Source organism: Ambystoma mexicanum, chromosome 2p, assembly GCF_040938575.1.
Source record: "Ambystoma mexicanum isolate Mex_15411 chromosome 2p, UKY_AmexF1_1, whole genome shotgun sequence".
Classification (NCBI taxonomy): Eukaryota; Metazoa; Chordata; class Amphibia; order Caudata; family Ambystomatidae; genus Ambystoma; species Ambystoma mexicanum.
Window position 1 is genome coordinate 1,517,034,999 of NC_090923.1, and position 144,179 is coordinate 1,517,179,177.

Consider the following 144,179-nt stretch of genomic DNA (forward strand, 5'->3'; position numbering starts at 1 on the left):
CCCTCCCTATAGAATGAGATGTGATATCCAAGTCCTTCCCATTCCAATCCTGAGACCCTTCCTATAGCATGAGATGTGATATCTCAATGCTTCTAATACCAAACCTGAGACCCTTCCTATAACGTAAGATGGGATATCGAACTCCTTCCCATTCCAATCCTGAGACACTTCCTATAGCATGAGAAGTGATATCTCCATGCTTATACCAAACCTGAGACCCTTCCTATAGCATGAGATGTGATATCCAAATCCTTCCCATTCCAATCCTGAGACCCTTCCTATAGCATGAGATGTGATATCTCAATGCTTATACCAAACCTGAGACCCTTCATATAGCATGAGATGTGAAATCCAACTCCTTCCCATTACAATCCTGAGACCCTTCCTATAGCATGAGATGTGATGTCTCATTGCTTCTAATACCAAACCTGAGACCCTTCCTATAACATGAGATGTGATATCCAAATCATTCCCATTCCAATCCTGAGACCCTTCCGATAGCAGAGATGTGATATCTCAATGCTTATACCAAACCTGAGACCCTTCCGATAGCATGAGATGTGATATCTCAATGCTTCTAATACCAAACCTCAGATCCTTCCAATAACATGAGATGTGATGTCCAAATCCTTCCCCTTCCAAACCTTAGACCCTCCCTTTAGCATGAGATGTGATATCCAACTCCTTCCCATTCCAATCCTGAGACCCTGCTGATGGCATGAGATGTCATATCTCAATGCCTCTAATACCAAACCTGAGATCCTACCTCTAATGAGATGTGATATCAAACTCCTTCCCATTCCAAACCTGAGACCCTTCCGATAGCATGAGATGTGATATTTCAATGCTTCTAAAACCAAACATGAGAACCATCCTATAACATGAGATTTGAAATCCAAATCATTCCCTTTCCAAACCTGAGGCCCTTCCTATAGCTTGAGATGTGATATCAAACTCCTTCCCATTCAATGTGATATCCAACTCCTTCCCATTCCAATCCTGGGACCCTTCCTATACCATGAGATGTGATATTTCAATGCTTCTAATACCAAACCTGAGACCCGTCCTAAAACATGAGATGTGAGATCCAAATCCTTCCCCTTCCAAACCTGAGACCTTTCCTTTAGCATGAGATGTGATATCCAACTCCTTCCCGTTCCAAACCTGAGACCCTTCCCATAGCATGAGATGTGATATCTCAATGCTTGTAAAACCAAACATGAGAACCATCCTATAACATGAGATGTGAAATCCAAATCCTTCCCTTTCCAAACCTGAGACCCTTCCTATAGCTTGAGATGAAATATCAAACTCCTTCCCATTCCAATCCTGAGATAGCTTGAGATGTGAGATCCAAATCCTTCCCCTTCCAAACCTGAGACCCTTCCTATAGCTTGATATGTGATATCAAACTCCTTCCCATTACAATCCTGAGATAGCTTGAGATGTGATATCCAACTCCATCCCATTCCAATCCTGAGACCCTTCCAATAGCATGAGATGTGATAGCTCAATGCTTCTAATATCAAAACTGAGACCCTCCCTATAGTATGAGATGTGAAATCTAAGTCCTTCCCATTCCTATCCTGAGACCTTTCCTTTAGCATATGTGATATCCAACTACTTCCCATTCCAATCCTGAGACCCTTCCGATAGCATGAGATGTGATATCCAACTCCTTCCAATTCCAATACTGAGACCCTTCCAATAGCATATGTGATATCTCAATGCTTCTAATATCAAAACTGAGACCCTCCCTATAACATGAGATGTGATATCCAACTCCTTCCCATTCCAATGGAGACCCTTCCTATAACATGAGATGTGATATCTCTATGCTTCTAATACCAAACCTGAGGCCCTTCCCGTAGTATATGTGAAATCCAACTCCTTCCCATTCCAAACTTGTGACCCTTCCTGTAGCATGAAATGTGATTTTTCACCCCTTCCAATACCATACCCGAGACCATTCCCACAGCCTGAGATTTGAAATCTCATTTCTTCCAATACCAAACCCGAGACCCTTCCGATAGGATGTGATTTGATATCTCAGTGCTTCTAATACCAAACCTGAGACCCTCCCTATAACAAGAGATATCATATCCAACTCCTTCCCATTCCAATCCTGAGACTCTTCCTATAGCATGACATGTGATATCGAACTTCCCATTCAAATCCTGAGACTCAGACCCCCCCCCCTGTCTAACCTCACCACTCCTAGCTCCCGGATTGATAATGCACTCCTGCTGTGTCTTCTCTCCCTTCTTCTGCTTCCTTTCCTCTCTCCTTCCTCATGTGCCCTAGGTCAGGCTCCTTCTACACCTCCGCAAGGATTACTGATTTGTACCCCTCCCCACTCTCAACTCTCACTCAGTTAACACTCATCTGACATCTGCCATTTCCTGGAAGAACCCGACCTTGATGTCCTTGGTCTAACCGAGACATGGATGACGGCCAGCGCTGTCTCGAGCTCTGACACTTTCCTCCCTGATGACAAGTTCCTCTCCATGCCCAGATCCAACCGTTCTTGAGGGGGAGTATCCTTGATTCCTGTAGTGAATTGCTTTCCTTTGCAGGCCGACTCATCTCACGAATGCCTTGTCTGCATGCATTCTCTCTTTCCTGGCCATTCTCTCACCGTGGCTATTTGCCTACCCCCTTGTTAAGACGGATTTCTGAACTCAGTCCTGGTGGCGCAGAAGTTCAGAAGGCCAACCTAATTACTTGGAACAGGGTAACCTCTGGACAAGCCAGACCAATCAAGGTAGCGATCGCGGCGGTCAAGACTAGGTCTCAAGAGGGGTGAGGGTGACTGAAAGCCCGCAGTGAGCACACAAAGCAAGAGCGCTAACAAACTACTCCAAACAGTTGTTATATCAAAAATATAAACACATTTATTTTAAGGCCTTTAAAACAACGACCGTTGCGAGAAAATCACAATAACACAGTATTAAGCCAACACATACCAAATCAACACAATATATATACAAATACACAGTCACAAGCGTTTAAAGCACGAAATATGTAGTCCACCTGAAAGGGAAGGAAAACAGGCAGTGCGATAATGCTTTCGACTCAGTTCGCCTTCATAGGCACCTAACTAGATGGAAGTCCGAGCCCTACGAAGAGTGGAGCCTTGCGCTCAAAGTACCTGCCACGCCGGTGCCGACGGGCACAAGGGGAAGCTCTTCGGAGGAAGTCAGGCAGTTCGGGTTAGTGCACAGCAGAAGAAGAACAGGTTCCGCAACTCAAGCGCAGCCTCCACAGTCGGGCAGAAGCAGAGCGCGAGCGCGGCAAAAGGGTGCTGTTTTTACACAGCAAGGAAAAGCAATGGGATACTGCAGGAGGGCGACCAGATCCTAGCTAAACTACTCACCGGTCCCCGAAGCAAGCAGACCCAGGCTTCTCCACGATAGTTTCAGCAGCTGGCAGGTTCAGAAGAGCAGGGAACGCCTTGTGGTCGTGTAGAGCAAAAAGATGTCCCAATCGACGAAACCAGCACAGTTTTGTTGCCGCACAGGACAACGGAGCGGCCGTGCGTATTCGAGCCAAATGAACCCTCCTCCCTTCAGACCTGGGGACGCCAAGCGTACGAAGCGTGGGAGAGGGACAAGGACTCGCAATACAACACAACCTGGCGGCGGTTGCAGAGCCAAACTCCTTGGTAAGCTGGTCAGTCAACTGGATGGCCCAGAGACGCTTCCGAAGGCTTACTTGGCAGGAGATGGTTGAAGATGCCGGGAATAGCTGTTCCTGCTATTCCAAAGGTCGAAGCACCAGTACAGGCCTTCTGGTTCGATCAAAGGAGGACAGGGGCTCTCCGGACGACAGCAGTGCAAAGGAGGATTCCTTCAGCGGGTCACCAGCGATTCCTCGGTCCAGCCTCGTAGTTGCAGGATACTTGGCTCCTGTATTCCTTCGTTCGTGAGAACTCAGGAGATCGACATGGTAGTGGTGTTTCCAGCCCCCTCTTATCCACGGTTCCCTTCGCGCCAAAACGGAGGGGAGCCAATGGGAGATCCGCTCATCAAAACACATACCATACGTGGACCAATCACGGACCACGGTGGTCCCAGGCATTCACACCACCCTAGACTCTCTGGCACCCAGGATGTGTATTGGGACCAGACATCCCAGCCCACACCCTGGAGGCACACAAACGACATGTAGAAGCCCGCGAAAGCAACCACGTTTCGCGGGAAAGTACATGCCCAAATAAGGAAGGCCCCGGGTCGCCGGACCTGGGGAAGGTGAAGGGAGCAAGACGGTCAGTGGACAAGACAAAGGAGCCTCGTGGTCTGGCCATTTTGGAGAGCCAGGCCACCATTTTGGGTTCAGGGCAAAAACGTGCTCAGAACGCCAAAAGGAGCTCAAAATAAACAAAACGATCGCTGCCACCATTCGAGTCCCTGAATGACTTGCACCGATCAAATACCATCCTAAAAGAGTATCTAGGGTCTGTAGAAGGCTCGAGACCCAAGAGAGCTGTAACTTAGCTTACAGTGCCCTCTTGTGTCATGTTGCACTAAAGCCGCAACACGATAAAAGAAACTACGGGAAACCACGTTCCCCGGTACTGACTGTCTTAAGGGCATGTCAGTTTCCCCGTAAGAAAGGAGCGAAAGCCCAGAGAAGTGCGGCAGAAGGCTGTACTTCTCTGGCAAAGTCAACAACAAGGTTAAAAACAATAGCAAAAAGTTTAGGGGTTGCCACATGGAAGGAAAATTCCCTACAATTACGAAATCTTTCCTAACACCCCTTCCTCTCTCAGTGGATGGACTTCTCCACACTAGCCTCCTACCACTCAACTCCGCCTACTTGGAGAATTCAAAATGAACCTGTATGCATCCTGACCTGGACTTTTACGAGATCTGCAACTCTTCATGTCTCTGGCCCTACACACTGCAGGGAATACTCAGGATTTTCTGATCTCAGACATCCCCCTATGTAACCCTCTCAACAATCCTCTCCCGTGGTGATCAAGTTCTCATCTCCAAAGAAGGCTACCAGCTGTTCCTCCTCAGTGGAGTTCTCCCTTTCTGTCCCTGCTCTCTGCACCGTTTCGCGTTGCAAACACTCGCTTCCCTGCTCTCTGGTTTAGACGCTTTTCCTTCTTCCTTTCTGTGCTTGTTCTCTGCATCGTTTCGCGTTAGACGTGTGTTCCCTGCCTTCTCTCCTCTTCCCGCTGCCTTCAAATCAACAAATGAGCTTCAAAAGATACACGGTGCTCAGAATGCTTTATAACACCCATTATTCAAGATATAGCTGTAACCCGCTAGACGTATTGAAAAGTGCTAAAAACTAGCAAAAATAGCTAGAAAATGTTCTTTCCTCGCGTTTTTGTAAATGCTAATTCTGATGGGTTCCCATGTATGTACTGTCCGTGCGTTTGTTGTCGAATCCTGAAGTTTTTAACCACTGTTCTCCCATACAAGGGGGGGGGGGTCAACGTCTACTGCTGTTCACAGGCTGAATGTATACGGCTGAAATCTTCAAGGCATTATCAGCTTTCCTGACTGTTTTGGAACGTGTATTTGCCATCTGTTAATGCAGTCGCCCTGTGTTCATCGTCCCTTCTACTTTACAGGCTGCACTCCCCTGGTGATCACATTCTCCTCTCCAGAGCAGGCTGACTACCAGCTGCTCCTCCTCATAGGAGCAGGGAAGCGAGGAACAGCTGGCAGTTAGCCTTCTTTGGAGATGAGAACTTGATCACCACAGGAGAGGATTGTTGAGAGGGTTACAGAGGGGGAGGTTTGAGATCAGAAAATCCTGAGTATTCCCTGCAGTGTGTAGGGCCAGCGACATGAAGAGTTGCAGATCTCGTAAAAGTCCAGGTCAAGAAGCATACAGGTTCATGTTGAATTCTCCAAGTAGGCGGAGTTGAGTGGTAGGAGGCTAGGATGGAGAAGTGCTAAAAACTAGCAAAAATAGCTAGAAAATGTTCTTTCCTCGCGTTTTGGTAAATACGAATTCTGGTGGATTCCCATTTTGTACTCTGTTCGTGCATTTGTTCAGTCGAATCCTGATGTTTTTAACCACTCGTCACCCATACAAGGGGGGGATCAAAATCTACTGTTCACAGGCTGAATGTATACTGCTCAAATCGTCAATGCATTATCGGGTAAACCGACTGTTCTGGAAAGTGTATTTGCCATCTGTTATTCCAGTCAGCATGTTTTCATCGTCCCTTCTTGTTTCAAGGCTGCACTCCCGTGGTGATCACATTATCCTCTCCAGAGCAGGCTAACTACCAGCTGCTCCTCCTCAGAGGCGTTCCACCTTTCTGTCCCTGCTCCCTGCACCGTTTCGCGTTGCATGTACTCGCTTCCCAGCTCTCTGGTTTAGATGCGTGTTCCCTGCCTTCTCTCCTCTTCCTACAGCCTTCCAATGAGCTCCACAAAATAGTGTTCAGAATGCTTTATAACCCCATTATTCAACATATAGCTGTAACCCGCTAGACGTATTGAAACGTGCTAAAAACTAACAAAAATAGCTAGAAAATGTACTTCCCTCGCGTTTTTGTAAATACGAATTCTGGTGGGTTCCCATGTTGTATGTACTGTGTCCGTGCGTTTGTGTCGAATCCTGAAGTTTTTAACCACTGTTCTCCCATACTAGGGAGGGGGGGTCAACATCTACTGCTGTTCACAGGCTGAATGTATACGGCTGAAATCTTCAAGGCATTATCAGCTTTCCTGACTGTTTTGGAACGTGTATTTGCCATCTGTTAATGCAGTCGCCCTTTGTTCATCGTTCCTTCTAGTTTACAGGCTGCACTCCCCTAGTGATCACATTCTTCTTTCCTATGCTGGCTAACTACCAGCTGCTCCTCCTCATAGGTGTTCATCCTATCTGTCCCTGCTCCCTGCACCGTTTCGCGTTGCATGTACTCGCTTCCCAGCTCTCTGGTTGAGATGCGTGTTCCCTGCCTTCTCTCCTCTTGCTACAGCCTTCCAATTTTCTCCACAAGATACAGTGTTCAGAATGCTTTATAACACCCATTATTCAACATATAGCTGTAACCCGCTAGACGTATTGAAACGTGCTAAAAACTAGCAAAAACAGCTAGAAAATGTACTTCCCTCGCGTTTTGGTAAATGCAGACAAGGCATTCGTGACAGGAGTCGGCCTGCAAAGGAAATCAATTTACTACAGAGAGCAGGGAAGCGAGCATTTCAGCAGTATAAATTCAGCCTGTGAACAACACATTTTGACCCTCCCTTGTATGGGAGAAGAGTGGTTCAAAAGACCAGGATTCGACTGAACAAACGCACGAACAGAGTACAAAATGGGAATCCACCAGAATTCGCATTTACCAAAACGCGAGGAAAGTACATTTTCTAGCTGTTTCTGCTCGTTTTTAGCACGTTTCAATACGTCTAGCGGGTTACAGCTATATGTTGAATAATGGGTGTTATAAAGCATTCTGAACACTGTATCTTGTGGAGCTCATTGGAAGGCTGTAGGAAGAGGAAAGAAGGCAGGGAACACGCATCTAAACCAGAGAGCTGGGAAGCGAGTACATGCAACGCGAAACGGTGCAGGGAGCAGGGACAGAAAGGATGAACGCCTATGAGGAGGAGCAGCTGGTAGTCAGCCTGCTCTGGAGAGGTGAATGTGATCACCAGGGGAGTGCAGCCTGTAAAGTAGAAGGGACGATGAACACAGGGCGACTGCATTAACAGATGGCAAATACACGTTCCAAAACAGTCAGGAAAGCTGATAATGCCTTGAAGATTTCAGCCGTATACATTCAGCCTGTGAACAGCAGTAGACGTTGACCCCCCCCCCCCTTGTATGGGAGAACAGTGGTTAAAAACTTCAGGATTCGACAACAAACGCACGGACAGTACATACATGGGAACCCATCAGAATTAGCATTTACAAAAAGGCGAGGAAAGTACATTTTCTAGCTGTTTTTGCTAGTTTACAGCACGTTTCAATACGTCTAGCGGGTTACGGCTATATGTTGAATAATGGGTGTTATAGAGCATTCTGAGCACTGTGTATCTTTTGGAGCTCATTTTTTGATTTGAAGGCAGCGGGAAGAGGAGAGAAGGCAGGGAACACGCGTCTAAACCAGAGAGCTGGGAAGCGAGTACTTGCAACGCGAAAAGGGCAGAAAGGAAGAAGGCCTCTGAGAAGAAAAAGTGTCTAAACCAGAGAGCAGGGAAGCGAGTGTTTGCAACGCGAAACGGTGCAGGGAGCAGGGACAGAAAGGGAGAACTCCTCTGAGGAGGAACAGCTGGCAGTTAGCCTTCTTTGGAGATGAGAACTTGATCACCACGGGAGAGGATTGTTGAGAGGGTTTCAGAGGGGGAGGTTTGAGATCAGAAAATCCTGAGTATTCCCTGCAGTGTGTAGGGCCAGCGACATGAAGAGTTGCAGATCTCGTAAAAGTCCAGGTCAGGAAGCATACAGGTTCATGTTGAATTCTCCAAGTAGGCGGAGTTGAGTGGTAGGAGGCTAGGATGGAGAAGTCCATCCACTGAGAGAGGAAGGGGGTAGGCAAATAGCCACGGTGAGAGAATGGCCAGGAGAGAATGCATGCAGACAAGGCATTCGTGACAGGGGTCGGCCTGCAAAGGAAATCAATTTACTACAGGAATCAAGGATAAGCATTGAGATATCACATCTCATGCTATAGGAAGGGTCTCAGGATTGGAATGGGAAGGACTTAGATATCACATATCATGCTATAGGGAGGGTCTCAGTTTTGATATTAGAAGCATTGAGATATCACATCTCATGCTATCGGAAGTGTCTCAGGATTGGAATGGGAAGGAGCTGGATATCACATCTCATGCTAAAGGAAGGGTCTCAGGTTTGGAACGGGAAGGAGTTGGATATCAAATCTCATGTTATAGGAAGGGTCTCAGCTTTGGTATAAACATTGAGATATCACATCTCTGCTATCGGAAGTGTCTCAGGATTGGAATGGGAAGGAGTTGGATATCCCATCTGATGTTATAGGACGGGTCTCAGGTTTTTTATTAAAATCATTGAGATATCATATTGCATGCTATAGGAAGGGTCTCAGGATTGGAATGGAAGGAGTTGTATATGACATCTCATGCCGTAGGGAGGGTCTCAGGTTTGGTATAAACATAGAGATATCACATCTCATGCTATCGAAAGGGTCTCAGGATTGGAATGGGAAGGAGTTGGATATCCCATCTCATGTTATAGGAAGAGTCTCAGGTTTGGTATTAGAAGCATTGAGATATCACATCTCATGCTATAGGAAGTGTCTCAGGATTGGAATGGGAAGGACTTGGGTATCACATATCATGCTATAGGGAGGGTCTCAAGTTTGATATTAGAAGCATTGAGATATCACATCTCATGCTATAGGAAGGGTCTCAGGATTGGAATGGGAAGGAGTTGGATATCACATCTCATGCTATAGGAAGGGTCTCAGGTTTGGTATAAGCAGTGAGATATCACAACTCATGCTATAGGAAGTGTCTCAGGATTGGAATGGGAAGGAGTTGGATATCACATCTCATGTTATAGGAAGGATCTCAGGTTTTGGTATAAGCATTGAGATATCACATCTCATTGTTAGGAAAGATTTCGTAATTGTAGGGAATTTTCCTTCCATGTGGCAACCCCTAAACTTTTTGCTATTGTTTTTAACCTTGTTCTTGACTTTGCCAGAGAAGTACAGCCTTCTGCCGCACTTCTCTGGGCTTTCGCTCCTTTCTTACGGGGAAACTGACATGCCCTTAAGACAGTCAGTACCGGGGAACGTGGTTTCCCGTAGTTTCTTTTATCGTGTCGCAGCTTTAGTGCAACACGACACAAGAGGGCACTGTAAGCTAAGTTACAGCTCTCTTGGGTCTCTAGCCTTCTACAGGCCCTAGATACTCTTTTAGGATGGTATTTGATCGGTGCAAGTCATTCAGGGACTGGAATGGTGGCAGCGATCGTTTTGTTTATTTTGAGCTCCTTTTGGCGTTCTGAGCACGTTTTGGCACTGAACCCAAAATGGTGGCCTGGCTCCCAAAATGGCCAGGCCGCGAGGCTCCTTTGTTCTGTCCACTGTCCGTCTTGCTCCCTTCACCTTCCCCAGGTCCGGCGACCCGGGGCCTTCCTTATTTGGGCATGTACTTTCCCGCGAAACGTGGTTGCTTTTGCGGGCTTCTACATGTCGTTTGTGTGCCTCCAGGGTGTGGGCTGGGATGTCTGGTCCTAATACACATCCTGGGTGCCAGAGAGTCTAGGGTGGTGTGAATGCCTGGGACCACCGTGGTCCGTGATTGGTCCACGTATGGTATGTGTTTTGATGAGCGGATCTCCCATTGGCTCCCCTCCGTTTTGGCGCGAAGGGAACCGTGGATAAGAGGGGGCTGGAAACACCACTACCATGTCGATCTCCTGAGTTCTCACGAACGAAGGAATACAGGAGCCAAGTATCCTGCAACTACGAGGCTGGACCGAGGAATCGCTGGTGACCCGCTGAAGGAATCCTCCTTTGCACTGCTGTCGTCCTGTGAAGCCCTTTCCTCCTTGGATCGAACCAGAAGGCCTGTACTGGCGCTTCAACCTTTGGAATAGCAGGAACAGCTATTCCCGTCGACTTCATCAACTCCTGCCAAGTAAGCCTTCGGAAGTGTCTCTGGGCCATCCAGTTGACTGACCAGCTTACAAGGGAGTCCTGCTCTGTAACTGCCGCCAGGTTGTGTTGTATTTCGAGTCCTGGTCACTCTCCCACGCTTCGTACGCTTGGCGTCCCCAGGTCTGAAGGGGGGAGTGTACATTTGGCTCGAATACACACGGCCGCTCCGTTGTCCTGCTGCGGCAACAAAACTGTGCTGGTTTCGTCGATTGGGACGTCTTTTTGCTCTACACGACCACAAGGCGTTCCCTGCTCTTCTGAACCTGCCAGCTGCTGAAACTATCGTGGAGAAGCCTGGGTCTGCTTGCTTCGGGAACCGGTGAGTAGTATATCTAGGATCTGGTCGCCCTCCTGCAGTATCCCATTGCTTTTCCCTGCTGTGTAAAAACAGCCCCCTTTTGCCGCGCTCGCGCTCTGCTTCTGCCCGCTGTGGAGGCTGCGCTTGAGTTGCGGAACCTGTTCTCCTTCTGCTGTGCACTAACCCGAACTGCCTGACTTCCTCCGAAGAGCTTCCCCTTTTGCCCGTTGGCACCGGCGTGGCAGGTACTTTGAGCACAAGGCTCCACTCTTCGCAGGGCTCGGACTTCCATCTAGTTAGGTGCCTCTGAAGGCGAACTGAGTCTAAAGCGTTATCGCACTGCCTGTTTTCCTTTCCTTTCAGGTGGACTACATATTTCGTGCTTTAAACGCTTGCGACTGTGTATTTGTATATATATTGTGTTGATATGGTATGTGTTGGTTTAATATTGTGATATTGTGATTTTCTCGCTACGGTTGTTGTTTTAAAGGCCTTAAAATAAATGTGTTTATATTTTTGATATAACACCTGTTTGGAGTAGTTTGTAAGCGCTCTTGCTTTGTGTGCTCACTACGGGCTTTCAGTCACCCTCACCCCTCTTGAGACCTAGTCTTGACCGCCGCGATCGCTACCTTGATTGGTCTGGCTTGTCCAGAGGTTACCCTGTTCCAAGTAATTAGGTTGGCCTTCTGAACTTCTGCGCCACCAGGACAGAGTTCAGAAATCCGTCTTAACAAATTGGTGTACAGCGGTGGGATACGACTGAAGGTATCCAGTGTTGCGCTCGAACTAGGGCATTTCAGGTTATTCCAAACAGTACACGTAGTGAATTGTTATAGTATAACTTTAAAAAGGCCATAGTCCTATCAAACAGTATGGAAACAAGTACGTTGTTAACTTTAAATGCTTCCAAATCAGAAACGCTGAAAAAGATGTGTGCGGAGAGAGGTGTTTCCTCTCAAGGCACAAAATTGGAAATGATCCAGAGAATCGTGGCGTGGCAAGAAGCGCAGCTTGACGCTATAACTTCCGAGGACAGTGCAGAAGGTGGTGGGGCTGCTCTCACTGGCAGAACCGACGGTTCTGCCGCTGCACTGATCCATCGCGACCACGAGGACAGGGAGGATGTAATGTCTAATGTTTCCTCTGCCAGTGCTGATGGGGAGGCTATGCTTGAATTCAAGAAGCAAGAGCTGCGGTTTAGGCAGCAGGAGCTTGAATTCAGCATAGCCAAACTAAAAATCGAACAGGCAGAAAAACAAAAAGACAGGGATCACCAGTTGGAACTGGCCAAGCTTCAGGTTGCAAATGGATCCAAGGGTCCTGGACATGGTTCTGGGGCTTCCTCTCATCCACGGTTTCCAAAAGATCTGCTCAGTGTGTATGAAGAGAGGAATGACATTATGGACTGGCTGAATGCGTTTGAGTATGCATGCGAGGTCCAGAAAGTTGACAGTGCTGATAAGATTGCGTGGTTGCTCAGTAGACTGCCCCATTCTGGCTGTAGTGCCATTATGGAAATGTCGAAGGCTGAGCGGGCTGATTTCGCAATGTTAAAGCAGACTCTCATTTTAAAGTTTGGGAAGACTCCGGCCCAATATTTAAAGCGTTTTCGAGAGTATAAGAAAAAGGAAGGTGGTACTTGGGTATCTTATGTCGCTGAATCTTTGAAAAACTTAACTGGCTGGGTCGAAGGCTATAAGGTTTCTACCTTCGACGGCATGATAAATCTTGTCATGCTGGAACACATTTTTGCTTCTTCTTCCCCGGAGCTTAAGCAGCATTTGGCCGATTCGAAGGAGATAGATCCTAAGAAGCTGGCCATTGCAGCAGACTTATGGGTGTCACATCGAGTGTCCCATAAGGACAAAACTCATCCTGGTAAGCAGGAGGAGGGGAAAAAGTCCAAAGATATGGAGGGTGGGGAATCTGCTAAATCTTCTTCCCAAAAGGGCCACAAAAAGAAAAACAAGGGTAAGACACAAGAGAACTCACAGGGTAGTGGAGGTGCGCCTCCGAAACAGAACTCTGGTTACAATAAGCCTCCCTACGTAAACAGACCCACTGGGGCTTGTTTTTCTTGTGGATCAACTGACCATGTGAAGGGGGATCCCCGTTGTAAGGTTAGACCTTTGGGGGTCCACTCCGCTAATCTGGCCTTCTCCTCCTACGAGGAAGAAGAGATTACAGGAGCATCCTTCTCCTCGGACTCATTTCCCAGCGGAATAGAGGCCGAGGTAGTTTTAGTGTCCCTGGGTTCCTGGGAGCCTAAAGTCGCAGAGGCTTATGCTAGGATTCCGGATAATACCAAGCACTACTTTAAAGACAGTGTGCTGATCAATGGAGTGGATACTCCAGCTCTTAGGGATAGTGGGTGCAGTCGAACTGTAGTGGATTCTACCTTGGTAGACTCAGAGGAAGTTGCCAGAGCTACTCTGATGCCCACTAAGTTGGCTGACGGCCCCCTCCGTATGTTTCCCGTGATCCCTGTTAATCTAACTTTAAATGGTACAGCTGTCAGGATTCCAGTGAGCATTCAGAGAAACGTCCCGGGATAGGTCTTATTAGGCAATGATCTCAGAGCTTTAGGGCTCGTAGGAGACACTGCCGAATGACCCTACACACGGTCTCAAGCACGGGCGGCATTGGCCAAGTCCAATACGCCGCCCCAGCCGAAGGGGCAACCCAAGGCGAAAGGAGTCTACAAGTCAAGACGGGGGAAAGAGAATATTCCCCCGAGCTCGCCTACCACTGCGGTGGAGGGAGTTGGTCAATCGCCCGAGCCTGACAAGGAGGTGGCGATGCCTGAAGTATTCGACCCCAACGATCATCCTGAACTAAAAGACTTGTTAGTTGAAGGAGGTCCTGATAGGGACGAATTCAGTAAAGGCCAACGTGAGTGCCCATCTCTGGAAGGCCTAAGGAGACAGGCCTGCTCCCAGCTTGAGGGTGAACCTCCTGGGAAGCATAGGATTTATTGGGAAGGTGGACTCCTGTATAGTGAGCCCACAGAGTCTACAGAAGGAGACCATAGGAGGTTGGTGGTTCCCCTTGCTGTTAGACCCTTCCTCCTGCAGTTGGCGCATGAAGTTCCCCTTGCTGGTCACCTTGATATGAAGAGGACCAAGCAAAGGTTATCCATGCACTTCTACTGGCCAAAGATGGGGGTGCAAGTAGAAAGTCACTGCAGGAGTTGCGCCTCCTGCCAGTTGTCTGGTAAGGTTGGCGCGACAATCCAAGCTCCGTTGGTACCGCTCCCAGTTGTGGGGGTACCATTTGAAAGGGTAGGGATCGACATCGTCGGTCCCCTTGACCCGCAAACATCCTCGGGCAATAGGTTTATCCTGGTGCTGGTCGACCATGCAACCAGGTATCCTGAGGCCATCCCATTGAAAACTGTAACTGCCAAGTCAGTTGCAAAAGCTTTACTCGGCATATTTACTAGGGTTGGCTTCCCTAAAGAAGTCGTGTCAGATCGTGGCAGCAACTTTATGTCGAAGTATATGCAGGCTATGTGGAAAGAATGTGGGGTCACCTACAAGTTCTCTTCTGCATACCACCCCCAGACCAATGGTCTGGTGGAACGTTTCAACAGAACGTTAAAGAGCATGATTGGGGCTCTGGAGGAGCCCCAGAGAAGAAAATGGGATCTTCTTTTACCATGCTTGCTGTTTGCCTACCGAGAGGTACCACAGTAGGGTGTTGGCTTCAGCCCCTTCGAACTTCTGTTCAGTCATCCCGTACGGGGACCCTTAGCCATTGTCAAGGAGGGATGGGAGATGCCCACTCCCCCTGTTACTACCAATGTAGTTGACTATGTGCTAGGGCTCAGAAAACGGATGGTACTTCTGATGGGCTTGGCTAGTGATAAATTGAAGGCAGGGCAAGCGCTGGTGAAACATTGGTACGACCAGAAAGCTTCCCTCATCAACTTTACACCTGGTCAGCAAGTCCTGATCATGAATCCAATAAGGCCTCGCGCTTTACAGGACAAATGGTCAGGCCCTTACACAGTGGTGGAGCCCCTGGGTGAGGTAAACTATTTAGTGGACCTTGGAAGGCCTGGACAGGCTCCAAAAGTGTTCCACGTGAATAGGCTGAAGGCTTTCGTCCCAAGAGTCGAAATCGCAGCACTGCTACTGGCGTCAGACGTTGAGGAAGAGGAGTCAGAACCTCTCCCCGACCTGTTCCACAGCGGTCCTTCAGATAGCTCCATTGAGGGTGTCCGAGTGGCCCCTCACCTGACTTCTGATCAGCAGGCGGAGGTGAAACGTTTGCTTAGGCAGTTTTCCCCCCTGTTCTCACAGTCGCCTGGTTTGACACCTTGGTGCAAACATAACATTGACACAGGAGACGGTGTACCTACCAAAAGTAGGGGATACAGGATGTCGGATAAAGTACGGTCTTATATTAAGACCGAGGTCAACAAAATGTTAGACCTTGGGGTGATTGAACCCTCTAGTAGTCCTTGGTCCAGTCCTGTGGTTCTGGTTCCAAAGGCAGGCACTTCTGAATTGAGGTTCTGCGTGGATTACAGGGCTCTGAATGCTGTCACCAAGACAGATGCCCACCCCTTGCCTCGAACAGATGAGCTGGTGGATACTTTGGGTGCCTCCAAGTACCTCAGCACGTTTGACCTTACTGCTGGCTATTGGCAAATAGCGTTAACAGAACATGCCAGGGAGAAGACGGCATTTTCAACTCCAGACCGCCTTTACCAATTCCGGGTAATGCCGTTCGGGTTGAAGAATGCACCTGCCACTTTCCAGAGGCTTGTGAATCATGTATTGAACGGGTTGGACAAATTCTGCCTTGCATATCTGGACGATATAGCAGTTTTCAGTGCCACCTGGGAAGACCATGTGAAACACCTCAGGATTGTGCTCCAGGCTCTTCAGAAAGCCCACTTGACCATAAAGGCTAGCAAATGCCAGATTGGACAAGGCTCAGTGGTTTACCTTGGACATGAAGTAGGTGGAGGGAGGATACAGCCTCTACCCAGTAAAGTACAAGCAGTACAAGACTGGCCTACCCCCACTACGCAAACCCAAGTGAGAGCCTTTTTAGGACTCACGGGGTATTACCGCAATTTTGTGGCAGACTATGGTACCATAGCTGCTCCTCTGACTGCCCTCACAACTCCGAAGAAACCCAAGAAGGTAACTTGGACTGACGAGTGTGAGAAGGCCTTCAATGGCTTAAAAGACTCCTTGTGCCAGGCCCCTGTCCTAAGGGCCCCTGATTATCAAAGACCTTTTATCGTGCAGACGGATGCCTCTGACACTGGGATAGGAGCTGTACTATCACAAGTAGATGAGAAGGGTAAGGAACACCCTATCGGTTTTATTAGTCGCCAGCTTAAGGACAGAGAGCTCAGATGGTCCACGGTAGAGAAAGAATGTTTCTCTGTTGTGTGGGCCCTAAGGAAGCTGAGGCCCTACCTCTATGGGACCCACTTCACTGTGCAGACTGACCATAAGCCGTTAAAGTGGCTAATGAACATGAAGGGGGAGAATCCAAAGTTGCTTAGGTGGTCCATAAGTCTCCAAGGCTTCGACTTCACTATTGAGCATAGGCCAGGTGTCCAACATAGCAATGCTGATGGGTTGTCCAGAATGTTTAACCGACCTGAACAAGAGACTCATCCAGGGGTGGATTAGTTCCCCCTGTCCATAGTCTGGGAGGGGCGAGTGTTAGGAAAGATTTCGTAATTGTAGGGAATTTTCCTTCCATGTGGCAACCCCTAAACTTTTTGCTATTGTTTTTAACCTTGTTCTTGACTTTGCCAGAGAAGTACAGCCTTCTGCCGCACTTCTCTGGGCTTTCGCTCCTTTCTTACGGGGAAACTGACATGCCCTTAAGACAGTCAGTACCGGGGAACGTGGTTTCCCGTAGTTTCTTTTATCGTGTCGCAGCTTTAGTGCAACACGACACAAGAGGGCACTGTAAGCTAAGTTACAGCTCTCTTGGGTCTCTAGCCTTCTACAGGCCCTAGATACTCTTTTAGGATGGTATTTGATCGGTGCAAGTCATTCAGGGACTGGAATGGTGGCAGCGATCGTTTTGTTTATTTTGAGCTCCTTTTGGCGTTCTGAGCACGTTTTGGCACTGAACCCAAAATGGTGGCCTGGCTCCCAAAATGGCCAGGCCGCGAGGCTCCTTTGTCCTGTCCACTGTCCGTCTTGCTCCCTTCACCTTCCCCAGGTCCGGCGACCCGGGGCCTTCCTTATTTGGGCATGTACTTTCCCGCGAAACGTGGTTGCTTTCGCGGGCTTCTACATGTCGTTTGTGTGCCTCCAGGGTGTGGGCTGGGATGTCTGGTCCCAATACACATCCTGGGTGCCAGAGAGTCTAGGGTGGTGTGAATGCCTGGGACCACCGTGGTCCGTGATTGGTCCACGTATGGTATGTGTTTTGATGAGCGGATCTCCCATTGGCTCCCCTCCGTTTTGGCGCGAAGGGAACCGTGGATAAGAGGGGGCTGGAAACACCACTACCATGTCGATCTCCTGAGTTCTCACGAACGAAGGAATACAGGAGCCAAGTATCCTGCAACTACGAGGCTGGACCGAGGAATCGCTGGTGACCCGCTGAAGGAATCCTCCTTTGCACTGCTGTCGTCCTGTGAAGCCCTTTCCTCCTTGGATCGAACCAGAAGGCCTGTACTGGCGCTTCAACCTTTGGAATAGCAGGAACAGCTATTCCCGTCGACTTCATCAACTCCTGCCAAGTAAGCCTTCGGAAGTGTCTCTGGGCCATCCAGTTGACTGACCAGCTTACAAGGGAGTCCTGCTCTGTAACTGCCGCCAGGTTGTGTTGTATTTCGAGTCCTGGTCACTCTCCCACGCTTCGTACGCTTGGCGTCCCCAGGTCTGAAGGGGGGAGTGTACATTTGGCTCGAATACACACGGCCGCTCCGTTGTCCTGCTGCGGCAACAAAACTGTGCTGGTTTCGTCGATTGGGACGTCTTTTTGCTCTACACGACCACAAGGCGTTCCCTGCTCTTCTGAACCTGCCAGCTGCTGAAACTATCGTGGAGAAGCCTGGGTCTGCTTGCTTCGGGGACCGGTGAGTAGTATATCTAGGATCTGGTCGCCCTCCTGCAGTATCCCATTGCTTTTCCCTGCTGTGTAAAAACAGCCCCCTTTTGCCGCGCTCGCGCTCTGCTTCTGCCCGCTGTGGAGGCTGCGCTTGAGTTGCGGAACCTGTTCTCCTTCTGCTGTGCACTAACCCGAACTGCCTGACTTCCTCCGAAGAGCTTCCCCTTTTGCCCGTTGGCAACGGCGTGGCAGGTACTTTGAGCACAAGGCTCCACTCTTCGCAGGGCTCGGACTTCCATCTAGTTAGGTGCCTCTGAAGGCGAACTGAGTCTAAAGCGTTATCGCACTGCCTGTTTTCCTTTCCTTTCAGGTGGACTACATATTTCGTGCTTTAAACGCTTGCGACTGTGTATTTGTATATATATTGTGTTGATATGGTATGTGTTGGTTTAATATTGTGATATTGTGATTTTCTCGCTACGGTTGTTGTTTTAAAGGCCTTAAAATAAATGTGTTTATATTTTTGATATAACACCTGTTTGGAGTAGTTTGTAAGCGCTCTTGCTTTGTGTGCTCACTACGGGCTTTCAGTCACCCTCACCCCTCTTGAGACCTAGTCTTGACCGCCGCGATCGCTACCTTGATTGGTCTGGCTTGTCCAGAGGTTACCCTGTTCCAAGTAATTAGGTTGGCCTTCTGAACTTCTGCGCCACCAGGACAGAGTTCAGAAATCCGTCTTGTTGGTGTACAGCGGTGGGATACGACTGAAGGTATCCAGTGTTGCGCTCGAACTAGGGCATTTCAGGTTATTCCAAACAGTACACTTAGTGAATTGTTATAGTATAACTTTAAAAAGGCCATAGTCCTATCAAACAGTATGGAAACAAGTACGTTGTTAACTTTAAATGCTTCCAAATCAGAAACGCTGAAAAAGATGTGTGCGGAGAGAGGTGTTTCCTCTCAAGGCACAAAATTGGAAATGATCCAGAGAATCGTGGCGTGGCAAGAAGCGCAGCTTGACGCTATAACTTCCGAGGACAGTGCAGAAGGTGGTGGGGCTGCTCTCACTGGCAGAACCGACGGTTCTGCCGCTGCACTGATCCATCGCGACCACGAGGACAGGGAGGATGTAATGTCTAATGTTTCCTCTGCCAGTGCTGATGGGGAGGCTATGCTTGAATTCAAGAAGCAAGAGCTGCGGTTTAGGCAGCAGGAGCTTGAATTCAGCATAGCCAAACTAAAAATCGAACAGGCAGAAAAACAAAAAGACAGGGATCACCAGTTGGAACTGGCCAAGCTTCAGGTTGCAAATGGATCCAAGGGTCCTGGACATGGTTCTGGGGCTTCCTCGCATCCACGGTTTCCAAAAGATCTGCTCAGTGTGTATGAAGAGAGGAATGACATTATGGACTGGCTGAATGCGTTTGAGTATGCATGCGAGGTCCAGAAAGTTGACAGTGCTGATAAGATTGCGTGGTTGCTCAGTAGACTGCCCCATTCTGGCTGTAGTGCCATTATGGAAATGTCGAAGGCTGAGCGGGCTGATTTCGCAATGTTAAAGCAGACTCTCATTTTAAAGTTTGGGAAGACTCCGGCCCAATATTTAAAGCGTTTTCGAGAATATAAGAAAAAGGAAGGTGGTACTTGGGTATCTTATGTCGCTGAATCTTTGAAAAACTTAACTGGCTGGGTCGAAGGCTATAAGGTTTCTACCTTCGACGGCATGATAAATCTTGTCATGCTGGAACACATTTTTGCTTCTTCTTCCCCGGAGCTTAAGCAGCATTTGGCCGATTCGAAGGAGATAGATCCTAAGAAGCTGGCCATTGCAGCAGACTTATGGGTGTCACATCGAGTGTCCCATAAGGACAAAACTCATCCTGGTAAGCAGGAGGAGGGGAAAAAGTCCAAAGATATGGAGGGTGGGGAATCTGCTAAATCTTCTTCCCAAAAGGGCCACAAAAAGAAAAACAAGGGTAAGACACAAGAGAACTCACAGGGTAGTGGAGGTGCGCCTCCGAAACAGAACTCTGGTTACAATAAGCCTCCCTACGTAAACAGACCCACTGGGGCTTGTTTTTCTTGTGGAGCAACTGACCATGTGAAGGGGGATCCCCGTTGTAAGGTTAGACCTTTGGGGGTCCACTCCGCTAATCTGGCCTTCTCCTCCTACGAGGAAGAAGAGATTACAGGAGCATCCTTCTCCTCGGACTCATTTCCCAGCGGAATAGAGGCCGAGGTAGTTTTAGTGTCCCTGGGTTCCTGGGAGCCTAAAGTCGCAGAGGCTTATGCTAGGATTCCGGATAATACCAAGCACTACTTTAAAGACAGTGTGCTGATCAATGGAGTGGATACTCCAGCTCTTAGGGATAGTGGGTGCAGTCGAACTGTAGTGGATTCTACCTTGGTAGACTCAGAGGAAGTTGCCAGAGCTACTCTGATGCCCACTAAATTGGCTGACGGCCCCCTCCGTATGTTTCCCGTGATCCCTGTTAATCTAACTTTAAATGGTACAGCTGTCAGGATTCCAGTGAGCATTCAGAGAAACGTCCCGGGAAAGGTCTTATTAGGCAATGATCTCAGAGCTTTAGGGCTCGTAGGAGACACTGCCGAACGACCCTACACACGGTCTCAAGCACGGGCGGCATTGGCCAAGTCCAATACGCCGCCCCAGCCGAAGGGGCAACCCAAGGCGAAAGGAGTCTACAAGTCAAGACGGGGGAAAGAGAATATTCCCCCGAGCTCGCCTACCACTGCGGTGGAGGGAGTTGGTCAATCGCCCGAGCCTGACAAGGAGGTGGCGATGCCTGAAGTATTCGACCCCAACGATCATCCTGAACTAAAAGACTTGTTAGTTGAAGGAGGTCCTGATAGGGACGAATTCAGTAAAGGCCAACGTGAGTGCCCATCTCTGGAAGGCCTAAGGAGACAGGCCTGCTCCCAGCTTGAGGGTGAACCTCCTGGGAAGCATAGGATTTATTGGGAAGGTGGACTCCTGTATAGTGAGCCCACAGAGTCTACAGAAGGAGACCATAGGAGGTGGGTGGTTCCCCTTGCTGTTAGACCCTTCCTCCTGCAGTTGGCGCATGAAGTTCCCCTTGCTGGTCACCTTGGTATGAAGAGGACCAAGCAAAGGTTATCCATGCACTTCTACTGGCCAAAGATGGGGGTGCAAGTAGAAAGTCACTGCAGGAGTTGCGCCTCCTGCCAGTTGTCTGGTAAGGTTGGCGCGACAATCCAAGCTCCGTTGGTACCGCTCCCAGTTGTGGGGGTACCATTTGAAAGGGTAGGGATCGACATCGTCGGTCCCCTTGACCCGCAAACATCCTCGGGCAATAGGTTTATCCTGGTGCTGGTCGACCATGCAACCAGGTATCCTGAGGCCATCCCATTGAAAACTGTAACTGCCAAGTCAGTTGCAAAAGCTTTACTCGGCATATTTACTAGGGTTGGCTTCCCTAAAGAAGTTGTGTCAGATCGTGGCAGCAACTTTATGTCGAAGTATATGCAGGCTATGTGGAAAGAATGTGGGGTCACCTACAAGTTCTCTTCTGCATACCACCCCCAGACCAATGGTCTGGTGGAACGTTTCAACAGAACGTTAAAGAGCATGATTGGGGCTCTGGAGGAGCCCCAGAGAAGAAAATGGGATCTTCTTTTACCATGCTTGCTGTTTGCCTACCGAGAGGTACCACAGGAGGGTGTTGGCTTCAGCCCCTTCGAACTTCTGTTCAGTCATCCCGTACGGGGACCCTTAGCCATTGTCAAGGAGGGATGGGAGATGCCCACTCCCCCTGTTACTACCAATGTAGTTGACTATGTGCTAGGGCTCAGAAAACGGATGGTACTTCTGATGGGCTTGGCTAGTGATAAATTGAAGGCAGGGCAAGCGCTGGTGAAACATTGGTACGACCAGAAAGCTTCCCTCATCAACTTTACACCTGGTCAGCAAGTCCTGATCATGAATCCAATAAGGCCTCGCGCTTTACAGGACAAATGGTCAGGCCCTTACACAGTGGTGGAGCCCCTGGGTGAGGTAAACTATTTAGTGGACCTTGGAAGGCCTGGACAGGCTCCAAAAGTGTTCCACGTGAATAGGCTGAAGGCTTTCGTCCCAAGAGTCGAAATCGCAGCACTGCTACTGGCGTCAGACGTTGAGGAAGAGGAGTCAGAACCTCTCCCCGACCTGTTCCACAGCGGTCCTTCAGATAGCTCCATTGAGGGTGTCCGAGTGGCCCCTCACCTGACTTCTGATCAGCAGGCGGAGGTGAAACGTTTGCTTAGGCAGTTTTCCCCCCTGTTCTCACAGTCGCCTGGTTTGACACCTTGGTGCAAACATAACATTGACACAGGAGACGGTGTACCTACCAAAAGTAGGGGATATAGGATGTCGGATAAAGTACGGTCTTATATTAAGACCGAGGTCAACAAAATGTTAGACCTTGGGGTGATTGAACCCTCTAGTAGTCCTTGGTCCAGTCCTGTGGTTCTGGTTCCAAAGGCAGGCACTTCTGAATTGAGGTTCTGCGTGGATTACAGGGCTCTGAATGCTGTCACCAAGACAGATGCCCACCCCTTGCCTCGAACAGATGAGCTGGTGGATACTTTGGGTGCCTCCAAGTACCTCAGCACGTTTGACCTTACTGCTGGCTATTGGCAAATAGCGTTAACAGAACATGCCAGGGAGAAGACGGCATTTTCAACACCAGACGGCCTTTACCAATTCCGGGTAATGCCGTTCGGGTTGAAGAATGCACCTGCCACTTTCCAGAGGCTTGTGAATCATGTATTGAACGGGTTGGACGAATTCTGCCTTGCATATCTGGACGATATAGCAGTTTTCAGTGCCACCTGGGAAGACCATGTGAAACACCTCAGGATTGTGCTCCAGGCTCTTCAGAAAGCCCACTTGACCATAAAGGCTAGCAAATGCCAGATTGGACAAGGCTCAGTGGTTTACCTTGGACATGAAGTAGGTGGAGGGAGGATACAGCCTCTACCCAGTAAAGTACAAGCAGTACAAGACTGGCCTACCCCCACTACGCAAACCCAAGTGAGAGCCTTTTTAGGACTCACGGGGTATTACCGCAATTTTGTGGCAGACTATGGTACCATAGCTACTCCTCTGACTGCCCTCACAACTCCGAAGAAACCCAAGAAGGTAACTTGGACTGACGAGTGTGAGAAGGCCTTCAATGGCTTAAAAGACTCCTTGTGCCAGGCCCCTGTCCTAAGGGCCCCTGATTATCAAAGACCTTTTATCGTGCAGACGGATGCCTCTGACACTGGGATAGGAGCTGTACTATCACAAGTAGATGAGAAGGGTAAGGAACACCCTATCGGTTTTATTAGTCGCCAGCTTAAGGACAGAGAGCTCAGATGGTCCACGGTAGAGAAAGAATGTTTCTCTGTTGTGTGGGCCCTAAGGAAGCTGAGGCCCTACCTCTATGGGACCCACTTCACTGTGCAGACTGACCATAAGCCGTTAAAGTGGCTAATGAACATGAAGGGGGAGAATCCAAAGTTGCTTAGGTGGTCCATAAGTCTCCAAGGCTTCGACTTCACTATTGAGCATAGGCCAGGTGTCCAACATAGCAATGCTGATGGGTTGTCCAGAATGTTTAACCGACCTGAACAAGAGACTCATCCAGGGGTGGATTAGTTCCCCCTGTCCATAGTCTGGGAGGGGCGAGTGTTAGGAAAGATTTCGTAATTGTAGGGAATTTTCCTTCCATGTGGCAACCCCTAAACTTTTTGCTATTGTTTTTAACCTTGTTCTTGACTTTGCCAGAGAAGTACAGCCTTCTGCCGCACTTCTCTGGGCTTTCGCTCCTTTCTTACGGGGAAACTGACATGCCCTTAAGACAGTCAGTACCGGGGAACGTGGTTTCCCGTAGTTTCTTTTATCGTGTCGCAGCTTTAGTGCAACACGACACAAGAGGGCACTGTAAGCTAAGTTACAGCTCTCTTGGGTCTCTAGCCTTCTACAGGCCCTAGATACTCTTTTAGGATGGTATTTGATCGGTGCAAGTCATTCAGGGACTGGAATGGTGGCAGCGATCGTTTTGTTTATTTTGAGCTCCTTTTGGCGTTCTGAGCACGTTTTGGCACTGAACCCAAAATGGTGGCCTGGCTCCCAAAATGGCCAGGCCGCGAGGCTCCTTTGTCCTGTCCACTGTCCGTCTTGCTCCCTTCACCTTCCCCAGGTCCGGCGACCCGGGGCCTTCCTTATTTGGGCATGTACTTTCCCGCGAAACGTGGTTGCTTTCGCGGGCTTCTACATGTCGTTTGTGTGCCTCCAGGGTGTGGGCTGGGATGTCTGGTCCCAATACACATCCTGGGTGCCAGAGAGTCTAGGGTGGTGTGAATGCCTGGGACCACCGTGGTCCGTGATTGGTCCACGTATGGTATGTGTTTTGATGAGCGGATCTCCCATTGGCTCCCCTCCGTTTTGGCGCGAAGGGAACCGTGGATAAGAGGGGGCTGGAAACACCACTACCATGTCGATCTCCTGAGTTCTCACGAACGAAGGAATACAGGAGCCAAGTATCCTGCAACTACGAGGCTGGACCGAGGAATCGCTGGTGACCCGCTGAAGGAATCCTCCTTTGCACTGCTGTCGTCCTGTGAAGCCCTTTCCTCCTTGGATCGAACCAGAAGGCCTGTACTGGCGCTTCAACCTTTGGAATAGCAGGAACAGCTATTCCCGGCGACTTCATCAACTCCTGCCAAGTAAGCCTTCGGAAGTGTCTCTGGGCCATCCAGTTGACTGACCAGCTTACAAGGGAGTCCTGCTCTGTAACTGCCGCCAGGTTGTGTTGTATTTCGAGTCCTGGTCACTCTCCCACGCTTCGTACGCTTGGCGTCCCCAGGTCTGAAGGGGGGAGTGTACATTTGGCTCGAATACACACGGCCGCTCCGTTGTCCTGCTGCGGCAACAAAACTGTGCTGGTTTCGTCGATTGGGACGTCTTTTTGCTCTACACGACCACAAGGCGTTCCCTGCTCTTCTGAACCTGCCAGCTGCTGAAACTATCGTGGAGAAGCCTGGGTCTGCTTGCTTCGGGGACCGGTGAGTAGTATATCTAGGATCTGGTCGCCCTCCTGCAGTATCCCATTGCTTTTCCCTGCTGTGTAAAAACAGCCCCCTTTTGCCGCGCTCGCGCTCTGCTTCTGCCCGCTGTGGAGGCTGCGCTTGAGTTGCGGAACCTGTTCTCCTTCTGCTGTGCACTAACCCGAACTGCCTGACTTCCTCCGAAGAGCTTCCCCTTTTGCCCGTTGGCACCGGCGTGGCAGGTACTTTGAGCACAAGGCTCCACTCTTCGCAGGGCTTGGACTTCCATCTAGTTAGGTGCCTCTGAAGGCGAACTGAGTCTAAAGCGTTATCGCACTACCTGTTTTCCTTTCCTTTCAGGTGGACTACATATTTCGTGCTTTAAACGCTTGCGACTGTGTATTTGTATATTGTGTTGATATGGTATGTGTTCGTTTAATATTGTGATATTGTGATTTTCTCGCTACGGTTGTTGTTTTAAAGGCCTTAAAATAAATGTGTTTATATTTTTGATATAACACCTGTTTGGAGTAGTTTGTAAGCGCTCTTGCTTTGTGTGCTCACTGCGGGCTTTCAGTCACCCTCACCCCTCTTGAGACCTAGTCTTGACCGCCGCGATCGCTACCTTGATTGGTCTGGCTTGTCCCGAAGTTACCCTGTTCCAAGTAATTAGGTTGGCCTTCTGAACTTCTGCGCCACCAGGACAGAGTTCAGAAATCCGTCTTAACACTCATGCTATAGGAAGGGTCTCAGGATTGGAACGGGAAGGAGTTGGATATCACATCTCATGCTAAAGGAAGGGTCTCAGGTTTGGTAGAAGCATTGAGATATCACATCTCATGCTATAGGAAGGGTCTCAGGATTGGAATGGGAAGGACTTAGATATCACATATGCTATAGGGAGGGTCTCAGTTTTGATATTAGAAGCATTGAGATATCACATCTCATGCTATCGGAAGTGTCTCAGGATTGGAATGGGAAGGAGCTGGATATCACATCTCATGCTAAAGGAAGGGTCTCAGGTTTGGAACGGGAAGGAGTTGGATATCACATCTCATGTTATAGGAAGGGTCTCAGGTTTGGTATAAAAATTGAGATATCACATCTCTGCTATCGGAAGTGTCTCAGGATTGGAATGGGAAGGAGTTGGATATCCCATCTCATGTTATAGGACGGGTCTCAGGTTTTTTATTAGAATCATTGAGATATCATATTGCATGCTGTAGGAAGGATCTAAGGATTGGAATGGGAAGGACTTGGATATCACATCTCATGCTATAGATAGGATCTCAGGTTTGGAAAGTGAAGGAGTTGGATATCACATTTCATGTTAGAGGAAGGATCTCAGGTTTGGTATTAGAGGCATTGAGATATCACATCTCAGGCTACAGGAAGGGTCTCAGGATTGGAATGGGAAGGAGTTGGATATCACATCTCATGCTATAGGAAGGGTCTCAGGTTTGGTATAAGCATTGAGATATCACATCTCATGCTATATGTTAGGAAAGATTTCGTAATTGTAGGTAATTTTCTTTCCATGTGGCAACCCTAAACCTTTTGCTGTTGTTTTTCACCTTGTTCTTGACTTTGCCAGAGAAGTGCATCTCATGCTATAGGAAGAGTCTCAGGTTTGGTATAAGTATTGAGATATCACATCTCATGCTATAGGAAGGGTCTCAGGATTGGAATGGGAAGGATATGTATATGACATCTCATGCCATAGGAAGGGTCTCAGGTTTGGTATAAGCATTGAGATATCACATCTCTGCTTTTGGAAGGGTCTCAGGATTGGAATGGGAAGGAGTTGGATATCCCATCTCATGTTATAGGAAGAGTCTCAGGTTTGGTATTAGAAGCATTGAGATATCACATCTCATGCTATAGGAAGTGTCTCAGGATTGGAATGTGAAGGACTTGGATATCACATCTCATGCTATAGGGAGGGTCTCAAGTTTGATATTAGAAGCATTGAGATATCACATCTCATGCTATAGGAAGGGACTCAGGATTGGAATGGGAAGGAGTTGGATATCACATCTCATGCTATAGGAAGGGTATCAGGTTTGGTATAAGCAGTGAGATATCACATCTCATGCTATAGGAAGTGTCTCAGGATTGGAATGGGAAGGAGTTGGATATCACACCTCATGTTATAGGAAGGATCTCAGGTTTGGTATAAGCATTGAGATATCACATCTCTGCTATCGGAAGGGTCTCAGGATTGGAATGGGAAGGAGTTGGATATTCCCATCTCATTTTATAGGAAGGGTATATCAGGTCTTAGCATGAGATGTGATATCCAGCTCCTTCCATTCCAATCCTGAGACCCTTCCGATAGCATGAGATGTGATATCTCAATGCTTCTAGTATCAATACTGCGACCCTCCCTATAGCATGAGATGTGATATCTAACTCCTTCCCATTCCAATCCTGAGACCCTTCCGATAGCAGAGATGTGATATCTCAATGCTTATACCAAACCTGAGACCCTTCCTATAGCACGAGATGTGATATCCAACTCCTTCCCATTCCAATCCTGAGACCCTTCCTATAGTGTTAGGAAAGATTTCGTAATTGTAGGGAATTTTCCTTCCATGTGGCAACCCCTAAACTTTTTGCTGTTGTTATTCACCTTGTTTTTGACTTTGCCAGAGAAGTGCAGCCTTCTGCCGCACTCCTCTGGGCTTTCGCTCCTTTCTTACGGGGAAACTGACATGCCCTTAAGACAGTCAGTACCGGGGGAACGCTGTTTCCCGTAGTTTCTTTTATCATGTTGCGGCTTTAGTGCAAAATGACACAAGAGGGCACTGTAAGCTAAGTTACAGCTCTCTTGGGTCTCTAGCCTTCTACAGGCCCTAGATACTCGTTTAGGATGGTATTTTGATCGGTGCAAGTCATTCAGGGACTGGAATGGTGGCAGCGATCGATTTGTGTATTTTGAGCTCCTTTTGGCGTTCTGAGCGCGTTTTTCGCACTGAACCCAAAATGGTGGCCTGGCTCCCAAAATGGCCAGACCACGAGGATCCTTTGTCTTGTCCACTGACCGTCTTGCTCCCTTCACCTTCCCCAGGTCGAGCGACCCGGGGCCTTCCTTATTTGGGCATGTACTTTCCCGCGAAACGTGGTTGCTTTCGCAGGCTTCTACATGTCTTTTGTGTGCCTCCAGGGTGTGGGCTGGGATGTCTGGTCCCAATACACATCCTGGGTGCCAGAGAGTCTAGGGTAGTGTGAATGCCTGGGACCACCGTGGTCCGTGATTGGTCAACGTATGGTATGTGTGTTGATGAGCGGATCTCCCATTGGCTCCCCTCCGTTTTGGCGCGAAGGGAACCGTGGATAAGAGGGGGCTGGAAACACCACTACCATGTCGATCTACTGAGTTCTCACGAACGAAGGAATACAGGAGCCAAGTATCCTGCAACCAAGAGGCTGGACCGAGGAATCGCTGGTGACCCGCTGAAGGACTCCTTTGCACTGCTGTCGTCCTGTGAAACCCTTTCCTCCTTTGATCGAACCAGAAGGCCTGTACTGGTGCTTCGACCTTTGGAATAGCAGGAACAGCTATTCTCGGCGACTTCATCATCTCCTGCCAGTAAGCCTTCGGAAGCGTCTCTGGGCCATCCAGTTGACTGACCAGCTTACAAGGGAGTCTTGCTCTGTAACCGCCGCCAGGTTGTGTTGTATTTCGAGTCCTGGTCACTCTCACACGCTTAGTACACTTGGCGTTCCCAAGTCTGAAGTGAGGAGTGTACATTTGGCTCGGATACACACGGCTGCTCCGTTGCCCTGCGGTGGTGACAAAACTGTGCAGGTTTCTTCGATTGGGACGTCTTTTTTCTCTACACGACGACGAGGCATTCCCGGCTCTTCTGAACCTGTCAGCTGCTGAAACTAACGTGGAGAAGCCTGGGTCTGCTTGCATCGGGGACCGGTGAGTAGTTTAGCTAGGATCTGGTCGCCCTCCTGCAGTAGCCCATTGCTTTTCCCCGCTGTGTAAAAACAGCACCCTTTTGTCCGTACTCGCGCTCTGCTTCTGCTTACTGTGGAGGCTGCGCTTCAGTCGCGGAACCTGTTCTTCTTCTGTTGTGCACTAACCCGAACTGCCAGACTTCCTCCGAAGAGCTTCTCCTTTTGCCCGTTGGCACCAGCGTGTGCAGGTACTTTGAGCACAAGGCTCCACTCTTCGCAGGGCTCGGACTTCCATCTAGTTAGGTGCCTCTGAAGGCGAACTGAGTCTAAAGCATTATCGCACTGCCTGTTTTCCTTCCCTTTCAGGTGGACTACACATTTCGTGCATATAACGCTTGCGACTGTCGTATTTGTATATATATTGTGTTGATATGGTATGTGTTGGCTTAATATTGTGATATTGTGATTTTCTCGCTACGGTCATTGTTTTAAAGGCCTTAAAATAAATGTGTATATATTTTTGATATAACAACTGTTTGGAGTAGTTTGTAAGCGATCTTGCTTTGTGTGCTCATTGCGGGCTTTCAGTCACCCTCACCCCTCTTGAGACCTAGTCTTGACTGCCGCAATCGCTACCTTGATTGGTCTGGCTCGTCCAGAGGTTACCCTGTTCCAAGTAATTAGGTTGGCCTTCTGAACTTCTGCGCCACCAGGACAGAGTTCAGAAATCCGTCTTAACAAATTGGTGTACAGCGGTGGGATACGACTGAAGGTATCCAGTGTTGCGCACGAACTAAGGCATTTCAGGTTATTCCAACCAGTACACGTTGTGAATTGTTGTAGCATAACTTTTAAAAGGCCATAGTCCTATCTAGCAGTATGGAAACAAATACCTTGTTAACTTTAAATGCTTCCAAATCAGAAACATTGAAGAAGATGTGTGCGGAGAGAGGTGTTTCCTCTCAAGGCACGAAATTGGAAATGATCCAAAGAATCGTGGCGTGGCAAGCAGCGCAGCTTGACGCTATAACTTCTGAGGACAGTGCAGAAGGTGGTGGGGCTACTCTCACTGGTAGAACCGACGGTTCTGCCGCTGCACTGATCCATCGCGACCACGAGGACAGGGAGGACGAGATGTCTGTTTCCTCTGCCAGTGTTGATGGGGATGCTATGCTTGAATTCAAGAAGCAAGAGCTGCGGTTTAGGCAGCAGGAGCTTGAATTCAGCATAGCCAAACTAAAAATCGAACAGGCAGAAAAACAGAAAGACAGGGATCACCAGTTGGAACTGGCCAAGCTTCAGGTTGCAAATGGGTCCAAGGGTCCTGGACATGGGTCTGGGGCCTCCTCTCATCCACGGTTTCCGAAAGATCTGCTCAGTGTGTATGAAGAAAGGAATGACATTATGGACTGGCTGAATGCGTTTGAGTATGCATGCGAAGTTCAAGAAGTTGACAATGCTGATAAGATTGCGTGGTTGCTCAGTAGACTGCCCCATTCTGGCTGTAGTGCCATTATGGAAATGTCGAAGGCTGAGCGAGCTGATTTCGCAATGTTAAAGCAAACTCTCATTTTAAAGTTTGGGAAGACTCGGGCCCAATATTTAAAGCGTTTTCGAGAGTATAAGAAAAAGGAAGGTGGTACTTGGGTATCTTATGTCGCTGAATCCTTGAAAAACTTAACTGGCTGGGTCGAAGGTTATAAGGTTTCTACCTTCGAAGGCATGATAAATCTTGTCATGCTGGAACACATTTTTGCTTCTTCTTCCCCGGAGCTTAAGCAGCATTTGGCCGATTCGAAGGAGATAGATCCTAAGAAGCTGGCCATTGCAGCAGACTTATGGGTGTCACATCGAGTGTCCCATAAGGACAAAACTCATCCTGGTAAGCAGGAGGAAGGGAAAAAGTCCAAAGATATGGAGGGTGGGGAATCTGCTAAATCTTCTTCCCATAAGGGCCACAAAAAGAAAAACAAGGGTAAGACACAAGAGAACTCACAGGGTAGTGGAGGTCAGCCTCCGAAACAGAACTCTGGTTACAATAAGCCTCCCTACGTAAACAGACCCACTGGGGCTTGTTTTTCTTGTGGAGCAACTGACCACGTGAAGGGGGATCCCCGTTGTAAGGTTAGACCTTTGGGGGTCCACTCCGCTAATCTGGCCTTCTCCTCCTACGAGGAAGAAGAGATTACAGGAGCATCCTTCTCCTCAGACTCATTTCCCAGTGGAATAGAGGCTGAGGTAGTTTTAGTGTCCCTGGGTTCCTGGGAGCCTAAAGTCACAGAGGCTTATGCTAGGATTCCGGATAATACCAAGCACTACTTTAAAGACAGTGTGCTGATCAATGGAGTGGATACTCCAGCTCTTAGGGATAGTGGGTGCAGTCGCACTGTAGTGGATTCTACCTTGGTAGACTCAGAGGAAGTTGCCAGAGCTACTCTGATGCCCACTAAATTGGCTGACGGCCCCCTCCGTATGTTTCCAGTAATACCTGTAAATCTTACTTTAAATGGTACAGCAGTCAGGATTCCTGTGAGCATTCAGAGAAACGTCCCGGGAAAGGTCTTGTTGGGTAATGATCTCAGAGCTTTAGGGCTCGTAGGAGACACTGCCGAAAGACCCTACACACGGTCTCAAGCACGGGCAGCATTGGCCAAGTCCAATACGCCGCCCCAGCCGAAGGGGAAACCCAAGGCGAAAGGAGTCGACAAGTCAAGACGAGGGAAAGAGAATATTCCCCCAAGCTCGCCTACCACTGCGGTGGAGGAAGTTGGTCAATCGCCCGGGCCTGACGAGGAGGTGGCGATGCCTGAAGTATTTGACCCCAACGATCATCGTGAACTAAAAGACTTGTTAGTTGAAGGAGGTCCTGATAGGGACGAATTCAGTAAAGGCCAACGTGAGTGCCCATCTCTGGAAGGCCTAAGGAGACAGGCCTGCTCCCAGCTTGAGGGTGAACCTCCTGGGATGCATAGGATTTACCAGGAAGGTGGACTCCTGTATAGTGAGCCCACAGAGTCTACAGAAGGAGACCATAGGAGGGTGGTGGTTCCCCTTGCTGTTAGGCCCTTCCTCCTGCAGTTGGCGCATGAAGTTCCCCTTGCTGGTCACCTCGGTATGAGGAAGACCAAGCAAAGGTTATCCATGCACTTCTACTGGCCCAAGATGGGGGAGCAAGTAGAAAGTCACTGCAGGAGTTGTGCCACCTGCCAGTTGTCTGGTAAGGTTGGCGCGACAATCCAAGCTCCGTTGGTACCGCTCCCAGTTGTGGGGGTACCATTTGAAAGGGTAGGGATCGACATCGTTGGTCCCCTTGACCCGCAAACATCCTCAGGCAATAGGTTTATCCTGGTGCTGGTCGACCATGCAACCCGGTATCCTGAGGCCGTCCCATTTACAACTGTAACTGCCAAGCCAGTTGCAGAATCTTTACTCGGCATGTTTACTAGGGTTGGCTTCCCTAAAGAAGTTGTGCCGGATGATGGCAGCAACTTTATGTCGAAGTATAGGCAGGCTATGTGGATAGAATGTAGGGTCACCTACAGGTTCTCTTCTGCATACCACCCCCAGACCAATGGTCTGGGGGGGCGTTTTAACAGGACGTTAAAGAGCATGATTGGGGCTCTGGAGGAGCCTCAGAGAAGAAAATGGGATCTTCTTGTTTCATGCTTACTGTTTGCCTACCGAGAGGTACCACAGGAGGGTGTTGGCTTCAGCCCCTTCGAACTTCTGTTCGGTCATCCCGTACGGGAACCGTTAGCCATCGTCAAAGAGGGATGGGAGATGCCCACTCCCCCTGTTACTACCAACGTAGTTGATTATGTGCTAGGGCTCAGAAAACGGATGGTACTCCTGATGGGCTTGGCTAGTGATAAATTGAAGGCAGGGCAAGCGCTGGTGAAACATTGGTACGACCAGAAAGCTTCCCTCATCAACTTTACACCTGGTCAGCAAGTCCTGATCATGAATCCCATAAGGCCTCGAGCTTTACAGGACAAATGGTCAGGCCCTTACACAGTGGTGGAGCCCCTGGGTGAGGTTAACTATTTAGTGGACCTTGGAAGGCCTGGACAGGCTCCAAAAGTGTTTCACGTGAATAGGCTGAAGGCTTTCGTCCCAAGAATCGAAATCGCAGCACTGCTACTGGCTTCAGACGTTGAGGAAGAGGAGTCTGAACCTCTCCCCGACCTGTTCCAAAGCGGTCCTTCAGATAGCTCCTTTGAGGGTGTCCGAGTGGCCCCTCACCTGACTTCTGATCAGCAGGCTGAGGTGAAAAGTTTGCTTAGGCAGTTTTCCCCCCTGTTTTCACAGTCGCCTGGTTTGACACCTTGGTGCAAACATAACATTGACACAGGAGACAGTGTACCTACCAAAAGTAGGGGATACAGGATGTCAGACAAAGTACGGTCTTATATTAAGACCGAGGTCAACAAGATGTTAGACCTTGGGGTGATTGAACCCTCTAGTAGTCCTTGGTCCAGCCCAGTGGTGTTGGTTCCAAAGGCAGGCACTTCTGAATTGAGGTTCTGCGTGGATTACAGGGCTCTGAATGCTGTCACCAAGACAGATGCACACCCCTTGCCTCGAACAGATGAGCTGGTGGATACTTTGGGTGCCTCCAAGTACCTCAGCATGTTTGACCTCACTGCTGGCTATTGGCAAATAGCTTTAGCAGAACATGCCAAGGAGAAGACAGCATTTTCTACTCCAGACGGCCTTTACCAATTCCGGGTAATGCCGTTCGGGTTGAAGAATGCACCTGCCACTTTCCAGAGGCTTGTGAATCATGTGTTGAATGGGTTGGACGAATTCTGCCTTGCATATCTGGACGATATAGCAGTTTTCAGTGCCACCTGGGAAGACCATGTGAAACACCTCGGGATTGTGCTCCAGGCTCTTCAGAAAGCCCACTTGACCATAAAGGCTAGTAAATGCCAGATTGGACAAGGCTTAGTGGTTTACCTTGGACATGAAGTAGGTGGAGGGAGGATACAGCCTCTACCCAGTAAAGTACAAGCAGTACAAGACTGGCCTACCCCCACTACGCAAACCCAAGTGAGAGCCTTCTTAGGACTCACGGGGTATTACCGCAATTTTGTGGCAGACTATGGCACCACAGCTGCTCCTCTGACTGCCCTCACAACTCCGAAGAAAACCAAGAAGGTAACTTGGACTGACGAGTGTGAGAAGGCCTTCAATGGCTTAAAAGACTCCTTGTGCCAGGCCCCTGTCCTTAGGGCCCCGGATTATCAAAGACCTTTTATAGTGCAAACGGACGCCTCTGACACTGGGATAGGAGCTGTACTATCACAAGTAGATGAGAAGGGTAAGGAACACCCTATCGGTTTAATTAGTCGCCAGCTTAAGGACAGAGAGCTCAGATGGTCCACGGTAGAGAAAGAATGTTTCTCTGTTGTGTGGGCCCTAAGGAAGTTGAGGCCCTACCTCTATGGGACCCACTTCACTGTGCAAACTGACCATAAGCCGTTAAAGTGGCTAATGAACATGAAGGGGGGGAATCCAAAGTTGCTTAGGTGGTCCATAAGTCTACAAGGCTTTGACTTCACTATTGAGCATAGGCCAGGTGTCCAACATAGCAATGCTGATGGGTTGTCCAGAATGTTTAACCGACCTGAACAAGAGACTCATCCAGGGGTGGATTAGTTCCCCCTGTCCATAGTCTGGGAGGGGCGAGTGTTAGGAAAGATTTCGTAATTGTAGGTAATTTTCCTTCCATGTGGCAACCCCTAAACTTTTTGCTGTTGTTTTTCACCTTGTTCTTGACTTTGGCAGAGAAGTGCAGCCTTCTGCCGCACTCCTCTGGGCTTTCGCTCCTTTTCTTACGGGGAAACTGACATGCCCTTAAGACAGTCAGTACCGGGGAACGCTGTTTCCCGTAGTTTCTTTTATCATGTTGCGGCTTTAGTGCAACATGACACAAGAGGGCACTGTAAGCTAAGTTACAGCTCTCTTGGGTCTCTAGCCTTCTACAGGCCCTAGATACTCGTTTAGGATGGTATTTTGATCGGTGCAAGTCATTCAGGGACTGGAATGGTGGCAGCGATCGATTTGTGTATTTTGAGCTCCTTTTGGCGTTCTGAGCGCGTTTTTCGCACTGAACCCAAAATGGTGGCCTGGCTCCCAAAATGGCCAGACCACGAGGCTCCTTTGTCTTGTCCACTGACCGTCTTGCTCCCTTCACCTTCCCCAGGTCGAGCGACCCGGGGCCTTCCTTATTTGGGCATGTACTTTCCCGCGAAACGTGGTTGCTTTCGCGGGCTTCTACATGTCTTTTGTGTGCCTCCAGGGTGTGGGCTGGGATGTCTGGTCCCAATACACATCCTGGGTGCCAGAGAGTCTAGGGTAGTGTGAATGCCTGGGACCACCGTGGTCCGTGATTGGTCCACGTATGGTATGTGTGTTGATGAGCGGATCTCCCATTGGCTCCCCTCCGTTTTGGCGCGAAGGGAACCGTGGATAAGAGGGGGCTGGAAACACCACTACCATGTTGATCTCCTGAGTTCTCACGAACGAAGGAATACAGGAGCCAAGTATCCTGCAACCAAGAGGCTGGACCGAGGAATCGCTGGTGACCCGCTGAAGGACTCCTTTGCACTGCTGTCGTCCTGTGAAACCCTTTCCTCCTTTGATCGAACCAGAAGGCCTGTACTGGTGCTTCCACCTTTGGAATAGCAGGAACAGCTATTCTCGGCGACTTCATCATCTCCTGCCAGTAAGCCTTCGGAAGCGTCTCTGGGCCATCCAGTTGACTGACCAGCTTACAAGGGAGTCTTGCTCTGTAACCGCCGCCAGGTTGTGTTGTATTTCGAGTCCTGGTCACTCTCACACGCTTAGTACACTTGGCGTTCCCAAGTCTGAAGTGAGGAGTGTACATTTGGCTCGGATACACACGGCTGCTCCGTTGCCCTGCGGTGGTGACAAAACTGTGCAGGTTTCTTCGATTAGGACGTCTTTTTTCTCTACACGACGACGAGGCATTCCCGGCTCTTCTGAACCTGCCAGCTGCTGAAACTAACGTGGAGAAGCCTGGGTCTGCTTGCATCGGGGACCGGTGAGTAGTTTAGCTAGGATCTGGTCGCCCTCCTGCAGTAGCCCATTGCTTTTCCCCGCTGTGTAAAAACAGCACCCTTTTGTCCGTACTCGCGCTCTGCTTCTGCTTACTGTGGAGGCTGCGCTTGAGTCGCGGAACCTGATCTTCTTCTGTTGTGCACTAACCCGAACTGCCTGACTTCCTCCGAAGAGCTTCTCCTTTTGCCCGTTGGCACCAGCGTGTGCAGGTACTTTGAGCACAAGGCTCCACTCTTCGCAGGGCTCGGACTTCCATCTAGTTAGGTGCCTCTGAAGGCGAACTGAGTCTAAAGCATTATCGCACTGCCTGTTTTCCTTCCCTTTCAGGTGGACTACACATTTCGTGCATATAACGCTTGCGACTGTCGTATTTGTATATATATTGTGTTGATATGGTATGTGTTGGCTTATTATTGTGATATTGTGATTTTCTCGCTACGGTCATTGTTTTAAAGGCCTTAAAATAAATGTGTATATATTTTTGATATAACAACTGTTTGGAGTAGTTTGTAAGCGCTCTTGCTTTGTGTGCTCATTGCGGGCTTTCAGTCACCCTCACCCCTCTTGAGACCTAGTCTTGACCGCCGCGATCGCTACCTTGATTGGTCTGGCTCGTCCAGAGGTTACCCTGTTCCAAGTAATTAGGTTGGCCTTCTGAACTTCTGCACCACCAGGACAGAGTTCAGAAATCCGTCTTAACACTATAGGAAGGGTCTCAGGATTGGAATGGAAGGAGTTGGATATCACATCTCATGTTATAGGAAGGATCTCAGGTTTGGAATTAGAAGCATTGAGACATCACATCTCATGCTATAGGAAGGGTCTCAGGATTGGAATGGGAAGGAGTTAGATATCACATCTCATGCCGTAGGAAGGGTCTCAGGTTTGGTATAAACATTGAGATATCACATCTCTGCTATCAAAAGGGTCTCAGGATTGGAATGGGAAGGAGTTGGATATCCCATCTCATGTTATAGGAAGAGTCTCAGGTTTGGTATTAGAAGCATTGAGATATCACATCTCATGCTATAGGAAGTGTCTCAGGATTGGAATGGGAAGGACTTGGATATCACATCTCATGCTATAGGTAGGGTCTCAAGTTTGATATTAGAAGCATTGAGATATCACATCTCATGCTATAGGAAGGGTCTGAGGATTGGAATGGGAAGGAGTTGGATATCACATCTCATGTTATAGGAAGGATCTCAGGTTTGGTATAAGCATTGAGATATCACATCTCTGCTATCGGAAGGGTCTCAGGATTGGAATGGGAAGGAGTTGGATATTCCCATCTCATGTTATAGGAAGGGTCTCAGGTTTGGTATTAGAAGCATTGAGATATCACATCTCATGCTATAGGAAGGGTCTCAGGATTGGAATGGGAAGGACTTGGATATCACATCTCATGCTATAGGGAGGGTCTCAAGTTTGATATTAGAAGCTTTGAGATATCACATCTCATGATATCGGAAGGGTCTCAGGATTGGAATGGGAAGGAGTTGGATATCACATCTCATGATAAAGGAAGGGTCTAAGGTTTGGAAGGGGAAGGATTTGGATATTACATCTCATGTTATATTACGGGTCTCAGGTTTGGTATTAGAAGCATTGAGATATCAAGTCTCATAGTATAGGAAGGGTCTCAGAATTGGAATGGGAAGGACTTGGATATCACATCTCATGCTATAGGAAGGCTCTCAGGTTTGGAAGGGGAAAGAGTTGGATATCACATTTAATGTTAGAGGTAGGATCTCAGGTTTGGTATTAGAGGCATTGAGATATCACATCTCATGCTATCAGAAGGGTCTCAGGAATGGAATGGGAAGGAGTTGGATATCACATCTCATGCTAAAGGGAGGGTCTCAGGTTTGGAAGGGGAAGGATTTGGATATCACATCTCATGTTATAGGAAGGATCTCAGGTTTGGTATTAGAAGCATTGAGATATCACATCTCATGTTATAGGAAGGGTCTCAGGATTGGAATGGGAAGAAGTTGGATATCACATCTCATGCTATAGGAAGAGTCTCAGGTTTGGTATAAGCATTGAGATATCACATCTCATGATATAGGAAGGGCTCAGGATTGGAATGGGAAGGAGTTGTATATGACATCTCATGCCATAGGAAGGGTCTCAGGTTTGGAAGGGGTTTTGGAAGAGTTGGATATCACATTTCATGCTAGAGGTAGGATCTCAGGTTTGGTATTAGAGGCATTGAGATATCACAACTCATGCTATCATAAGGGTCTCAGGATTGGAATGGGAAGGAGTTGGATATCACATCTCATGCTAAAGGGAGGGTCTCAGGTTTCGAAGGGGAAGGAATTGAATATCACATCACATGTTATAGGAAGGATCTCAAGTTTGGTATTAGAGGCATTGAGATATCACATCTCATGCTATCGGAAGGGTCTCAGGATTGGAATGGGAAGGAGTTGGATATCACATCTCATGCTATAGGAAGGGTCTCAGGTTTGGAACGGGAAGGAGTTGGATATCACATCTCATGTTATAGGAAGAGTCTCAGGTTTGGTATAAGCATTGAGATATCGCATCTCTGCAATCGGAAGTGTCTCAGGATTGGAACGGGAAGGAGTTGGATATCCCATCTCATGTTATAGGACTGGTCTCAGGTTTGGTATTAGAAGCATTGAGATATCACATCGCATGCTGTAGGAAGGGTCTCAGGTTTGGAATGGGAAGGAATTGGATATCACATCTCATGTCATAGGAAGGATCTCTGGTTTGGTATTAGAAGCATTGAGATATCACATCTCATGTTATAGGAATGGTCTCAGGATTGGAATGGGAAGGAGTTGGATATTACATTCTTGCTATGGGAAGGGTCTCATGTTTGGAATTGGAAGGAGTTGGATATCACATATGCTATAGGAAGGGTCTCAGGTTTGGAATGGGAAGGAGTTGGATATCACATCTCATGTTATAGGAAGGGTCTCAGGTTTGGTATAAGCATTGAGATATCACATCTCTGCTATCGGAAGTGTCTCAGGATTGGAATGGGAAGGAGTTGGATATCCCATCTCATGTTATAGGAAGGGTCTCAGGTTTGGAAAGGGAAGGAGTTGGATATCACATTTCATGTTAGAGGAAGGATCTCAGGTTTGTTATTAGAATCATTGAGATATCATATTGCATGCTATAGGAAGGGTCTAAGGATTGGAATGGGAAGGACTTGGATATCACATCTCATGCTATAGGTAGGCTCTCAGGTTTGGAAAGGGAAGGAGTTGGATATCACATTTCATGTTAGAGGAAGGATCTCAGGTTTGGCATTAGAGGCATTGAGATATCACATCTCATGCTATAGGAAGGGTCTCAGGATTGGAATGGGAAGGAGTTGGATGTCACATCTCATGCTATAGGAAGGGTCTCAGGTTTGGTATAAGCATTGAGATATCACATCTCATGCTATAGGAAGGGTCTCAGGATTGGAATGGGAAGGATATGTATATGACATCTCATGACATAAAAAGGGTCTCAGGTTTGGTATAAGCATTGAGATATCACATCTCTGCTTTTGGAAGGGTCTCAGGATTGGAATGGGAAGGAGTTGGATATCCCATCTCATGTTATAGGAAGAGTCTCAGGTTTGGTATTAGAAGCATTGAGATATCACATCTCATGCTACAGGAAGTGTCTCAGGATTGGAATGGGAAGGAATTGGATATCACATCTCATGCTATAGGGAGGTTCTCAAGTTTGATATTAGAAGCATTGAGATATCACATCTCATGCTATAGGAAGGGTCTCAGGATTGGAATGGAAGGAGTTGGATATCACATCTCATGTTATAGGAAGGATCTCAGGTTTGGTATTAGAAGCATTGAGACATCACATCTCATGCTATAGGAAGGGACTCAGGATTGTAATGGGAAGGAGTTGGATATCACATCTCATGCTATATGAAGTGTCTCAGGTTTGGTATAAGCATTGAGATATCACATCTCATGCTATGGGAAGGGTCTCAGGATTGGAATGGGAAGGAGTTGTATATGACATCTCATGCCGTAGGAAGGGTCTCAGGTTTGGTATAAGCATTGAGATATCACATCTCTGCTATCGGAAGGGTCTCAGGATTGGAATGGGAAGGAGTTGGATATCCCATCTCATGTTATAGGACGGGTCTCAGGTTTGTTATTAGAATCATTGAGATATCATATTGCATGCTATAGGAAGGGTCTAAGGATTGGAATGGGAAGGACTTGGATATCACATCTCATGCTATAGGAAGGGTCTCAGGTTTGGTATAAGCATTGAGATATCACATCTCATGCTATAGGAAGGGTCTCAGGATTGGAATGGGAAGGATATGTATATGACATCTCATGCCATAGGAAGGGTCTCAGGTTTGGTATAAGCATTGAGATATCACATCTCTGCTTTTGGAAGGGTCTCAGGATTGGAATGGGAAGGAGTTGGATATCCCATCTCATGTTATAGGAAGAGTTTCAGGTTTGGTATTAGATTCATTGAGATATCATATTGCATGCTATAGGAAGGGTCTAAGGATTGGAATGGGAAGGACTTGGATATCACATCTCATGCTATAGGAAGGGTCTCAGGTTTGGTATAAGCATTGAGATATCACATCTCATGCTATAGGAAGGGTCTCAGGATTGGAATGGGAAGGATATGTATATGACATCTCATGCCATAGGAAGGGTCTCAGGTTTGGTATAAGCATTGAGATATCACATCTCTGCTTTTGGAAGGGTCTCAGGATTGGAATGGGAAGGAGTTGGATATCCCATCTCATGTTATAGGAAGAGTCTCAGGTTTGGTATTAGAAGCATTGAGATATCACATCTCATGCTATAGGAAGTGTCTCAGGATTGGAATGGGAAGGACTTGGATATCACATCTCATGCTATAGGGAGGGTCTCAAGTTTGATATTAGAAGCATTGAGATATCACATCTCATGCTATAGGAAGGGTCTCAGGATTGGAATGGAAGGAGTTGGATATCACTTCTCATGTTATAGGAAGGATCTCAGGTTTGGTATTAGAAGCATTGAGACATCACATCTCATGCTATAGGAAGGGTCTCAGGATTGTAATGGGAAGGAGTTGGATTTCACATCTCATGCTATATGAAGGGTCTCAGGTTTGGTATAAGCATTGAGATATCACATCTCATGCTATAGGAAGGGTCTCAGGATTGAAATGGGAAGGAGTTGGATATCACATCTCATGCTATAGGAAGGGTCTCAGGTTTGGTATAAGCAGTGAGATATCACATCTCTACTATCGGAAGGGTCTCAGGATTGGAATGGGAAGGAGTTGGATATCCCATCTCATGTTATAGGAAGAGTCTCAGGTTTGGTATTAGAAGCATTGAGATATCTCATTTCATACTATAGGAAGGGTCTCAGGATTGGAATGGGAAGGAGTTGGATATCACATCTCATGCTATAGGAAGGGTCTCAGGTTTGGTATAAGCAGTGAGATATCACATCTCATGCTATAGGAAGTGTCTCAGGATTGGAATGGGAAGAAGTTGGATATTACATCTCATGTTATAGGAAGGATCTCAGGTTTGGTATAAGCATTGAGATATCACATCTCTGTTATCGGAAGGGTCTCAGGATTGGAATGGGAAGGAGTTGGATATTCCCATCTCATGTTATAGGAAGGGTCTCAGGATTGGAATGGGAAGGACTTGGATATCACATCTCATGATAAAGGAAGGGTCTAAGGTTTGGAAGGGGAAGGATTTGGATATCACATCTCATGTTATAGGACGGGTCTCAGGTTTGGTATTAGAAGCATTGAGATATCAAGTCTCATGGTATAGGAAGGGTCTCAGAATTGGAATGGGAAGGAGTTGGATATCACATCTTGAGCTATAGGAAGGGTCTCAGGATTGGAATGGGAAGGAGATTGATATCACATCTCATGCCATAGTATGGGTCTCAGGTTTGGTAGAAGCATTGGGATATCACATCTCATGCTATCGGAAGGGTATCAGGATTGGATTTGGAAGGAGTTGGATATCACATCTCATGTTATAGGAAGGGTCTCAGGTTTTGTATAAGCATTGAGATATCACATCTCTGCTATCGGAAGTGTCTCAGGATTGGAATGGGAAGGAGTTGGATATCCCATCTCATGTTATAGGACGGGTCTCAGGTTTGTTATTAGAATCATTGAGATATCATATTGCATGCTGTAGGAAGGGTCTAAGGATTGGAATGGGAAGGACTTGGATATCACATCTCAAGCTATAGGTAGGCTCTCAGGTTTGGAAAGGGAAGGTGCTGGATATCACATTTCATGTTAGAGGAAGGATCTCAGGTTTGGTATTAGAGGCATTGAGATATCACATCTCATGCTATAGGAAGGGTCTCAGGATTGGAATGGGAAGGAGTTGGATATCACATCTCATGCTACAGGAAGGGTCTCAGGTTTGGTATAAGCATTGAGATATCACATCTCATGCTATAGGAAGGGTCTCAGGATTGGAATGGGAAGGATATGTATATGACATCTCATGCCATAGGAAGGGTCTCAGGTTTGGTATAAGCATTGAGATATCACATCTCTGCTTTTGGAAGGGTCTCAGGATTGGAATGGGAAGGAGTTGGATATCCCATCTCATGTTATAGGAAGAGTCTCAGGTTTGGTAGTAGAAGCATTGAGATATCACATCTCATGCTATAGGACGTGTCTCTGGATTGGAATGTGAAGGACTTGGATATCACATCTCATGCTATAGGGAGGGTCTCAAGTTTGATATTAGAAGCATTGAGATATCACATCTCATGCTATAGGAAGGGACTCAGGATTGGAATGGGAAGGAGTTGGATATCACATCTCATGCTATAGGAAGGGTATCAGGTTTGGTATAAGCAGTGAGATATCACATCTCATGCTATAGGAAGTGTCTCAGGATTAGAATGGGAAGGAGTTGGATATTCCCATCTCATTTTATAGGAAGGGTATATCAGGTCTTAGCATGAGATGTGATATCCAGCTCCTTCCATTCCAATCCTGAGACCCTTCCGATAGCAGAGATGTGATATCTCAATGCTTATACCAAACCTGAGACCCTTCCTATAGCACGAGATGTGATATCCAACTCCTTCCCATTCCAATCCTGAGACCCTTCCTATAGCATGAGATGTGATATCTCAATGCTTCTACCAAAACTGAGACCCTTCCTTTAGCATGAGATGTGATATCCAACTCCTTCCCATTCCAATCCTGAGACCCTTCCTATAGCATGAGATGTGATATCTCAATGCTTCTAATACCAAACCTGAGATCCTTCCTATAACATGAGATGTGATATCCAACTCCTTCCCATTCCAATCCTGAGACCCTTCCTATAGCATGAGATGTGATATCTCAATGCTTCTAATACCAAACCTGAGATCCTTCCGATAGCATGAGATGTGATATCTCAATGCTTCTAATACCAAACCTGAGACCCTCCCTTTAGCATGAGATGTGATATCCAATTCCTTCCCAATCCAATCCTGATACCCTTCTGATAGCATGAGATGTGATATCTCAATGCCTCTAATACCAATCTTGAGATCCTACCTCTAACATGAAATGTGATATCCAACTCCTTCCCATTCCAATCCTGAGACCCTTCCTATAACATGAGATGTGATATCCAACTCCTTCCCATTCCAACCTGAGACCCTTCCTATAGCATGAGATGGGATATCCAACTCCTTCCAAATCTAATCCTGATATCCTTCCGATAGCATGAGATGTGATATCCCAATGCTTCTACAAAACCTGAGACCCATACCAGGGCATGAGATGTGATATCAAACTCCCGTACTATACCATGAGACTTGATATCTCAATGCTTCTAATACCAAACCTGAGACCAGTCCAATAACATGAGATGTGATATCCAAATCCTTCCCCTTCCAAACCTTAGACCCATCCTTTATCATGAGATGTGATATCCAACTCCTTCCCATTCCACTCCTGAGACCCTTCCTATAGCATGAGATGTGATATCTCAATGCTTCTAATACCAAACCTGAGACCCTTCCAATAACATGAGATGTGATATCCAAGTCCTTCCCATTCCAATCCTGAGACCCTTCCTATAGCATGAGATGTCATATCTCAATGCTTCTAATACCAAACCTGAGACCCTTCCTATAACATGAATTGTGATATCCAAGTCCTTCCCATTCCAATCTTGAGACCTTTCCAATAGCAGAGATGTGATATCTCAATGCTTATACCAAACCTGAGATCCTTCCTATGACATGAGATGTGATATCTAAATCCTTCTCATTCCAAACCTGAGACCCTTCCTACAGCATGTGATGTGATATCTCAATGCTTCTAATATCAAAACTGAGACCCGTCCTATAACATGAGATGGGATATCCAACTCCTTCCCGTTCCAAACCTGATACCCTTCCTATAGCATGAGATGTGATATCCAATTCCTTCCCATCCCAATCCTGAGACACCTCCGATAGCAGAGATGTGAAATCTCAATGCTTATACCAAACCTGAGACTCTTACTATAACATAAGATGTGATATCTAACTCCTTCCCGTTCCAAACCTGAGACCCTTCCTATAGCATGAGATGCGATATCCAACTCCTTCCCATTCCAATCCTGAGACCCTTCCCATAGCATGAGATGTGATATCTCAATGCTTCTAATACCAAACCTGTGATCCTTCCTATAACAAGAGATGTGATATCCAAATCCTTCCCCTTCCAAATCTGAGACCCTCCCTTTAGCATGAGATGTGATATCTCAATACCTCTAATACCAAACCTGAGATCCTTCCGATAGCATGAGATGTGATATCTCAATGCTTCTAATACCAAACCTGAGATCCTTCCTATAACATGAGATGTGATATCCAAATCCTTCCCCTTCCATTCCTGAGACCCTCCCTTTAGCATGAGATGTGATATCCAACTCCTTCCCATTCCAATCCTGAGACCCTTCTGATAGCATGAGATGTGATATCTCAATGCCTCTAATACCAAACCTGAGATCCTACATCTAACATGAAATGTGATATCCAACTCCTTCCCTTTCCAAACGTGAGACCCTCCCTATAGAATGAGATGTGATATCCAAGTCCTTCCCATCCCAATCCTGAGACCCTTCCTATAGCATGAGATGTGATATCTCAATGCTTCTAATACCAAACCTGAGACCCTTCCTATAGCATGAGATGGGATATCCAACTCCTTCCAAATCTAATCCTGATATCCTTCCGATAGCATGAGATGTGATATCCCAATGCTTCTACAAAACCTGAGACCCATACCAGGGCATGAGATGTGATATCAAACTCCCGTACTATACCATGAGACTTGATATCTCAATGCTTCTAATACCAAACCTGAGACCAGTCCAATAACATGAGATGTGATATCCAAATCCTTCCCCTTCCAAACCTTAGACCCATCCTTTATCATGAGATGTGATATCCAACTCCTTCCCATTCCACTCCTGAGACCCTTCCTATAGCATGAGATGTGATATCTCAATGCTTCTAATACCAAACCTGAGACCCTTCCAATAACATGAGATGTGATATCCAAGTCCTTCCCATTCCAATCCTGAGACCCTTCCTATAGCATGAGATGTCATATCTCAATGCTTCTAATACCAAACCTGAGACCCTTCCTATAACATGAATTGTGATATCCAAGTCCTTCCCATTCCAATCTTGAGACCTTTCCAATAGCAGAGATGTGATATCTCAATGCTTATACCAAACCTGAGATCCTTCCTATGACATGAGATGTGATATCTAAATCCTTCTCATTCCAAACCTGAGACCCTTCCTACAGCATGTGATGTGATATCTCAATGCTTCTAATATCAAAACTGAGACCCGTCCTATAACATGAGATGGGATATCCAACTCCTTCCCGTTCCAAACCTGATACCCTTCCTATAGCATGAGATGTGATATCCAATTCCTTCCCATCCCAATCCTGAGACACCTCCGATAGCAGAGATGTGAAATCTCAATGCTTATACCAAACCTGAGACTCTTACTATAACATAAGATGTGATATCTAACTCCTTCCCGTTCCAAACCTGAGACCCTTCCTATAGCATGAGATGCGATATCCAACTCCTTCCCATTCCAATCCTGAGACCCTTCCCATAGCATGAGATGTGATATCTCAATGCTTCTAATACCAAACCTGTGATCCTTCCTATAACAAGAGATGTGATATCCAAATCCTTCCCCTTCCAAATCTGAGACCCTCCCTTTAGCATGAGATGTGATATCTCAATACCTCTAATACCAAACCTGAGATCCTTCCGATAGCATGAGATGTGATATCTCAATGCTTCTAATACCAAACCTGAGATCCTTCCTATAACATGAGATGTGATATCCAAATCCTTCCCCTTCCATTCCTGAGACCCTCCCTTTAGCATGAGATGTGATATCCAACTCCTTCCCATTCCAATCCTGAGACCCTTCTGATAGCATGAGATGTGATATCTCAATGCCTCTAATACCAAACCTGAGATCCTACATCTAACATGAAATGTGATATCCAACTCCTTCCCTTTCCAAACGTGAGACCCTCCCTATAGAATGAGATGTGATATCCAAGTCCTTCCCATCCCAATCCTGAGACCCTTCCTATAGCATGAGATGTGATATCTCAATGCTTCTAATACCAAACCTGAGACCCTTCCTATAACGTAAGATGGGATATCCAACTCCTTCCCATTCCAATCCTGAGACCCTTCCGATAGCAGAGATGTGATATCTCAATGCTTATACCAAACCTGAGACCCTTCCTGTGGCATGAGATGTCATATACAACTCCTTCCCATTCCAATCCTGAGACCCTTCCTATAGCATGAGATGTGATATCTCAATACTTATACCAAACCTGAGACCCTTCCTATAGCATGAGATGTGATATCCAACTCCTTCCCATTCCAATCCTGAGACCCTTCCTATAACATGAGATGTTATGTCTCAATGCTTCTAATACCAAACCTGAGATCCTTCCTATGGCATGAGATGTCATATAAAACTCCTTCCCATTCCAATCCTGAGACCCTTCCCATAGCATGAGATGTGATATCGAACTCCTTCCCATTCCAATCCTGCGACCCTTCCTATAGCATGAGATTTGATATCTCAATGCTTCTAATACCAAACCTGAGATCCTTCCGATAGCATGAAAAGTGATATCTGAATGCTTCTAATACCAAACCTGAGATCATTCCTATAACACGAGATGTAATATCCAAATCCTTCCCCTTCCAAACCTGAGACCCTCCCTTTAGCATGAGATGTGATAATCAACTACTTCCCATTCCAATCCTGAGACCCTTCCTATAGCATGAGAAGTGATATCTCCATGCTTATACCAAACCTGAGACCCTTCCTAAAGCATGAGATGTGATATCCAAATCCTTCCCATTTCAATCCTGAGACCCTTCCTATAGCATGAGAAGTGATATCTCCATGCTTATACCAAACCTGAGACCCTTCCTATAGCATGAGATGTGATATCCAAATCCTTCCCATTCCAATCCTGAGACCCTTCCTATAGCATGAGATGTGATATCTCAATGCTTATACCAAACCTGAGAGCCTACCTATAGCATGAGATGTGATATCCAACTCCTTCCCGTTCCAAACCTGAGACCCTTTCTATAGCAAGAATGTAATATCCAACTCCTACCCATTCCAATCCTGAGACCATTCCTATAGCATGAGATGTGATATCTCAATGCTTCTAATACCAAACCTGAGATACTTCCTATGACATGAGATGTGATATCCAATTCCTTCCCATTCCAAACCTGAGATCCTTCCTACAGCATGCAATGTGATATCTCAATGCTTCTAATACCAAACCTGAGACCCGTCCTATAACATGAGATGGGATATCCAACTCCTTCCCGTTCCAAACCTGAGACCCTTCCTATAGTACGAGATGTGATATCCAACTCCTTCCCATTCCAATACTGAGACCCTTCCTATAGCATGAGATGTGATATCTCAATGCTTCTACCAAAACTGAGACCCTTCCTTTAGCATGAGATGTGATATCCAACTCCTTCCCATTCCAATCCTGAGACCCTTCCTATAGCATGAGATGTGATATCTCAATGCTTCTAATACCAAACCTGAGATCCTTCCTATAACATGAGATGTGATATCCAACTCCTTCCCATTCCAATCCTGAGACCCTTCCTATAGCATGAGATGTGATATCTCAATGCTTCTAATACCAAACCTGAGATCCTTCCGATAGCATGAGATGTGATATCTCAATGCTTCTAATACCAAACCTGAGACCCTCCCTTTAGCATGAGATGTGATATCCAATTCCTTCCCATTCCAATCCTGATACCCTTCTGATAGCATGAGATGTGATATCTCAATGCCTCTAATACCAAACCTGAGATCCTACCTCTAACATGAAATGTGATATCCAACTCCTTCCCTTTCCAAACCTGAGAGCCTTCCTACAGCATGAGATGTGATATCCAAGTCCTTCCCATTCCAATCCTGAGACCCTTCCTATAACATGAGATGTGATATCCAACTCCTTCCCATTCCAACCTGAGACCCTTCCTATAGCATGAGATGGGATATTCAACTCCTTCCAAATCTAATCCTGATATCCTTCCGATAGCATGAGATGTGATATCCTAATGCTTCTACAAAACGTGAGACCCATACCATGGCATGAGATGTGATATCAAACTACCGTCCTATACCATGAGACTTGATATCTCAATGCTTCTAATACCAAACCTGAGACCAGTCCAATAACATGAGATGTGATATCCAAATCCTTCCCCTTCCAAACCTTAGACCCTTCCTTTATCATGAGATGTGATATCCAACTCCTTCCCATTCCACTCCTGAGACCCTTCCTATAGCATGAGATGTGATATCCAAGTCCTTCCCATTCCAATCCTGAGACCCTTCCTATAGCATGAGATGTCATATCTCAATGCTTCTAATACCAAACCTGAGACCCTTCCTATAACATGAGATGTGATATCCAAGTCCTTCCCATTCCAATCCTGAGACCCTTCCTATAGCATGAGATGTCATATCTCAATGCTTCTAATACCAAACCTGAGACCCTTCCTATAACATGAATTGTGATATCCAAGTCCTTCCCATTCCAATCTTGAGACCTTTCCAATAGCAGAGATGTGATATCTCAATGCTTATACCAAACCTGAGATCCTTCCTATGGCATGAGATGTGATATCTAAATCCTTCTCATTCCAAACCTGAGACCCTTCCTACAGCATGTGATGTGATATCTCAATGCTTCTAATATCAAAACTGAGACCCGTCCTATAACATGAGATGGGATATCCAACTCCTTCCCGTTCCAAACCTGATACCCTTCCTATAGCATGAGATGTGATATCCAATTCCTTCCCATCCCAATCCTGAGACACCTCCGATAGCAGAGATGTGAAATCTCAATGCTTATACCAAACCTGAGACTCTTACTATAACATGAGATGTGATATCTAACTCCTTCCCGTTCCAAACCTGAGACCCTTCCTATAGCATGAGATGCGATATCCAACTCCTTCCCATTCCAATCCTGAGACCCTTCCCATAGCATGAGATGTGATATCTCAATGCTTCTAATACCAAACCTGTGATCCTTCCTATAACAAGAGATGTGATATCCAAATCCTTCCCCTTCCAAATCTGAGACCCTCCCTTTAGTATGAGATGTGATACCTCAATACCTCTAATACCAAACCTGAGATCCTTCCGATAGCATGAGATGTGATATCTCAATGCTTCTAATACCAAACCTGAGATCCTTCCTATAACATGAGATGTGATATCCAAATCCTTCCCCTTCCATTCCTGAGACCCTCCCTATAGCATGAGATGCGATATCCAACTCCTTCCCATTCCAATCCTGAGACCCTTCCCATAGCATGAGATGTGATATCTCAATGCTTCTAATACCAAACCTGTGATCCTTCCTATAACAAGAGATGTGATATCCAAATCCTTCCCCTTCCAAATCTGAGACCCTCCCTTTAGCATGAGATGTGATACCTCAATACCTCTAATACCAAACCTGAGATCCTTCCGATAGCATGAGATGTGATATCTCAATGCTTCTAATACCAAACCTGTGATCCTTCCTATAACAAGAGATGTGATATCCAAATCCTTCCCCTTCCAAATCTGAGACCCTCCCTTTAGCATGAGATGTGATATCTCAATGCCTCTAATACCAAACCTGAGATCCTACATCTAACATGAAATGTGATATCCAACTCCTTCCCTTTCCAAACGTGAGACCCTCCCTATAGAATGAGATGTGATATCCAAGTCCTTCCCATTCCAATCCTGAGACCCTTCCTATAGCATGAGATGTGATATCTCAATGCTTCTAATACCAAACCTGAGACCCTTCCTATAACGTAAGATGGGATATCCAACTCCTTCCCATTCCAATCCTGAGACCCTTCCGATAGCAGAGATGTGATATCTCAATGCTTATACCAAACCTGAGACCCTTCCTGTGGCATGAGATGTCATATACAACTCCTTCCCATTCCAATCCTGAGACCCTTCCTATAGCATGAGATGTGATATCTCAATACTTATACCAAACCTGAGACCCTTCCTATAGCATGAGATGTGATATCCAACTCCTTCCCATTCCAATCCTGAGACCCTTCCTATAACATGAGATGTTATGTCTCAATGCTTCTAATACCAAACCTGAGATCCTTCCTATGGCATGAGATGTCATATAAAACTCCTTCCCATTCCAATCCTGAGACCCTTCCCATAGCATGAGATGTGATATCGAACTCCTTCCCATTCCAATCCTGCGACCCTTCCTATAGCATGAGATTTGATATCTCAATGCTTCTAATACCAAACCTGAGATCCTTCCGATAGCATGAGATGCGATATCTGAATGCTTCTAATACCAAACCTGAGATCATTCCTATAACACGAGATGTAATATCCAAATCCTTCCCCTTCCAAACCTGAGACCCTCCCTTTAGCATGAGATGTGATATCCAACTCCTTCCCATTCCAATCCTGAGACCCTTCCCATAGCATGAGATGTGATATCTCAATGCTTCTAATACCAAACCTGTGATCCTTCCTATAACAAGAGATGTGATATCCAAATCCTTCCCCTTCCAAATCTGAGACCCTCCCTTTAGCATGAGATGTGATACCTCAATACCTCTAATACCAAACCTGAGATCCTTCCGATAGCATGAGATGTGATATCTCAATGCTTCTAATACCAAACCTGTGATCCTTCCTATAACAAGAGATGTGATATCCAAATCCTTCCCCTTCCAAATCTGAGACCCTCCCTTTAGCATGAGATGTGATATCTCAATGCCTCTAATACCAAACCTGAGATCCTACATCTAACATGAAATGTGATATCCAACTCCTTCCCTTTCCAAACGTGAGACCCTCCCTATAGAATGAGATGTGATATCCAAGTCCTTCCCATTCCAATCCTGAGACCCTTCCTATAGCATGAGATGTGATATCTCAATGCTTCTAATACCAAACCTGAGACCCTTCCTATAACGTAAGATGGGATATCCAACTCCTTCCCATTCCAATCCTGAGACCCTTCCGATAGCAGAGATGTGATATCTCAATGCTTATACCAAACCTGAGACCCTTCCTGTGGCATGAGATGTCATATACAACTCCTTCCCATTCCAATCCTGAGACCCTTCCTATAGCATGAGATGTGATATCTCAATACTTATACCAAACCTGAGACCCTTCCTATAGCATGAGATGTGATATCCAACTCCTTCCCATTCCAATCCTGAGACCCTTCCTATAACATGAGATGTTATGTCTCAATGCTTCTAATACCAAACCTGAGATCCTTCCTATGGCATGAGATGTCATATAAAACTCCTTCCCATTCCAATCCTGAGACCCTTCCCATAGCATGAGATGTGATATCGAACTCCTTCCCATTCCAATCCTGCGACCCTTCCTATAGCATGAGATTTGATATCTCAATGCTTCTAATACCAAACCTGAGATCCTTCCGATAGCATGAGATGTGATATCTGAATGCTTCTAATACCAAACCTGAGATCATTCCTATAACACGAGATGTAATATCCAAATCCTTCCCCTTCCAAACCTGAGACCCTCCCTTTAGCATGAGATGTGATATCCAACTACTTCCCATTCCAATCCTGAGACCCTTCCTATAGCATGAGATGTGATGTCTCAATGCTTCTAATACCAAACCTGAGATCCTTCCTATAACATGAGATGTGATATCCAACTCCTTCCCATTCCAATCCTGAGACACTTCCTATAGCATGAGAAGTGATATCTCCATGCTTATACCAAACCTGAGACCCTTCCTATAGCATGAGATGTGATATCCAAATCCTTCCCATTCCAATCCTGAAACCCTTCCTATAGCATGAGATGTGATATCTCAATGCTTATACCAAACCTGAGAGCCTACCTATAGCATGAGATGTGATATCCAACTCCTTCCCGTTCCAAACCTGAGCCCCTTTCTATAGCATATGTGATATCCAACTCCTTCCCATTCCAAACATGAGACCCTTCCTATAGCAAGAATGTAATATCCAACTCCTACCCATTCCAATCCTGAGACCATTCCTATAGCATGAGATGTGATATCTCAATGCTTCTAATACCAAACCTGAGATACTTCCTATGACATGAGATGTGATATCCAATTCCTTCCCATTCCAAACCTGAGATCCTTCCTACAGCATGCGATGTGATATCTCAATGCTTCTAATACCAAACCTGAGACCCTTTCTATAGCATATGTGATATCCAACTCCTTCCCATTCCAAACATGAGACCCTTCCTATAGCAAGAATGTAATATCCAACTCCTACCCATTCCAATCCTGAGACCATTCCTATAGCATGAGATGTGATATCTCAATGCTTCTAATACCAAACCTGAGATACTTCCTATGACATGAGATGTGATATCCAATTCCTTCCCATTCCAAACCTGAGATCCTTCCTACAGCATGCGATGTGATATCTCAATGCTTCTAATACCAAACCTGAGACCCGTCCTATAACATGAGATGGGATATCCAACTCCTTCCCGTTCCAAACCTGATACCCTTCCTATAGCATGAGATGTGATATCCAACTCCTTCCCATCCCAATCCTGAGACACCTCCGATAGCAGAGATGTGATATCTCAATGCTTATACCAAACCTGAGACTCTTCCTATCACATGAGATATGATATCTAACTCCTTCCCGTTCCAAACCTGAGACCCTTCCTATAGCATGAGATGTGATATCCAACTCCTTCCCATTCCAATCCTGAGACCCTTCTGATAGCATGAGATGTGATATCTCAATGCTTCTAATACCAAACCTGTGATCCTTCCTATAGCATGAGATGTGATATCCAACTCCTTCCAATTCCAATCCTGAGACCCTTCCTACAGCATGAGATGGGAATATCCAACTCCTTCCCATTCCAATCCTGAGACCCTTCCGATAGCAGAGATGTGATATCTCAATGATTATACCAAACCTGAGATCCTTCCTATAACATGAGATGGGAATATCCAACTCCTTCCCATTCCAATCCTGAGACCCTTCCGATAGCAGAGATGTGATATCTCAATGCTTATACCAAACCTGAGATCCTTCCTATAACATGAGATGTGATATCCAACTCCTTCCCATTCCAATCCTGAGACCCTTCCTATAGCATGAGATGTGATATCTCACTGCTTATACCAAACCTGAGACCCTTCCTATAGCATGAGATGTGATATCCAACTCCTTCCCATTCCAATCCTGAGACCCTTCCTATAGCATGAGATGTGATATCTCAATTCTTCTAATATCAAACTTGAGACCCTCCCTATAGCATGAGATGTGATATCCAAGTCCTTCCCATTCCAATCCTGAGACACTTCCTATAGCATGATATGTGATATCCAATGCTTCTAATACCAAACCTGAGACCCTTCCTATAGCATGAGATGTGATATCTCACTGCTTATACCAAACCTGAGACCCTTCCTATAGCATGAGATGATATCCAACTCCTTCCCATTCCAATCCTGAGACCCTTCCTATAGCATTAGATGTGATATCTCAATGCTTTTAATATCAAACTCGAGACCCTCCCTATAGCATGAGATGTGATATCCAAGTCCTTCCCATTCCAATCCTGAGACACTTCCCATAGCATGATATGTGATATCCAATGCTTCTAATACCAAACCTGAGACTCTTCCTATAACATGAGATGGGATATCCAACTCCTTCCCATTCCAATCCTGAGACCCTTCCGATAGCAGAGATGTGATATCTCAATGCTTATACGAAACCTGAGACCCTTCCTACGGCATAAGATGTCATATACAACTCCTTCCCATTCCAATCCTGAGACCCTTCCTATAGCATGAGATGTGATATCTCAATGCTTATACCAAACCTGAGACCCTTCCTATAGCATGAGATGTGATATCCAACTCCTTCCCATTCCAATCCTGAGACCCTTCCTATAGCATGAGATGTGATATCCAAGTCCTTCCCATTCCAATCCTGAGACACTTCCTATAGCATGATATGTGATATCCAATGCTTCTAATACCAAACCTGAGACTCTTCCTATAACATGAGATGTGATATCCAACTCCTTCCCATTCCAATCCCGAGACCCTTCCTATAGCATGAGATGTGATATCTCAATGCTTCTAATACCAAACCTAAGGTCCTTCCTATAACATGAGATGTGATATCCAACTCCTTCCATTCCAATCCTGAGACCCTTCCTATAGCATGAGATGTGATACCCAACTCCTTCCCATTCCAATCCTGAGACCCTTCCTATAGCATGAGATGTGATATCTCAATGCTTCTAATATCAAACTTGAGACCCTCCCTATAGCATGAGATGTGATATCCAAGTCCTTCCCATTCCAATCCTGAGACACTTCCTATAGCATGATATGTGATATCCAATGCTTCTAATAGCAAACCTGAGACTCTTCCTATAACATGAGATGTGATATCCAACTCCTTCCCATTCCAAACCTGAGACCCTTCCGATAGCATGAGATGTGATATCTCAATGCTTCAAAAACCAAACATGAGAACCATCCTATAACATGAGATGTGAAATCCAAATCCTTCCCTTCCCAAACCTGAGACTCTTCCTATAGCATGAGATGTGATATCTCAATGCTTCTACCAAACCTGAAACCCTTCCTATAGCATGAGATGTGATATCCAACTCCTTCCCATTCCAATCCTGAGACCCGTCCTATAACATGAGATGTGATATCCAAATCCTTCCCCTTCCAAACCTGAGACCCTTCCTTTAGCAAGAGATGTGATATCCAGCTCCTCCCATTCCAATCCTGAGACCCTTCCGATAGCAGAGATGTGATATTTCAATGCTTATACCAAACCTGAGACCCTTCCCATAGCATGAAATGTGATATCCAACTCCTTCCCATTCCAATCCTGAGACCCTTCCTATAGCATGAGATGTGATATCTCAATGCTTCTAATACCAAACCTGAGATCCTTCCTATAACATGAGATGTGATATCCAACTCCTTCCCATTCCAATCCCGAGACCCTTCCTATAGCATGAGATGTGATATCTCAATGCTTCTAATACCAAACCTAAGGTCCTTCCTATAACATGAGATGTGATATCCAAATCCTTCCCATTCCAAACCTGAGACCCTCCCTTTAGCATGAGATGTGATATCCAACTCCTTCCCATTCCAATCCTGATACCCTTAGATGTGAATTCTAAGTCCTTCCCATTCCTATCCTGAGACCCTTCCGATAGCAGAGATGTGATATCTCAATGCTTCTATCAAACCTGATACCCTTCCTTTAGCATGAGATGTGATATTCAACTCCTTCCCATTCCAATCCTGAGACCCTTCCTATAACATGAGACGTGATATCCAACTCCTTCCCATTCCAATCCTGAGACTCCTCCTATAGCATGAGATGTGATATCTCAATGCTTCTAATACCAGACCTGGGACCGGTCCTATAACATGAGATATGATATCCAAATCCTTCCCCTTCCAAACCTGAGACCCTTCCTATAGCAAGAGATGTGATATCCAATTCCTTCCCATTCCAATCCTGAGACCCTTCCTATAACGAGATGTGATATCCAACTCCTTCCCATTCCAACCTGAGACCCTTCCTGTAGCATGAGAAGGGAGATCCAACTCCTGCCCATTCCAATCCTGAGACCCTTCCTATACCATGAGATGTGATATCTCAATGCTTCTAATACCAAACCTGGGACCCGTCCTATAACATGAGATACGTCCTATAACATGAGATATGATATCCAAATCCTTCCCCTTCCAAACCTGAGACCCTTCCTTTAGCATGAGATGTGATATCCAAATCCTTCCCATTCCAATACTGAAACCCTTCCTATAGCATGAGATGTCATATCTCAATGTTTCTAATAGAAAACCTGAGACCCTTCCTATAGCAAGAGATGTGATATCCAAATCCTTCCCATTTCAATCTTGAGACCCTTCCTATAACATGAGATGTGATATCCAACTCCTACCCATTCCAACCTGAGACCCTTCCTATAGCATGAGAATGGATATCCAATTCCTTCCCAATCCAATCCTTAGACTCTTCAGATAGCAGAGATGTGATATCTCAATGCTTATACCAAACCTGAGACCCTTCCTTTAGCATGAGATGTGATATCCAAATCCTTCACATTCCAATCCTGAGACCCTTCCTATAGCATGAGATGTGATATCTCAATGCTTCTAATACAAAACCTGAGATCCTTCCTATAACATGAGATGTGATATCCAAGTCCTTCCCATTCCAATCCTGAGACCCTTCCTATAACATGAGATGTGATATTCAACTCCTTCTATTCCAACCTGAGACCCTTCCTATAGCATGAGATGGGATATCCAACTCCTTCCAAATCCAATCCTGATACCCTTCCGATAGCATGAGATGTGATATCCCAATGCTTCTAATACCAAACCTCAGATCCTTCCAATAACATGAGATGTGATGTCCAAATCCTTCCCCTTCCAAACCTTAGACCCTCCCTTTAGCATGAGATGTGATATCCAACTCCTTCCCATTCCAATCCTGAGACCCTTCTGATGAGATGTCATATCTCAATGCCTCTAATACCAAACCTGGGATCCTACCTCTAACATGAGATGTGATATCAAACTCCTTCCCATTCCAAACCTGAGACCCTTCCGATAGCATGAGATGTGATATTTCAATGCTTCTAAAACCAAACATGAGAACCATCCTATAACATGAGATGTAAAATCCAAATCATTCCCTTTCCAAACCTGAGGCCCTTCCTATAGCTTGAGATGTGATATCAAACTCCTTCCCATTCAATGTGATATCCAACTCCTTCCCATTCCAATCCTGGGACCCTTCCTATACCATGAGGTGTGATATTTCAATGCTTCTAATACCAAACCTGAGACCCGTCCTAAAACATGAGATGTGAGATCCAAATCCTTCCCCTTCCAGACCTGAGACCTTTCCTTTAGCATGAGATGTGATATCCAACTCCTTCCCATTCCAAACCTGAGACCCTTCCCATAGCATGAGATGTGATATCTCAATGCTTCTAAAACCAAACATGAGAACCATCCTATAACATGAGATGTGAAATCCAAATCCTTCCCTTTCCAAACCTGAGACCCTTCCTATAGCTTGAGATGAAATATCAAACTCCTTCCCATTCCAATCCTGAGATAGCTTGAGATGTGAGATCCAAATCCTTCCCCTTCCAAACCTGAGACCCTTCCTATAGCTTGATATGTGATATCAAACTCCTTCCCATTACAATCCTGAGATAGCTTGAGATGTGATATCCAACTCCATCCCATTCCAATCCTGAGACCCTTCCGATAGCATGAGATGTGATAGCTCAATGCTTCTAATATCAAAACTGAGACCCTCCCTATAGTATGAGATGTGAAATCTAAGTCCTTCCCATTCCTATCCTGAGACCCTTCCAATAGCAGAGATGTGATACCTCAATGCTTATACCGAACCTGATGACCCTTCCTTTAGCATGAGATGTGATATTCAACTCCTTCCCATTCCAATCCTGAGACCCTTCCTATAACATGAGACGTGATATCCAACTCCTTCCCATTCCAAACCTGAGACCTTTCCTTTAGCATATGTGATATCCAACTACTTCCCATTCCAATCCTGAGACCCTTCCGATAGCATGAGATGTGATATCCAACTCCTTCCAATTCCAATACTGAGACCCTTCCAATAGCATATGTGATATCTCAATGCTTCTAATATCAAAACTGAGACCCTCCCTATAACATGAGATGTGATATCCAACTCCTTGCCATTCCAATCGAGACCCTTCCTATAACATGAGATGTGATATCTCTATGCTTCTAATACCAAACCTGAGGCCCTTCCCGTAGTATATGTGAAATCCAACTCCTTCCCATTCCAAACTTTTGACCCTTCCTGTAGCATGAAATGTGATTTTTCACCCCTTCCAATACCATACCCGAGACCATTCCCACAGCCTGAGATTTGAAATCTCATTTCTTCCAATACCAAACCCGAGACCCTTCCGATAGGATGTGATTTGATATCTCAGTGCTTCTAATACCAAACCTGAGACCCTCCCTATAACAAGAGATATCATATCCAACTCCTTCCCATTCCAATCCTGAGACATGCATGACATGTGATATCGAACTTCCCATTCAAATCCTGAGACTCAGACCTCCCCGTCTAACCTCACCACTCCTAGCTGCCGGATTGATAATGCACTCCTGCTGTGTCTTCTCTCCCTTCTTCTGCTTCCTTTCCTCTCTCCTTCCTCATGTGCCCTAGGTCAGGCTCCTTCTACACCTCCGCAAGGATTACTGATTTGTACCCCTCCCCACTCTCAACTCTCACTCAGTTAACACTCATCTGACATCTGCCATTTCCTGGAAGAACCCGACCTTGATGTCCTTGGTCTAACGGAGACATGGATGACGGCCAGCGCTGTCTCGAGCTCTGACACTTTCCTCCCTGATGACAAGTTCCTCTCCATGCCCAGATCCAACCGTTCTTGAGGGGGGAGTATCCTTGATTCCTGTAGTAAATTGCTTTCCTTTGCAGGCCGACTCCTCTCACGAATGCCTTGTCTGCATGCATTCTCTCTTTCCTGGCCATTCTCTCACCGTGGTTATTTGCCTACCCCCTTCCTCTCTCAGTGGATGGACTTCTCCATCCTAGCCTCCTACCACTCAACTCCGCCTACTTGGAGAATTCAAAATGAACCTGTATGCTTCCTGACCTGGACTTTTACGAGATCTGCAACTCCTCATGTCTCTGGCCCTACACACTGCAGGGAATACTCAGGATTTTCTGATCTCAGACATCCCGCTATGTAACCCTCTCAACAATCCTCTCCCGTGGTGATCAAGTTCTCATCTCCAAAGAAGGCTAACTACCAGCTGTTCCTCCTCAGTGGAGTTCTCCCTTTCTGTCCCTGCTCTCTGCACCGTTTCGCGTTGCAAACACTCGCTTCCCTGCTCTCTGATTTAGACGCTTTTCCTTCTTCCTTTCTGTGCTTGTTCTCTGCATCGTTTCGCGTTGCAGAGAACACCTCGCTTCCCAGCTCTCTGGTTTAGACGTGTGTTCCCTGCCTTCTCTCCTCTTCCCGCTGCCTTCAAATCAACAAATGAGCTTCAAAAGATACACGGTGCTCAGAATGCTTTATAACACCCATTATTCAAGATATAGCTGTAACCCGCTAGACGTATTGAAAAGTGCTAAAAACTAGCAAAAATAGCTAGAAAATGTTCTTTCCTCGCGTTTTGGTAAATACGAATTCTGGTGGATTCCCATTTTGTACTCTGTTCGTGCATTTGTTCAGTCGAATCCTGATGTTTTTAACCACTCGTCACCCATACAAGGGGGGGATCAAAATCTACTGTTCACAGGCTGAATGTATACTGCTGAAATCGTCAATGCATTATCGGGTAAACCGACTGTTCTGGAAAGTGTATTTGCCATCTGTTATTCCAGTCAGCATGTTTTCATCGTCCCTTCTTGTTTCAAGGCTGCACTCCCGTGGTGATCACATTCTCCTCTCCAGAGGAGGCTAACTACCAGCTGCTCCTCCTCAGAGGCGTTCCACCTTTCTGTCCCTGCTCCCTGCACCGTTTCGCGTTGCATGTACTCGCTTCCCAGCTCTCTGGTTTAGATGCGTGTTGCCTGCCTTCTCTCCTCTTCCTACAGCCTTCCAATGAGCTCCACAAGATAGTGTTCAGAATGCTTTATAACCCCATTATTCAACATATAGCTGTAACCCGCTAGACGTATTGAAACGTGCTAAAAACTAGCAAAAATAGCTAGAAAATGTACTTCCCTCGCGTTTTTGTAAATGCGAATTCTGGTGGGTTCCCATGTTGTATGTACTGTGTCCGTGCGTTTGTGTCGAATCCTGAAGTTTTGAACCACTGTTCTCCCATACTAGGGAGGGGGGGGTCAACATCTACTGCTGTTCACAGGCTGAATGTATACGGCTGAAATCTTCAAGGCATTATCAGCTTTCCTGACTGTTTTGGAACGTGTATTTGCCATCTGTTAATGCAGTCGCCCTTTGTTCATCGTTCCTTCTAGTTTACAGGCTGCACTCCCCTAGTGATCACATTCTTCTCTCCTATGCTGGCTAACTACCAGCTGCTCCTCCTCATAGGTGTTCATCCTTTCTATCCCTGCTCCCTGCACCGTTTCGCGTTGCATGTACTCGCTTCCCAGCTCTCTGGTTGAGATGCGTGTTCCCTGCCTTCTCTCCTCTTGCTACAGTCTTCCAATTTGCTCCACAAGATACAGTGTTCAGAATGCTTTATAACACCCATTATTCAACATATAGCTGTAACCCGCTAGACGTATTGAAACGTGCTAAAAACTAGCAAAAACAGCTAGAAAATGTACTTCCCTCGCGTTTTGGTAAATGCAGGGTACACGCGTCTAAACCAGAGAGCAGGGAAGCGAGCATTTCAGCAGTATAAATTCAGCCTGTGAACAACACATTTTGACCCTCCCTTGTATGGGAGAAGAGTGGTTCAAAAGACCAGGATTCGACTGAACAAACGCACGAACAGAGTACAAAATGGGAATCCACCAGAATTCGCATTTACCAAAACGCGAGGAAAGTACATTTTCTAGCTGTTTCTGCTCGTTTTTAGCACGTTTCAATACGTCTAGCGGGTTACACCTATATGTTGAATAATGGGTGTTATAAAGCATTCTGAACACTGTATCTTGTGGAGCTCATTGGAAGGCTGTAGGAAGAGGAGAGAAGGCAAGGAACACGCATCTAAACCAGAGAGCTGGGAAGCGAGTACATGCAACGCGAAACGGTGCAGGGAGCAGGGACAGAAAGGATGAACGCCTATGAGGAGGAGCAGCTGGTAGTCAGCCTGCTCTGGAGAGGAGAATGTGATCACCAGGGGAGTGCAGCCTGTAAAGTAGAAGGGACGATGAACACAGGGCGACTGCATTAACAGATGGCAAATACACGTTCCAAAACAGTCAGGAAAGCTGATAATGCCTTGAAGATTTCAGCCGTATACATTCAGCCTGTGAACAGCAGTAGACGTTGACCCCCCCCCCCCCCATGTATGGGAGAACAGTGGTTAAAAACTTCAGGATTCGACAACAAACGCACGGACAGTACATACATTGGAACCCATCAGAATAAGCATTTACAAAAACGCGAGGAAAGTACATTTTCTAGCTGTTTTTGCTAGTTTACAGCACGTTTCAATAGGTCTAGCGGGTTACGGCTATATGTTGAATAATGGGTGTTATAGAGCATTCTGAGCACTGTGTATCTTTTGGAGCTCATTTTTTGATTTGAAGGCAGCGGGAAGAGGAGAGAAGGCAGGGAACACGCGTCTAAACCAGAGAGCTGGGAAGCGAGTACTTGCAACGCGAAAAGGGCAGAAAGGAAGAAGGCCTCTGAGAAGGAAAAGCGTCTAAACCAGAGAGCAGGGAAGCGAGTGTTTGCAACGCGAAACGGTGCAGGAAGCAGGGACAGAAAGGGAGAACTCCTCTGAGGAGGAACAGCTGGCAGTTAGCCTTCTTTGGAGATGAGAACTTGATCACCACGGGAGAGGATTGTTGAGAGGGTTACAGAGGGGGAGGTCTGAGATCAGAAAATCCTGAGTATTCCCTGCAGTGAGTAGGGCCAGCGACATGAAGAGTTGCAGATCTCGTAAAAGTCCAGGTCAGGAATCATACAGGTTCATGTTGAATTCTCCAAGTAGGCGGAGTTGAGTGGTAGGAGGCTAGGATGGAGAAGTCCATCCACCGAGAGAGGAAGGGGGTAGGCAAATAGCCACTGTGAGAGAATGGCCAGGAGAGAATGCATGCAGACAAGGCATTCGCGACAGGAGTCGGCCTGCAAAGGAAATCAATTTACTACAGGAATCAAGGATAAGCATTGAGATATCACATTGCATGCTGTAGGAAGGGTCTAAGGATTGGAATGGGATGGACTTGGATATCACATCTCATGCTATAGGTAGGCTCTCAGGTTTGGTATAAGCATTGAGATATCACATCTCATGCTATAGGAAGGGTCTCAGGATTGGAATGGGAAGGAATTGGATATCACATCTCATGCTATAGGAAGGGTCTCAGATTTGGTATAAGCATTGAGATATCACATCTCATGCTAAAGGAAGGGTCTCAGGATTGGAATGGGAAGGAGTTGTATATGACATCTCAGGCCATAGGAAGGTTCTCAGGTTTGGTATAAGCATTGAGATATCACATCTCTGCTATCGGAAAGGTCTCAGGATTGGAATAGGAAGGAGTTGGATATCCCATCTCATGCTATAGGGAGGGTCTCAAGTTTGATATTAGAAGCATTGAGATATCAAATCTCATGATATCGGAAGGGTCCCAGGATTGGAATGGGAAGGAGTTGGATATCACATCTCATGATAAAGGAAGGGTCTCAGGTTTGGTATTAGAAGCATTGAGATATCAAGTCTCATGGTATAAGAAGGCTCTCAGAATTGGAATGGGAAGGAGTTGGATATCACACCTCAAGCTATAGGAAGGGTCTCAGGATTGGAATGGGAAGGAGTTTGATATCACATCTCATGCCATAGTATGGGTCTCAGGTTTGGTAGAAGCATTGGGATATCACATCTCATGCTATCGGAAGGGTATCAGTATTGGATTTTTAAGAAGTTGGATATCCCATCTCATGCTATAAGAAGGGTCTCAGGTTGGAATGGAAAGGAGTTGGATATCACATTTCATGTTATAGGAAGGGTCTCAGGATTGGAATGGGAAGGACTTGGATGTCATATCTCATGCTATAGGACGGGTCTCAGGTTTGTTATTAGAATCATTGAGATATCATATTGCATGCTGTAGGAAGGGTCTAAGGATTGGAATGGGAAGGACCTGGATATCACATCTCATGCTATAGATAGGCTCTTAGGTTTGGAAAGGGAAGGAGTTGGATATCACATTTCATGTTAGAGGAAGGATCTCAGGTTTGGTATTAGAAGCATTGAGATATCACATCTCATGCTATAGGAAGGGTCTCAGGATTGGAATGGGAAGGAGTTGGATATTCCCATCTCATGTTATAGGAAGGGTCTCAGGATTGGAATGGGAAGGACTTGGATATCACATCTCATGCTATAGGGAGGGTCTCAAGTTTGATATTAGAAGCATTGAGATATCACATCTCATGATATCGGAAGGGTCTCAGGATTGGAATGGGAAGGAGTTGGATATCACATCTCATGATAAAGGAAGGGTCTAAGGTTTGGAAGGGGAAGGATTTGGATATCACATATCGGATATCGGGTCTCAGGTTTGGTATTAGAAGCATTGAGATATCAAGTCTCATGGTATAGGAAGGGTCTCAGAATTGGAATGGGAAGGAGTTGGATATCACATCTCAAGCTATAGGAAGGGTCTCAGGATTGGAATGGGAAGGAGTTTGATATCACATCTCATGCCATAGCATGGGTCTCAGGTTTGGTAGAAGCATTGGGATATCACATCTCATGCTATCGGAAGGGTATCAGGATTGGATTTGGAAGGAGTTGGATATCACATCTCATGTTATAGGAAGGGTCTCAGGTTTGGTATAAGCATTGAGATATCACATCTCTGCTATCGGAAGTGTCTCAGGATTGGAATGGGAAGGAGTTGGATATCCCATCTCATGTTATAGGACGGGTCTCAGGTTTGTTATTAGAATCATTGAGATATCATATTGCATGCTGTAGGAAGGGTCTAAGGATTGGAATGGGAAGGACTTCGATATCACATCTCAAGCTATAGGTAGGCTCTCAGGTTTGGAAAGGGAAGGTGTTGGATATCACATTTCATGTTAGAGGAAGGATCTCAGGTTTGGTATTAGAGGCATTGAGATATCACATCTCATGCTATAGGAAGGGTCTCAGGATTGGAATGGGAAGGAGTTGGATATCACATCTCATGCTATAGGAAGGGTCTCAGGTTTGGTATAAGCATTGAGATATCACATCTCATGCTATAGGAAGGGTCTCAGGATTGGAATGGGAAGGATATGTATATGACATCTCATGCCATAGGAAGGGTCTCAGGTTTGGTATAAGCATTGAGATATCACATCTCTGCTTTTGGAAGGGTCTCAGGATTGGAATGGGAAGGAGTTGGATATCCCATCTCATGTTATAGGAAGAGTCTCAGGTTTGGTATTAGAAGCATTGAGATATCACATCTCATGCTATAGGAAGTGTCTCAGGATTGGAATGTGAAGGACTTGAAAATCACATCTCATGCTATAGGGAGGGTCTCAAGTTTGATATTAGAAGCATTGAGATATCACATCTCATGCTATAGGAAGGGACTCAGGATTGGAATGGGAAGGAGTTGGATATCAAATCTCATGCTATAGGAAGAGTCTCAGGTTTGGTATTAGAAGCAGTGAGATATCACATCTCATGCTATAGGAAGTGTCTCAGGATTGGAATGGGAAGGAGTTGGATATCACACCTCATGTTATTGGAAGGATCTGAGGTTTGGTATAAGCATTGAGATATCACATCTCTGCTATCGGAAGGGTCTCAGGATTGGAATGGGAAGGAGTTGGATATTCCCATCTCATTTTATAGGAAGGGTATATCAGGTCTTAGCATGAGATGTGATAGGAAGGGTATATCAGGTCTTAGCATGAGATGTGATATCCAGCTCCTTCCATTCCAATCCTGAGACCCTTCCGATAGCATGAGATGTAATATCTCAATGCTTCTAATATCAATACTGAGACCCTCCCTATAGCATGAGATGTGATATCTAAGTCCTTCCCATTCCAATCCTGTGACACTTCCGATAGCAGAGATGTGATATCTCAATGCTTATACCAAACCTGAGACCCTTCCTATAGCACGAGATGTGATATCCAACTCCTTCCCATTCCAATCCTGAGACCCTTCCTATAGCATGAGATGTGATATCTCAATGCTTCTACCAAAACTGAGACCCTTCCTTTAGCATGAGATGTGATATCCAACTCCTTCCCATTCCAATCCTGAGACCCTTCCTATAGCATGAGATGAGATATCTCAATGCTTCTAATACCAAACCTGAGATCCTTCCTATAACATGAGATGTGATATCCAACTCCTTCCCATTCCAATCCTGAGAGCCTTCCTACAGCATGAGATGTGATATCTCAATGCTTCTAATACCAAACCTGAGATCCTTCCGATAGCATGAGATGTGATATCTCAATGCTTCTAATACCAAACCTGAGACCCTCCCTTTAGCATGTGATGTGATATCCAATTCCTTCCCATTCCAATCCTGATACCCTTCTGATAGCATGAGATGTGATATCTCAATGCCTCTAATACCAAACCTGAGATCCTACCTCTAACATGAAATGTGATATCCAACTCCTTCCCTTTCCAAACCTGAGAGCCTTCCTACAGCATGAGATGTGATATCCAAGTCCTTCCCATTCCAATCCTGAGACCCTTCCTATAACATGAGATGTGATATCCAACTCCTTCCCAGTCCAACCTGAGACCCATCCTATAGCATGAGATGGGATATCCAACTCCTTCAAAATCTAATCCTGATATCCTTCCGATAGCATGAGATGTGATATCCCAATGCTTCTACAAAACCTGAGACCCATACCATGGCATGAGATGTGATATCAAACTCCCGTCCTATACCATGAGACTTGATATCTCAATGCTTCTAATACCAAACCTGAGACCAGTCCAATAACATGAGATGTGATATCCAAATCCTTCCCCTTCCAAACCTTAGACCCTTCCTTTATCATGAGATGTGATATCCAACTCCTTCCCATTCCACTCCTGAGACCCTTCCTATAGCATGAGATGTGATATCTCAATGCTTCTAATACCAAACCTGAGACCCTTCCTATAACATGAGATGTGATATCCAAGTCCTTCCCATTCCAATCCTGAGACCCTTCCTATAGCATGAGATGTCATATCTCAATGCTTCTAATACCAAACCTGAGACCCTTCCTATAACATGAATTGTGATATCCAAGTCCTTCCCATTCCAATCTTGAGACCTTTCCAATACCAGAGATGTGATATCTCAATGCTTATACCAAACCTGAGATCCTTCCTATGACATGAGATGTGATATCTAAATCCTTCTCATTCCAAACCTGAGACCCTTCCTACAGCATGAGATGTGATATCTCAATGCCTCTAATACCAAACCTGAGATCCTACCTCTAACATGAAATGTGATATCCAACTCCTTCCCTTTCCAAACCTGAGAGCCTTCCTACAGCATGAGATGTGATATCCAAGTCCTTCCCATTCCAATCCTGAGACCCTTCCTATAACATGAGATGTGATATCCAACTCCTTCCCAGTCCAACCTGAGACCCTTCCTATAGCATGAGATGGGATATCCAACTCCTTCAAAATCTAATCCTGATATCCTTCCGATAGCATGAGATGTGATATACCAATGCTTCTACAAAACCTGAGACCCATACCATGGCATGAGATGTGATATCAAACTCCCGTCCTATACCATGAGACTTGATATCTCAATGCTTCTAATACCAAACCTGAGACCAGTCCAATAACATGAGATGTGATATCCAAATCCTTCCCCTTCCAAACCTTAGACCCTTCCTTTATCATGAGATGTGATATCCAACTCCTTCCCATTCCACTCCTGAGACCCTTCCTATAGCATGAGATGTGATATCTCAATGCTTCTAATACCAAACCTGAGACCCTTCCTATAACATGAGATGTGATATCCAATTCCTTCCCATTCCAATCCTGAGACCCTTCCTATAGCATGAGATGTCATATCTCAATGCTTCTAATACCAAACCTGAGACCCTTCCTATAACATGAATTGTGATATCCAAGTCCTTCCCATTCCAATCTTGAGACCTTTCCAATACCAGAGATGTGATATCTCAATGCTTATACCAAACCTGAGATCCTTCCTATGACATGAGATGTGATATCTAAATCCTTCTCATTCCAAACCTGAGACCCTTCCTACAGCATGTGATGTGATATCTCAATGCTTCTAATATCAAAACTGAGACCCGTCCTATAACATGAGATGGGATATCCAACTCCTTCCCGTTCCAAACCTGATACCCTTCCTATAGCATGAGATGTGATATCCAATTCCTTCCCATCCCAATCCTGAGACACCTCCGATAGCAGAGATGTGAAATCTCAATGCTTATACCAAACCTGAGACTCTTACTATAACATGAGATGTGATATCTAACTCCTTCCTGTTAAGACGGATTTCTGAACTCTGTCCTGGTGGCGCAGAAGTTCAGAAGGCCAACCTAATTACTTGGAACAGGGTAACCTCTGGACAAGCCAGACCAATCAAGGTAGCGATCGCGGCGGTCAAGACTAGGTCTCAAGAGGGGTGAGGGTGACTGAAAGCCCGCAATGAGCACACAAAGCAAGAGCGCTTACAAACTACTCCAAACAGGTGTTATATCAAAAATATAAACACATTTATTTTAAGGCCTTTAAAACAACGACCGTAGCGAGAAAATCACAATATCACAATATTAAACCAACACATACCATATCAACACAATATATATACAAATACCACAGTCGCTAGCGTTATAAGCACGAAATGTGTAGTCCACCTGAAAGGGAAGGAAAACAGGCAGTGCGATAACGCTTTAGACTCAGTTCTCCTTCAGAGGCACCTAACTAGATGGAAGTCCGAGCCCTGCGAAGAGTGGAGCCTTGTGCTCAAAGTACCTGCCACGCCGGTGCCAACGGGCAAAAGGAGAAGCTCTTCGGAGGAAGTCAGGCAGTTCGAGTTAGTGCACAGCAGAAGGAGAACAGGTTCCGCAACTCAAGCGCAGCCTCCACAGCGGGCAGAAGCAGAGCGTGAGTACGGCCAAAAGGGTGCTGTTTTTACACAGCAGGGAAAAGCAATGGGATACTGCAGGAGGGCGACCAGATCCTAGCTAAACTACTCACCGGTCCCCGAAGCAAGCAGACCCAGGCTTCTCCACGTTAGTTTCAGCAGCTGGCAGGTTCAGAAGAGCAGGGAACGCCTCGTAGTCGTGTAGAGCAAAAAGACGTCCCAATCGACGAAACCAGCACAGTTTGTTGCGGCAGCAGGACAACGGAGCGGCCGTGTGTATCTGAGCCAAATGTACACTCCTCCCTTCAGACTTGGGAACGCCAAGTGTACGAAGCGTGGGAGAGTGACCAGGACTTGAACTACAACACAACCTGGCGGCGGTTACAGAGCAGGACTCCCTTGTAAGCTGGTCAGTCAACTGGATGGCCCAGAGACACTTCCGAAGGCTTACTTGGCAGGAGATGATAAAGTCGCCGGGAATAGCTGTTCCTGCTATTCCAAAGGTCGAAGCACCAGTACAGGCCTTCTGGTTCGATCAAAGGAGGAAAGGGTTTCACAGGACGACAGCAGTGCAAAGGAGGATTCCTTCAGCGGGTCACCAGCGATTCCTCGGTCCAGCCTCTTGGTTGCAGGATACTTGGCTCCTGTATTCCTTCGTTCGTGAGAACTCAGGAGATCGACATGGTAGTGTTGTTTCCAGCCCCCTCTTATCCACGGTTCCCTTCGCGCCAAAACGGAGGGGAGCCAATGGGAGATCCGCTCATCAACACACATACCATTCGTGGACCAATCACGGACCACGGTGGTCCCAGGCATTCACACCACCCTAGACTCTCTGGCACCCAGGATGTGTATTGGGACCAGACATCCCAGCCCACACCCTGGAGGCACACAAACGACATGTAGAAGCCCGCGAAAGCAACCACGTTTCGCGGGAAAGTACATGGCCAAATAAGGAAGGCCCCGGGTCGCTCGACCTGGGGAAGGTGAAGGGAGCAAGACGGTCAGTGGACAGGACAAAGGAGCCTCGTGGTCTGGCCATTTTGGGAGCCAGGCCACCATTTTGGGTTCAGTGCGAAAAACGTGCTCAGAACGCCAAAAGGAGCTCAAAATAAACAAAACGATCGCTGCCACCATTCCAGTCCCTGAATGACTTGCACCAATCAAATACCATCCTAAAAGAGTATCTAGGGCCTGTAGAAGGCTAGAGACCCAAGAGAGCTGTAACTTAGCTTACAGTGCCCTCTTGTGTCATGTTGCACTAAAGCCGCAACATGATAAAAGAAACTACGGGCAACAGCGTTCCCCGGTACTGACTGTCTTAAGGGCATGTCAGTTTCCCCGTAAGAAAGGAGCGAAAGCCCAGAGGAGTGCGGCAGAAGGCTGCACTTCTCTGGCAAAGTCAAGAACAAGGTGAAAAACAACAGCAAAAAGTTTAGGGGTTGCCACATGGAAGGAAAATTCCCTACAATTATGAAATCTTTCCTAACACTCGCCCCTCCCAGACTATGGACAGGGGGAACTAATCCACCCCTGGATGAGTCTCTTGTTCAGGTCGGTAAAACATTCTGGACAACCCATCAGCATTGCTATGTTGGACACCTGGCCTATGCTCAATAGTGAAATCGAAGCCTTGTAGACTTATGGACCACCTAAGCAACTTTGGATTCTCCCCCTTCATGTTCATTAGCCACTTTAAGGGCTTATGGTCAGTTTGCACAGTGAAGTGGGTCCCATAGAGGTAGGGCCTCAGCTTCCTTAGGGCCCACACAACAGAGAAAAATTCTTTCTCTACCGTGGACCATCTGAGCTCTCTGTCCTTAAGCTGGCGACTAATAAAACTGATAGGGTGTTCCTTACCCTTCTCATCTACTTGTGATAGTACAGCTCCTATCCCAGTGTCAGAGGCGTCCGTCTGCACGATAAAAGGTCTTTGATAATCCGGGGCCCTAAGGACAGGGGCCTGGCACAAGGAGTCTTTTAAGCCATTAAAGGCCTTCTCACACTCGTCGGTCCAAGTTACCTTCTTGGGTTTCTTCGGAGTTGTGAGGGCAGTCAGAGGAGCAGCTATGGTGCCATAGTCTGCCACAAAATTGCGGTAATACCCCGTGAGTCCTAAGAAGGCTCTCACTTGGGTTTGAGTAGTGGGGGTAGGCCAGTCTTGTGCTGCTTGTACTTTACTGTGTAGAGGCTGTATCCTCCCTCCACCTACTTCATGTCCAAGGTAAACCACTGAGCCTTGTCCAATCTGGCATTTACTAGCCTTTATGGTCAAGTGGGCTTTCTGAAGAGCCTGGAGCACAATCCCGAGGTGTTTCACATGGTCTTCCCAGGTGGCACTGAAAACTGCTATATCGTCCAGATATGCAAGACAGAATTCGTCCAACCCATTCAACACATGATTCACAAGCCTCTGGAAAGTGGCAGGTGCATTCTTCAACCCGAACGGCATTGCCCAGAATTGGTAAAGGCCGTCTGGAGTAGAAAATGCTGTCTTCTCCTTGGCATGTTCTGCTAAAGCTATTTGCCAATAGCCAGCAGTGAGGTCAAACGTGCTGAGGTACTTGGAGGCACCCAAAGTATCCACCAGCTCATCTGTTCGAGGCAAGGGGTGTGCATCTGTCTTGGTGACAGCATTCAGAGCCCTGTAATCCACGCAGAACCTCAATTCAGAAGTGCCTGCCTTTGGAACCAGCACCACAGGGCTGGACCAAGGACTACTAGAGGGTTCAATCACCCCAAGGTCTAACATCTTGTTGACCTCGGTCTTAATATAAGGCCGTACTTTATCTGACATCCTGTATCCCCTACTTTTGGTAGGTACACTGTCTCCTGTGTCAATGTTATGTTTGCACCAAGGTGTCAAACCAGGCGACTGTGAGAACAGGGGGGAAAACTGCCTAAGCAAACTTTTCACCTCAGCCTGTTGATCAGAAGTCAGGTGAGGGGCCACTCGGACACCCTCAATGGAGCTATCTGAAGGACCGCTCTGGAACAGGTCGGGGAGAGGTTCAGACTCCTCTTCCTCAACATCTGAAGCCAGTAGCAGTGCTGCGATTTCGACTCTTGGGAAGAAAGCCTTCAGCCTATTCACGTGAAACACTTTTGGAGCCTGTCCAGGACTTCCAAGGTCCACTAAATAGTTCACCTCACCCAGGGGCTCCACCACTGTGTAAGGGCCTGACCATTTGTCCTGTAAAGCTCGAGGCCTTATTGGATTCATGATCAGGACTTGCTGACCAGGTGTAAAGTTGATGAGGGAAGCTTTCTGGTCGTACCAATGTTTCACCAGCGCTTGCCCTGCCTTCAATTTATCACTAGCCAAGCCCATCAGAAGTACCATCCGTTTTCTGAGCCCTAGCACATAATCAACTACGTTGGTAGTAACAGGGGGAGTGGGCATCTCCCATCCCTCTTTGACGATGGCTAAGGGTCCCCGTGCGGGATGACCGAACAGAAGTTCGAAGGGGCTGAAGCCAACACCCTCCTGTGATACCTCTCGGTAGGCAAACAGTAAGCATGGTAAAAGAAGATCCCATTTTCTTCTCTGGGGTTCCTCCAGAGCCCCAATCATGCTCTTTAACGTTCTGTTGAAACGTTCCACCAGACCATTGGTCTGGGGGTGGTATGCAGAAGAGAACTTGTAGGTGACCCCACATTCTTTCCACATAGCCTGCATATACTTCGACATAAAGTTGCTGCCACGATCTGACACTTCTTTAGGGAAGCCAACCCTAGTAAATATGCCGAGTAAAGCTTTTGCAACTGACTTGGCAGTTACAGTCTTCAATGGGATGGCCTCAGGATACCTGGTTGCATGGTCGACCAGCACCAGGATAAACCTATTGCCCGAGGATGTTTGCGGGTCAAGGGGACCAACGATGTCGATCCCTACCCTTTCAAATGGTACCCCCACAACTGGGAGCGGTACCAACGGAGCTTGGATTGTCGCGCCAACCTTACCAGACAACTGGCAGGAGGCACAACTCCTGCAGTGACTTTCTACTTGCACCCCCATCTTGGGCCAGTAGAAGTGCATGGATAACCTTTGCTTGGTCCTCTTCATACCAAGGTGACCAGCAAGGGGAACTTCATGCGCCAACTGCAGGAGGAAGGGCCTAACAGCAAGGGGAACCACCAACCTCCTATGGTCTCCTTCTGTAGACTCTGTGGGCTCACTATACAGGAGTCCTCCTTCCCAATAAATCCTATGCTTCCCAGGAGGTTCACCCTCAAGCTGGGAGCAGGCCTGTCTCCTTAGGCCTTCCAGAGATGGGCACTCACGTTGGCCTTTACTGAATTCGTCCCTATCAGGACCTCCTTCAACTAACAAGTCTTTTAGTTCAGGATGATCGTTGGGGTCGAATACTTCAGGCATCGCCACCTCCTCGTCAGGCCCGGGCGATTGACCAACTTCCTCCACCGCAGTGGTAGGCGAGCTCGGGGGAATATTCTCTTTCCCTCGTTTTGACTTGTAGACTCCTTTCGCCTTGGGTTTCCCCTTCGGCTGGGGCGGCGTATTGGACTTGGCCAATGCTGCCCGTGCTTGAGACCGTGTGTAGGGTCTTTCGGCAATGTCTCCTACGAGCCCTAAAGCTCTGAGATCATTACCCAACAAGACCTTTCCCGGGACGTTTCTCTGAATGCTCACTGGAATCCTGACTGCTGTACCATTTAAAGTAAGATTTACAGGGATCACGGGAAACATACGGAGGGGGCCGTCAGCCAACTTAGTGGGCATCAGAGTAGCTCTGGCAACTTCCTCTGAGTCTACCAAGGTAGAATCCACTACAGTGCGACTGCACCCACTATCCCTAAGAGCTGGAGTATCCACTCCATTGATCAGCACACTGTCTTTAAAGTAGTGCTTGGTATTATCCGGAATCCTAGCATAAGCCTCTGCGACTTTAGGCTCCCAGGAACCCAGGGACACTAAAACTACCTCAGCCTCTATTCCGCTGGGAAATGAGTCTGAGGAGAAGGATGCTCCTGTAATCTCTTCTTCCTCGTAGGAGGAGAAGGCCAGATTAGCGGAGTGGACCCCCAAAGGTCTAACCTTACACCGGGGATCCCCCTTCACATGGTCAGTTGCTCCACAAGAAAGACAAGCCCCAGTGGGTCTGTTTACGTAGGGAGGCTTATTGTAACCAGAGTTCTGTTTCGGAGGCTGACCTCCACTACCCTGTGAGTTCTCTTGTGTCTTACCCTTGTTTTTCTTTTTGTGGCCCTTATGGGAAGAAGATTTAGCAGATTCCCCACCCTCCATATCTTTGGACTTTTTCCCTTCCTCCTGCTTACCAGGATGAGTTTTGTCCTTATGGGACACTCTATGTGACACCCATAAGTCTGCTGCAATGGCCAGCTTCTTAGGATCTATCTCCTTCGAATCGGCCAAATGCTGCTTAAGCTCCGGGGAAGAAGAAGCAAAAATATGTTCCAGCATGACAAGATTTATCATGCCTTCGAAGGTAGAAACCTTATAACCTTCGACCCAGCCAGTTAAGTTTTTCAAAGATTCAGCGACATAAGATACCCAAGTACCACCTTCCTTTTTCTTATACTCTCGAAAACGCTTTAAATATTGGGCCGGAGTCTTCCCAAACTTTAAAATGAGAGTTTGCTTTAACATTGCGAAATCAGCCCGCTCAGCCTTCGACATTTCCATAATGGCACTACAGCCAGAATGGGGCAGTCTACTGAGCAACCACGCAATCTTATCAGCATTGTCAACTTCTTGAACCTCGCATGCATACTCAAACGCATTCAGCCAGTCCATAATGTCATTCCTTTCTTCATACACACTGAGCAGATCTTTCGGAAACCGTGGATGAGAGGAAGCCCCAGACCCATGTCTAGGACCCTTGGACCCATTTGCAACCTGAAGCTTGGCCAGTTCCAACTGGTGATCCCTGTCTTTCTGTTTTTCTGCCTGTTCGATTTTTAGTTTGGCTATGCTGAATTCAAGCTCCTGCTGCCTAAACCGCAGCTCTTGCTTCTTGAATTCAAGCATAGCCTCCCCATCAACACTGGCAGAGGAAACATTAGACATCACATCCTCCCTGTCCTCGTGGTCGCGATGGATCAGTGCAGCGGCAGAACCGTCGGTTCTACCAGTGAGAGCAGCCCCACCACCTTCTGCACTGTCCTCAGAAGTTATAGCGTCAAGCTGCGCTTCTTGCCACGCCACGATTCTCTGGATCATTTCCAATTTTGTGCCTTGAGAGGAAACACCTCTCTCCGCACACATCTTTTTCAGCGTTTCTGATTTGGAAGCATTTAAAGTTAACAAGGTATTTGTTTCCATACTGTTTGATAGGACTATGGCCTTTTTAAAGTTATACTACAACAATTCACTACGTGTACTGGTTGGAATAACCTGAAATGCCTTAGTTCGAGCGCAACACTGGATACCTTCAGTCGTATCCAACCGCTGCCACCAATTTGTTAAGACGGATTTCTGAACTCTGTCCTGGTGGCGCAGAAGTTCAGAAGGCCAACCTAATTACTTGGAACAGGGTAACCTCTGGACAAGCCAGACCAATCAAGGTAGCGATCGCGGCGGTCAAGACTAGGTCTCAAGAGGGGTGAGGGTGACTGAAAGCCCGCAATGAGCACACAAAGCAAGAGCGCTTACAAACTACTCCAAACAGGTGTTATATCAAAAATATAAACACATTTATTTTAAGGCCTTTAAAACAACGACCGTAGCGAGAAAATCACAATATCACAATATTAAACCAACACATACCATATCAACACAATGGCCCTCATTACGACCCTGGCGGAGTGGGTTTACGCCAGCGGTATTCGTGGCGGACCCGTCAGCCCTACTACGAGTTCCCGTAGCGCCATGGAGCCTTTCTCCGCCTGGTTTTTCCGGGCGGAGAAATCCATGGCGCTACGGGACCTTGTTGTTAATTACGCCACCGTACTTTACGGTGGCGTAATTAACTCCTTCCCCACTCCCATTATACCCTATGGGGCAAAAATGGGAATGGGGAAGGGTAAAATGGGTATTGGGGATTTACCGCCCCGCCAAGGTCGGAATGGGGCGGAAAATCCGCCAACCCCCATGGCGGTATCGGCAGCTTTCCGCCGTGCTCCGAGGTGCATTTAGCACCGCGATTTCCGCCAGGGTCGTAATGAGGGCCAATATATATACAAATACCACAGTCGCTAGCGTTATAAGCACGAAATGTGTAGTCCACCTGAATGGGAAGGAAAACAGGCAGTGTGATAATGCTTTAGACTCAGTTCGCCTTCAGAGGCACCTAACTAGATGGAAGTCCGAGCCCTGCGAAGAGTGGAGCCTTGTGCTCAAAGTACCTGCCACGCCGGTGCCAACGGGCAAAAGGAGAAGCTCTTCGGAGGAAGTCAGGCAGTTCGGGTTAGTGCACAGCAGAAGGAGAACAGGTTCCGCAACTCAAGCGCAGCCTCCACAGCGGGCAGAAGCAGAGCGCGAGCACGGCCAAAAGGGTGCTGTTTTTACACAGCAGGGAAAAGCAATGGGATACTGCAGGAGGGCGACCAGATCCTAGCTAAACTACTCACCGGTCCCCGAAGCAAGCAGACCCAGGCTTCTCCACGTTAGTTTCAGCAGCTGGCAGGTTCAGAAGAGCAGGGAACGCCTCGTAGTCGTGTAGAGCAAAAAGACGTCCCAATGGACGAAACCAGCACAGTTTGTTGCCGCAGCAGGACAACGGAGCGGCCGTGTGTATCTGAGCCAAATGTACACTCCTCCCTTCAGACTTGGGAACGCCAAGTGTACGAAGCGTGGGAGAGTGACCAGGACTTGAAATACAACACAACCTGGCGGCGGTTACAGAGCAGGACTCCCTTGTAAGCTGGTCAGTCAACTGGATGGCCCAGAGACACTTCCGAAGGCTTACTTGGCAGGAGATGATGAAGTCGCCGGGAATAGCTGTTCCTGCTATTCCAAAGGTCGAAGCACCAGTACAGGCCTTCTGGTTCGATCAAAGGAGGAAAGGGTTTCACAGGACGACAGCAGTGCAAAGGAGGATTCCTTCAGCGGGTCACCAGCGATTCCTCGGTCCAGCCTCTTGGTTGCAGGATACTTGGCTCCTGTATTCCTTCGTTCGTGAGAACTCAGGAGATCGACATGGTAGTGGTGTTTCCAGCCCCCTCTTATCCACGGTTCCCTTCGCGCCAAAACGGAGGGGAGCCAATGGGAGATCCGCTCATCAACACACATACCATTCGTGGACCAATCACGGACCACGGTGGTCCCAGGCATTCACACCACCCTAGACTCTCTGGCACCCAGGATGTGTATTGGGACCAGACATCCCAGCCCACACCCTGGAGGCACACAAACGACATGTAGAAGCCCGCGAAAGCAACCACGTTTCGCGGGAAAGTACATGCCCAAATAAGGAAGGCCCCGGGTCGCTCGACCTGGGGAAGGTGAAGGGAGCAAGACGGTCAGTGGACAGGACAAAGGAGCCTCGTGGTCTGGCCATTTTGGGAGCCAGGCCACCATTTTGGGTTCAGTGCGAAAAACGTGCTCAGAACGCCAAAAGGAGCTCAAAATAAACAAAACGATCGCTGCCACCATTCCAGTCCCTGAATGACTTGCACCGATCAAATACCATCCTAAAAGAGTATCTAGGGCCTGTAGAAGGCTAGAGACCCAAGAGAGCTGTAACTTAGCTTACAGTGCCCTCTTGTGTCATGTTGCACTAAAGCCGCAACATGATAAAAGAAACTACGGGCAACAGCGTTCCCCGGTACTGACTGTCTTAAGGGCATGTCAGTTTCCCCGTAAGAAAGGAGCGAAAGCCCAGAGGAGTGCGGCAGAAGGCTGCACTTCTCTGGCAAAGTCAAGAACAAGGTGAAAAACAACAGCAAAAAGTTTAGGGGTTGCCACATGGAAGGAAAATTCCCTACAATTATGAAATCTTTCCTAACACTTCCCGTTCCAAACCTGAGACCCTTCCTATAGCATGAGATGCGATATCCAACTCCTTCCCATTCCAATCCTGAGACCCTTCCCATAGCATGAGATGTGATATCTCAATGCTTCTAATACCAAACCTGTGATCCTTCCTATAACAAGAGATGTGATATCCAAATCCATCCCCTTCCAAATCTGAGACCCTCCCTTTAGCATGAGATGTGATATCTCAATGCCTCTAATACCAAACCTGAGATCCTTCCGATAGCATGAGATGTGATATCTCAATGCTTCTAATACCAAACCTGAGATCCTTCCTATAACATGAGATGTGATATCCAAATCCTTCCCCTTCCATTCCTGAGACCCTCCCTTTAGCATGAGATGTGATATCCAACTCCTTCCCATTCCAATCCTGAGACCCTTCTGATAGCATGAGATGTGATATCTCAATGCCTCTAATACCAAACCTGAGATCCTACATCTAACATGAAATGTGATATCCAACTCCTTCCCTTTCCAAACGTGAGACCCTCCCTATAGAATGAGATGTGATATCCAAGTCCTTCCCATTCCAATCCTGAGACCCTTCCTATAGCATGAGATGTGATATCTCAATGCTTCTAATACCAAACCTGAGACCCTTCCTATAACGTAAGATGGGATATCCAACTCCTTCCCATTCCAATCCTGAGACCCTTCCGATAGCAGAGATGTGATATCTCAATGCTTATACCAAACCTGAGACCCTTCCTGTGGCATGAGATGTCATATACAACTCCTTCCCATTCCAATCCTGAGACCCTTCCTATAGCATGAGATGTGATATCTCAATACTTATACCAAACCTGAGACCCTTCCTATAGCATGAGATGTGATATCCAACTCCTTCCCATTCCAATCCTGAGACCCTTCCTATAACATGAGATGTTATATCTCAATGCTTCTAATACCAAACCTGAGATCCTTCCTATGGCATGAGATGTCATATAAAACTCCTTCCCATTCCAATCCTGTGACCCTTCCCATAGCATGAGATGTGATATTGAACTCCTTCCCATTCCAATCCTGCGACCCTTCCTATAGCATGAGATTTGATATCTCAATGCTTCTAATACCAAACCTGAGATCCTTCCGATAGCATGAGATGTGATATCTGAATGCTTCTAATACCAAACCTGAGATCATTCCTATAACACGAGATGTAATATCCAAATCCTTCCCCTTCCATTCCTGAGACCCTCCCTTTAGCATGAGATGTGATATCCAACTCCTTCCCATTCCAATCCTGAGACCCTTCTGATAGCATGAGATGTGATATCTCAATGCCTCTAATACCAAACCTGAGATCCTACATCTAACATGAAATGTGATATCCAACTCCTTCCCTTTCCAAACGTGAGACCCTCCCTATAGAATGAGATGTGATATCCAAGTCCTTCCCATTCCAATCCTGAGACCCTTCCTATAGCATGAGATGTGATATCTCAATGCTTCTAATACCAAACCTGAGACCCTTCCTATAACGTAAGATGGGATATCCAACTCCTTCCCATTCCAATCCTGAGACCCTTCCGATAGCAGAGATGTGATATCTCAATGCTTATACCAAACCTGAGACCCTTCCTGTGGCATGAGATGTCATATACAACTCCTTCCCATTCCAATCCTGAGACCCTTCCTATAGCATGAGATGTGATATCTCAATACTTATACCAAACCTGAGACCCTTCCTATAGCATGAGATGTGATATCCAACTCCTTCCCATTCCAATCCTGAGACCCTTCCTATAACATGAGATGTTATATCTCAATGCTTCTAATACCAAACCTGAGATCCTTCCTATGGCATGAGATGTCATATAAAACTCCTTCCCATTCCAATCCTGAGACCCTTCCCATAGCATGAGATGTGATATTGAACTCCTTCCCATTCCAATCCTGCGACCCTTCCTATAGCATGAGATTTGATATCTCAATGCTTCTAATACCAAACCTGAGATCCTTCCGATAGCATGAGATGTGATATCTGAATGCTTCTAATACCAAACCTGAGATCATTCCTATAACACGAGATGTAATATCCAAATCCTTCCCCTTCCAAACCTGAGACCCTCCCTTTAGCATGAGATGTGATATCCAACTACTTCCCATTCCAATCCTGAGAATCTTCCTATAGCATGAGAAGTGATATCTCCATGCTTATACCAAACCTGAGACCCTTCCTATAGCATGAGATGTGATATCCAAATCCTTCCCATTCCAATCCTTAGACCCTTCCTATAGCATGAGATGTGATATCTCAATGCTTATACCAAACCTGAGAGCCTACCTATAGCATGAGATGTGATATCCAACTCCTTCCCGTTCCAAACCTGAGACCCTTTCTATAGCATATGTGATATCCAACTCCTTCCCATTCCAAACATGAGACCCTTCCTATAGCAAGAATGTAATATCCAACTCCTACCCATTCCAATCCTGAGACCATTCCTATAGCATGAGATGTGATATCTCAATGCTTTTAAAACCAAACCTGAAATACTTCCTATGACATGAGATGTGATATCCAATTCCTTCCCATTCCAAACCTGAGATCCTTCCTACAGCATGCGATGTGATATCTCAATGCTTCTAATACCAAACCTGAGACCCGTCCTATAACATGAGATGGGATATCCAACTCCTTCCCGTTCCAAACCTGATACCCTTCCTATAGCATGAGATGTGATATCCAACTCCTTCCCATTCCAATCCTGAGACCCTTCTGATAGCATGAGATGTGATATCTCAATGCTTCTAATACCAAACCTGTGATCCTTCCTATAGCATGAGATGTGATATCCAACTCCTTCCAATTCCAATCCTGAGACCCTTCCTACAGCATGAGATGTGATATCTCAATGCTTCTAATACCAAACCTGAGACCCTTCCTATAACATGAGATGGGAATATCCAACTCCTTCCCATCCCAATCCTGAGACACCTCCGATAGAAGAGATGTGATATCTCAATGCTTATACCAAACCTGAGACTCTTCCTATAACATGAGATATGATATCCAACTCCTTCCCGTTCCAAACCTGAGACCCTTCCTATAGCATGAGATGTGATATCCAACTCCTTCCCATTCCAATCCTGAGACCCTTCTGATAGCATGAGATGTGATATCTCAATGCTTCTAATACCAAACCTGTGATCCTTCCTATAGCATGAGATGTGATATCCAACTCCTTCCAATTCCAATCCTGAGACCCTTCCTACAGCATGAGATGTGATATCTTAATGCTTCTAATACCAAACCTGAGACCCTTCCTATAACATGAGATGGGAATATCCAACTCCTTCCCATTCCAATCCTGAGACCCTTCCGATAGCAGAGATGTGATATCTCAATGCTTATACCAAACCTGAGATCCTTCCTATAACATGAGATGGGAATATCCAACTCCTTCCCATTCCAATCCTGAGACCCTTCCGATAGCAGAGATGTGATATCTCAATGCTTATACCAAACCTGAGATCCTTCCTATAACATGAGATGTGATATCCAACTCCTTCCCATTCCAATCCTGAGACCCTTCCTATAGCATGAGATGTGATATCTCACTGCTTATACCAAACCTGAGACCCTTCCTATAGCATGAGATGTGATATCCAACTCCTTCCCATTCCAATCCTGAGACCCTTCCTATAGCATGAGATGTGATATCTCAATGCTTCTAATATCAAACTTGAGACCCTCCCTATAGCATGAGATGTGATATCCAAGTCCTTCCCATTCCAATCCTGAGACACTTCCTATAGCATGATATGTGATATCCAATGCTTCTAATACCAAACCTGAGACCCTTCCTATAGCATGAGATGTGATATCTCACTGCTTATACCAAACCTGAGACCCTTCCTATAGCATGAGATGTGATATCCAACTCCTTCCCATTCCAATCCTGAGACCCTTCCTATAGCATGAGATGTGATATCTCAATGCTTCTAATATCAAACTTGAGACCCTCCCTATAGCATGAGATGTGATATCCAAGTCCTTCCCATTCCAATCCTGAGACACTTCCTATAGCATGATATGTGATATCCAATGCTTCTAATACCAAACCTGAGACTCTTCCTATAACATGAGATGGGATATCCAACTCCTTCCCATTCCAATCCTGAGACCCTTCCGATAGCAGAGATGTGATATCTCAATGCTTATACGAAACCTGAGACCCTTCCTACGGCATGAGATGTCATATACAACTCCTTCCCATTCCAATCCTGAGACCCTTCCTATAGCATGAGATGTGATATCTCAATGCTTATACCAAACCTGAGACCCTTCCTATAGCATGAGATGTGATATCCAACTCCTTCCCTTTCCAATCCTGAGACCCTTCCTATAGCATGAGATGTGATGTCTCAATGCTTCTAATACCAAACCTGAGATCCTTCCTATAACATGAGATGTGATATCCAACTCCTTCCATTCCAATCCTGAGACCCTTCCTATAGCATGAGATGTTATATCTCAATACTTATACCAATCCTGAGACCCTTCCTATAGCATGAGATGTGATACCCAACTCCTTCCCATTCCAATCCTGAGACCCTTCCTATAGCATGAGATGTGATATCTCAATGCTTCTAATATCAAACTTGAGACCCTCCCTATAGCATGAGATGTGATATCCAAGTCCTTCCCATTCCGATCCTGAGACACTTCCTATAGCATGATATGTGATATCCAATGCTTCTAATACCAAACCTGAGACTCTTCCTATAACATGAGATGTGATATCCAACTCCTTCCCATTCCAAACCTGAGACCTTTCCGATAGCATGAGATGTGATATCTCAATGCTTCAAAAACCAAACATGAGAACCATCCTATAACATGAGATGTGAAATCCAAATCCTTCCCTTCCCAAACCTGAGACTCTTCCTATAGCATGAGATGTGATATCTCAATGCTTCTACCAAACCTGAAACCCTTCCTATAGCATGAGATGTGATATCCAACTCCTTCCCATTCCAATCCCGAGATACTCAGGTTTGGTATTAGAAGCATTGGATATCACATATCATGCTATAGGAAGTGTCTCAGGATCGGAATGGGAAGGACTTGGATATCACATCTCATGCTATAGGGAGGGTCTCAAGTTTGATATTAGAAGCATTGAGATATCACATCTCATGCTATAGGAAGGGTCTCAGGATTGGAATGGGAAGGAGTTGGGTATCACATCTCATGCTATAGGAAGGGTCTCAGGATTGGTATAAGTATTGAGATATAACATCTCATGCTATAGGAAGGGTCTCAGGATTGGAATGGAAGGAGTTGGATATCACATCTCATGTTATAGGAAGGATCTCAGGTTTGGTATTAGAAGCATTGAGACATCACATCTCATGCTATAGGAAGGGTCTCAGGATTGGAAAGGGAAGGAGTTGGATATCACATCTCATGCTATAGGAAGGGTCTCAGGTTTGGTATAAGCATTGAGATATCACATCTCATGCTATAGGAAGGGTCTCAGGATTGGAATGGGAAGGAGTTGTATATGACATCTCATGCCGTAGGAAGGGTCTCAGGTTTCGTATAAGCATTGAGATATCACATCTCTGCTATCGGAAGGGTCTCAGGATTGGAATGGGAAGGAGTTGGATATCCCATCTCATGTTATAGGAAGAGTCTCAGGTTTGGTATTAGAAGCATTGGATATCACATATCATGCTATAGGAAGTGTCTCAGGATTGGAATGGGAAGGACTTGGATATCACATCTCATGCTATAGGGAGGGTCTCAAGTTTGATATTAGAAGCATTGAGATATCACATCTCATGCTATAGGAAGGGTCTCAGGATTGGAATGGGAAGGAGTTGGATATCACATCTCATGCTATAGGAAGGGTCTCAGGTTTGGTATAAGCAGTGAGATATCACATCTCATGCTATAGGAAGGGTCTCAGGTTTGGTATTAGAAGCATTGGATATCACATATCATGCTATAGGAAGTGTCTCAGGATTGGAATGGGAAGGACTTGGATATCACATCTCATGCTATAGGGAGGGTCTCAAGTTTGATATTAGAAGCATTGAGATATCACATCTCATGCTATAGGAAGGGTCTCAGGATTGGAATGGGAAGGAGTTGGACATCACATCTCATGCTATAGGAAGGGTCTCAGGTTTGGTATAAGCAGTGAGATATCACATCTCATGCTATAGGAAGGGTCTCAGGATTGGAATGGGAAGGAGTTGGATATCACATCTCATGTTATAGGAAGGATCTCAGGTTTGGTATAAGCATTGAGATATCACATCTCTGCTATCGGAAGGGTCTCAGGATTGGAATGGGAAGGAGTTGGATATTCCCATCTCATGTTATAGGAAGGATCTCAGGTTTGGTATAAGCATTGAGATATCACATCTCTGCTATCGGAAGGGTCTCAGGATTGGAATGGGAAGGAGTTGGATATTCCCATCTCATGTTATAGGAAGGGTCTCAGGTTTGGTATTAGAAGCATTGAGATATCACATCTCATGCTGTAGGAAGGGTCTCAGGATTGGAATTGGAAGGAGTTGGATATCACATCTCATGCTATAGGAAGGATCACAGGTTTGGTATTAGAAGCATTGAGATATCACATCTCATGCTATCAGAAGGGTCTCAGGATTGGAATGGGAAGGAGTTGGATATCACATCTCATGCTATAGGAAGGGTCTCAGGTTTGGAACGGGAAGGAGTTGGATATCATATCTCATGTTATAGGACGGGTCTCAGGTTTGGTATTAGAAGCATTGAGATATCACATCGCATGCTGTAGGAAGGATCTCAGGTTTGGAATGGGAAGGAATTGGATATCACATCTCATGTCATAGGAAGTATTTCAGGTTTGGTTTTAAAAGCATTGAGATATCACATCTCATGCTATAGGAATGGTCTCAGGATTGGAATGGGTAGGAGTTGGATATTACATTCTTGCTATAGGAAGGGTCTCATGTTTGGAATGGGAAGGAGTTGGATATCACATATGCTATAGAAAGGGTCTCAGGTTTGGAACGGGAAGGAGTTGGATATCACATCTCATGCTATAGGTAGGCTCTCAGGTTTGGTATAAGCATTGAGATATCACATCTCATGCTATAGGAAGGGTCTGAGGATTGGAATGGGAAGGATTTGGATATCACATCTCATGCTATAGGAAGGGTCTCAGGTTTGGTATAAGCATGGAGATATCACTTCTCATGCTATAGGAAGTGTCTCAGGATTGGAATGGGAAGGAGTTGGATATCACATCTCATGTTATAGGAAGGATCTCAGGTTTGGTATTAGAAGCATTGAGACATCACATCTCATGCTATAGGAAGATTCTCAGGATTGGAATGGGAAGTAGTTGGATATCACATCTCATGCTAAAGGGAGGGTCTCAGGTTTGGAAGGGGAAGGATTTGGATATTACATCTCGTGTTATAGGAATGATCTCAGGTTTGGTATTAGAAGCATTCAGATATCACATCTCATGCTATCGGAAGGATCTCAGGTTTGGTATTAGAAGCATTGAGATATCAAATCTCATGCTATAGGAAGGGTCGCAGGATTGGAATGGGAAGGAGTTCGATATCACATCTCATGCTATGGGAAGGGTCTCAGGATTGGAATGGGAAGGAGTTTTATATGACATCTCATGCCATAGGAAGGATCTCAGGTTTGGTATTAGAAGCATTGAGATATAACATCTCATGTTATAGGAAGGGTCTCAGGATTGGAATGGGAAGGAGTTGGATATCACATCTCATGCTATAGGAAGGGTCTCAGGTTTGGTATAAGTATTGAGATATCACATCTCATGCTATAGGAAGGGTCTCAGGATTGGAATGGGAAGGAGTTGTATATGACATCTCATGCCACAGGAAGGGTCTCAGGTTTGGTATAAGCATTGAGATATCACATCTCTGCTATCGGAAGGGTCTCAGGATTGGAATGGGAAGGAGTTGGATATCCCATCTTACGTTATAGGAAGGGTCTCAGGTTTGGTATTAGAAGCATTGAGATATCACATCTCATGCTATAGGAAGGGTCTCAGGATTGGAATGGGAAGGACTTGGATATCACATCTCATTCTATAGGGAGGGTCTCACGTTTGGAAAGGGAAGGAGTTGGATATCACATTTCATGTTAGATGTAGGATCTCAGGTTTGGTATTAGAGGCATTGAGATATCACATCTCATGCTATCAGAAGGGTCTCAGGATTGGAATGGGAAGGAGTTGGATATCACATCTCATGCTAAAGGGAGGGTCTCAGGAATGGAAGGGGAAGGATTTGGATATCACATCTCATGTTATAGGAAGGATCTCAGGTTTGGTATTAGAAGCATTGAGATATCACATCTCATGCTATCGGAAGGATCGCAGGTTTGGTATTAGAGGCATTGAGATATCACATCTCATGCTAAAGGGAGGGTCTCAGATTTGGAAGGGGAAGGATTTGGATATCACATCTCTTGTTATAGGAAGGATCACAGGTTTGGTATTAGAAGCATTGAGATATCACATCTCATGCTATGGGAAGGGTCTCAGGATTGGAATGGGAAGGAGTTGGATATCGCATCTCATGCTATAGGAAGGGTCTCAGGTTTGGAACGGGAAGTGTTAGGAAAGATTTCATAATTGTAGGGAATTTTCCTTCTATGTGGCAACCCCTAAACTTTTTGCTGTTGTTTTTCACCTTGTTCTTGACTTTGCCAGAGAAGTGCAGCCTTCTGCCGCACTCCTCTGGGCTTTCGCTCCTTTCTTACGGGGAAACTGACATGCCCTTAAGACAGTCAGTACCGGGGAACGCTGTTGCCCGTAGTTTCTTTTATCATGTTGCGGCTTTAGTGCAACATGACACAAGAGGGCACTGTAAGCTAAGTTACAGCTCTCTTGGGTCTCTAGCCTTCTACAGGCCCTAGATACTCTTTTAGGATGGTATTTGATCGGTGCAAGTCATTCAGGGACTGGAATGGTGGCAGCGATCGTTTTGTTTATTTTGAGCTCCTTTTGGCGTTCTGAGCACGTTTTTCGCACTGAACCCAAAATGGTGGCCTGGCTCCCAAAATGGCCAGACCACGAGGCTCTTTTGTCCTGTCCACTGACCGTCTTGCTCCCTTCACCTTCCCCAGGTCGAGCGACCCGGGGCCTTCCTTATTTGGCCATGTACTTTCCCGCGAAACGTGGTTGCTTTCGCGGGCTTCTACATGTCGTTTGTGTGCCTCCAGGGTGTGGGCTGGGATGTCTGGTCCCAATACACATCCTGGGTGCCAGAGAGTCTAGGGTGGTGTGAATGCCTGGGACCACCGTGGTCCGTGATTGGTCCACGAATGGTATGTGTGTTGATGAGCGGATCTCCCATTGGCTCCCCTCCGTTTTGGCGCGAAGGGAACCGTGGATAAGAGGGGGCTGGAAACACCACTACCATGTCGATCTCCTGAGTTCTCACGAACGAAGGAATACAGGAGCCAAGTATCCTGCAACCAAGAGGCTGGACCGAGGAATCGCTGGTGACCCGCTGAAGGAATCCTCCTTTGCACTGCTGTCGTCCTGTGAAACCCTTTCCTCCTTTGATCGAACCAGAAGGCCTGTACTGGTGCTTCGACCTTTGGAATAGCAGGAACAGCTATTCCCGGCGACTTCATCATCTCCTGCCAAGTAAGCCTTCGGAAGTGTCTCTGGGCCATCCAGTTGACTGACCAGCTTACAAGGGAGTCCTGCTTTGTAACCGCCGCCAGGTTGTGTTGTATTTCAAGTCCTGGTCACTCTCCCACGCTTCGTACACTTGGCGTTCCCAAGTCTGAAGGGAGGAGTGTACATTTGGCTCAGATACACACGGCCGCTCCGTTGTCCTGCTGCGGCAACAAACTGTGCTGGTTTCGTCGATTGGGACGTCTTTTTGCTCTACACGACTACGAGGCGTTCCCTGCTCTTCTGAACCTGCCAGCTGCTGAAACTAACGTGGAGAAGCCTGGGTCTGCTTGCTTCGGGGACCGGTGAGTAGTTTAGCTAGGATCTGGTCGCCCTCCTGCAGTATCCCATTGCTTTTCCCTGCTGTGTAAAAACAGCACCCTTTTGGCCGTACTCGCGCTCTGCTTCTGCCCGCTGTGGAGGCTGCGCTTGAGTTGCGGAACCTGTTCTCCTTCTGCTGTGCACTAACCCGAACTGCCTGACTTCCTCCGAAGAGCTTCTCCTTTTGCCCGTTGGCACCGGCGTGGCAGGTACTTTGAGCACAAGGCTCCACTCTTCGCAGGGCTCGGACTTCCATCTAGTTAGGTGCCTCTGAAGGCGAACTGAGTCTAAAGCGTTATCACACTGCCTGTTTTCCTTCCCTTTCAGGTGGACTACACATTTCGTGCTTATAACGCTAGCGACTGTGGTATTTGTATATATATTGGCCCTCATTACGACCCTGGCAGAAATCGCGGTGCTAAATGCACCTCGGAGCACGGCGGAAAGCTGCCGATACCGCCATGGGGGTTGGCGGATTTTCCGCCCCATTCCGACCTTGGCGGGGCGGTAAATCCCCAATCCCCATTTTACCCTTCCCCATTCCCATTTTTGCCCCATAGGGTATAATGGGAGTGGGGAAGGAGTTAATTACGCCACCGTAAAGTACGGTGGCGTAATTAACAACAAGGTCCCGTAGCGCCATGGATTTCTCCGCCCGGAAAAACCAGGCGGAGAAAGGCTCCATGGCGCTACGGGAACTCGTAGTAGGGCGGACGGGTCCGCCACGAATACCGCTGGCGTAAACCCACTCCGCCAGGGTCGTAATGAGGGCCATTGTGTTGATATGGTGTGTGTTGGTTTAATATTGTGATATTGTGATTTTCTCGCTACGGTCGTTGTTTTAAAGGCCTTAAAATAAATGTGTTTATATTTTTGATATAACACCTGTTTGGAGTAGTTTGTAAGCGCTCTTGCTTTGTGTGCTCATTGCGGGCTTTCAGTCACCCTCACCCCTCTTGAGACCTAGTCTTGACCGCCGCGATCGCTACCTTGATTGGTCTGGCTTGTCCAGAGGTTACCCTGTTCCAAGTAATTAGGTTGGCCTTCTGAACTTCTGCGCCACCAGGACAGAGTTCAGAAATCCGTCTTAACAAATTGGTGGCAGCGGTTGGATACGACTGAAGGTATCCAGTGTTGCGCTCGAACTAAGGCATTTCAGGTTATTCCAACCAGTACACGTAGTGAATTGTTGTAGTATAACTTTAAAAAGGCCATAGTCCTATCAAACAGTATGGAAACAAATACCTTGTTAACTTTAAATGCTTCCAAATCAGAAACGCTGAAAAAGATGTGTGCGGAGAGAGGTGTTTCCTCTCAAGGCACAAAATTGGAAATGATCCAGAGAATCGTGGCGTGGCAAGAAGCGCAGCTTGACGCTATAACTTCTGAGGACAGTGCAGAAGGTGGTGGGGCTGCTCTCACTGGTAGAACCGACGGTTCTGCCGCTGCACTGATCCATCGCGACCACGAGGACAGGGAGGATGTGATGTCTAATGTTTCCTCTGCCAGTGTTGATGGGGAGGCTATGCTTGAATTCAAGAAGCAAGAGCTGCGGTTTAGGCAGCACGAGCTTGAATTCAGCATAGCCAAACTAAAAATCGAACAGGCAGAAAAACAGAAAGACAGGGATCACCAGTTGGAACTGGCCAAGCTTCAGGTTGCAAATGGGTCCAAGGGTCCTAGACATGGGTCTGGGGCTTCCTCTCATCCACGGTTTCCGAAAGATCTGCTCAGTGTGTATGAAGAAAGGAATGACATTATGGACTGGCTGAATGCGTTTGAGTATGCATGCGAGGTTCAAGAAGTTGACAATGCTGATAAGATTGCGTGGTTGCTCAGTAGACTGCCCCATTCTGGCTGTAGTGCCATTATGGAAATGTCGAAGGCTGAGCGGGCTGATTTCGCAATGTTAAAGCAAACTCTCATTTTAAAGTTTGGGAAGACTCCGGCCCAATATTTAAAGCGTTTTCGAGAGTATAAGAAAAAGGAAGGTGGTACTTGGGTATCTTATGTCGCTGAATCTTTGAAAAACTTAACTGGCTGGGTCGAAGGTTATAAGTTTTCTACCTTCGAAGGCATGATAAATCTTGTCATGCTGGAACATATTTTTGCTTCTTCTTCCCCGGGGCTTAAGCAGCATTTGGCCGATTCGAAGGAGATAGATCCTAAGAAGCTGGCCATTGCAGCAGACTTATGGGTGTCACATCGAGTGTCCCATAAGGACAAAACTCATCCTGGTAAGCAGGAGGAAGGGAAAAAGTCCAAAGATATGGAGGGTGGGGAATCTGCTAAATCTTCTTCCCATAAGGGCCACAAAAAGAAAAACAAGGGTAAGACACAAGAGAACTCACAGGGTAGTGGAGGTCAGCCTCCGAAACAGAACTCTGGTTACAATAAGCCTCCCTACGTAAACAGACCCACTGGGACTTGTTTTTCTTGTGGAGCAACTGACCATGTGAAGGGGGATCCCCGGTGTAAGGTTAGACCTTTGGGGGTCCACTCCGCTAATCTGGCCTTCTCCTCCTACGAGGAAGAAGAGATTACAGGAGCATCCTTCTCCTCAGACTCATTTCCCAGCGGAATAGAGGCTGAGGTAGTTTTAGTGTCCCTGGGTTCCTGGGAGCCTAAAGTCGCAGAGGCTTATGCTAGGATTCTGGATAATACCAAGCACTACTTTAAAGACAGTGTGCTGATCAATGGAGTGGATACTCCAGCTCTTAGGGATAGTGGGTGCAGTCGCACTGTAGTGGATTCTACCTTGGTAGACTCAGAGGAAGTTGCCAGAGCTACTCTGATGCCCACTAAGTTGGCTGACGGCCCCCTCCGTATGTTTCCCGTGATCCCTGTAAATCTTACTTTAAATGGTACAGCAGTCAGGATTCCAGTGAGCATTCAGAGAAACGTCCCGGGAAAGGTCTTGTTGGGTAATGATCTCAGAGCTTTAGGGCTCGTAGGAGACACTGCCGAAAGACCCTACACACGGTCTCAAGCACGGGCAGCATTGGCCAAGTCCAATACGCCGCCCCAGCCGAAGGGGAAACCCAAGGCGAAAGGAGTCTACAAGTTAAAACGAGGGAAAGAGAATATTCCCCCGAACTCGCCTACCACTGCGGTGGAGGAAGTTGGTCAATCGCCCGGGCCTGACGAGGAGGTGGCGATGCCTGAAGTATTCGACCCCAACGATCATCCTGAACTAAAAGACTTGTTAGTTGAAGGAGGTCCTGATAGGGACGAATTCAGTAAAGGCCAACGTGAGTGCCCATCTCTGGAAGGCCTAAGGAGACAGGCCTGCTCCCAGCTTGAGGGTGAACCTCCTGGGAAGCATAGGATTTATTGGGAAGGAGGACTCCTGTATAGTGAGCCCACAGAGTCTACAGAAGGAGACCATAGGAGGTTGGTGGTTCCCCTTGCTGTTAGGCCCTTCCTCCTGCAGTTGGCGCATGAAGTTCCCCTTGCTGGTCACCTTGGTATGAAGAGGACCAAGCAAAGGTTATCCATGCACTTCTACTGGCCCAAGATGGGGGTGCAAGTCGAAAGTCACTGCAGGAGTTGTGCCTCCTGCCAGTTGTCTGGTAAGGTTGGCGCGACAATCCAAGCTCCGTTGGTACCGCTCCCAGTTGTGGGGGTACCATTTGAAAGGGTAGGGATCGACATCGTTGGTCCCCTTGACCCGCAAACATCCTCGGGCAATAGGTTTATCCTGGTGCTGGTCGACCATGCAACCAGGTATCCTGAGGCCATCCCATTGAAGACTGTAACTGCCAAGTCAGTTGCAAAAGCTTTACTCGGCATATTTACTAGGGTTGGCTTCCCTAAAGAAGTGTCAGATCGTGGCAGCAACTTTATGTCGAAGTATATGCAGGCTATGTGGAAAGAATGTGGGGTCACCTACAAGTTCTCTTCTGCATACCACCCCCAGACCAATGGTCTGGTGGAACGTTTCAACAGAACGTTAAAGAGCATGATTGGGGCTCTGGAGGAACCCCAGAGAAGAAAATGGGATCTTCTTTTACCATGCTTACTGTTTGCCTACCGAGAGGTACCACAGGAGGGTGTTGGCTTCCGCCCCTTCGAACTTCTGTTCGGTCATCCCGTACGGGGACCCTTAGCCATCGTCAAAGAGGGATGGGAGATGCCCACTCCCCCTGTTACTACCAACGTAGTTGATTATGTGCTAGGGCTCAGAAAACGGATGGTACTTCTGATGGGCTTGGCTAGTGATAAATTGAAGGCAGGGCAAGCGCTGGTGAAACATTGGTACGACCAGAAAGCTTCCCTCATCAACTTTACACCTGGTCAGCAAGTCCTGATCATGAATCCAATAAGGCCTCGAGCTTTACAGGACAAATGGTCAGGCCCTTACACAGTGGTGGAGCCCCTGGGTGAGGTGAACTATTTAGTGGACCTTGGAAGGCCTGGACAGGCTCCAAAAGTGTTTCACGTGAATAGGCTGAAGGCTTTCTTCCCAAGAGTCGAAATCGCAGCACTGCTACTGGCTTCAGATGTTGAGGAAGAGGAGTCTGAACCTCTCCCCGACCTGTTCCAGAGCGGTCCTTCAGATAGCTCCATTGAGGGTGTCCGAGTGGCCCCTCACCTGACTTCTGATCAACAGGCTGAGGTGAAAAGTTTGCTTAGGCAGTTTTCCCCCCTGTTCTCACAGTCGCCTGGTTTGACACCTTGGTGCAAACATAACATTGACACAGGAGACAGTGTACCTACCAAAAGTAGGGGATACAGGATGTCAGATAAAGTACGGTCTTATATTAAGACCGAGGTCAACAAGATGTTAGACCTTGGGGTGATTGAACCCTCTAGTAGTCCTTGGTCCAGTCCTGTGGTGCTGGTTCCAAAGGCAGGCACTTCTGAATTGAGGTTCTGCGTGGATTACAGGGCTCTGAATGCTGTCACCAAGACAGATGCACACCCCTTGCCTCGAACAGATGAGCTGGTGGATACTTTGGGTGCCTCCAAGTACCTCAGCACGTTTGACCTCACTGCTGGCTATTGGCAAATAGCTTTAGCAGAACATGCCAAGGAGAAGACAGCATTTTCTACTCCAGACGGCCTTTACCAATTCCGGGCAATGCCGTTCGGGTTGAAGAATGCACCTGCCACTTTCCAGAGGCTTGTGAATCATGTGTTGAATGGGTTGGACGAATTCTGTCTTGCATATCTGGACGATATAGCAGTTTTCAGTGCCACCTGGGAAGACCATGTGAAACACCTCGGGATTGTGCTCCAGGCTCTTCAGAAAGCCCACTTGACCATAAAGGCTAGTAAATGCCAGATTGGACAAGGCTCAGTGGTTTACCTTGGACATGAAGTAGGTGGAGGGAGGATACAGCCTCTACCCAGTAAAGTACAAGCAGCACAAGACTGGCCTACCCCCACTACTCAAACCCAAGTGAGAGCCTTCTTAGGACTCACGGGGTATTACCGCAATTTTGTGGCAGACTATGGCACCATAGCTGCTCCTCTGACTGCCCTCACAACTCCGAAGAAACCCAAGAAGGTAACTTGGACCGACGAGTGTGAGAAGGCCTTCAATGGCTTAAAAGACTCCTTGTGCCAGGCCCCTGTCCTTAGGGCCCCGGATTATCAAAGACCTTTTATCGTGCAGACGGACGCCTCTGACACTGGGATAGGAGCTGTACTATCACAAGTAGATGAGAAGGGTAAGGAACACCCTATCGGTTTTATTAGTCGCCAGCTTAAGGACAGAGAGCTCAGATGGTCCACGGTAGAGAAAGAATTTTTCTCTGTTGTGTGGGCCCTAAGGAAGCTGAGGCCCTACCTCTATGGGACCCACTTCACTGTGCAAACTGACCATAAGCCCTTAAAGTGGCTAATGAAAATGAAGGGGGAGAATCCAAAGTTGCTTAGGTGGTCCATAAGTCTACAAGGCTTCGATTTCACTATTGAGCATAGGCCAGGTGTCCAACATAGCAATGCTGATGGGTTGTCCAGAATGTTTTACCGACCTGAACAAGAGACTCATCCAGGGGTGGATTAGTTCCCCCTGTCCATAGTCTGGGAGGGGCGAGTGTTAGGAAAGATTTCATAATTGTAGGGAATTTTCCTTCCATGTGGCAACCCCTAAACTTTTTGCTGTTGTTTTTCACCTTGTTCTTGACTTTGCCAGAGAAGTGCAGCCTTCTGCCGCACTCCTCTGGGCTTTCGCTCCTTTCTTACGGGGAAACTGACATGCCCTTAAGACAGTCAGTACCGGGGAACGCTGTTGCCCGTAGTTTCTTTTATCATGTTGCGGCTTTAGTGCAACATGACACAGGAGGGCACTGTAAGCTAAGTTACAGCTCTCTTGGGTCTCTAGCCTTCTACAGGCCCTAGATACTCTTTTAGGATGGTATTTGATTGGTGCAAGTCATTCAGGGACTGGAATGGTGGCAGCGATCGTTTTGTTTATTTTGAGCTCCTTTTGGCGTTCTGAGCACGTTTTTCGCACTGAACCCAAAATGGTGGCCTGGCTCCCAAAATGGCCAGACCACGAGGCTCCTTTGTCCTGTCCACTGACCGTCTTGCTCCCTTCACCTTCCCCAGGTCGAGCGACCCAGGGCCTTCCTTATTTGGCCATGTACTTTCCCGCGAAACGTGGTTGCTTTCGCGGGCTTCTACATGTCGTTTGTGTGCCTCCAGGGTGTGGGCTGGGATGTCTGGTCCCAATACACATCCTGGGTGCCAGAGAGTCTAGGGTGGTGTGAATGCCTGGGACCACCGTGGTCCGTGATTGGTCCACGAATGGTATGTGTGTTGATGAGCGGATCTCCCATTGGCTCCCCTCCGTTTTGGCGCGAAGGGAACCGTGGATAAGAGGGGGCTGGAAACACCACTACCATGTCGATCTCCTGAGTTCTCACGAACGAAGGAATACAGGAGCCAAGTATCCTGCAACCAAGAGGCTGGACCGAGGAATCGCTGGTGACCCGCTGAAGGAATCCTCCTTTGCACTGCTGTCGTCCTGTGAAACCCTTTCCTCCTTTGATCGAACCAGAAGGCCTGTACTGGTGCTTCGACCTTTGGAATAGCAGGAACAGCTATTCCCGGCGACTTCATCATCTCCTGCCAAGTAAGCCTTCGGAAGTGTCTCTGGGCCATCCAGTTGACTGACCAGCTTACAAGGGAGTCCTGCTCTGTAACCGCCGCCAGGTTGTGTTGTAGTTCAAGTCCTGGTCACTCTCCCACGCTTCGTACACTTGGCGTTCCCAAGTCTGAAGGGAGGATTGTACATTTGGCTCAGATACACACGGCCGCTCCGTTGTCCTGCTGCGGCAACAAACTGTGCTGGTTTCGTCGATTGGGACGTCTTTTTGCTCTACACGACTACGAGGCGTTCCCTGCTCTTCTGAACCTGCCAGCTGCTGAAACTAACGTGGAGAAGCCTGGGTCTGCTTGCTTCGGGGACCGGTGAGTAGTTTAGCTAGGATCTGGTCGCCCTCCTGCAGTATCCCATTGCTTTTCCCTGCTGTGTAAAAACAGCACCCTTTTGGCCGTACTCGCGCTCTGCTTCTTCCCGCTGTGGAGGCTGCGCTTGAGTTGCGGAACCTGTTCTCCTTCTGCTGTGCACTAACTCGAACTGCCTGACTTCCTCCGAAGAGCTTCTCCTTTTGCCCGTTGGCACCGGCGTGGCAGGTACTTTGAGCACAAGGCTCCACTCTTCGCAGGGCTCGGACTTCCATCTAGTTAGGTGCCTCTGAAGGCGAACTGAGTCTAAAGCGTTATCGCACTGCCTGTTTTCCTTCCCTTTCAGGTGGACTACACATTTCGTGCTTATAACGCTAGCGACTGTGGTATTTGTATATATATTGTGTTGATATGGTATGTGTTGGTTTAATATTGTGATATTGTGATTTTCTCGCTACGGTCGTTGTTTTAAAGGCCTTAAAATAAATGTGTTTATATTTTTGATATAACACCTGTTTGGAGTAGTTTGTAAGCGCTCTTGCTTTGTGTGCTCATTGCGGGCTTTCAGTCACCCTCACCCCTCTTGAGACCTAGTCTTGACCGCCGCGATCGCTACCTTGATTGGTCTGGCTTGTCCAGAGGTTACCCTGTTCCAAGTAATTAGGTTGGCCTTCTGAACTTCTGCGCCACCAGGACAGAGTTCAGAAATCCGTCTTAACAGGAAGGAGTTAGATATCACATCTCATGTTATAGTAAGAGTCTCAGGTTTGGTATAAGCATTGAGATTTCACATCTCTGCTATCGGAGGTGTCTCAGGATTGGGATGGGAAGGAATTGGATATCACATCTCATGCTATAGGAAGGGTATCAGGTTTGGAACGGGAAGGAGTTGGATATCCCATCTCATGTTATAGGACGGGTCTCAGTTTTGATATTAGAAGCATTGAGATATCACATCACATGCTGTAGGAAGGGTCTCAGGTTTGGAATGAGAAGGATTTAGATATCACATCTCATGTCATAGGAAGGATCTCAGGTTTGGTATAAGCATTGAGATATCACATCTCTGGTATTGGAAAGGTCTCAAGATTGGAATGGGAAGGACTTGGATATCACAATTCATGTTATAGGAAGGGTCTCAGGTTTGGTATTAGAAGCATTGAGATATGACATCTCATGCTATAGGAAGGTTCTCAGGATTGGAATGGGAAGGACTTGGATATCACATCTCATGTTATAGGAAGGGTCTCAGGTTTGGTATTAGAAGCATTGAGATATCACATCTCATGCTATAGGAAGGGTCTCGGGAGTGGAATGGGAAGGAGTTGGATATCACATCTCATGATAAAGGAAGGGTCTAAGGTTTGGAAGGGGAAGGATTTGGATATCACATCTCATGTTATTGGACTGGTCTCAGGTTTGGTATTAGAAGCATTGAGATATCAAGTCTCATGGTATAGGACGGGAGTTTGATATCACATCTCATGCCATGGTATGGGTCTCAGGTTTTGTAGAAGCATTGGGATATCACATCTCATGCTATCGGAAGGATATCAGGATTAGATTTTGAAGGAGTTGGATATCCCATCTCATGCTATAGGAAGGGTCTCAGGTTGGACTGGGAAGGAGTTGGATATCACATCTCATGTTATAGGAAAGGGTCTCAGGATTGGAATGGGAAGGACTTGGATATCACATCTCATGCTGTAGGAAGGCTCTCAGGTTTGGAAAGGGAAGGAGTTGGATATCACATTTCATGTTAGAGGTAGGATCTCAGGTTTGGTATTAGAGGCATTGAGATATCACATCTCATGCTGTAGGAAGGGTCTCAGGTTTGGAATGAGAAGGATTTAGATATCACATCTCATGTCATAGGAAGGATCTCAGGTTTGGTATAAGCATTGAGATATCACATCTCTGCTATTGGAAAGGTCTCAAGATTGGAATGGGAAGGACTTGGATATCACAATTCATGTTATAGGAAGGGTCTCAGGTTTGGTATTAGAAGCATTGAGATATGACATCTCATGCTATAGGAAGGGTCTCAGGATTGGAATGGGAAGGACTTGGATATCACATCTCATGTTATAGGAAGGGTCTCAGGTTTGGTATTAGAAGCATTGAGATATCACATCTCATGCTATAGGAAGGGTCTCAGGAGTGGAATGGGAAGGAGTTGGATATCACATCTCATGATAAAGGAAGGGTCTAAGGTTTGGAAGGGGAAGGATTTGGATATCACATCTCATGTTATTGGACTGGTCTCAGGTTTGGTATTAGAAGCATTGAGATATCAAGTCTCATGGTATAGGACGGGAGTTTGATATCACATCTCATGCCATGGTATGGGTCTCAGGTTTTGTAGAAGCATTGGGATACCACATCTCATGCTATCGGAAGGATATCAGGATTAGATTTTGAAGGAGTTGGATATCCCATCTCATGCTATAGGAAGGGTCTCAGGTTGGACTGGGAAGGAGTTGGATATCACATCTCATGTTATAGGAAGGGTCTCAGGATTGGAATGGGAAGGACTTGGATTTCACATCTCATGCTGTAGGAAGGCTCTCAGGTTTGGAAAGGGAAGGAGTTGGATATCACATTTCATGTTAGAGGTAGGATCTCAGGTTTGGTATTAGAGGCATTGAGATATCACATCTCATGCTATCAGAAGGGTATCAGGATTGGAATGGGAAGGAATTGGATATCACATCACATGCTAAAGGGAGGGTCTCAGGTTTGGTATTAGAAGCATTGAGATATCACATCTCATGCTATCGGAAGGATCTCAGGTTTGGTATTAGAAGCATTGAGATATCACATCTCATGCTGTAGGAAGGCTCTCAGGATTGGAATGGGAAGGAGTTGGATATCACATCTCATGTTATAGGAAGGATCTCAGGTTTGGTATTAGAAGCATTGAGATATCTCATCTCATGCTATAGGAAGGGTCTCAGGATTGGAATGGGAAGGAGTTGGATATCACATCTCATGCTAAAGGAAGGGTCTCAGTTTTGGTAGAAGCATTGAGATATCACATCTCATGCTATAGGAAGGGTCTCAGGATTGGAATCCTGCATTGTTCAGTCGAATCCTGGTCTTTTGAACCACTCTTCTCCCATACAAGGGAGGGTCAAAATGTGTTGTTCACAGGCTGAATTTATACTGCTGAAATGCTCGCTTCCCTGCTCTCTGGTTTAGACGCGTGTACCCTGCATTTACCAAAACGCGAGGGAAGTACATTTTCTAGCTGTTTTTGCTAGTTTTTAGCACGTTTCAATACGTCTAGCGGGTTACAGCTATATGTTGAATAATGGGTGTTATAAAGCATTCTGAACACTGTATCTTGTGGAGCAAATTGGAAGGCTGTAGCAAGAGGAGAGAAGGCAGGGAACACGCATCTCAATCAGAGAGCTGGGAAGCGAGTACATGCAACGCGAAACGGTGCAGGGAGCAGGGATAGAAAGGATGAACACCTATGAGGAGGAGCAGCTGGTAGTTAGCCAGCATAGGAGAGAAGAATGTGATCACTAGGGGAGTGCAGCCTGTAAACTAGAAGGAACGATGAACAAAGGGCGACTGCATTAACAGATGGCAAATACACGTTCCAAAACAGTCAGGAAAGCTGATAATGCCTTGAAGATTTCAGCCGTATACATTCAGCCTGTGAACAGCAGTAGATGTTGACCCCCCCCTCCCTAGTATGGGAGAACAGTGGTTAAAAACTTCAGGATTCGACACAAACGCACGGACACAGTACATACAACATGGGAACCCACCAGAATTCGCATTTACAAAAACGCGAGGGAAGTAAATTTTCTAGCTATTTTTGCTAGTTTTTAGCACGTTTCAATACGTCTAGCGGGTTACAGCTATATGTTGAATAATGGGGTTATCAAGCATTCTGAACACTATCTTGTGGAGCTCATTGGAAGGCTGTAGGAAGAGGAGAGAAGGCAGGCAACACGCATCTAAACCAGAGAGCTGGGAAGCGAGTACATGCAACGCGAAACGGTGCAGGGAGCAGGGACAGAAAGGTGGAACGCCTCTGAGGAGGAGCAGCTGGTAGTTAGCCTGCTCTGGAGAGGAGAATGTGATCACCACGGGAGTGCAGCCTTGAAACAAGAAGGGACGATGAACACAGGGCGACTGGAATAACAGATGGCAAATACACTTTCCAGAACAGTCGGTTTACCCGATAATGCATTGACGATTTCAGCAGTATACATTCAGCCTGTGAACAGTAGATTTTGATCCCCCCCTTGTATGGGTGACGAGTGGTTAAAAACATCAGGATTCGACTGAACAAATGCACGAACAGAGTACAAAATGGGAATCCACCAGAATTCGTATTTACCAAAACGCGAGGAAAGAACATTTTCTAGCTATTTTTGCTAGTTTTTAGCACTTTTCAATACGTCTAGCGGGTTACAGCTATATCTTGAATAATGGGTGTTATAAAGCATTCTGAGCACCGTGTATCTTTTGAAGCTCATTTGTTGATTTGAAGGCAGCGGGAAGAGGAGAGAAGGCAGGGAACACACGTCTAAACCAGAGAGCTGGGAAGCGAGTTGTTCTCTGCAACGCGAAACGATGCAGAGAACAAGCACAGAAAGGAAGAAGGAAAAGCGTCTAAACCAGAGAGCAGGGAAGCGAGTGTTTGCAACGCGAAACGGTGCAGAGAGCAGGGACAGAAAGGGAGAACTCCACTGAGGAGGAACAGCTGGTAGTTAGCCTTCTTTGGAGATGAGAACTTGATCACCACGGGAGAGGATTGTTGAGAGGGTTACATAGCGGGATGTCTGAGATCAGAAAATCCTGAGTATTCCCTGCAGTGTGTAGGGCCAGAGACATGAAGAGTTGCAGATCTCGTAAAAGTCCAGGTCAGGAAGCATACAGGTTCATTTTGAATTCTCCAAGTAGGCGGAGTTGAGTGGTAGGAGGCTAGGATGGAGAAGTCCATCCACTGACAGAGGAAGGGGGTAGGCAAATAACCACGGTGAGAGAATGGCCAGGAAAGAGAGAATGCATGCAGACAAGGCATTCGTGAGAGGAGTCGGCCTGCAAAGGAAAGCAATTTACTACAGGAATCAAGGATACTCCCCCTCAAGAACGGTTGGATCTGGGCATGGAGAGGAACTTGTCATCAGGGAGGAAAGTGTCAGAGCTCGAGACAGCGCTGGCCGTCATCCATGTCTCCGTTAGACCAAGGACATCAAGGTCGGGTTCTTCCAGGAAATGGCAGATGTCAGATGAGTGTTAACTGAGTGAGAGTTGAGAGTGGGGAGGGGTACAAATCAGTAATCCTTGCGGAGGTGTAGAAGGAGCCTGACATAGGGCACATGAGGAAGGAGAGAGGAAAGGAAGCAGAAGAAGGGAGAGAAGACACAGCAGGAGTGCATTATCAATCCGGCAGCTAGGAGTGGTGAGGTTAGACGGGGAGGTCTGAGTCTCAGGATTTGAATGGGAAGTTCGATATCACATGTCATGCATGTCTCAGGATTGGAATGGGAAGGAGTTGGATATGATATCTCTTGTTATAGGGAGGGTCTCAGGTTTGGTATTAGAAGCACTGAGATATCAAATCACATTCTATCGGAAGGGTCTCGGGTTTGGTATTGGAAGAAATGAGATTTCAAATCTCAGGCTGTGGGAATGGTCTCGGGTATGGTATTGGAAGGGGTGAAAAATCACATTTCATGCTACAGGAAGGGTCAAAAGTTTGGAATGGGAAGGAGTTGGATTTCACATATACTACTGGAAGGGCCTCAGGTTTGGTATTAGAAGCATAGAGATATCACATCTCATGTTATAGGAAGGGTCTCGATTGGAATGGGAAGCAGTTGGATATCACATCTCATGTTATAGGGAGGGTCTCAGTTTTGATATTAGAAGCATTGAGATATCACATATGCTATTGGAAGGGTCTCAGTATTGGAATTGGAAGGAGTTGGATATCACATCTCATGCTATCGGAAGGGTCTCAGGATTGGAATGGGAAGTAGTTGGATATCACATATGCTAAAGGAAAGGTCTCAGGTTTGGAATGGGAAGGAGTTGGATATCACGTCTCATGTTATAGGAAGGGTCTCAGGATTGGAATGGGAAGGAGTTGAATATCACATCTCATGCTAAAGGAAGGGTCATCAGGTTCGGTATAAGCATTGAGATATCACATCTCTGCTATCGGAAGGGTCTCAGGATAGGAATGGGAAGGACTTAGATTTCACATCTCATACTATAGGGAGGGTCTCAGTTTTGATATTAGAAGCATTGAGCTATCACATCTCATGCTATCGGAAGGGTCTCAGGATTGGAATGGGATGGAGTTGGATATCACATCTCTAGCTATCTCAGGATTGTAATGGGAAGGAGTTTGATATCACATATCAAGCTATAGGAAGGGTCGCAGGTTTGGAAGGGGAAGGATTTGGATCTCACATCTCAAGCTATCTCAGGATTGGAATGGGAAGGAGTTTGATATTTCATCTCAAGCTATAGAAAGGGTCTCAGGTTTGGAAAGGGAAGGATTTGGATTTCACATCTCATGTTATAGGATGGTTCTCATGTTTGGTTTTAGAAGCATTGAGATATCACATCTCATGCTATGGGAAGGGTCTCAGGTTTGGAATGGGAAGGAGTTGGATATCACATCTCATGCTAAAGGAAAGGTCTCAGGTCTGGAAGGGGAAGGATTTGGATCTCACATCTCATGTTTTAGGACGGGTCTCAGGTTTGGTATTAGAAGCATTGAAATATCACACCTCATGGTATAGGAAGGGTCCCAGGATTGGAATGGGAAGGAGTTGGATATCACATTGAATGGGAAGGAGTTTGATATCACATCTCAAGCTATAGGAAGGGCCTCAGGTTTGGAAAGGGAATGATTTGGATTTTACATTTCATGTTGTAGGATGGTTCTCATGTTTGGTTTTAGAAGCATTGAAATATCACATCTCATGCTATCGGAAGGGTCTCAGGTTTGGAATGGGAAGGAGTTTGATATCACATCTCATGTTAGAGGTAGGATCCCAGGTTTGGTATTAGAGGCATTGAGATATGACATCTCATGCCATCAGAAGGGTCTCAGGATTGGAATGGGAAGGAGTTGGATATCACATCTCATGCTAAAGGAAGGGTCTAAGGTTTGGAAGGGGAAGGATTTGGACATCACATCTCATGTTATTGGAAGGATCTGAGGTTTGGTATTAGAAGCATTGGGATATCACATCTCATGCTATCGGAAGGGTATCAGGATTGGATTTGGAAGGAGTTGGATATCCCATCTCATGCTATAGGAAGGGTCTCAGGTTGGAATAGAAGGAGTTGTATATCACATCTCATGTTATAGGAAGGGTCTCAGGATTGGAATGGGAAGGACTTGGATATCACATCCCATGTTATAGGAAGGAATTCAGGTTTTGTATTAGAAGCATTGAGATATCACATCTCATGCTATAGGAAGGGTCTCAGGATTGGAATGTGAAGGATTTGGATATCACATCTCATGCTAAAGGAAGGGTCTCAGGTTTGGTATAAGCATTGAGATATCACATCTCTGCTATCTGAAGAGTCTAAGGATTGGATTGGGAAGGAATTGGATATCCATTCTCTTGCTATAGGAAGGGTCTCAGGTTGGAATGGGTAGGAGTTGGATATCACATCTCATGTTATAGGAAGGGTCTCAAGATTGAAATGGGAAGGATTTGGATATCACATCTCTTGCTATAGGAAGGGTCTCAGGTTTTCTATTAGAAACATTGAGATATCACATCTCATGGTATAGGAAGGGTCTCAGGATTGGAATGGGCAGGAGTTGGATCTCCCTTCTCATGCTACAGGAAGGGTCTCAGGTTGGAATGGGAAGGAGTTGGATATCACATCTCGTTATAGGAAGGGTCTCAGGATTGGAATGGGAAGGAATTGGATATCACATCTCTTGCTATAGGAAGGGTCTCAGGTTTGGAAGGGGAAGGATTTGGATATCATATCTCATGTTATAGGACCGGTCCCAGGTCTGGTATTAGAAGCATTGAGATATCACATCTCATGCTATAGGAGGAGTCTCAGGATTGGAATGGGAAGGAGTTGGATATCACGTCTCATGTTATAGGAAGGTTCTCAGGATTGGAATGGGAAGGAGTTGAATATCACATCTCATGCTAAAGGAAGGGTATCAGGTTTGATAGAAGCATTGAGATATCACATCTCTGCTATCGGAAGGGTCTCAGGATAGGAATGGGAAGGACTTAGAATTCACATCTAAGGGTATCAGGATTGGAATGGGAAGGAGTTGGATATCACATCTCATGCTAAAGGGAGGGTCTCAGGTTTGGAATGGGAAGGATTTGGATATCACATCTCATGTTATAGGAAGGACCTTAGGTTTGGTATTAGAAGCATTGAGATATCACATCTCATGCTATAGGAAGGGTCTCGGGATTGGAATGGGAAGGAGTTGGATATCACATCTCATGTTATAGGAAGGATCTCAGGTTTGGTATTAGAAGCATTGAGATATCACATCTCATGCTATAGGAAGGGTCTCAGGATTGGAATGGGAAGGAGTTGGATATCACATCTCATGCTATGGGAAGGGTCTCAGGTTTGGTATAAGCATTGCAATATCACATCTCTGCTATCGGAAGGGTCTCAGGATTGGAATGGGAGGAGCTGGATATCACATCTCTTGCTAAAGGAAGGGTCTCAGGTTTGGAAGGGGAAGGATTTGGATATCACATCTCAAGTTATAGGACGGGTCTCAGGATTGGAATGGGAAGGAGTTGGATATCGCATCTCATGCTATAGGAAGGGTTTCAGGTTTGGTAGAAGCATTGAGATATCACATCTCATGCTATGGGAAGAGTCTCAGGTTTGGGAAGGGAAGGATTTGGATTTCACATCTCATGTTATAGGATGGTTCTCATGTTTGGTTTTTGAAGCATTGAGATATCACATCTCATGCTATCGGAAGGGTCTCAGGTTTGGAATGGGAAGGAGTTGGATATCACATCTCATGTTATAGGAAGAGTCTCAGGTTTGGTATTAGAAGCATTGGATATCACATATCATGCTATAGGAAGTGTCTCAGGATTGGAATGGGAAGGACTTGGATATCACATCTCATGCTATAGGGAGGGTCTCAAGTTTGATATTAGAAGCATTGAGATATCACATCTCATGCTATAGGAAGGGTCTCAGGATTGGAATGGGAAGGAGTTGGGTATCACATCTCATGCTATAGGAAGGGTCTCAGGATTGGTATAAGTATTGAGATATAACATCTCATGCTATAGGAAGGGTCTCAGGATTGGAATGGAAGGAGTTGGATATCACATCTCATGTTATAGGAAGGACCTTAGGTTTGGTATTAGAAGCATTGAGATATCACATCTCATGCTATAGGAAGGGTCTCGGGATTGGAATGGGAAGGAGTTGGATATCACATCTCATGTTATAGGAAGAGTCTCAGGTTTGGTATTAGAAGCATTGGATATCACATATCATGCTATAGGAAGTGTCTCAGGATTGGAATGGGAAGGACTTGGATATCACATCTCATGCTATAGGAAGGGTCTCAGGATTGGAATGGGAAGGAGTTGGATATCACATCTCATGCTATAGGAAGGGTCTCAGGTTTGGTATAAGCATTGAGATATCACATCTCATGCTATAGGAAGGGTCTCAGGATTGGAATGGGAAGGAGTTGTATATGACATCTTATGCCGTAGGAAGGGTCTCAGGTTTCGTATAAGCATTGAGATATCACATCTCTGCTATCGGAAGGGTCTCAGGATTGGAATGGGAAGGAGTTGGATATCCCATCTCATGTTATAGGAAGAGTCTCAGGTTTGGTATTAGAAGCATTGGATATCACATATCATGCTATAGGAAGTGTCTCAGGATTGGAATGGGAAGGACTTGGATATCACATCTCATGCTATAGGGAGGGTCTCGAGTTTGATATTAAAAGCATTGAGATATCACATCTAATGCTATAGGAAGGGTCTCAGGATTGGAATGGGAAGGAGTTGGATATCATCTCATGCTATAGGAAGGGTCTCAGGTTTGGTATAAGCAGTGAGATATCACATCTCATGCTATAGGAAGGGTCTCAGGTTTGGTATTAGAAGCATTGGATATCACATATCATGCTATAGGAAGTGTCTCAGGATTGGAATGGGAAGGACTTGGATATCACATCTCATGCTATAGGGAGGGTCTCAAGTTTGATATTAGAAGCATTGAGATATCACATCTCATGCTATAGGAAGGGTCTCAGGATTGGAATGGGAAGGAGTTGGATATCACATCTCATGCTATAGGAAGGGTCTCAGGTTTGGTATAAGCAGTGAGATATCACATCTCATGCTATAGGAAGGGTCTCAGGATTGGAATGGGAAGGAGTTGGATATCACATCTCATGTTATGGGAAGGATCTCAGGTTTGGTATAAGCATTGAGATATCACATCTCTGCTATCGGAAGGGTCTCAGGATTGGAATGGGAAGGAGTTGGATATTCCCATCTCATGTTATAGGAAGGATCTCAGGTTTGGTATAAGCATTGAGATATCACATCTCTGCTATCGGAAGGGTCTCAGGATTGGAATGGGAAGGAGTTGGATATTCCCATCTCATGTTATAGGAAGGGTCTCAGGTTTGGTATTAGAAGCATTGAGATATCACATCTCATGCTGTAGGAAGGGTCTCAGGATTGGAATTGGAAGGAGTTGGATATCACATCTCATGCTATAGGAAGGATCACAGGTTTGGTATTAGAAGCATTGAGATATCACATCTCATGCTATCAGAAGGGTCTCAGGATTGGAATGGGAAGGAGTTGGATATCACATCTCATGCTATAGGAAGGGTCTCAGGTTTGGAACGGGAAGGAGTTAGATATCATATCTCATGTTATAGGAAGAGTCTCAGGTTTGGTATAAGCATTGAGATATCACATCTCTGCTATCGGAGGTGTCTCAGGATTGGGATGGGAAGGAGTTGGATATCACATCTCATGCTAAAGGGAGGGTCTAAGGTTTGGAAGGGGAAGGATTTGGACATCCCATCTCATGTTATTGGAAGGATCTGAGGTTTGGTATTAGAAGCATTGGGATATCACATCTCATGCTATCGGAAGGGTATCAGGATTGGATTTGGAAGGAGTTGGATATCCCATCTCATGCTATAGGAAGGGTCTCAGGTTGGAATAGAAGGAGTTGGATATCACATCTCATGTTATAGGAAGGGTCTCAGGATTGGAATGGGAAGGACTTGGATATCACATCTCATGTTATAGGAAGGATCTCAGGTTTTGTATTAGAAGCATTGAGATATCACATCTCATGCTATAGGAAGGGTCTCAGGATTGGAATGTGAAGGATTTGGATATCACATCTCATGCTAAAGGAAGGGTCTCAGGTTTGGTATAAGCATTGAGATATCACATCTCTGCTATCTGAAGAGTCTAAGGATTGGATTGGGAAGGAATTGGATATCCATTCTCATGCTATAGGAAGGGTCTCAGGTTGGAATGGGTAGGAGTTGGATATCACATCTCATGTTATAGGAAGGGTCTCAAGATTGAAATGGGAAGGATTTGGATATCACATCTCTTGCTATAGGAAGGGTCTCAGGTTTTCTATTAGAAACATTGAGATATGACATCTCATGCTATAGGAAGGGTTTCAGTATTGGAATGGGAAGGATTTGGATATCACATCTCATGCTAAAGGAAGGGTCTCAGGTTTGGAAGGGGAAGGATTTGGATATCATATCTCATGTTATAGGACGTATCTCATGTTATAGGACGGGTCCCAGGTTTGGTATTAGAAGCATTGAGATATCACATCTCATGGTATAGGAAGGGTCTCAGGATTGGAATGGGCAGGAGTTGGATCTCCCTTCTCATGCTACAGGAAGGGTCTCAGGTTGGAATGGGAAGGAGTTGGATATCACATCTCGTTATAGGAAGGGTCTCAGGATTGGAATGGGAAGGAATTGGATATCATATCTCTTGCTATAGGAAGGGTCTCAGGTTTGGAAGGGGAAGGATTTGGATATCATATCTCATGTTATAGGACCGGTCCCAGGTCTGGTATTAGAAGCATTGAGATATCACATCTCATGCTATAGGAGGAGTCTCAGGATTGGAATGGGAAGGAGTTGGATATCACGTCTCATGTTATAGGAAGGGTCTCAGGATTGGAATGGGAAGGAGTTGAATATCACATCTCATGCTAAAGGAAGGGTATCAGGTTTGATAGAAGCATTGAGATATCACATCTCTGCTATCGGAAGGGTCTCAGGATAGTAATGGGAAGGACTTAGAATTCACATCTAAGGGTATCAGGATTGGAATGGGAAGGAGTTGGATATCACATCTCATGCTAAAGGGAGGGTCTCAGGTTTGGAATGGGAAGGATTTGGATATCACATCTCATGTTATAGGAAGGACCTTAGGTTTGGTATTAGAAGCATTGAGATATCACATCTCATGCTATAGGAAGGGTCTCGGGATTGGAATGGGAAGGAGTTGGATATCACATCTCATGTTATAGGAAGGATCTCAGGTTTGGTATTAGAAGCATTGAGATATCACATCTCATGCTATAGGAAGGGTCTCAGGATTGGAATGGGAAGGAGTTGGATATCACATCTCATGCTATGGGAAGGGTCTCAGGTTTGGTATAAGCATTGAAATATCACATCTCTGCTATCGGAAGGGTCTCAGGATTGGAATGGGAGGAGCTGGATATCACATCTCTTGCTAAAGGAAGGGTCTCAGGTTTGGAAGGGGAAGGATTTGGATATCACATCTCATGTTATAGGACGGGTCTCAGGATTGGAATGGGAAGGAGTTGGATATCACATCTCATGCTATAGGAAGGGTTTCAGGTTTGGTAGAAGCATTGAGATATCACATCTCATGCTATAGGAAGGGTCTCAGGATTGGAATGGGAAGGAGTTGGGTATCACATCTCATGCTATAGGAAGGGTCTCAGGATTGGTATAAGTATTGAGATATAACATCTCATGCTATAGGAAGGGTCTCAGGATTGGAATGGAAGGAGTTGGATATCACATCTCATGTTATAGGAAGGACCTTAGGTTTGGTATTAGAAGCATTGAGATATCACATCTCATGCTATAGGAAGGGTCTCGGGATTGGAATGGGAAGGAGTTGGATATCACATCTCATGTTATAGGAAGAGTCTCAGGTTTGGTATTAGAAGCATTGGATATCACATATCATGCTATAGGAAGTGTCTCAGGATTGGAATGGGAAGGACTTGGATATCACATCTCATGCTATAGGAAGGGTCTCAGGATTGGAATGGGAAGGAGTTGGATATCACATCTCATGCTATAGGAAGGGTCTCAGGTTTGGTATAAGCTTCGAGATATCACATCTCATGCTATAGGAAGGGTCTCAGGATTGAAATGGGAAGGAGTTGTATATGTCATCTTATGCCGTAGGAAGGGTCTCAGGTTTCGTATAAGCATTGAGATATCACATCTCTGCTATCGGAAGGGTCTCAGGATTGGAATGGGAAGGAGTTGGATATCCCATCTCATGTTATAGGAAGAGTCTCAGGTTTGGTATTAGAAGCATTGGATATCACATATCATGCTATAGGAAGTGTCTCAGGATTGGAATGGGAAGGACTTGGATATCACATCTCATGCTATAGGGAGGGTCTCGAGTTTGATATTAAAAGCATTGAGATATCACATCTAATGCTATAGGAAGGGTCTCAGGATTGGAATGGGAAGGAGTTGGATATCATCTCATGCTATAGGAAGGGTCTCAGGTTTGGTATAAGCAGTGAGATATCACATCTCATGCTATAGGAAGGGTCTCAGGTTTGGTATTAGAAGCATTGGATATCACATATCATGCTATAGGAAGTGTCTCAGGATTGGAATGGGAAGGACTTGGATATCACATCTCATGCTATAGGGAGGGTCTCAAGTTTGATATTAGAAGCATTGAGATATCACATCTCATGCTATAGGAAGGGTCTCAGGATTGGAATGGGAAGGAGTTGGATATCACATCTCATGCTATAGGAAGGGTCTCAGGTTTGGTATAAGCAGTGAGATATCACATCTCATGCTATAGGAAGGGTCTCAGGATTGGAATGGGAAGGAGTTGGATATCACATCTCATGTTATAGGAAGGATCTCAGGTTTGGTATAAGCATTGAGATATCACATCTCTGCTATCGGAAGGGTCTCAGGATTGGAATGGGAAGGAGTTGGATATTCCCATCTCATGTTATAGGAAGGATCTCAGGTTTGGTATAAGCATTGAGATATCACATCTCTGCTATCGGAAGGGTCTCAGGATTGGAATGGGAAGGAGTTGGATATTCCCATCTCATGTTATAGGAAGGGTCTCAGGTTTGGTATTAGAAGCATTGAGATATCACATCTCATGCTATAGGAAGGGTCTCAGGAGTGGAATGGGAAGGAGTTGGATATCACATCTCATGATAAAGGAAGGGTCTAAGGTTTGGAAGGGGAAGGATTTGGATATCACATCTCATGTTATTGGACTGGTCTCAGGTTTGGTATTAGAAGCATTGAGATATCAAGTCTCATGGTATAGGACGGGAGTTTGATATCACATCTCATGCCATGGTATGGGTCTCAGGTTTTGTAGAAGCATTGGGATATCACATCTCATGCTATCGGAAGGATATCAGGATTAGATTTTGAAGGAGTTGGATATCCCATCTCATGCTATAGGAAGGGTCTCAGGTTGGACTGGGAAGGAGTTGGATATCACATCTCATGTTATAGGAAGGGTCTCAGGATTGGAATGGGAAGGACTAGGATTTCACATCTCATGCTGTAGGAAGGCTCTCAGGTTTGGAAAGAGAAGGAGTTGGATATCACATTTCATGTTAGAGGTAGGATCTCAGGTTTGGTATTAGAGGCATTGAGATATCACATCTCATGCTATCAGAAGGGTATCAGGATTGGAATGGGAAGGAATTGGATATCACATCACATGCTAAAGGGAGGGTCTCAGGTTTGGTATTAGAAGCATTGAGATATCACATCTCATGCTATCGGAAGGATCTCAGGTTTGGTATTAGAAGCATTGAGATATCACATCTCATGCTGTAGGAAGGCTCTCAGGATTGGAATGGGAAGGAGTTGGATATCACATCTCATGTTATAGGAAGGATCTCAGGTTTGGTATTAGAAGCATTGAGATATCTCATCTCATGCTATAGGAAGGGTCTCAGGATTGGAATGGGAAGGAGTTGGATATCACATCTCATGCTAAAGGAAGGGTCTCAGTTTTGGTAGAAGCATTGAGATATCACATCTCATGCTATAGGAAGGGTCTCAGGATTGGAATCCTGCATTGTTCAGTCGAATCCTGGTCTTTTGAACCACTCTTCTCCCATACAAGGGAGGGTCAAAATGTGTTGTTCACAGGCTGAATTTATACTGCTGAAATGCTCGCTTCCCTGCTCTCTGGTTTAGACGCGTGTACCCTGCATTTACCAAAACGCGAGGGAAGTACATTTTCTAGCTGTTTTTGCTAGTTTTTAGCACGTTTCAATACGTCTAGCGGGTTACAGCTATATGTTGAATAATGGGTGTTATAAAGCATTCTGAACACTGTATCTTGTGGAGCAAATTGGAAGGCTGTAGCAAGAGGAGAGAAGGCAGGGAACACGCATCTCAACCAGAGAGCTGGGAAGCGAGTACATGCAACGCGAAACGGTGCAGGGAGCAGGGATAGAAAGGATGAACACCTATGAGGAGGAGCAGCTGGTAGTTAGCCAGCATAGGAGAGAAGAATGTGATCACTAGGGGAGTGCAGCCTGTAAACTAGAAGGAACGATGAACAAAGGGCGACTGCATTAACAGATGGCAAATACACGTTCCAAAACAGTCAGGAAAGCTGATAATGCCTTGAAGATTTCAGCCGTATACATTCAGCCTGTGAACAGCAGTAGATGTTGACCCCCCCCTCCCTAGTATGGGAGAACAGTGGTTAAAAACTTCAGGATTCGACACAAACGCACGGACACAGTACATACAACATGGGAACCCACCAGAATTCGCATTTACAAAAACGCGAGGGAAGTACATTTTCTAGCTATTTTTGCTAGTTTTTAGCACGTTTCAATACGTCTAGCGGGTTACAGCTATATGTTGAATAATGGGGTTATAAAGCATTCTGAACACTATCTTGTGGAGCTCATTGGAAGGCTGTAGGAAGAGGAGAGAAGGCAGGCAACACGCATCTAAACCAGAGAGCTGGGAAGCGAGTACATGCAACGCGAAACGGTGCAGGGAGCAGGGACAGAAAGGTGGAACGCCTCTGAGGAGGAGCAGCTGGTAGTTAGCCTGCTCTGGAGAGGAGAATGTGATCACCACGGGAGTGCAGCCTTGAAACAAGAAGGGACGATGAACACAGGGCGACTGGAATAACAGATGGCAAATACACTTTCCAGAACAGTCGGTTTACCCGATAATGCATTGACGATTTCAGCAGTATACATTCAGCCTGTGAACAGTAGATTTTGATCCCCCCCTTGTATGGGTGACGAGTGGTTAAAAACATCAGGATTCGACTGAACAAATGCACGAACAGAGTACAAAATGGGAATCCACCAGAATTCGTATTTACCAAAACGCGAGGAAAGAACATTTTCTAGCTATTTTTGCTAGTTTTTAGCACTTTTCAATACGTCTAGCGGGTTACAGCTATATCTTGAATAATGGGTGTTATAAAGCATTCTGAGCACCGTGTATCTTTTGAAGCTCATTTGTTGATTTGAAGGCAGCGGGAAGAGGAGAGAAGGCAGGGAACACACGTCTAAACCAGAGAGCTGGGAAGCGAGTTGTTCTCTGCAACGCGAAACGATGCAGAGAACAAGCACAGAAAGGAAGAAGGAAAAGCGTCTAAACCAGAGAGCAGGGAAGCGAGGGTTTGCAACGCGAAACGGTGCAGAGAGCAGGGACAGAAAGGGAGAACTCCACTGAGGAGGAACAGCTGGTAGTTAGCCTTCTTTGGAGATGAGAACTTGATCACCACGGGAGAGGATTGTTGAGAGGGTTACATAGCGGGATGTCTGAGATCAGAAAATCCTGAGTATTCCCTGCAGTGTGTAGGGCCAGAGACATGAAGAGTTGCAGATCTCGTAAAAGTCCAGGTCAGGAAGCATACAGGTTCATTTTGAATTCTCCAAGTAGGCGGAGTTGAGTGGTAGGAGGCTAGGATGGAGAAGTCCATCCACTGACAGAGGAAGGGGGTAGGCAAATAACCACGGTGAGAGAATGGCCAGGAAAGAGAGAATGCATGCAGACAAGGCATTCGTGAGAGGAGTCGGCCTGCAAAGGAAAGCAATTTACTACAGGAATCAAGGATACTCCCCCTCAAGAACGGTTGGATCTGGGCATGGAGAGGAACTTGTCATCAGGGAGGAAAGTGTCAGAGCTCGAGACAGCGCTGGCCGTCATCCATGTCTCGGTTAGACCAAGGACATCAAGGTCGGGTTCTTCCAGGAAATGGCAGATGTCAGATGAGTGTTAACTGAGTGAGAGTTGAGAGTGGGGAGGGGTACAAATCAGTAATCCTTGCGGAGGTGTAGAAGGAGCCTGACATAGGGCACATGAGGAAGGAGAGAGGAAAGGAAGCAGAAGAAGGGAGAGAAGACACAGCAGGAGTGCATTATCAATCCGGCAGCTAGGAGTGGTGAGGTTAGACGGGGAGGTCTGAGTCTCAGGATTTGAATGGGAAGTTCGATATCACATGTCATGCATGTCTCAGGATTGGAATGGGAAGGAGTTGGATATGATATCTCTTGTTATAGGGAGGGTCTCAGGTTTGGTATTAGAAGCACTGAGATATCAAATCACATTCTATCGGAAGGGTCTCGGGTTTGGTATTGGAAGAAATGAGATTTCAAATCTCAGGCTGTGGGAATGGTCTCGGGTATGGTATTGGAAGGGGTGAAAAATCACATTTCATGCTACAGGAAGGGTCAAAAGTTTGGAATGGGAAGGAGTTGGATTTCACATATACTACTGGAAGGGCCTCAGGTTTGGTATTAGAAGCATAGAGATATCACATCTCATGTTATAGGAAGGGTCTCGATTGGAATGGGAAGCAGTTGGATATCACATCTCATGTTATAGGGAGGGTCTCAGTTTTGATATTAGAAGCATTGAGATATCACATATGCTATTGGAAGGGTCTCAGTATTGGAATTGGAAGGAGTTGGATATCACATCTCATGCTATCGGAAGGGTCTCAGGATTGGAATGGGAAGTAGTTGGATATCACATATGCTAAAGGAAAGGTCTCAGGTTTGGAATGGGAAGGAGTTGGATATCACGTCTCATGTTATAGGAAGGGTCTCAGGATTGGAATGGGAAGGAGTTGAATATCACATCTCATGCTAAAGGAAGGGTCATCAGGTTCGGTATAAGCATTGAGATATCACATCTCTGCTATCGGAAGGGTCTCAGGATAGGAATGGGAAGGACTTAGATTTCACATCTCATACTATAGGGAGGGTCTCAGTTTTGATATTAGAAGCATTGAGCTATCACATCTCATGCTATCGGAAGGGTCTCAGGATTGGAATGGGATGGAGTTGGATATCACATCTCTAGCTATCTCAGGATTGTAATGGGAAGGAGTTTGATATCACATATCAAGCTATAGGAAGGGTCGCAGGTTTGGAAGGGGAAGGATTTGGATCTCACATCTCAAGCTATCTCAGGATTGGAATGGGAAGGAGTTTGATATTTCATCTCAAGCTATAGAAAGGGTCTCAGGTTTGGAAAGGGAAGGATTTGGATTTCACATCTCATGTTATAGGATGGTTCTCATGTTTGGTTTTAGAAGCATTGAGATATCACATCTCATGCTATGGGAAGGGTCTCAGGTTTGGAATGGGAAGGAGTTGGATATCACATCTCATGCTAAAGGAAAGGTCTCAGGTCTGGAAGGGGAAGGATTTGGATCTCACATCTCATGTTTTAGGACGGGTCTCAGGTTTGGTATTAGAAGCATTGAAATATCACACCTCATGGTATAGGAAGGGTCCCAGGATTGGAATGGGAAGGAGTTGGATATCACATTGAATGGGAAGGAGTTTGATATCACATCTCAAGCTATAGGAAGGGCCTCAGGTTTGGAAAGGGAATGATTTGGATTTTACATTTCATGTTATAGGATGGTTCTCATGTTTGGTTTTAGAAGCATTGAAATATCACATCTCATGCTATCGGAAGGGTCTCAGGTTTGGAATGGGAAGGAGTTTGATATCACATCTCATGTTAGAGGTAGGATCCCAGGTTTGGTATTAGAGGCATTGAGATATGACATCTCATGCCATCAGAAGGGTCTCAGGATTGGAATGGGAAGGAGTTGGATATCACATCTCATGCTAAAGGGAGGGTCTAAGGTTTGGAAGGGGAAGGATTTGGACATCACATCTCATGTTATTGGAAGGATCTGAGGTTTGGTATTAGAAGCATTGGGATATCACATCTCATGCTATCGGAAGGGTATCAGGATTGGATTTGGAAGGAGTTGGATATCCCATCTCATGCTATAGGAAGGGTCTCAGGTTGGAATAGAAGGAGTTGTATATCACATCTCATGTTATAGGAAGGGTCTCAGGATTGGAATGGGAAGGACTTGGATATCACATCCCATGTTATAGGAAGGAATTCAGGTTTTGTATTAGAAGCATTGAGATATCACATCTCATGCTATCGGAAGGGTCTTAGGTTTGGTATAAGCATTGAGATATCACATCTCTGCTATCGGAAGGGTCTCAGGATTGGAATGGGAAGGATTTGGATATCCCATCTCATGCTATAGGAAGGGTCTCAGGTTGGAATAGAAGGAGTTGTATATCACATCTCATGTTATAGGAAGGGTCTCAGGATTGGAATGGGAAGGACTTGGATATCACATCCCATGTTATAGGAAGGAATTCAGGTTTTGTATTAGAAGCATTGAGATATCACATCTCATGCTATAGGAAGGGTCTCAGGATTGGAATGTGAAGGATTTGGATATCACATCTCATGCTAAAGGAAGGGTCTCAGGTTTGGTATAAGCATTGAGATATCACATCTCTGCTATCTGAAGAGTCTAAGGATTGGATTGGGAAGGAATTGGATATCCATTCTCATGCTATAGGAAGGGTCTCAGGTTGGAATGGGTAGGAGTTGGATATCACATCTCATGTTATAGGAAGGGTCTCAAGATTGAAATGCGAAGGATTTGGATATCACATCTCTTGCTATAGGAAGGGTCTCAGGTTTTCTATTAGAAACATTGAGATATCACATCTCATGGTATAGGAAGGGTCTCAGGATTGGAATGGGCAGGAGTTGGATCTCCCTTCTCATGCTACAGGAAGGGTCTCAGGTTGGAATGGGAAGGAGTTGGATATCACATCTCGTTATAGGAAGGGTCTCAGGATTGGAATGGGAAGGAATTGGATATCACATCTCTTGCTATAGGAAGGGTCTCAGGTTTGGAAGGGGAAGGATTTGGATATCATATCTCATGTTATAGGACCGGTCCCAGGTCTGGTATTAGAAGCATTGAGATATCACATCTCATGCTATAGGAGGAGTCTCAGGATTGGAATGGGAAGGAGTTGGATATCACGTCTCATGTTATAGGAAGGTTCTCAGGATTGGAATGGGAAGGAGTTGAATATCACATCTCATGCTAAAGGAAGGGTATCAGGTTTGATAGAAGCATTGAGATATCACATCTCTGCTATCGGAAGGGTCTCAGGATAGGAATGGGAAGGACTTAGAATTCACATCTAAGGGTATCAGGATTGGAATGGGAAGGAGTTGGATATCACATCTCATGCTAAAGGGAGGGTCTCAGGTTTGGAATGGGAAGGATTTGGATATCACATCTCATGTTATAGGAAGGACCTTAGGTTTGGTATTAGAAGCATTGAGATATCACATCTCATGCTATAGGAAGGGTCTCGGGATTGGAATGGGAAGGAGTTGGATATCACATCTCATGTTATAGGAAGGATCTCAGGTTTGGTATTAGAAGCATTGAGATATCACATCTCATGCTATAGGAAGGGTCTCAGGATTGGAATGGGAAGGAGTTGGATATCACATCTCATGCTATGGGAAGGGTCTCAGGTTTGGTATAAGCATTGCAATATCACATCTCTGCTATCGGAAGGGTCTCAGGATTGGAATGGGAGGAGCTGGATATCACATCTCTTGCTAAAGGAAGGGTCTCAGGTTTGGAAGGGGAAGGATTTGGATATCACATCTCAAGTTATAGGACGGGTCTCAGGATTGGAATGGGAAGGAGTTGGATATCGCATCTCATGCTATAGGAAGGGTTTCAGGTTTGGTAGAAGCATTGAGATATCACATCTCATGCTATGGGAAGAGTCTCAGGTTTGGGAAGGGAAGGATTTGGATTTCACATCTCATGTTATAGGATGGTTCTCATGTTTGGTTTTTGAAGCATTGAGATATCACATCTCATGCTATCGGAAGGGTCTCAGGTTTGGAATGGGAAGGAGTTGGATATCACATCTCATGTTATAGGAAGAGTCTCAGGTTTGGTATTAGAAGCATTGGATATCACATATCATGCTATAGGAAGTGTCTCAGGATTGGAATGGGAAGGACTTGGATATCACATCTCATGCTATAGGGAGGGTCTCAAGTTTGATATTAGAAGCATTGAGATATCACATCTCATGCTATAGGAAGGGTCTCAGGATTGGAATGGGAAGGAGTTGGGTATCACATCTCATGCTATAGGAAGGGTCTCAGGATTGGTATAAGTATTGAGATATAACATCTCATGCTATAGGAAGGGTCTCAGGATTGGAATGGAAGGAGTTGGATATCACATCTCATGTTATAGGAAGGACCTTAGGTTTGGTATTAGAAGCATTGAGATATCACATCTCATGCTATAGGAAGGGTCTCGGGATTGGAATGGGAAGGAGTTGGATATCACATCTCATGTTATAGGAAGAGTCTCAGGTTTGGTATTAGAAGCATTGGATATCACATATCATGCTATAGGAAGTGTCTCAGGATTGGAATGGGAAGGACTTGGATATCACATCTCATGCTATAGGAAGGGTCTCAGGATTGGAATGGGAAGGAGTTGGATATCACATCTCATGCTATAGGAAGGGTCTCAGGTTTGGTATAAGCATTGAGATATCACATCTCATGCTATAGGAAGGGTCTCAGGATTGGAATGGGAAGGAGTTGTATATGACATCTTATGCCGTAGGAAGGGTCTCAGGTTTCGTATAAGCATTGAGATATCACATCTCTGCTATCGGAAGGGTCTCAGGATTGGAATGGGAAGGAGTTGGATATCCCATCTCATGTTATAGGAAGAGTCTCAGGTTTGGTATTAGAAGCATTGGATATCACATATCATGCTATAGGAAGTGTCTCAGGATTGGAATGGGAAGGACTTGGATATCACATCTCATGCTATAGGGAGGGTCTCGAGTTTGATATTAAAAGCATTGAGATATCACATCTAATGCTATAGGAAGGGTCTCAGGATTGGAATGGGAAGGAGTTGGATATCATCTCATGCTATAGGAAGGGTCTCAGGTTTGGTATAAGCAGTGAGATATCACATCTCATGCTATAGGAAGGGTCTCAGGTTTGGTATTAGAAGCATTGGATATCACATATCATGCTATAGGAAGTGTCTCAGGATTGGAATGGGAAGGACTTGGATATCACATCTCATGCTATAGGGAGGGTCTCAAGTTTGATATTAGAAGCATTGAGATATCACATCTCATGCTATAGGAAGGGTCTCAGGATTGGAATGGGAAGGAGTTGGATATCACATCTCATGCTATAGGAAGGGTCTCAGGTTTGGTATAAGCAGTGAGATATCACATCTCATGCTATAGGAAGGGTCTCAGGATTGGAATGGGAAGGAGTTGGATATCACATCTCATGTTATAGGAAGGATCTCAGGTTTGGTATAAGCATTGAGATATCACATCTCTGCTATCGGAAGGGTCTCAGGATTGGAATGGGAAGGAGTTGGATATTCCCATCTCATGTTATAGGAAGGATCTCAGGTTTGGTATAAGCATTGAGATATCACATCTCTGCTATCGGAAGGGTCTCAGGATTGGAATGGGAAGGAGTTGGATATTCCCATCTCATGTTATAGGAAGGGTCTCAGGTTTGGTATTAGAAGCATTGAGATATCACATCTCATGCTGTAGGAAGGGTCTCAGGATTGGAATTGGAAGGAGTTGGATATCACATCTCATGCTATAGGAAGGATCACAGGTTTGGTATTAGAAGCATTGAGATATCACATCTCATGCTATCAGAAGGGTCTCAGGATTGGAATGGGAAGGAGTTGGATATCACATCTCATGCTATAGGAAGGGTCTCAGGTTTGGAACGGGAAGGAGTTAGATATCATATCTCATGTTATAGGAAGAGTCTCAGGTTTGGTATAAGCATTGAGATATCACATCTCTGCTATCGGAGGTGTCTCAGGATTGGGATGGGAAGGAGTTGGATATCACATCTCATGCTAAAGGGAGGGTCTAAGGTTTGGAAGGGGAAGGATTTGGACATCCCATCTCATGTTATTGGAAGGATCTGAGGTTTGGTATTAGAAGCATTGGGATATCACATCTCATGCTATCGGAAGGGTATCAGGATTGGATTTGGAAGGAGTTGGATATCCCATCTCATGCTATAGGAAGGGTCTCAGGTTGGAATAGAAGGAGTTGGATATCACATCTCATGTTATAGGAAGGGTCTCAGGATTGGAATGGGAAGGACTTGGATATCACATCTCATGTTATAGGAAGGATCTCAGGTTTTGTATTAGAAGCATTGAGATATCACATCTCATGCTATAGGAAGGGTCTCAGGATTGGAATGTGAAGGATTTGGATATCACATCTCATGCTAAAGGAAGGGTCTCAGGTTTGGTATAAGCATTGAGATATCACATCTCTGCTATCTGAAGAGTCTAAGGATTGGATTGGGAAGGAATTGGATATCCATTCTCATGCTATAGGAAGGGTCTCAGGTTGGAATGGGTAGGAGTTGGATATCACATCTCATGTTATAGGAAGGGTCTCAAGATTGAAATGGGAAGGATTTGGATATCACATCTCTTGCTATAGGAAGGGTCTCAGGTTTTCTATTAGAAACATTGAGATATGACATCTCATGCTATAGGAAGGGTTTCAGTATTGGAATGGGAAGGATTTGGATATCACATCTCATGCTAAAGGAAGGGTCTCAGGTTTGGAAGGGGAAGGATTTGGATATCATATCTCATGTTATAGGACGTATCTCATGTTATAGGACGGGTCCCAGGTTTGGTATTAGAAGCATTGAGATATCACATCTCATGGTATAGGAAGGGTCTCAGGATTGGAATGGGCAGGAGTTGGATCTCCCTTCTCATGCTACAGGAAGGGTCTCAGGTTGGAATGGGAAGGAGTTGGATATCACATCTCGTTATAGGAAGGGTCTCAGGATTGGAATGGGAAGGAATTGGATATCATATCTCTTGCTATAGGAAGGGTCTCAGGTTTGGAAGGGGAAGGATTTGGATATCATATCTCATGTTATAGGACCGGTCCCAGGTCTGGTATTAGAAGCATTGAGATATCACATCTCATGCTATAGGAGGAGTCTCAGGATTGGAATGGGAAGGAGTTGGATATCACGTCTCATGTTATAGGAAGGGTCTCAGGATTGGAATGGGAAGGAGTTGAATATCACATCTCATGCTAAAGGAAGGGTATCAGGTTTGATAGAAGCATTGAGATATCACATCTCTGCTATCGGAAGGGTCTCAGGATAGTAATGGGAAGGACTTAGAATTCACATCTAAGGGTATCAGGATTGGAATGGGAAGGAGTTGGATATCACATCTCATGCTAAAGGGAGGGTCTCAGGTTTGGAATGGGAAGGATTTGGATATCACATCTCATGTTATAGGAAGGACCTTAGGTTTGGTATTAGAAGCATTGAGATATCACATCTCATGCTATAGGAAGGGTCTCGGGATTGGAATGGGAAGGAGTTGGATATCACATCTCATGTTATAGGAAGGATCTCAGGTTTGGTATTAGAAGCATTGAGATATCACATCTCATGCTATAGGAAGGGTCTCAGGATTGGAATGGGAAGGAGTTGGATATCACATCTCATGCTATGGGAAGGGTCTCAGGTTTGGTATAAGCATTGAAATATCACATCTCTGCTATCGGAAGGGTCTCAGGATTGGAATGGGAGGAGCTGGATATCACATCTCTTGCTAAAGGAAGGGTCTCAGGTTTGGAAGGGGAAGGATTTGGATATCACATCTCATGTTATAGGACGGGTCTCAGGATTGGAATGGGAAGGAGTTGGATATCACATCTCATGCTATAGGAAGGGTTTCAGGTTTGGTAGAAGCATTGAGATATCACATCTCATGCTATAGGAAGAGTCTCAGGTTTGGGAAGGGAAGGATTTGGATTTCACATCTCATGTTATAGGATGGTTCTCATGTTTGGTTTTTGAAGCATTGAGATATCACATCTCATGCTATCGGAAGGGTCTCAGGTTTGGAATGGGAAGGAGTTGGATATCACATCTCATGTTATAGGAAGAGTCTCAGGTTTGGTATTAGAAGCATTGGATATCACATATCATGCTATAGGAAGTGTCTCAGGATTGGAATGGGAAGGACTTGGATATCACATCTCATGCTATAGGGAGGGTCTCAAGTTTGATATTAGAAGCATTGAGATATCACATCTCATGCTATAGGAAGGGTCTCAGGATTGGAATGGGAAGGAGTTGGGTATCACATCTCATGCTATAGGAAGGGTCTCAGGATTGGTATAAGTATTGAGATATAACATCTCATGCTATAGGAAGGGTCTCAGGATTGGAATGGAAGGAGTTGGATATCACATCTCATGTTATAGGAAGGACCTTAGGTTTGGTATTAGAAGCATTGAGATATCACATCTCATGCTATAGGAAGGGTCTCGGGATTGGAATGGGAAGGAGTTGGATATCACATCTCATGTTATAGGAAGAGTCTCAGGTTTGGTATTAGAAGCATTGGATATCACATATCATGCTATAGGAAGTGTCTCAGGATTGGAATGGGAAGGACTTGGATATCACATCTCATGCTATAGGAAGGGTCTCAGGATTGGAATGGGAAGGAGTTGGATATCACATCTCATGCTATAGGAAGGGTCTCAGGTTTGGTATAAGCTTCGAGATATCACATCTCATGCTATAGGAAGGGTCTCAGGATTGAAATGGGAAGGAGTTGTATATGACATCTTATGCCGTAGGAAGGGTCTCAGGTTTCGTATAAGCATTGAGATATCACATCTCTGCTATCGGAAGGGTCTCAGGATTGGAATGGGAAGGAGTTGGATATCCCATCTCATGTTATAGGAAGAGTCTCAGGTTTGGTATTAGAAGCATTGGATATCACATATCATGCTATAGGAAGTGTCTCAGGATTGGAATGGGAAGGACTTGGATATCACATCTCATGCTATAGGGAGGGTCTCGAGTTTGATATTAAAAGCATTGAGATATCACATCTAATGCTATAGGAAGGGTCTCAGGATTGGAATGGGAAGGAGTTGGATATCATCTCATGCTATAGGAAGGGTCTCAGGTTTGGTATAAGCAGTGAGATATCACATCTCATGCTATAAGAAGGGTCTCAGGTTTGGTATTAGAAGCATTGGATATCACATATCATGCTATAGGAAGTGTCTCAGGATTGGAATGGGAAGGACTTGGATATCACATCTCATGCTATAGGGAGGGTCTCAAGTTTGATATTAGAAGCATTGAGATATCACATCTCATGCTATAGGAAGGGTCTCAGGATTGGAATGGGAAGGAGTTGGATATCACATCTCATGCTATAGGAAGGGTCTCAGGTTTGGTATAAGCAGTGAGATATCACATCTCATGCTATAGGAAGGGTCTCAGGATTGGAATGGGAAGGAGTTGGATATCACATCTCATGTTATAGGAAGGATCTCAGGTTTGGTATAAGCATTGAGATATCACATCTCTGCTATCGGAAGGGTCTCAGGATTGGAATGGGAAGGAGTTGGATATTCCCATCTCATGTTATAGGAAGGATCTCAGGTTTGGTATAAGCATTGAGATATCACATCTCTGCTATCGGAAGGGTCTCAGGATTGGAATGGGAAGGAGTTGGATATTCCCATCTCATGTTATAGGAAGGGTCTCAGGTTTGGTATTAGAAGCATTGAGATATCACATCTCATGCTGTAGGAAGGGTCTCAGGATTGGAATTGGAAGGAGTTGTATATCACATCTCATGCTATAGGAAGGATCACAGGTTTGGTATTAGAAGCATTGAGATATCACATCTCATGCTATCAGAAGGGTCTCAGGATTGGAATGGGAAGGAGTTGGATATCACATCTCATGCTATAGGAAGGGTCTCAGGTTTGGAACGGGAAGGAGTTAGATATCATATCTCATGTTATAGGAAGAGTCTCAGGTTTGGTATAAGCATTGAGATATCACATCTCTGCTATCGGAGGTGTCTCAGGATTGGGATGGGAAGGAGTTGGATATCACATCTCATGCTATAGGAAGGGTATCAGGTTTGGAACGGGAAGGAGTTGGATATCCCATCTCATGTTATAGGACGGGTCTCAGGTTTGGTATTAAAAGCATTGAGATATCACATCGCATGCTGTAGGAAGGATCTCAGGTTTGGAATGGGAAGGAATTGGATATCACATCTCATGTCATAGGAAGTATCTCAGGTTTGGTATTAGAAGCATTGAGATATCACATCTCATGCTATAGGAATGGTCTCAGGATTGGAATGGGTAGGAGTTGGATATTACATTCTTGCTATAGGAAGGGTCTCATGTTTAGAATGGGAAGGAGTTGGATATCACATATGCTATAGAAAGGGTCTCAGGTTTGGTATTAGAAGCATTGAGATATCACATCGCATGCTGTAGGAAGGATCTCAGGTTTGGAATGGGAAGGAATTGGATATCACATCTCATGTCATAGGAAATATCTCAGGTTTGGTATTAGAAGCATTGAGATATCACATCTCATGCTATAGGAATGGTCTCAGGATTGGAATGGGTAGGAGTTGGATATTACATTCTTGCTATAGGAAGGGTCTCATGTTTGGAATGGGAAGGAGTTGGATATCACATATGCTATAGAAAGGGGCTCAGGTTTGGAACGGGAAGGAGTTGGATATCACATCTCATGCTATAGGTAGGCTCTCAGGTTTGGTATAAGCATTGAGATATCACATCTCATGCTATAGGAAGGGTTTCAGGATTGGAATGGGAAGGATTTGGATATCACATCTCATGCTATAGGAAGGGTCTCAGGTTTGGTATAAGCATGGAGATATCACTTCTCATGCTATAGGAAGTGTCTCAGGATTGGAATGGGAAGGAGTTGGATATCACATCTCATGTTATAGGAAGGATCTCAGGTTTGGTATTAGAAGCATTGAGACATCACATCTCATGCTATAGGAAGGGTCTCAGGATTGGAATGGGAAGTAGTTGGATATCACATCTCATGCTAAAGGGAGGGTCTCAGGTTTGGAAGGGGAAGGATTTGGATATTACATCTCGTGTTATAGGAATGATCTCAGGTTTGGTATTAGAAGCATTCAGATATCACATCTCATGCTATCGGAAGGATCTCAGGTTTGGTATTAGAAGCATTGAGATATCAAATCTCATGCTATAGGAAGGGTCGCAGGATTGGAATGGGAAGGAGTTCGATATCACATCTCATGCTATGGGAAGGGTCTCAGGATTGGAATGGGAAGGAGTTTTATATGACATCTCATGCCATAGGAAGGATCTCAGGTTTGGTATTAGAAGCATTGAGACATAACATCTCATGTTATAGGAAGGGTCTCAGGATTGGAATGGGAAGGAGTTGGATATCACATCTCATGCTATAGGAAGGGTCTCAGGTTTGGTATAAGTATTGAGATATCACATCTCATGCTATAGGAAGGGTCTCAGGATTGGAATGGGAAGGAGTTGTATATGACATCTCATGCCACAGGAAGGGTCTCAGGTTTGGTATAAGCATTGAGATATCACATCTCTGCTATCGGAAGGGTCTCAGGATTGGAATGGGAAGGAGTTGGATATCCCATCTTACGTTATAGGAAGGGTCTCAGGTTTGGTATTAGAAGCATTGAGATATCACATCTCATGCTATAGGAAGGGTCTCAGGATTGGAATGGGAAGGACTTGGATATCACATCTCATTCTATAGGGAGGGTCTCACGTTTGGAAAAGGAAGGAGTTGGATATCACATTTCATGTTAGATGTAGGATCTCAGGTTTGGTATTAGAGGCATTGAGATATCACATCTCATGCTATCAGAAGGGTCTCAGGATTGGAATGGGAAGGAGTTGGAGATCACATCTCATGCTAAAGGGAGGGTCTCAGGAATGGAAGGGGAAGGATTTGGATATCACATCTCATGTTATAGGAAGGATCTCAGGTTTGGTATTAGAAGCATTGAGATATCACATCTCATGCAATCGGAAGGATCTCAGGTTTGGTATTAGAGGTATTGAGGTATCACATCTCATGCTAAAGGGAGGGTCTCAGATTTGGAAGGGGAAGGATTTGGATATCACATCTCTTGTTATAGGAAGGATCACAGGTTTGGTATTAGAAGCATTGAGATATCACATCTCATGCTATGCGAAGGGTCTCAGGATTGGAATGGGAAGGAGTTGGATATCGCATCTCATGCTATAGGAAGGGTCTCAGGTTTGGAACGGGAAGGAGTTAGATATCACATCTCATGTTATAGTAAGAGTCTCAGGTTTGGTATAAGCATTGAGATTTCACATCTCTGCTATCGGAGGTGTCTCAGGATTGGGATGGGAAGGAATTGGATATCACATCTCATGCTATAGGAAGGGTATCAGGTTTGGAACGGGAAGGAGTTGGATATCCCATCTCATGTTATAGGACGGGTCTCAGTTTTGATATTAGAAGCATTGAGATATCACATCACATGCTGTAGGAAGGGTCTCAGGTTTGGAATGAGAAGGATTTAGATATCACATCTCATGCCATAGGAAGGATCTCAGGTTTGGTATAAGCATTGAGATATCACATCTCTGCTATTGGAAAGGTCTCAAGATTGGAATGGGAAGGACTTGGATATCACAATTCATGTTATAGGAAGGGTCTCAGGTTTGGTATTAGAAGCATTGAGATATGACATCTCATGCTATAGGAAGGGTCTCAGGATTGGAATGGGAAGGACTTGGATATCACATCTCATGTTATAGGAAGGGTCTCAGGTTTGGTATTAGAAGCATTGAGATATGACATCTCATGCTATAGGAAGGGTCTCAGGATTGGAATGGGAAGGACTTGGATTTCACATCTCATGCTATAGGAAGGGTCTCAGGAGTGGAATGGGAAGGAGTTGGATATCACATCTCATGATAAAGGAAGGGTCTAAGGTTTGGAAGGGGAAGGATTTGAATATCACATCTCATGTTATTGGACTGGTCTCAGGTTTGGTATTAGAAGCATTGAGATATCAAGTCTCATGGTATAGGACGGTAGTTTGATATCACATCTCATGCCATGGTATGGGTCTCAGGTTTTGTAGAAGCATTAGGATATCACATCTCATGCTATCGGAAGGATTTCAGGATTAGATTTGGAAGGAGTTGGATATCCCATCTCATGCTATAGGAAGGGTCTCAGGTTGGAATGGGAAGGAGTTGGATATCACATCTCATGTTATAGGAAGGGTCTCAGGATTGGAATGGGAAGGACTTGGATATCACATCTCATGCTGTAGGAAGGCTCTCAGGTTTGGAAAGGGAAGGAGTTGGATATCACATTTCATGTTAGAGGTAGGATCTCAGGTTTGGTATTAGAGGCATTGAGATATCACATCTCATGCTATCAGAAGGGTATCAGGATTGGAATGGGAAGGAATTGGATATCACATCTCATGCTAAAGGGAGGGTCTCAGGTTTGGTATTAGAAGCATTGAGATATCACATCTCATGCTATCGGAAGGATCTCAGGTTTGGTATTAGAAGCATTGAGATATCACATCTCATGCTATAGGAAGGGTCTCAGGATTGGAATGGGAAGGAGTTGGATATCACATCTCATGTTATAGGAAGGATCTCAGGTTTGGTATTAGAAGCATTGAGATATCACATCTCATGCTATAGGAAGGGTCTCAGGATTGGAATGGGAAGGAGTTGGATATCACATCTCATGCTAAAGGAAGGGTCTCAGTTTTGGTAGAAGCATTGAGATATCACATCTCATGCTATAGGAAGGGTCTCAGGATTGGAATGGGAAGGAGTTGGATATCACATCTCGTACTATAGGAAGGGTCTCAGGTTTGGAACGGGAAGGAGTTGGATATCCCATCTCATGTTATAGGACGGGTCTCAGGTTTGGTATTAGAAGCATTGAGATATCACATCGCATGCTGTAGGAAGGATCTCAGGTTTGGAATGGGAAGGAATTGGATATCACATCTCATGTCATAGGAAGTATCTCAGGTTTGGTATTAGAAGCATTGAGATATCACATTCTTGCTATAGGAAGGGTCTCATGTTTGGAATGGGAAGGAGTTGGATATCACATATGCTATAGAAAGGGTCTCAGGTTTGGAACGGGAAGGAGTTGGATATCACATCTCATGCTATAGGTAGGCTCTCAGGTTTGGTATAAGCATTGAGATATCACATCTCATGCTATAGGAAGGGTCTCAGGATTGGAATGGGAAGGATTTGGATATCACATCTCATGCTATAGGAAGGGTCTCAGGTTTGGTATAAGCATGGAGATATCACTTCTCATGCTATAGGAAGGGTCTCAGGATTGGAATGGGAAGGATTTGGATATCACATCTCATGCTATAGGAAGGGTCTCAGGTTTGGTATAAGCATGGAGATATCACTTCTCATGCTATAGGAAGGGTCTCAGGATTGGAATGGGAAGTAGTTGGATATCACATCTCATGCTAAAGGGAGGGTCTCAGGTTTGGAAGGGGAAGGATTTGGATATTACATCTCGTGTTATAGGAATGATCTCAGGTTTGGTATTAGAAGCATTGAGATATCAAATCTCATGCTATAGGAAGGGTCGCAGGATTGGAATGGGAAGGAGTTCGATATCACATCTCATGCTATGGGAAGGGTCTCAGGATTGGAATGGGAAGGAGTTTTATATGACATCTCATGCCATAGGAAGGATCTCAGGTTTGGTATTAGAAGCATTGAGACATAACATCTCATGTTATAGGAAGGGTCTCAGGATTGGAATGGGAAGGAGTTGGATATCACATCTCATGCTATAGGAAGGGTCTCAGGTTTGGTATAAGTATTGAGATATCACATCTCATGCTATAGGAAGGGTCTCAGGATTGGAATGGGAAGGAGTTGTATATGACATCTCATGCCACAGGAAGGGTCTCAGGTTTGGTATAAGCATTGAGATATCACATCTCTGCTATCGGAAGGGTCTCAGGATTGGAATGGGAAGGAGTTGGATATCCCATCTTACGTTATAGGAAGGGTCTCAGGTTTGGTATTAGAAGCATTGAGATATCACATCTCATGCTATCAGAAGGGTCTCAGGATTGGAATGGGAAGGAGTTGGATATCACATCTCATGCTAAAGGGAGGGTCTCAGGAATGGAAGGGGAAGGATTTGGATATCACATCTCATGTTATAGGAAGGATCTCAGGTTTGGTATTAGAAGCATTGAGATATCACATCTCATGCTATCGGAAGGATCTCAGGTTTGGTATTAGAGGTATTGAGATATCACATCTCATGCTAAAGGGAGGGTCTCAGATTTGGAAGGGGAAGGATTTGGATATCACATCTCTTGTTATAGGAAGGATCACAGGTTTGGTATTAGAAGCATTGAGATATCACATCTCATGCTATGGGAAGGGTCTCAGGATTGGAATGGGAAGGAGTTGGATATCGCATCTCATGCTATAGGAAGGGTCTCAGGTTTGGAACGGGAAGGAGTTAGATATCACATCTCATGTTATAGTAAGAGTCTCAGGTTTGGTATAAACATTGAGATTTCACATCTCTGCTATCGGAGGTGTCTCAGGATTGGGATGGGAAGGAATTGGATATCACATCTCATGCTATAGGAAGGGTATCAGGTTTGGAACGGGAAGGAGTTGGATATCCCATCTCATGTTATAGGACGGGTCTCAGTTTTGATATTAGAAGCATTGAGATATCACATCACATGCTGTAGGAAGGGTCTCAGGTTTGGAATGAGAAGGATTTAGATATCACATCTCATGTCATAGGAAGGATCTCAGGTTTGGTATAAGCATTGAGATATCACATCTCTGCTATTGGAAAGGTCTCAAGATTGGAATGGGAAGGACTTGGATATCACAATTCATGTTATAGGAAGGGTCTCAGGTTTGGTATTAGAAGCATTGAGATATGACATCTCATGCTATAGGAAGGGTCTCAGGATTGGAATGGGAAGGACTTGGATATCACATCTCATGTTATAGGAAGGGTCTCAGGTTTGGTATTAGAAGCATTGAGATATCACATCTCATGCTATAGGAAGGGTCTCAGGAGTGGAATGGGAAGGAGTTGGATATCACATCTCATGATAAAGGAAGGGTCTAAGGTTTGGAAGGGGAAGGATTTGGATATCACATCTCATGTTATTGGACTGGTCTCAGGTTTGGTATTAGAAGCATTGAGATATCAAGTCTCATGGTATAGGACGGGAGTTTGATATCACATCTCATGCCATGGTATGGGTCTCAGGTTTTGTAGAAGCATTGGGATATCACATCTCATGCTATCGGAAGGATATCAGGATTAGATTTGGAAGGAGTTGGATATCCCATCTCATGCTATAGGAAGGGTCTCAGGTTGGAATGGGAAGGAGTTGGATATCACATCTCATGTTATAGGAAGGGTCTCAGGATTGGAATGGGAAGGACTTGGATATCACATCTCATGCTGTAGGAAGGCTCTCAGGTTTGGAAAGGGAAGGAGTTGGATATCACATTTCATGTTAGAGGTAGGATATCAGGATTGGTATTAGAGGCATTGAGATATCACATCTCATGCTATCAGAAGGGTATCAGGATTGGATTGGGAAGGAATTGGATATCACATCTCATGCTAAAGGGAGGGTCTCAGGTTTGGTTTTAGAAGCATTGAGATATCACATCTCATGCTATCGGAAGGATCTCAGGTTTGGTATTAGAAGCATTGAGATATCACATCTCATGCTATAGGAAGGGTCTCAGGATTGGAATGGGAAGGAGTTGGATATCACATCTCATGTTATAGGAAGGATCTCAGGTTTGGTATTAGAAGCATTGAGATATCACATCTCATGCTATAGGAAGGGTCTCAGGATTGGAATGGGAAGGAGTTGGATATCACATCTCATGCTAAAGGAAGGGTCTCAGTTTTGGTAGAAGCATTGAGATATCACATCTCATGCTATAGGAAGGGTCTCAGGATTGGAATGGGAAGGAGTTGGATATCACATCTCGTGCTATAGGAAGGGTCTCAGGTTTGGTATAAGCATTGAGATATCACATCTCTGCTATCGGAAGGGTCTCAGGATTGGAATGGGAAGGACTTAGATATCACATCCCATGCTATAGGGAGGGTCTCAGTATTGATATTAGAAGCATTGAGATATCACATCTCATGCTATCGGAAGGGTCTCAGGATTGGAATGGAAGGAGCTGGATATCACATCTCATGCTAAGACCTGATATACCCTTCCTATAAAATGAGATGGGAATATCCAACTCCTTCCCATTCTAATCCTGAGACACTTCCTATAGCATGAGATGTGATATCTCACTGCTTATACCAAACCTGATACCCTTCCTATAGCATGAGATGTGATATCCAACTCCTTCCCATTCCAATCCTGAGTCCCTTCCTATAGCATGAGATGTGATATCTCAATGCTTCTAATATCAAACTTGAGACCCTCCCTATAGCATGAGATGTGATATCCAAGTCCTTCACATTCCAATCCTGAGACACTTCCTATAGCATGAGATGTGATATCTCAATGCTTCTACTACCAAACCTGAGACTCTTCCTATAACATGAGATGGGATATCCAACTCCTTCCCATTCCAATCCTGAGACCCTTCCAAAAGCAGAGATGTGATATCTCAATGCTTATACCAAACCTGAGACCCTTCCTATGGCATGAGATGTCATATACATATCCTTCCCATTCCAATCCTGAGACCCTTCCTATAGCATGAGATGTGATATCTCAATGCTTATACCAAACCTGAGACCCTTCCTGTAGCATGAGATGTGATATCCAACTCCTTCCCATTCCAATCCTGAGACACTTCCTATAGCATGAGATGTGATATCTCAATGCCTCTAATACCAAACCTGAGATCCTTCCTCTAACATGAAATGTGATATCCAGCACCTTCCCTTTCCAAACCTGAGAGCCTACCTATAGCTTGAGATGTGATATCCAAGTCCTTCCCATTCCAATCCTTGGACCCTTCCTACAGCATGCAATATGATATCTCAATGATTCTAATAACAAACCTGAGACCCGTCCTATAACATGAGATGGGATATCCAACTCCTTCCCATTCCAATCCTGAGACACTTCCGATAGCAGAGATGTGATATCTCAATGCTTATACAAAACCTGAGACCATTCCTATAACATGAGATGTGATATCCAACTCCTTCCAAATCCAATCCTGATACCCTTCCGATAGCATGAGATGTGATATCCCAATGCTTCTACCAAACCTGAGACCCATACTATGGCATGAGATGTGATATCAAACTCCTTCCCATTCCAATCCTGAGACCCTTCCTATAGCTTAAGATGTGATATCCAACTCCTTCCCATTCCAATTCTGAGACCCTTCCTATACCATGAGACTTGATATCTCAATGCTTCTAATACCAAACCTGAGACCCGTCCTATAACATGAGATGTGATATCCAAATCCTTCCCCTTCCAAACCTTAGACCCTTCCTTTATCATGAGATGTGATATCCAACTCCTTCCCATTCCAATCCTGAGACCCTTCCGATATCATGAGATGTGATATCTCAATGCTTCTAATATCAAACTTGAGACCCTCCCTATAGCATGAGATGTGATATCCAAGTCCTTCCCATTCCAATCCTGAGACCCTTCCTATAACATGAGATGGGAATATCCAACTCCTTCCCATTCCAATCCTGAGACCCTTCCGATAACAGAGATGTGATATCTCAATGCTTATACCAAACCTGAGATCCTTCCTATAACATGAGATGTAATATCCAACTTCTTCCCATTCCAATCCTGAGACACTTCCTATAGCATGAGATGTGATATCTCACTGCTTATACCAAACCTGAGACCCTTCCTATAGCATGAGATGTGATATCCAACTCCTTCCCATTCCACTCCTGAGACACTTCCTATAGCATGAGATGTGATATCTCACTGCTTATACCAAACCTGAGACCCTTCCTATAGCATGAGATGTGATATCCAACTCCTTCCCATTCCAATCCTGAGACCCTTCCTATAGTATGAGATGAGATATCTCAATGCTTCTAATACCAAACCTGAGACTCTTCCTATAACATGAGATGGGATATCCAACTCCTTCCCATTCCAATCCTGAGACCCTTCCGATAGTAGAGATGTGATATCTCACTGCTTATACCAAACCTGAGACCCTTCCTATAGCATGAGATGTGATATCCAACTCCTTCCCATTTCAATCCTGAGACCCTTCCTATAGCATGAGATGTGATATCTCAATGCTTATACCAAACCTGAGACCCTTCATATAGCATGAGATGTGAAATCCAACTCCTTCCCATTACAATCCTGAGACCCTTCCTAAAGCATGAGATGTGATGTCTCAATGCTTCTAATACCAAACCTGAGATCCTTCCTATAACATGAGAAGTGATATCCAACTCCTTCCATTCCAATCCTGAGACCCTTCCTATAGCATGAGATGTGATATCTCAATGCTTCTAATATCAAACTTGAGACCCTCCCTATAGCATGAGATGTGATATCCAAGTCCTTCCCATTCCAATCCTGAGACACTTCCTATAGCATGAGATGTGATATCTCAATGCTTCTAATACCAAACCTGAGACTCTTCCTATAACATGAGATGGGATATCCAACTCCTTCCCATTCCAATCCTGAGACCCTTCCAAAAGCAGAGATGTGATATCTCAATGCTTATACCAAACCTGAGACCCTTCCTATGGCATGAGATGTCATATACATATCCTTCCCATTCCAATCCTGAGACCCTTCCTATAGCATGAGATGTGATATCTCAATGCTTATACCAAACCTGAGACCCTTCCTATAGCATGAGATGTGATATCCAAGTCCTTCCCATTCCAATCCTTAGACCCTTCCTATAGCATGCAATATGATATCTCAATGAATCTAATACCAAACCTGAGACTCTTCCTATAACATGAGATGGGATATCCAACTCCTTCCCATTCCAATCCTGAGACCCTTCCAAAAGCAGAGATGTGATATCTCAATGCTTATACCAAACCTGAGACCCTTCCTATGGCATGAGATGTCATATACATATCCTTCCCATTCCAATCCTGAGACCCTTCCTATAGCATGAGATGTGATATCTCAATGCTTATACCAAACCTGAGACCCTTCCTATAGCATGAGATGTGATATCCAAGTCCTTCCCATTCCAATCCTTAGACCCTTCCTATAGCATGCAATATGATATCTCAATGATTCTAATAACAAACCTGAGACCCGTCCTATAACATGAGATGGGATATCCAACTCCTTCCCATTCCAATCCTGAGACCCTTCCGATAGCAGAGATGTGATATCTCAATGCTTATACCAAACCTGAGACCCTTCCTACGGCATGAGATGTCATATACAACTCCTTCCCATTCCAATCCTGAGACCCTTCCCATAGCATGAGATGTGATATCTCAATGCTTATACCAAACCTGAGACACTTCATGTAGCATGAGATGTGATATCCAACTCCTTCCCATTACAATCCTGAGTCCCTTCCTATAGCATGAGATGTGATGTCTCAATGCTTCTAATACCAAACCTGAGATCCTTCCTATAACATGAGATGTGATATCCAACTCCTTCCATTCCAATCCTGAGACCCTTCCTATAGCATGAGATGTGATATCTCAATGCTTCTAATATCAAACTTGAGACCCTCCCTATAGCATGAGATGTGATATCCAATTCCTTCCCATTCCAATCCTGAGACACTTCCTATAGCATGAGATGTGATATCTCAATGCTTCTAATACCAAACCTGAGACTCTTCCTATAACATGAGATGGGATATCCAACTCCTTCCCATTCCAATCCTGAGACCCTTCCAAAAGCAGAGATGTGATATCTCAATGCTTATACCAAACCTGAGACCCTTCCTACGGCATGAGATGTCATATACAACTCCTTCCCATTCCAATCCTGAGACCCTTCCTATAGCATGAGATGTGATATCTCAATGCTTATACCAAACCTGAGACCCTTCCTATAGCATGAGATGTGATATCCAACTCCTTCCCATTCCAATCCTGAGACCCTTCCTATAGCATGAGATGTGATATCTCAATGCCTCTAATGCCAAACCTGAGATCCTTCCTCTAACATGAAATGTGATATCCAACTCCTTCCCTTTCCAAACCTGAGAGCCTACCTATAGCATGAGATGTGATATCCAAGTCCTTCCCATTCCAATCCTTAGACCCTTCCTATAGCATGCAATATGATATCTCAATGATTCTAATAACAAACCTGAGATCCTTCCTCTAACATGAAATGTGATATCCAACTCCTTCCCTTTCCAGACCTGAGACCCTTCCTATAACATGAGATGGGATATCCAACTCCTTCCCATTCCAATCCTGAGACACTTCCGATAGCAGAGATGTGATATCTCAATGCTTATACCAAACCTGAGACCCTTCCTATAACATGAGATGGGATATCCAACTCCTTCCCATTCCAATCCTGAGACACTTCCGATAGCAGAGATGTGATATCTCAATGCTTCTAATACCAAACCTGAGATCCTTCCTATAACATGAGATGTGATATCCAAATCCTTCCCCTTCCAAACCTGAGACCCTCCCTTTAGCATGAGATGTGATATCCAACTCCTTCCCATTCCATTCCTGAGACCCTTCTGATAGCATGAGATGTGATATCTCAATGCCTCTAATACCAAACCTGAGATCCTACCTCTAACATGAAATGTGATATCCAACTCTTTCCCCTTCCAAACCTGAGAGCCTTCCTATAGCATGAGATGTGATATCCAAGTCCTTCCCATTCCAATCCTGAGACCCTTCCTATAACTTGAGATGTGATATCCAACTCCTTCCCATTCCAATTCTGAGACCCTTCCTATACTATGAGACTTGATATCTCAATGCTTCTAATACCAAACCTGAGACCCGTAATATAACATGAGATGTAATATCCAAATCCTTCACCTTCCAAACCTTAGACCCTTCCTTTATCATGAGATGTGATATCCAACTCCTTCCCATTCCAATCCTGAGACCCTTCCGATATCATGAGATGTGATATCTCAAAGCTTCTAATATCAAACTTGAGACCCTCCCTATAGCATGAGATGTGATATCCAAGTCCTTCCCATTCCAATCCTGAGACCCTTCCTATAGCATGAGATGTGATATCTCAATGCTTCTAATACCAAACCTGAGACCCTTCCTATAACATGAGATGGGAATATCCAACTCCTTCCCATTCCAATCCTGAGACCCTTCCGATAGAAGAGATGTGATATCTCAATGCTTATACCAAACCTGAGATCCTTCCTATAACATGAGATGTGATATCCAACTCCTTCCCATTCCAATCCTCAGACCCTTCCTATAGCATGAGATGTGATATCTCAATGCTTCTAATATCAAACTTGAGACCCTACCTATAGCATGAGATGTGATATCCAAGTCCTTCCCATTCCAATCCTGAGACACTTCCTATAGCATGAGATGTGATATCTCAATGCTTCTAATACCAAACCTGAGACTCTTCCTATAACATGAGATGGGATATCCAACTCCTTCCCATTCCAATCCTGAGACCCTTTTGATAGCAGAGATGTGATATCTCAATGTTTATACCAAACCTGAGACCCTTCCTACGGCATGAGATGTGATATCTAACTCCTTCCCATTCCAATCCTGAGACCCTTCCTATAGCATGAGATGTGATGTCTCAATGCTTCTAATTCCAAACCTGAGATCCTTCCTATAACATGAGATGTGATATCCAACTCCTTCCATTCCAATCCTGAGACCCTTCCTATAGTGTTAAGACGGATTTCTGAACTCTGTCCTGGTGGTGCAGAAGTTCAGAAGGCCAACCTAATTACTTGGAACAGGGTAACCTCTGGACGAGCCAGACCAATCAAGGTAGCGATCGCGGCGGTCAAGACTAGGTCTCAAGAGGGGTGAGGGTGACTGAAAGCCCGCAATGAGCACACAAAGCAAGAGCGCTTACAAACTACTCCAAACAGTTGTTATATCAAAAATATATACACATTTATTTTAAGGCCTTTAAAACAATGACCGTAGCGAGAAAATCACAATATCACAATAATAAGCCAACACATACCATATCAACACAATATATATACAAATACGACAGTCGCAAGCGTTATATGCACGAAATGTGTAGTCCACCTGAAAGGGAAGGAAAACAGGCAGTGCGATAATGCTTTATACTCAGTTCGCCTTCAGAGGCACCTAACTAGATGGAAGTCCGAGCCCTGCGAAGAGTGGAGCCTTGTGCTCAAAGTACCTGCACACGCTGGTGCCAACGGGCAAAAGGAGAAGCTCTTCGGAGGAAGTCAGGCAGTTCGGGTTAGTGCACAACAGAAGAAGATCAGGTTCCGCGACTCAAGCGCAGCCTCCACAGTAAGCAGAAGCAGAGCGCGAGTACGGACAAAAGGGTGCTGTTTTTACACAACGGGGAAAAGCAATGGGCTACTGCAGGAGGGCGACCAGATCCTAGCTAAACTACTCACCGGTCCCCGATGCAAGCAGACCCAGGCTTCTCCACGTTAGTTTCAGCAGCTGGCAGGTTCAGAAGAGCCGGGAATGCCTCGTCGTCGTGTAGAGAAAAAAGACGTCCTAATCGAAGAAACCTGCACAGTTTTGTCACCACCGCAGGGCAACGGAGCAGCCGTGTGTATCCGAGCCAAATGTACACTCCTCACTTCAGACTTGGGAACGCCAAGTGTACTAAGCGTGTGAGAGTGACCAGGACTCGAAATACAACACAACCTGGCGGCGGTTACAGAGCAAGACTCCCTTGTAAGCTGGTCAGTCAACTGGATGGCCCAGAGACGCTTCCGAAGGCTTACTGGCAGGAGATGATGAAGTCGCCGAGAATAGCTGTTCCTGCTATTCCAAAGGTCGAAGCACCAGTACAGGCCTTCTGGTTCGATCAAAGGAGGAAAGGGTTTCACAGGATGACAGCAGTGCAAAGGAGTCCTTCAGCGGGTCACCAGCGATTCCTCGGTCCAGCCTCTTGGTTGCAGGATACTTGGCTCCTGTATTCCTTCGTTCGTGAGAACTCAGGAGATCGACATGGTAGTGGTGTTTCCAGCCCCCTCTTATCCACGGTTCCCTTCGCGCCAAAACGGAGGGGAGCCAATGGGAGATCCGCTCATCAACACACATACCATACGTGGACCAATCACGGACCACGGTGGTCCCAGGCATTCACACTACCCTAGACTCTCTGGCACCCAGGATGTGTATTGGGACCAGACATCCCAGCCCACACCCTGGAGGCACACAAAAGACATGTAGAAGCCCGCGAAAGCAACCACGTTTCGCGGGAAAGTACATGCCCAAATAAGGAAGGCCCCGGGTCGCTCGACCTGGGGAAGGTGAAGGGAGCAAGACGGTCAGTGGACAAGACAAAGGAGCCTCGTGGTCTGGCCATTTTGGGAGCCAGGCCACCATTTTGGGTTCAGTGCGAAAAACGCGCTTAGAACGCCAAAAGGAGCTCAAAATACACAAATCGATCGCTGCCACCATTCCAGTCCCTGAATGACTTGCACCGATCAAAATACCATCCTAAACGAGTATCTAGGGCCTGTAGAAGGCTAGAGACCCAAGAGAGCTGTAACTTAGCTTACAGTGCCCTCTTGTGTCATGTTGCACTAAAGCCGCAACATGATAAAAGAAACTACGGGAAACAGCGTTCCCCGGTACTGACTGTCTTAAGGGCATGTCAGTTTCCCCGTAAGAAAAGGAGCGAAAGCCCAGAGGAGTGCGGCAGAAGGCTGCACTTCTCTGGCAAAGTCAAGAACAAGGTGAAAAACAACAGCAAAAAGTTTAGGGGTTGCCACATGGAAGGAAAATTACCTACAATTACGAAATCTTTCCTAACACTCGCCCCTCCCAGACTATGGACAGGGGGAACTAATCCACCCCTGGATGAGTCTCTTGTTCAGGTCGGTTAAACATTCTGGACAACCCATCAGCATTGCTATGCTGGACACCTGGCCTATGCTCAATAGTGAAGTCAAAGCCTTGTAGACTTATGGACCACCTAAGCAACTTTGGATTCCCCCCCTTCATGTTCATTAGCCACTTTAACGGCTTATGGTCAGTTTGCACAGTGAAGTGGGTCCCATAGAGGTAGGGCCTCAACTTCCTTAGGGCCCACACAACAGAGAAACATTCTTTCTCTACCGTGGACCATCTGAGCTCTCTGTCCTTAAGCTGGCGACTAATTAAACCGATAGGGTGTTCCTTACCCTTCTCATCTACTTGTGATAGTACAGCTCCTATCCCAGTGTCACAGGCGTCCGTTTGCACTATAAAAGGTCTTTGATAATCCGGGGCCCTAAGGACAGGGGCCTGGCACAAGGAGTCTTTTAAGCCATTGAAGGCCTTCTCACACTCGTCAGTCCAAGTTACCTTCTTGGTTTTCTTCGGAGTTGTGAGGGCAGTCAGAGGAGCAGCTATGGTGCCATAGTCTGCCACAAAATTGCGGTAATACCCCGTGAGTCCTAAGAAGGCTCTCACTTGGGTTTGCGTAGTGGGGGTAGGCCAGTCTTGTACTGCTTGTACTTTACTGGGTAGAGGCTGTATCCTCCCTCCACCTACTTCATGTCCAAGGTAAACCACTAAGCCTTGTCCAATCTGGCATTTACTAGCCTTTATGGTCAAGTGGGCTTTCTGAAGAGCCTGGAGCACAATCCCGAGGTGTTTCACATGGTCTTCCCAGGTGGCACTGAAAACTGCTATATCGTCCAGATATGCAAGGCAGAATTCGTCCAACCCATTCAACACATGATTCACAAGCCTCTGGAAAGTGGCAGGTGCATTCTTCAACCCGAACGGCATTACCCGGAATTGGTAAAGGCCGTCTGGAGTAGAAAATGCTGTCTTCTCCTTGGCATGTTCTGCTAAAGCTATTTGCCAATAGCCAGCAGTGAGGTCAAACATGCTGAGGTACTTGGAGGCACCCAAAGTATCCACCAGCTCATCTGTTCGAGGCAAGGGGTGTGCATCTGTCTTGGTGACAGCATTCAGAGCCCTGTAATCCACGCAGAACCTCAATTCAGAAGTGCCTGCCTTTGGAACCAACACCACTGGGCTGGACCAAGGACTACTAGAGGGTTCAATCACCCCAAGGTCTAACATCTTGTTGACCTCGGTCTTAATATAAGACCGTACTTTGTCTGACATCCTGTATCCCCTACTTTTGGTAGGTACACTGTCTCCTGTGTCAATGTTATGTTTGCACCAAGGTGTCAAACCAGGCGACTGTGAAAACAGGGGGGAAAACTGCCTAAGCAAACTTTTCACCTCAGCCTGCTGATCAGAAGTCAGGTGAGGGGCCACTCGGACACCCTCAAAGGAGCTATCTGGAGGACCGCTTTGGAACAGGTCGGGGAGAGGTTCAGACTCCTCTTCCTCAACGTCTGAAGCCAGTAGCAGTGCTGCGATTTCGATTCTTGGGACGAAAGCCTTCAGCCTATTCACGTGAAACACTTTTGGAGCCTGTCCAGGCCTTCCAAGGTCCACTAAATAGTTAACCTCACCCAGGGGCTCCACCACTGTGTAAGGGCCTGACCATTTGTCCTGTAAAGCTCAAGGCCTTATGGGATTCATGATCAGGACTTGCTGACCAGGTGTAAAGTTGATGAGGGAAGCTTTCTGGTCGTACCAATGTTTCACCAGCGCTTGCCCTGCCTTCAATTTATCACTAGCCAAGCCCATCAGGAGTACCATCCGTTTTCTGAGCCCTAGCACATAATCAACTACGTTGGTAGTAACAGGGGGAGTGGGCATCTCCCATCCCTCTTTGACGATGGCTAACGGTCCCCGTACGGGATGACCGAACAGAAGTTCGAAGGGGCTGAAGCCAACACCCTCCTGTGGTACCTCTCGGTAGGCAAACAGTAAGCATGAAACAAGAAGATCCCATTTTCTTCTCTGAGGCTCCTCCAGAGCCCCAATCATGCTCTTTAACGTCCTGTTAAAACGCCCCCCCAGACCATTGGTCTGGGGGTGGTATGCAGAAGAGAACCTGTAGGTGACCCTACATTCTATCCACATAGCCTGCCTATACTTCGACATAAAGTTGCTGCCATCATCCGGCACAACTTCTTTAGGGAAGCCAACCCTAGTAAACATGCCGAGTAAAGATTCTGCAACTGGCTTGGCAGTTACAGTTGTAAATGGGACGGCCTCAGGATACCGGGTTGCATGGTCGACCAGCACCAGGATAAACCTATTGCCTGAGGATGTTTGCGGGTCAAGGGGACCAACGATGTCGATCCCTACCCTTTCAAATGGTACCCCCACAACTGGGAGCGGTACCAACGGAGCTTGGATTGTCGCGCCAACCTTACCAGACAACTGGCAGGTGGCACAACTCCTGCAGTGACTTTCTACTTGCTCCCCCATCTTGGGCCAGTAGAAGTGCATGGATAACCTTTGCTTGGTCTTCCTCATACCGAGGTGACCAGCAAGGGGAACTTCATGCGCCAACTGCAGGAGGAAGGGCCTAACAGCAAGGGGAACCACCACCCTCCTATGGTCTCCTTCTGTAGACTCTGTGGGCTCACTATACAGGAGTCCACCTTCCTGGTAAATCCTATGCATCCCAGGAGGTTCACCCTCAAGCTGGGAGCAGGCCTGTCTCCTTGGGCCTTCCAGAGATGGGCACTCACGTTGGCCTTTACTGAATTCGTCCCTATCAGGACCTCCTTCAACTAACAAGTCTTTTAGTTCACGATGATCGTTGGGGTCAAATACTTCAGGCATCGCCACCTCCTCGTCAGGCCCGGGCGATTGACCAACTTCCTCCACCGCAGTGGTAGGCGAGCTTGGGGGAATATTCTCTTTCCCTCGTCTTGACTTGTCGACTCCTTTCGCCTTGGGTTTCCCCTTCGGCTGGGGCGGCGTATTGGACTTGGCCAATGCTGCCCGTGCTTGAGACCGTGTGTAGGGTCTTTCGGCAGTGTCTCCTACGAGCCCTAAAGCTCTGAGATCATTACCCAACAAGACCTTTCCCGGGACGTTTCTCTGAATGCTCACAGGAATCCTGACTGCTGTACCATTTAAAGTAAGATTTACAGGTATTACTGGAAACATACGGAGGGGGCCGTCAGCCAATTTAGTGGGCATCAGAGTAGCTCTGGCAACTTCCTCTGAGTCTACCAAGGTAGAATCCACTACAGTGCGACTGCACCCACTATCCCTAAGAGCTGGAGTATCCACTCCATTGATCAGCACACTGTCTTTAAAGTAGTGCTTGGTATTATCCGGAATCCTAGCATAAGCCTCTGCGACTTTAGGCTCCCAGGAACCCAGGGACACTAAAACTTCCTCAGCCTCTATTCCACTGGGAAATGAGTCTGAGGAGAAGGATGCTCCTGTAATCTCTTCTTCCTCGTAGGAGGAGAAGGCCAGATTAGCGGAGTGGACCCCCAAAGGTCTAACCTTACAACGGGGATCCCCCTTCACGTGGTCAGTTGCTCCACAAGAAAAACAAGCCCCAGTGGGTCTGTTTACGTAGGGAGGCTTATTGTAACCAGAGTTCTGTTTCGGAGGCTGACCTCCACTACCCTGTGAGTTCTCTTGTGTCTTACCCTTGTTTTTCTTTTTGTGGCCCTTATGGGAAGAAGATTTAGCAGATTCCCCACCCTCCATATCTTTGGACTTTTTCCCTTCCTCCTGCTTACCAGGATGAGTTTTGTCCTTATGGGACACTCGATGTGACACCCATAAGTCTGCTGCAATGGCCAGCTTCTTAGGATCTATCTCCTTCGAATCGGCCAAATGCTGCTTAAGCTCCGGGGAAGAAGAAGCAAAAATGTGTTCCAGCATGACAAGATTTATCATGCCTTCGAAGGTAGAAACCTTATAACCTTCGACCCAGCCAGTTAAGTTTTTCAAGGATTCAGCGACATAAGATACCCAAGTACCACCTTCCTTTTTCTTATACTCTCAAAAACGCTTTAAATATTGGGCCGGAGTCTTCCCAAACTTTAAAATGAGAGTTTGCTTTAACATTGCGAAATCAGCTCGCTCAGCCTTCGACATTTCCATAATGGCACTACAGCCAGAATGGGGCAGTCTACTGAGCAACCACGCAATCTTATCAGCATTGTCAACTTCTTGAACTTCGCATGCATACTCAAACGCATTCAGCCAGTCCATAATGTCATTCCTTTCTTCATACACACTGAGCAGATCTTTCGGAAACCGTGGATGAGAGGAGGCCCCAGACCCATGTCCAGGACCCTTGGACCCATTTGCAACCTGAAGCTTGGCCAGTTCCAACTGGTGATCCCTGTCTTTCTGTTTTTCTGCCTGTTCGATTTTTAGTTTGGCTATGCTGAATTCAAGCTCCTGCTGCCTAAACCGCAGCTCTTGCTTCTTGAATTCAAGCATAGCATCCCCATCAACACTGGCAGAGGAAACAGACATCTCGTCCTCCCTGTCCTCGTGGTCGCGATGGATCAGTGCAGCGGCAGAACCGTCGGTTCTACCAGTGAGAGTAGCCCCACCACCTTCTGCACTGTCCTCAGAAGTTATAGCGTCAAGCTGCGCTGCTTGCCACGCCACGATTCTTTGGATCATTTCCAATTTCGTGCCTTGAGAGGAAACACCTCTCTCCGCACACATCTTCTTCAATGTTTTTGATTTGGAAGCATTTAAAGTTAACAAGGTATTTGTTTCCATACTGCTAGATAGGACTATGGCCTTTTAAAAGTTATACTACAACAATTCACAACGTGTACTGGTTGGAATAACCTGAAATGCCTTAGTTCGTGCGCAACACTGGATACCTTCAGTCGTATCCCACCGCTGTACACCAATTTGTTAAGACGGATTTCTGAACTCTGTCCTGGTGGCGCAGAAGTTCAGAAGGCCAACCTAATTACTTGGAACAGGGTAACCTCTGGACGAGCCAGACCAATCAAGGTAGTGTTAAGACGGATTTCTGAACTCTGTCCTGGTGGCGCAGAAGTTCAGAAGGCCAACCTAATTACTTGGAACAGGGTAACCTCTGGACAAGCCAGACCAATCAAGGTAGCGATCGCGGCGGTCAAGACTAGGTCTCAAGAGGGATGAGGGTGACTGAAAGCCCGCAGTGAGCACACAAAGCAAGAGCGCTTACAAACTACTCCAAACAGTTGTTTATATCAAAAATAGATACACATTTATTATAAGGCCTTGAAACTAATCACCACAGTAAAAGCAGCAATATACAACGATATTAAACCAACACATACACTATCCACCCAATATATATACAGAATACACAGTTTCACAGCATTAGCAGCACGAAATATGTTATCCACCTGCAGGGGAAGGAAAACAGGCAGTGCGAACCAATGCGTGTGATATGTCCGCCTTCTGAGGCCCCTAACTAGATGGTAGTCCAATCCCTACGAAGAGTGGAGCCTAGCGCTCAAAAGTACCTGCACACGCCGGTGCCAATGGGCAGAAGGTGAAGCTCTTCGGAGGACGTTGGACAGCTCTGTAGGGTGCCCTAATGAAGGAGAACACGGTCCGCGACTCTAGCGCAGCCTCCACTGTGAGGCAGAAGTAGGGCGCGAGTACGGACAAGGGGAGCTGTATTTACAGCGGGGAAAAGCAAGGGGCACTGCAGGAGGGCGACCGGATCCTAGCTAATCTACTCACCGGTCCCCGAAGCAAGCAGGCCCGAGCTTCTCCTCGATAGATGCAGCTTCTGGCAGGTTCTGAAGAGCAGGGAACGTCTCGTCGTCGTACAGAGTAAAAAGACGTCCCGATCGAAGAATCCTGCACAGTTTTGTCGCCACGGCAGGGCAACGGAACGGCCGGGTGTATTCAAGCCAAACGAGCACCGTTCACCTCTAGCTTAGGGTTGCTAAGCAAACGAAGCGTGTGAGCGTGCCCCGGACTCAGAATACCACCCAACCTGTCGGCGATTACAGAGCAGGACTCTTTAGTAAGCTGGTCAGTCAACTGGATGGCCCAGAGACACTTCCGAAGGCTTACGGCAGGAGTTGATGAAGGTGCCGGGAATAGCTGGTCCTGCTATTCCAATAGGTCGAAGCGCCAGTACAGGCCTTCTTGTTCGATCTTAGGTGGAAAGGGCTTCACCGGACGACAGCAATGAGGAGCAGAAGTTCTTCAGGGGGTCACCAGCGATTCCTCGGTCCAGCCTCGTGTTCGCAGGATACTTGGCTCCTGTATCCCTGGGTTCGTAAGAACTCAGGAGATCGACATGGTAGTGGTGTTTCCAGCTCCCTCTTATCCACGGTTCCCTTCGCGCCAAAACGGAGGGGAGCCAATGGGAGATCCGCTCATCAACACACATACCATACGTGGACCAATCACGGACCACAGTGGTCCCAGGCATTCACACCACCCTAGACTCTCTGGCACCCAGGATGTGTATTGGGACCAGACAGCCCAGCCCACATCCTGGGGGCACTCAAACGACATGTAGAAGCCCGCGAAAGCAACCGTGTTTCGCGGGAAACTACATGCCCAAATAAGGAAGGCCCCGGGTCGCCTGACCCGGGGGAAGGTAAAGGGAGCAAGACGGACAGGGGACGAGACAAAGGAGCCTCGTGGTCCGGCCATTTTGGGTAGCCGGGCCACCCTTTTGTGTTCGCTG